At 41.4% G+C, this 132,677-nt stretch overlaps 4 protein-coding genes across 5 annotated transcripts; 1 reads left to right on the plus strand and 3 right to left on the minus strand.

The window, feature by feature from the left end:
* The first annotated feature begins 4,866 nt into the window (after positions 1 to 4,866).
* On the plus strand, positions 4,867 to 43,328 carry LOC119735630 (transcriptional regulator ERG homolog). Of its 2 annotated transcripts, XM_038209414.1 has the most exons (6): positions 4,874 to 5,620; positions 6,128 to 6,205; positions 21,314 to 21,379; positions 25,302 to 25,349; positions 38,396 to 38,434; positions 39,093 to 43,328. In XM_038209414.1, the coding sequence occupies exons 1-6, from the start codon at positions 5,437 to 5,439 to the stop codon at positions 39,614 to 39,616; spliced, it is 939 nt and encodes a 312-aa protein (XP_038065342.1). In that variant the 5' UTR covers positions 4,874 to 5,436; the 3' UTR covers positions 39,617 to 43,328. The 2 variants fall into 2 exon arrangements, with proteins under 2 accessions (XP_038065343.1, XP_038065342.1); XM_038209415.1 differs by lacking the exon at positions 38,396 to 38,434 and having other exon boundaries at positions 4,867 to 5,620.
* Positions 43,329 to 63,703: 20,375 nt separating this feature from the next.
* On the minus strand, positions 63,704 to 67,720 carry LOC119735155 (lactadherin-like). The gene is made up of 3 exons (XM_038208858.1): positions 67,624 to 67,720; positions 65,895 to 66,100; positions 63,704 to 63,859 (listed from the first exon to the last, which is right to left on the minus strand). The coding sequence occupies exons 1-3, from the start codon at positions 67,718 to 67,720 to the stop codon at positions 63,704 to 63,706; spliced, it is 459 nt and encodes a 152-aa protein (XP_038064786.1).
* Positions 67,721 to 76,922: 9,202 nt separating this feature from the next.
* Positions 76,923 to 80,930, minus strand: LOC119735156 (lactadherin-like). Its single transcript, XM_038208860.1, has 4 exons — positions 80,705 to 80,930; positions 80,181 to 80,303; positions 79,242 to 79,447; positions 76,923 to 77,078 (listed from the first exon to the last, which is right to left on the minus strand). The coding sequence occupies exons 1-4, from the start codon at positions 80,928 to 80,930 to the stop codon at positions 76,923 to 76,925; spliced, it is 711 nt and encodes a 236-aa protein (XP_038064788.1).
* A 5,991-nt stretch (positions 80,931 to 86,921) lies between these two features.
* On the minus strand, positions 86,922 to 92,479 carry LOC119735157 (lactadherin-like). The gene is made up of 5 exons (XM_038208861.1): positions 92,413 to 92,479; positions 90,830 to 91,069; positions 89,767 to 89,889; positions 89,000 to 89,205; positions 86,922 to 86,963 (listed from the first exon to the last, which is right to left on the minus strand). The coding sequence occupies exons 1-5, from the start codon at positions 92,477 to 92,479 to the stop codon at positions 86,922 to 86,924; spliced, it is 678 nt and encodes a 225-aa protein (XP_038064789.1).
* Between the last annotated feature and the right edge of the window lie 40,198 nt (positions 92,480 to 132,677).

The raw sequence follows: 132,677 nt of genomic DNA on the forward strand, positions 1-132,677 counted from the left end.
AGATTTTGTTTCAATTGATCTACCCTACAGTGCTCCATCACCACTCACTTTTTTATTACTACATGCCGGAGAATGACCAGGAAAAAAAATCGACACGAAAAGTCAAATGCTTTTCATCTCCGCGTACAACTATATAACCCTCTATATCCCGGGACCCTGTGTCTTGCTTAAACCTCCCAGGGCAAAAAGAGCTTCACTCCAAGCGAGAAATCACAACGACGGGCGCGTTATTAAGTCCCCACCACGCGCGCTGGATCACCCCGCGGGTATCGCGAGTCCCCGGCCCCCGTCCGTACATACACGGCCAACCGAGTTATCAAGACTTCTCTCTGTCTGTGTGTTCCTCTCGTTGAATATTTAGCGTGCGACTCACGTTTCCAGCTAAACAGAGAGCGAGAGAGTCGAAGTGGGAGGAAAGACGAGAGAGATGAACTGAGAGTGAAAAAAAGTCTTCGTGTTATAGATAAGACTCTGGGTTGTTCATCGGTTGACTTTTTTATGATGGATGACGGAGCATTATTAACCCTGCATGCGCCGCAGAGCGTTTAGCGCCATAAAAAGCCAGGATTTATGCGCTGCTCCGCAAAATAAATGCAACGGGGGAAGAGACGGACGGAAAACAATTACAGTGGGATTTGGTTGTGTGTCTTCGCCTGCGGGTCGGAGTTTGGATAATGCTGTGAAAATATGGGTGAAAACATATGGCGGGTTTCATTATTGTTAGGTTGTTAGGAAGGTTAAATGCAGTGATTCGAGGAGTTACAATTTGCGGCTGCGTGTGTACAGGCTGGTACGCGGTTGTTGCAAAAAGTCAAATCCGCACGCTAGCCGTGTAATAACTTAGGGAACCCAATGCTCGTTTGACGCAATGATGAATGCGCAGTCAGGGTACAGTGGTCGCTCAGCAGACTGGTGCCTTTACATGACCTCTAATACCCGTCATTGAATGCTGTTTCCATGTTAAAATGCTCTCAGTGAAATTAACGAGGATACATTCAATGCCATTAATGTCATTGAAAACATTTGTCTTTTAACCGTATCTTTAATTTTCGTATAGTTCAGTGATTGATCGTTGATCTCTCGAAATCTTTCTCAAAATATTCATCAAAAGCTGAATATTAATTCATCATAGGATATCTGATTAGAATAGGATTCTATTCGTCAATAGAATAGGATTATATTCGTCAATATCAATATTATACTTCCCTGCTGTTACTTCGTGTATTGTTGAGACAACTGCAGTCAGTATTGCCCAATCAGGATACCATCCTCACGGGGACTTTGCAATAATTGAGGGAAATGTCCTCTATCCTATACCCATGGACTGGCTAATTGATTCTAAATAGGGCACGACAAGGCCCGAACACGTCCGCTCCCTTCACTATACTCTCTGAAGGTGTTATTTCTTGGTGACGTGAAACTGGCTTGACAATCTCCCTAAATATAGAGCGGGCGGATGCGCTCTCGATCGAACCGTTCAGGCTGATTGTTTCCCAGCACCAACATTGAAATCCGAGAACCCGAAACGGCAGGGGGATATTTTGAGAGTTGACCGGCGAGGGAATCATTCTCGGCGCTCTTGTACATTTACGTCATCGACGAAACAGCAGAGAGTGTGAGACACGTCAGTGAACGCAGTGCATGATTGTACGAGTTTAGCTGTGCATAACCAAACCATTACTCTCAGAAGTCCCGGGTCAAGTTCGATCCCGAATCCGTGTCAGCTTTGACCTGACATTCTTCTGGGTCAAAATGACAATTTGTCGTGTAAATCTGACACTTTTGTCGGTGAAAATGACATCGCCCCGAATCCGGGTCAGTCTCGACCTGACACTCGTCTGGGTCAAAATGACAATTTGTCGTGTAAAATCTGACACTTTTCTCCGTGAAAATGACAATATGTGGCAACTGTCTGGGTCAAAAGTCGGGCGGGACTAGTGACACAGGCATCATTGTCATTTTGACCCAGAAAAAGTGTCGGGTCAAATCTGAAGCGGATTCGGGTCGAAATTGCACCCTGGACTTTTTTAGATTGCACTAACGGGGTTGAGCAGAAAGTATTGCACGGCGGATTTGTGTGTTAAGCAAAAGTATCAGATAGGGAACCAGTCACACCAAAAAACATACCAATTTAGCTGGTAGCCTGTCATTGCTAAGCATACATTTTCTATGCTAAGCACATCTGTGTGCTCGGCAACTACACAAAATTGGTCCAATGTTTTTTTTTCCTCTGCCGACCAAAGCTTGTGTCAGTAATACAGAGAACCTTGCAACGACTCGCCGCCCCTAATCGCAGACAATCGGTCGACGTAGTCGGAACAACTTCGCTGGATATCTGCTATCAACGTTTATATGAATGTGTTGCGATTAGCTGCGTGGCCGCGGGATTTGTTTAAAGAGTGATCTTTACGTAACTGAGTGGGATCTTCTGACACAATTGTTAAGACAGAAATTGAACTTTGCCATAGCTGCACAATTTCGCGACTTACACAAAGTCATCTTTTAGTAGTTTATCAAAATATCCACAATGTTTTCAGACTCATCAGCGACGACGTGTAATGAGCAGGACATTCTCATACATAAGTCGACACAATATTGTTTGTACCAGCTCCGCACATGTATATCTGCGATTCCTCTAGTTTGATTCTTCTTATTTTTTTAGTCTTGCAGTCTCCGAATTTGTCTACACGGTGTCGTCAACATAATAAAAAAAAAACTGCACTTTGATTGAATGCATAAAATGACACTCCTTTTGACGGGAACAACGTCCAAAATAACTGACGTAATTAGTCAAGGAGTCTGCCGATCTTGTATCTGCCGGCGATGGGGCTCCATTCATCTGTCATAGACTGTCATTAATTTCCTTTCTTTACTACTGTCACCATAGGCGACCTATATTTGGTGCTACCCTTTTAGCCCGCCCAGATGTCGCACCTGGGTACGCCTTCCGTGGAGGAAGCCTTTTGTTTGCCCAGATTCGTGTCATCACCTGGAGTTGCCGCATTGTTCTGGTTCCTGCTACCAGGTGGATTGTACCTGTGGGCGCGCGCGTGTTCGTGTCGCGTCTCCTCTTTTTTTCTTCTTTGCATCTGGGAAGTCTCTCGTGGTTGGCATATTCAGCTGTCGATTGGCATAGCTAGCTGACAGTTTCTTTGTATCCATGCCTCATAGGTATCTATATCAACGTCAATGTATTGGAGACCATCCGACAATCACTAACTTCCAGCTTCTGTTAGTTCCGGCCAGGGCCCAATTTGACGGCGCTGCTAAGCACAAAAATTTGCTGAGCGCGAAAAAAGTCTGGCTAATAAAAGCAGGTTACCAGCCAAAACTCCACGTGATGTATATTGCTCGTGATTAGTATTCAGCTGTTGTTTGCTTTGCATGAAAATCACGTGGAGTTTCGGCTGGTAACCTGTTTTTTTAAGCCAGACTTTTTTTTGTGCTGAGCAAATGTGCGTGCTTAGCAGCGCCCTGAAATTGGGCCGTTTGTTACTCAATGTCCACGCCTATACACACTCAACTAAGACTATTTTTAGTGAAGTAATGAATTGAAGGAGATTAAAAATAAGTCAGCATAAAAGGAACATTAATTACAACGTTTAAAATCTGAGGGACCGAAACAGAATTTGGTACTTTTAAATGATTTTGTCTCTTTTCGGGAATTCTTTATTGAAATATGGAGACAACTTCTGTAATTTATGTAATTCATCCCTTATCCCCGATTAGCTTCATGTTTCAAGTTGCATTGTTACATGCACTTGTACAGTTTCTTTCCGAGCAAACCAACACACCGTAGGCACCATCGTGCATATATGTCAATCATGCAAATTATCTCTACAATAGAGCAATGGCCAACCCACGATCTGCCATAAAATAGTCGTCGTCGTCTTTATCAAGTTGTGTTCATGGACAGACATAAAACAGATTCGTTTGTAGTGAAAACATAATCTACACGAAGACTTGCATGGAGCTTCTGAACTATGAAACAATGGTTTTGGAGAGCATTAATGTTCAGTTTTCATGTAAGCGCCCTCAAGAGTTGAAACCAGTTACAGCAGCCCAGTATTTCAGCCGAGAGTTTCGGCACCGAATTTTGTAACTACAGGAGAGAAGCGTCATCGCAAAACGATACGCGCAAAATGTCACCATTGTTATTTTTATTTATTGATTGATCGTTTGGCGTTTTGTCGTTCTTTCTTTCTGTCCCTCTCTGTCTTTCTCTTGTGACCGGGCCGGCCTTGCCGATTGCCCGCTCGCACGTGCCGTTCAAATGACCCCGGCCACCGGGCTCGTCGCTTTGGGATTCCCTCACGCTCGCCCGAACGCCAATGGATTGTTGCATTGGACCCACCGGACCAAGGGCAGAAAGAACAAAAATACAGTACCGGTGCGGCTAAGATCACACAACGGCACAGTCCCTGGTCGAAGTCACCACAAGGAGGTGGTCTTCGCCAACGAAAAAAAAAATTATAAAATCTGATAATAGAAATCTAAAATAAAAAAGTTGAAGGGCCTGACTCGACTACCTCAACTCCAGGGGAAAATGAGCACACACGAGGCAAGTTGATTTACATGACAAGAGGCCACGGGTGAAGGGGCTCCCCGTGCACGCGGCCAGACAGGATCGCTGTCTTGGCCGAGGTGCGGGTCCGGAGTTTGCTAATGCATGCCCGGAGCAGGCAAGCAGAAATGGAGAGGGGAGGGGGTGGTTAAACCGCGTATAGACCGCTATCCTCCCATCACCAACGTCCTGTCAGTGGTCATATCCCTCTGAGGCCTCCACCTCTTCGCTCCCCCCTCCACCCGCTGTTTTCATTGCAGGCGATAGCGCCCCTTGATTGGCTGAGGCCGGCTCATCTCTATTCATGCGGCTTGGTACGCGCGCAGGGCGCCCCGATATCGCAGCCATTAACCGCCAGCAAACCAATAAGCGGCTTGGGTCCCTGTTGCTAAGCCATTGGGCCGGCAGGGAATTCGTCACATCACTGGCTCCGTCGGCTCCGCTTGAACCTCCACACAGCATTTTGCTGGGAGCCCCCTAGTGACTGAGGCAGCCGTACCGAGTTATAGAAGACGAAAGAAAAAGTGTATTATTGGTTAGCCCCACCGCAAAAACAAATCACTAACAATGAATCCGGGCTTCAATATTTGATAAATCACAGTCGAGCAGTGATCTGGGTGGTTGCCGTGGCGTGTATGTGTGCAGCATCTCTCTTACTCCAGCAAAGCTTGATGTCGTCTGCTCCTTATAAGCCAACGAGCTGACGGTGTGTTTATGTGTGTGTGAGTGCGCGCGCGTACCTCGGAGAATTCACTTCTAAACTTGAGGCGCCAGGGGTTTTTGTTATCCCTCATCTCTTCACTTCCTCTTCGAAGCTCAAACCTGGTGCATGCTGCTGAGGATCGGCCGGAGTTTTGTTAGCAAAAGAGCACATGCGTTCCGGCCCAAAGTCCGGATCTTTGGAAATTATCTCGGGGATCCAGGCCGCAATAGTGGAGCTCCAACGGGAGAAGTTCGCGGCGGTGGCGGACAAAATCGGTGGGAAACGCTGGTCGCCGGTGCATCACTCCTACTCCCATCACTACGATACGCCCGCCCATCAGATGTTTCTCACGGGTAAAACAAACTCAAATCCACTTCTCTCACACTTAAAAATCATTTCCCCCAAAGAGAATCATTTTTAATCAAAGCCTGAATCCAGAAAAAAAATTGCCAAGAAATTAGCTGGACGTTTATTTTTAGCCGGAGAAACCCCCCGCGCCACTTATGACTGTGCAAGATAGTCGGTACTGCAGGAAGGAAGGAAGGAAGGAAGGATGTCTGCATCTCCACGCATGTGAAGGGTTCCTCTCCCGCGCGCTCATTTATTTAACGGCGCTGCGGCGCGGTCGGCGAGCGGCGCACGGCGAGCCACAACGGGGCGATCGTCACTTCTTCACCGTGCGGACTTAACCTGCGACGGCGGGGATTTTGTCTTCTTCTCCGTGTTCGTAGTAATTCTTCCCCGCGACCGTCTCCGGCACCCCTCCTGCCCGCCGTGCGATCGGCGCTGCTCTCGGTAGACCTAGACCGCGATATGTGGACTAAACTTTCTCTTCTTTTTTCTCTCGGTGTTTGTTGCAGAGCCTTCGTGTGCTGAGTCGCTGGTGCGCGGCAGGCAAAACAGCTGGGCCTCGTCTGTGCCTGTGTCCTCCTCAAAAGGTAAGTTTGAAATTGAGTTTGTTTTCAATTCTCTCACCTGGAGGCTTGTGACATTAACCTGAGCGACGGTGCCAAAATTGTATACCAAAAAGAGAAACATTCAACAGCCGTATTTCCAATAGCAATCAATTAGGAATCATTTTTGCAGGTGTGTGAATGTTAAATTGTTCAGATGTCATGTATACATGCGTATGAAAAGCAGTAGCGAATATCAATGTTCAAATTGTATTTCTCATGTTGTCTGGGTAACAGGAATCAGTTGATACGATATTTAAGCACCGGCTTTTTTATTCGCCGCTGCTAGGCACCACTTGACAATTGAAGTAATCATGAATAATTCTTTCCTCAACTGGACTTGTTTTGTGCAACGTTAGTTTTGCAAATTACCTCAACACTCTTTGATCGTGAATCAATGAAAATATTTTTGTTATCTGCTGATGACGAGCAGGGCAAACTGTTCGAAATTAAGAGTTAAACCAACTGATTCTTCTCAGAACCACACAACTCACTAGAGATATCTTCCTTTCACATGGTGTTACCGCAAACCTCCCATTCACTGATCATGTCCACCATGCAAACCCTTAGGCCTTATTTTTGTTATCGCAAGGTCCATCCCAATATCTATTGCAATTTTGAGGATTCGAATTTTGTCCGAAAGAAAAAAAAACAAATTTGATCATCTGACGCATAACAATATAAAAGATTTATCTCAAAAATATATGTGCCTTATGTATTAATTCAGGTATCATTTCACTTAACCGTGCTAGATCCAAGGAATTTGGAAGTTTATGGAAAGTTACCGTATTCTTTTACTGGTCAACGTAATAGCATTTATAAATGAGCCATGTCGTGCAAATTGTGGTGTATAATCACTATAAGTTATGAATCATTACTGCAAGAAATATAAGATGTTTTTCAGGTTTTCACTTCTGGCCAAACAACACTTCGTATACCGAAACACAGGCTGACAAAATGTGGCGTTCCTTGTGTATGAGGGAAATTGTATTTCACCGTATATAATTTCAAAGCATCAACAAAAATTGCATCAATAATTGATGCCATCGTTGTAATTCTACCGGTCATAAGGTTAATACTGTCCGCGCTTCTCACTCCCCGCCCCAGATAATTTCGACCTTCCAATTCATCTGGTTTATCGATCACAGGTTTCAAAGGACAGTCATCACATTTTTGTTTTATTTTTCATTTTCTCGTGGATTTTTAGCCCGAAACACTCTGGATTTTTTGTCCTTTGGTAGGACATTGCGATTGCTACTCAGAAGTAGAAACCTGTTTTTTTCACGACCGTAACAATGTGGTACCTGTAACAGGCGTGCAATTTTCCTCAGATCAGCTGATTTCCTCTTCTTTAACCCCCGATATGTGCCATTGAACATAGAAAAACACTGTACAAACTCTTGGAAATATTTGAATTTCCTCTTTTTTGTGACTACCCAGTTGCATGCCTGTTCCAACATTAGTGAATATTGAAGATCAACAGTACAGGATTTTAGAAGTTCTAAAGTTTTGCGAATTAGATTGTACCATGTATATCCTCAATCAAACATATCAAATATTAATCTCTTCACAATGCTTTTTAAAACAACATTTCAGTTACAAATTCAAAAGTGTCTGATGTTTTTTTAAAAAGATATCAATTTTGAGTACCAATATTAAGCCTAACATGCTAAAGGAATTCTGTTGCGTTCACCACTCAGCCGCCATGAACAACTCGATCGCCATGAACAACCAAAAAAGAGGACCTCCTATCTGTCACGTGACCGTGTCAGCCTCCACCTCGAACGAATTTCATTATAAAACCCTCGCCTATTGAATCTGGAAAGCGATCGCGGCCAGAGATTGGGCGCGCAATTGACACGCCGGCTCCCCCTGTCAATATTTTGCTACGGCTTTGGTTTCTCGCGGGATTCGGCGAGATCTCGGGGCTATTTGCACTATAGCTCCATACGAAACCCTAGTCCCGGCCGCGGTCGTGTACCGAAAACAATATGTGAAGAATTTTTTTTTTCAATTTCACGCGTGCAATTGTTTGAATATTCCGATGGAACCATGTCCCGGATCGTCCTTGTAATTGGCAAAATAACAAGGTTCGAACTGTCGACCTTTAATAGCAAAATGTCAAAGTATTCTTCCTATACGAAACTAATTTTGGACTGAATGCTGTGAGCCAAATTTTCGTAGCATGAAAATATGACTGATTTTCCTTTTTCATCATAAAAATGGGTCCTTTTGACACACTGATTCTTCTGGCAAACCAATTTTTAAAATAGCTCCCAATTTCGTCGTCAATATATAAAAAAGATATACCCAATACTTTCAGTGCTGCGTGTCTTTTTGTTTATCCTTAATGTGTGCACATTCCACGCATCCAATCAAGTTTCATGCAAACAGGGGTGAGAGGAGACATTAATATAGTTTTAATGTTAAGTAAAATATTATATGCAGGAAGAAAATGTGAAATAAATACAACTGAATTCATCCAATATAACATTTTGATTGCTGCGAAAAACAATTATACAGACAGTGCGGGTTCCGACGCGCCGTGACGTTTATGATGCGTTGCTCATCAGATTTAAAAAAAAAAAAAAAAAAAAAATTCCGATCAAAAAAAAAAAGAGAAAGGTGTTTGATTTACCGCGTAACAGACACACGGAGTTGACTGTGATTGGGAACGAAATTAAAGTCAATTTAATTACGGGGCATTGTCGGCTCGCCGGGGCGGCCCAGGCAACAACACAAGCCACGAGAAAATCAGCAATAAAAATCCCCCGGAGACCGCTTCGTTATCGCGCCGGTCAATTGTAATCGGCCAATTATAGGTGTCGTATTAACCTCAACTGCGTAGGTTTCTGGCGTTGATGGTGGGGGATCTGCAATTATTGCATTTTCTTTATTTAGATGCCCGTTCACAGTCAGCAAATTATGCAATCTTTTTGTATAAAAGACACATGAAATGCATAATCAACAACAATTGGAAGGAAGATAGAGATGATATAATCTTTGTTTAAAACAGATAAGAGCAGTGATATCTTGATTGCAATTTTGGCACACACGCATGTTTTCGTTATATACGTAGTGTGGACATTCCTTTGTTTTCGTGTAGTTAAGAACCGTGTTATCTTGATAACATTTTTGGCACACACACACATTGACGTTACACACCTAGTGTGGACATTCCTTGTTTTCGTGTAGTTAAGAAAAACCGGAGAAAAAAACTCATTTTACTCGCGCTGTGAACACTCTTTCAACCCGAGTTTGTGATCATGATTTCCTTGAGTGTTCCTCTTCATTTTCCGACGGATAAGCCTAAGCCAAGCATTCCTCTAAAACTGTTTTTTTTTTCAGAGAGAAGGAAACATTGAGTATGTTAACACCGGCAATCGTGGACCTAGGTCAAAAGGGTTAGGGCACAAACAATACGTCCACGATTGACCGATAGTCCACGATTGTAATTCGTGTACAAAACCGATGAGAGCTGTCACTAAAAAAGTTAAAGTACAAAGAAAGGACTGAAGATTAGGGACAATAGGGTCCACGATTGCCGGTGTTTACAAAGATGGGCAAGTCCACACAACGTCTTCACTACCTGCACTGTGTGGACTTCTTTTGTTCAGAGGTCCACACAGTGACTGCAGGGCGTGTTCAACTAGACTTGCCCTGCCGTTATTTGTCCAATCAGTTCCTTACACAGAAAGGCGTCTTGTAAGGGTATTGTTTCATCAAAAAGAATAACATTTAGAATGTTCAGCGTGAACCGTTTCCCTTCGTTAAAAGAACCAAATTTCTATCAATGTTTTAGGTTCGGGCTGGAAGCAGAATTATTCAAAGTACATTGATAAGGATTGAGCAAAACATACAGTTACAATAATGCTTGAACTCTGCCATAAAGTACAACGTTTGATATTGGGGAGGTTGTAAAAAAAAAAGCTGAAAATGATAAGTGTTAAGCGAAGGTGTATGCTTGGCAAGTTGAAAAGTCAAGGTACTTTCGTGTCGATAATCTAATTCCGACGAGCAATTTCACGCCTAATGGGTTTTAAAAGCTTTTTTTCGCCCAGTAGAAAGACTAATATTTAACTATTGTGCAACAAAGTGCCGGAGCTCTTGTCGTGAGAATTGTCAATTTTATTAATGACCGCCGACGATTTTTTTTGGAATATTTCGGTTGCCGGTCGCCCGGCTTTGCGTGGTGGGCTCGTCAGTTTCTTTGTATGGCATGATATTGAAGTGTTAATGAAATAATGGGGATTTACAAGTATTTTTTTCTGTCAGTGGTTGTTCAGAGTGTCGTGATTTTTCCGCAAAAGATCAGACAGGACAGCATGCGTTAGTAAACGAGACTCCATAAGCCCATGTCCATTTTTTACAGGCATCCATCCGTACTCTAGAGTCCAAAAATTAATGCTTAGGCATTCTTCTTGCTCGCCAAAATGCGGCTCGTTGCATTTAAGCTAGTCACTTATTTTAGCTATAAGCCCCGTTGCATTCTAGCTGGTCACTAATTTTAGCTATAGCCTAAGCCCCATTGTATCTTAGCTGGTCACTAATTTTAGCTATGAGCCCCGTTGTATCTTAGCTGGTCACTAATTTTAGCTATGAGCCCCATTGTATCTTAGCTGGTCACTAATTTTAGCTATGAGCCCCGTTGTATCTTAGCTGGTCACTTATTTTAGCTATGAGCCCCGTTGCATTTTAGCTGGTCACTTATTTTTAGCTATGAGCCCCGTGGCATTTTAGCTGGTCACTTATTTTAGCTATGAGCCCCGTTGCATTTTAGCTGGTCACTTATTTTTAGCTATGAGCCCCGTGGCATCTTAGCTGGTCACTTATTTTAGCTATGAGCCCCGTTGCATTTTAGCTGGTCACTTCTTTTAGCTATAAGCCCCGTTGCATTTTAGCCGGTCACTTATTTTTAGCTATGAGCCCCGTGGCATTTTAGCTGGACACTTATTTTAGCTATAAGCCCTATTGCGTTCTAGCTGGTCACTTATTTTATCTCTAAGCCTCGTTTCATTTTAGCTGGTCACTTAACTTAGCTATAAACCCCGTTGCATTCTAGCTGGTCACTTCTTTTAGCTATAAGCCCCGTTGCATTTTAGCCGGTCACTTATTTTAGCTATCAGCCCTATTGCATTTTAGCTTTTTACTTATCTTAGCTATAAGCAAATTGTACTCCGAGCTTAGCACATATTTGTCCTTATCAACTTCATGAAATTATCACAAAAGCTTCACTTTTATCTCCTTCATTTAACAGTTACTCAAAACAGCCCTCATGTTTATGCTTACCAGTGTATCTTGGAATTCACCTGTTTTAATTCTCGTTAACATATTTAATTAATGTTACCTATTTAAATGTGTCAGCAAACCAGCAATAAAACCTTGTTTCTGCAACAACTTTGTTTCATGCCATTCGCATGCAACATGCATGTTCTCCCCTACAACATTACATAAATGTTTCACATAACAGAGCAGGCATGGCAGTTGCTTGATTACAAATTCGTCATGGGAACATGCAGGAGTATTATGCCGCGCATTTTTTTTCATTGGATCGGATGATATATGAACAAAAATATAGAATTATGCATTCGTTTTGGCCTCTCTGAGGGTCAAGTACGAGCGCGCCGAGTAGCTTTACGCCATCTTGGACTACTTCCGAGATTTCAGAGTAGCTGGCAGCCACTTGCCGACCGCCGGGGGTGCTCAAGTGCCCCAGACCCCGGCGATTGGGGGGCAAACTCCTACACCGTCAAGAGGGGCCATATTACCCGCTGTCTTGTCGTTCGTGGCCGCTGCACGCCGGATGCCGGTGAAGTTGATACTTCCAGCGTTACGGAATGGGAGTTTAGCCATTGTTTAGAGGGGAATATAAGGGTGATGACAATTATGAAATTAATGGATGTTTTTACTTGTTGATTACTAAACCTAAACCGTCACTTCGTGACCTACGAACAGCGCAGCAGTGCATTGGTTCAATGCGTCAGAGTATATGTCGTTATGGCTCGTTAAAAATATTATACCTTTACTAATTAATTAATTTCTTATCAATGAGCATTAAGTCCAAGCAACCTATAAGCAACCTATATGTGGAATAAGTTGACGGATATTCGCTCATATAACTTTTTTTATTTGAAAAAAATTACCCATCAAGGAAACATTTAAAAGAACCGCGCATTAGTTTGTACGTTTTTCAATAAGATGGGAACATGCCGGTAATTGTACATAATTATAATTAATCGTCTGCACTATAGTAAGCAGGAGGTCGTGGGTTCGAGTCCCACCTGAGTGATTGTTTTCTCACAATCACTCGGGAGTATGCAGTGTTAATATAAAAAATAAAAAAAAATAGGTCGATGAAGGGCAAAACCCAACATTGGACATATTTATCTTGTTGTAGTTTACGCCTTTTTGAAAATAGTGACATGTATTACGAAAATGACAACCATGATTGCAACAGACACTGACACCACAGCAGTATAACGACCTGTTCGGTTGCATAAATGCATGACCTGGTTATGGGCCCATGGCTGTGGTTTCCTAAGCATCGTCTGTGCATTATAGGGAGCGCTCTCCAAAGGTTCAAATTCCACATTTTCGGAGACATGATATTCCAATCAAATTTCATTATTTGCGATCATTTTAGTATCATGAGCGCAGACGGTCCTTCGCGGTTCCGGTGAAGCTCTCGGCCCCCTGCTATTTTATCTTTCTCTTTCTCCCCCGGCCCGGCGGGCGAGCTGAGCTAACTCACCGCAGCCCCTCGGCCGTATCTTCGCTAAAAAAAAAAAAAGGACAAGATAGCCGGTAGATATCACCGCCAATAATTATGGAAATTCGCGGGAGTTGGGTAAACATCAGAGGGTCCCGAATTCGTCCGGTTTCGAGTGGGGCTTTTTATGGCACTTTATTTTTGTCTTCCCCTCACCATATGTCTCGTCTATTTTTTCGGGGACTTCGCAAGCGCGGAATATATAGGCCTATATATATACGGCGCGCAATGTCGTGTGAAATGCGTGTCTGCGAGATGGTCGTCAAACTCGGCGCCAGATTCTCCCTCGAGCGTGAAAATATTGGCGGGAAACGGTTAATGCTTGTTTTGTCTTTTAAAGCCCCCCCCCCCCCTGCGCCCTGTGAGTAAATGTGACAAGCTTCATGTATAAGTCAGGTATAAGGTGGGAAATCACTTGTTTGTGTTGTATAAACGTGGCTAGAAACAGCAAATGCCCCTTGTTGCACGGCCCCGTGTAAAATGAAACACATCTCCAAAATCCATGTCCTAAGTTACCAGGAATGGGACAGTTAATGGTTCAACACAAACCACAAGTACAAATTGACTGCAGAATAATGTACGTTCTCTTGAAATTGCAAGGAAGCGAAACATTCCGTCGGTTGATGCTTGGTACGATTATTGAGCAGCCTCAAAACAACGACATTTCTAAATTCACAAGATCTTAATCTCCAAACTTCCTCAATGTTCAAAGGCCAATTGCTGTAAAAGACCTGCGAGATGCATGCCTCGTTTCGATAGAGCTCGGGCAAAGTTCAGGGACTGCTAAGCGCTGTAGATAATGCTTAGCATGTAATAGCAGAACGGTTACCAAAATATCAAGCCATTTGTATTTACTTGTGCCTGTCCCCTGTTAGATTTTATATGTTGGCTATAGCACGCCAGTTACCAAAGTAAAGTTTGATGAGGTAGGACCCTGGTACCCGGTACCTTGTCACAAATTAAAAAAAAAATTGCTGTAAGGAACTTTGATGTTTGTTTTCGACGCGAATGAACATGCACTGTGCGATTGCCATGCGAAAGTCAAGGCTACATCCATGCACCGATAGTTGCACAATCTTCTATTCGGGTGTACGTACGAACTTGAACCACCTCTGTCCATACCCTCGGTCTCCCCCTAAACAAACTCACCCTCCTAACTTATGCATCCGCAGGCTGGGGGATCGATGCGATATTAATCGGGGCAGCTGTTCACGGGCATATCGACACCAATCAAGGGGGGCCCTCCGTGTAAACACGAGGCGACAGCGAGCAGATGGTCGCACGCGGACCGGGGCCACGGCCCCCGCGCCCCCGCCGCATTCTTCGGTAGGACTTGGCCGGGGTCGAGCGGTCGGAATCACCGCGCAGCTACTTGAGATCGCCCCACGAAACCATCGGCCGTTTCCCCGGTGCCCGCTGCAAATTACTGTCTCCCCCGTCCCCGCGGTCGGAAGGGAGAAAGAAATGAAGTGTGGGTCTTGTTTGATGAGATTATTGACTTTTAATGCTGATTTACACTCCAAATACGCGGTCAGAAACAGAAATGCTGTTGTGGGGTTAAAACAAGATCACATTGAAAAAAAAGGAGGAAAATGCTTTGCTACATTTTTTTCCTAACAAGGCACAACACAAAAATCATGTAAATAACTACACAACTGCAATTTGTATTAAGGAACTGTATTTTTCAGTGTAAATGTGTGGCCTACTCTTGAAATATTTTTAGATGTTTCACAAAACCAATGAGCCGAGGACATATTTTCAATGGAGTTGGGGTAATTACGGTTTTTTTATACAGTATTATGACTAGACCATTCCGAGACATTTTTCAGCATGGTACAGAGAAACAATTTTTAACTTAAAGTTGGTGTACACAATGATTTTCGGGCGTGACACCTTGAACAATATATTTTCAAATTGAATTGATAATTGTCTAGCATTACATTAGTTATGAACTTTCCAATGAGACATTGAAGGCAAAAATCGGCTCTCGACAAGTAATCAATTAATTAATTTCAACTTTTGAATTAAGAGCGGGATGACGCTCCTAATTCGTTCTACTAGTAGGACCCAGTGTGCGCATGCGCTTTTGCGACAGCGCGCCATTTAAAACCGCTTTTTAAAACTGCAAAAAGGCCTGCAAAAACAAACAAGCAATTTTTTTTGTTATAGGGCATTATATTCCTTTAAATTTCGTTCGAAAAAGAAAATCGAATTTTGAAGAAGCGCCCATATACCTCCAACTTTAACAGTTAGATTAAGAGTAAAGGGGTAAGATTCAATTTCAATTAATAAATCATGAACGTAAATCCTGTGGTGTGTGTTTGTTCAGAGGTTGGGAATTTTACAGGCTTACCCTTTTGGGGAAACCCGAAGAAAATTGAAGTTAATTATACCAGTTTATATTTAGACTATATCACACATGAAATCAGTGATCATAAAAAAAATCCCGTCAATTAAAATACCGGCCCATATGTGCCGTAATGAAAGTCATACTAAACTCAAGTGGTAGAGTGATGTCCTAGCCTTGTTGTACATGATTGGAGCGGCTCCAAATCACGCCTAATGCATTCATAGCGCATTGGTACAGCTGTCGCCTATTATACTACCGCAGAGAAGAAAAAAGCCAAGCGCTCACTAATATGGTATCCATATTTGACTAATAAATATGGCAATGTTTGCAGAGTAGGTGCGATAAGGCGTGCGGCTTGTATGGGCTTTTTTTAATGGAGAACGTTAAAATAAAGCACACACATACACGCACTGAGGAGCTTGTGGAGCTTAGCGCAAGCCAAATGGTGTACGGTTTTATAGCGGTCATTTTTTTGATATCTTGACCAACACGTACTTGGCCCCGATAATACACGTCTGATAATGATATATCTCTGTCCATTGTTGAGCGATGTGGAAGCATTTTGGTGCCCAGCGGCCGTTGTCATGGGGAGTCTTCACGCGTAGATTTGTCTTGTTTGGTTTTTTTCTGAGCCGCGTACGTGCATACTTTAAAGAACGCACTATTATCACTGTTTGATGCTTCACGTAATATGAACAAAAATAAAATCTTTGGCGTTTCGGATAATGTGTAGTTAAATTACTTTCGATGCACTGGAACAAGAGACGTGATTATGCCACTGTGCGCCCTCTCACGTCAATCTCAAGTCACCCAGACTTTCTAGTCAAGTGACGAACTATCCAAATGAGTTGTGATATATATTCTTTTGTCGTTATTCATCCCTCGGAACTTGTGGCACTACTTGTGATTTTAACTCAAATTTGGCTTGTTAACAATATGAGAATTTCTAATTCCAATTCGTTTGAAATAATTAAAACATGCCTATAAAATAAATTGTAATGCTTAAATAGCGCTTTCCATCGTATCAACAATCTCAAAGCGCTTTACAGTTATTCCCCAGTTCATCAGGCCACGAGAGCACGCGGCAGCCGATATCAGCGCACATTCGGTCCTCTACCCTCACAGGTACCCATTCATACTCCTGGGTGGAGAGAGGCATTTGTAGTTAAGTGTCTTGCGCAAGGGCACAAACATTATGTTCCTGGCAGGGTTCGAACACGAGTCCAACACCGTAACCACTGGACAAAGGCATTCTACCATGAAAAATACCAAAATAAGGTTTTTATTTTGTCAACAACTTTCCTAAGAATTGTGTCAATAAATTCCCGCCAGAAACTGTCAAAGATTTTGTATTTAATCATTCCCTATACTTCACGAGCAGTAAAATAAATTATTCGAACAAGAAAAGTAAGGCACAATGATTTATTTTATCCATTGAAACGAATACTTATGCATGATATCAAGCCTGGCATTCTTGTGCATGACATTAGTCACGAAGCTAACAAGCTTCATATTTTCACCTCACCTCAAGGGTACGATCATTGTCAAGACGATAATAATTTGGCCAAATAAATATCGCCCATTACCTAAGCAAGGCAAAGGACAGTCAAGTTCAGTACCGAGGAAATCACTCCACATCATCTTTAGCTTTCCTCATTTCCATAAAATCGATCGGGCGCCGACCGCGTGTTATCTCCCCCCGCTCTCTTCTTCTTCACTTCTGCCTCTTCTTCTTCGTCGCGTTATTCCATCCTTCTCTTTTAAGCATGCGTGCGCACGATTTTATTGGCCACCCAGAACCGTGCGAGCCTTCAATATTTTTCAGCTCGCATGAATTGTAAATAGCCGTGTACAAGACGATCGATAAAGTCGAGCGCTGATTGGGGGTCGGGTTCGGGGGGCGCGCGCGCGCGTCTATACCATTGGACGACGCCATAGGGCGCGCTATTGTCCGCGGAGATTTCTATTGTTCTGGACCGGGGAAAAACTGATGACCTCGACAGTGCGAGGAATGGGAAGAGAATGAAGTCAATTAATTGCGCTGGAAATGAAATTTCCCTCGGAAGTAACCCTCAGTTCAGGCTCACATTGCCTTTGCTACTTCACCTTTTGTTTTCTGTTGTTCTTTGAGAAAATAATGTAAAGTCTGTTGTCTTGTATTTTTGCCTGCTTCGTATCAAATTCCAACGAAACATCGGGAGCGGTTGAAGTACGCTGTGAATGCTCGGGAATTTGACTGAAGGAGGGAAACTCGCGTTGTGAACAAAATAAATTTACCTTTGAAATATTTACACAGGGTGGTTGTCTGTATTGAAAGGTAGGAGAATGTCTTGAAAACACAGTCTCTTTTTGTTTGCGAAGTGCCGAACAAGTTTTGTTTTGGTAAGGATTGTTCTGACTCGGACCTTTAGCTGTTTCTCAAGCGTCGGCTTTGTCTCCTGCTCCCGCTTCGAACATCAGCTTCGTGATGTTAGGCCACTGATTTTAGAACCGTCTGCAGACTCAATAATGGGGTTGGTAATATTCTGCAATACGCGAATGGGAAATTATGTCAGTCCAAGCCAATATTTTCAGAGTCATCTGGGGAGACAGGTTTGCGCAGTGCTTACTTTCCTCGCCTTCCAGCGCTATGGCCCGGGTTCGATTCCTGCCTGGGCCATGTATATTGGGTTTTCAGTCCCTACCTGATCCCGCGGGTTTTCCCCAGAATATTCGTCTGGGGTTTTCCTCCCACCTTCTAAAAACTGTAATTTCTTGTCATTGTCTTCCCTCTATAGGCCTAGGTTTCTTCAGGCTTTCGAGCTACACTATTTAGGGCTCTTTTGGGGAATTGGTTTCATTACCAGAATAATATAAAACTAAGATCAAAAATAGACTCTTTCTGTCCGGTTCGAGCACCAAAGCCTCGAAGTGTGTCTGAGGGCTGGAACGAAGCGAAACGTCCAAATCTGATGGCCCATCCGCTTCTCTCTCGTTATGGTGTGTTTCGCCTCCATTGTTCATAAAGTACTTCGCATTACGACAGAGAAGGTCTCCGCATTCATTTTACCCTTTTACTTAACACAGTGGATCAGCAAGGTCACGAAGGGATGCTTCAGCCTTCCGTTGTTGCCCTTCATCTTCACCACCACCGCGAGCCCAGCTTGCTTCTCAAAACATTCACCATCTGTGCATGCTCGGCCCGCAGAGTAAATAAGAAGAAAACAAGACAAATCTGGCTGAGCTCCGGCTCGGGCAAAGCCATTCCCTGGTGTATTTAACATCTCATCCAGCGGCTAATTTCCCCCCAATAAAAATCACCTAGGGACCCTTAAAACTCGCCGGCTTAACCAGTCAGACGTGCACGTAATATACGCGTGGAGCGGTGCATCGCACCAGACGCGCTCGGCAAGTGAGATGGAGGCAAAGTAGGGACGTGTGGATGGAGAGAGCAACCCAAAAAAAAACTCCGCCGTTTTGTTTTATCGGTTTTTGCGAGTCGACGGACCATCTGAGGTCCGCTGTGGGAGTTTTTCTCCTCCAGTGGCCACGGCTGATTTCCCCTGCCATCACGCGGCTCCCTGCGCACGTTGCGCAATGCATTTTGATGCTCGGTATTCATGGCCTTATGTTCGGACCCCACGGGATTGATTCGGCACCGATGGATGATACCCCCTTTGCCTTAGGGGTACGGGACTGGTTGTGCTTTTGGTATTTGAAGACGTCGGCCCCAAGGGGTTGTTCGAGCCAATTTCGATCCAGACATTGTTTGATCCGTTAACTGTGACCACAATTCGGTTCTGCAGGCCTGTTGCCTACTCAAATCCGAGTAGTCCTTAAGTAACCGAACTGGCCAACTAATAATAAACCAGCCACTTTAATTAATATCTGTTTAAGATTAGATGACCATGTCCTAGCCTTGGTCGTCGATCTCCACCTCTGTGATTCAGCGGTTGCATAGCAAAATACTCAGCATCATACTTGTATTTTATACTGACCAGTGGTCGTACACGTCGTCACCTAAAAAGTGTATAAGCACAGTTGAGATTGAATACACCACATTTCAAAAACTTAGGATCCAATTAACGAGGCCACTTGACCCACTCTTTGATAAACCATAACTGCTTAATATTTGACAGCATGTTTTTGATTGATAGCATGTTTTATATTGATTTGTAAGTAAACTTTTTGAAGTCAGGCTATTCTGTGTGCAGATTTTTAGACAGCGCAACAATACGCATACGAAATAATTCTGAACAAGAAATCGATGTTATCTTTGAAGCTTGTTGAACCAAATTCAGAAACTCAGAAATACAAAATTGTGTGAAGAAGGAAATTTTGATATCCATCATGAAAAGGAGTCTGGCCTTCCTTTAAAAGAAGTCTGGATGTGTCTTTACCTATTCTCGCTGGTCCTCTGTGAAATTTGAAGAAAAAAACCCCAACCTTCAAAGGGTGTATTATGTTGCACGAATCGTTACAGCCAGCAAGGGTTTTATTGTTTAATTTAACTTTAAAAAAAGTACCGTTTTTATTTATCCGTCAATCTTATCGGCCAATACTCCATTGTAGCTTTCGTATACGGCTTCGTTGCTACTTCCCGCACCACAACAGATGAATATTTGATAAGGCTTCTCGCGTCCCACGAGATTTTAACAAACCGGCCATTTTGCCGCGCTGAATTTTTCATGGGCCTAGCGCGTGCGTTGGATCGGCCGACTGCAGAGAACTCTTGGACGAAATGTGAAAAAAAATCAACCGAGTGAGATCGCAGTTGCTTAGCATCCATACTCGGTATACAACAGACGGCCTGGGAATAGCAGGGCACAGCAGTTGGGAATGTCCCCCCTTTCTTTTACTTCATCTCTAGTTTTTTTTACTCTCTTTCTACTCTCTTCTCCCTCAACGAGGGAAGCATTCATGGGCGATCGCGCATCAAATGCAGGCACTCCGCTCCACGGCTCTCGGTGCGCAGTGGGCGAGTAACACTTCCTGCCGTGCGGGTATTATCCCTTCCTCTCTCTCCGGGTGCGTAAAAGCTGGCCACTTAAGCCATCCCGCGTCCTAGACAATTTTCTTCAAACCCCCCCCCCCCCCTCCGAAAGATGGTTTAAGTTTTTATTTTATTTCCCTTATTTCTTCCCATAGCTCTTACAAATCTGGGCCCCCTACCGGGTTGGGCCACTATACGACATTACTTACGCTTGGAAATTCTCTTCGAAATAGCCCCGAAATAGAAGTCACTATAAAGATACACTTTTTGCTTCTTTTTTTTCGCGATAACTGTGCTCGTTGTTTTGCTCAAGTTTTTTCTTGTTAGGAATTCAAAATAAATTAATTTTCTGTCTTGAATTCAAAATAAATTCTCAGCTTGTATATGATTGACTTTATGATTTGAACACTTAAGTTTTTGTATTTCTACGGAGGTGAACTGTTTTTAAGCAAGACACTCAGAAAGAAATCACACGTCAAATCATAATTAACCGGGGTGAACAAAATGAAGATTCGCGTAGGAGAATGCAAAATTAAACAGGCGGTAACTCGAGGTTTACCTCGACGTTTTACAAGGTTTAACAGGGTGTTGTGGGGTACCTCAGGGTAGAACCTGGAGTTACCTCCTGTAACTTGAAGTTTACATTGAGGTTTTTCAAGGTTTAACAGGGTTTGGTGGGGTACCTCAGTGTAAAACCTCGAGTTACCGCCTGTAACTTGAAGTTTACATCGAGGTTTTACACGGTTTAACAGGGTTTGGTGGGGTACCTCAGGGTAAAACCTCGAGTTACCCTCTGTTTAGTTTTTCATTGTTCCCTAACTTGTCACAGTGCATCCAAATAGTTTGTCATTGGACTTGAGACCGGATGACTTGCGATTGACTCGTTAGGTTTTGACAATATCCCAGTGACATTGAGAAAGGGCAGCAAGCTACACAGATAACTCATGATGAGATAGAATGCTCTATTAAGTGTTTCGATTTCTTGTCACTATTTCCCGGCAGGATTTACACAGACGACGACGTCAATTCCCAAGGCTGGCATCGAATCCTCAACCCAGATCAGACCAGGTGAGAACAAAAACAAAACAAAGCAGCTCGGTCTCTCTTCCCCTTAACTTCCATCAAAGTTCTGTGCTCCCATCCCAAGTGCCACCCTATATCGTCCACTGATTGACCGATTCACAGACTGATTGACTGATCCACTGACTGACTGAGTCACTGAGTACAAATTTAATGAGTACACAGGCCTAATCAATGTCCTCATAATTAATGTCCTCAACTGGAACTTGCGGGTCCTGCTACGCTCAACCAGGCAAGCCTGCTTGTCTGTCTGAACCACGGGATGCATCCCTGCGCTACTTCGTTTCGAAATCACATGTGAACTATCTTTCACTATCTCCATCTTGTTTTCATTCTTCATCCATAAGTCAAGTATTATGTGCTTCTATCTCATATCATGCTTGTGCCAAAACAATAAAAAGATGTACCAAATGGCGACACTTTCCATGTACAAATATCACGTCAGAAAACCAGGACAAAACCAGGGTATCACTGAGAGGCAATTAGAAATGCTTAACTCAAATAGATCTACGCATATGATTTGAGACATGACATAAAACCAAATTACCTGGTAATGCCCTTTCCAAGAACCTGAATAGACCTATATCATGCTTCCGCCATTTTAGTCATGTTCCCTGTATCCAATAACAGTACTGAATGATAATGTTTTAGGCAAAAAGGAACCAGACTATTTTCCCTCCAGCCTCGCTTTGGTTACATTGATTTGAATGGGAATAAAATCGAATGGCTGCAACATGATAATGGTCTTTTGGCCAACTTTTCCCCCTCCTTGTGGACCGTCTGCCCCTCCCCATTTTAACCGTCTTTCTCCCCCTTCTCCCCTGCTCAACTCTGCCTCTCGTGTCTCCCATTGATTATCCGTCTTTCTGGTTTCCTCCTTTCCATCCTTCCTTCCTTCCTTCCCATTAATTTCCTCCGCAAGTCGATCGCTTCCCCCTACCACCGTATATACACTGTACACGTACGCCGCGAGTCGTGTAATATTATGTTTGAAATGTAACCGGTATGTGCAGTGACGTTTGTTATATAATGTTACCGGCAGGGCCGCGAGTGCGTCCGTGTCATTGACCGATATTTTTGTTAGATGTCCCAATATTGCTTTGGTTAAAAAAAAAAAAAACCTCCAAAAGATCACAATAATATCAGTCAATATGAAAAAATACGGAAATATTAAAATAAGATATTGTCAGAAAAGGAGCAATATTTCATGATCGTGATGTATTGATGTTTGGGTTTTTTTAATATTCACTGCAAAAACAGCCGTGTTAAATTTAAATTGGTATCTATATATGACCATCTGGTTTTACATTTCACTGGTGTTGTCCTATATCGATACCAAATGGTGTTAAATGAACACCATAGTTTTTGCAGTGTTGGTATTGCCGCAGTCGTCGTTGTCGTTACCTTTGTCATTGTCACTCTTGTGGCTTGCCGTCAGTGTTGCAGTTTTATGTTGAGTTGTCGTCGTCTTTTGTCGTCGATATCATAGGTTGTCATTTTAGTTGTTTTTTCGTCATCATTGTTTTAATCGATGCGGTTGTCTTTCACGCCGTCGTTGTAATTGTCGTTGTCTGTTGTCATCGTTTTCACCTTAGTTGTAAGTGAAGTTAGTTCTGAACTTCATGTTCCATGTAACATGTTTGTCAGTCAGTTCCTCTGTGTGTCTGCCAGTGTTGCGACTACCCCTTGTTACATGAACTGTCCCTCTAGGTTTTCTTTCTTTTCTTTTACTTCTTTAACTCTCTCATCATTCTTTCTCCGTCTCGACAATTCTCTCTGTCCCTCTCTCAACTCTCAGCTCTCACTCAAGGCTGGGGCCCGCTCCTGACAAATTGATTTTAAAGGTCACTAATGGCATTCACCAACGCCAACCGCAAGTGCAACTCATTGTGCGCAATTCTCTTCTGCTATAGTGGTTAAGTGCTCGGGCTTGGGGGATAGAGCGAGCTTAATGTTCCCGGCCGCTGCGGCGTGGTCGTCTGCTCATAATGCCTCCTTGTGTATAGCAGCGGCACACGAGCAATCGTGAGTCCCAATAGACGAGGTTTTTTAGTAATTCTGGGAGCTTTTTAGTCACGGGTATTAACGGTTACGTTATTGTCCACACCTGGTTAAGTCCCGCGATGGCGTTTCCTAAAAGAACTTCCTTCAGCCCCCCCCCCCCCCTCCAGGTTCCCGTAGACAACAGCTCCAATCCGCTAGCCCGATTGTGGTCAAGTGTACACCAAAACAAGAAGAGAGAAAATGATAGAAATCGAATCCAATTTGGAGGAGAATATTTGCGATGATGCTTGGCTGATCGCGTGAATTTTGTGTGATGCAATTAAGCTGGCCATCGAAGGGTGTATAAGTTTCTCTGTAGTCAGGAAGATTGGCGCACAATATGATGGAATTGTTCATTTGATGATAAAAGTATGAAATTTGGCACACGGTCAGAGTGTGTCATGGGAAAGATATTTGGCTAAAGGGCCTTTGCAGATTTATCCTTTGAGAAAAAAAATCATAGAATAACATGCAATGGCCGCCATTTTGAAAATTTGGAACATTGCTTGTTATTCAATGATATTTTTTTCAAAGGACGAATCTGCGATGGCCCTATAGCCAAAGATCTTTCCCATGACATACTCTGACTGTGTGCCAAATTCCATACTTTAACCATCAAACTGAACAATCTTATCACCAATCTGCTGTACTACTGGGCTGACTTGAAAATGCAGAGGTACCGCTCACAACCCAAAAGTGCGATTACTGTAAGCTATGGGAAGAAGACGAGAAACACGACAGAAAAGAGCACTCCGTCCCTGCAAAACGACCAGTCCACATACTTCACATCGAAAATGCACAATCAAGTAGTTTCAATTAGAAATGCTTAGGTTAGCCCTACGTCCCCCTGCCTCCCCCTCATTTGTTTATAAGAAACAAATAAAACAAACAAAACCCAGCATCTAGTGTTGTGGTCGAAGTTAAATGAAAGTAAATTATTCCATGGTTATTCCAACGGTGTAACGAAAATGACTTCACGAAACCCAACATGTCATCATAAAATACACCGTCAACGGGACAGTGGATCTCATCCGCCGTAAAATCCCTCTTGTCCCCGGACAATGGCCCCACGTGCGAGCCGCTAAGCCGAAACAAATTGCACCGTTCATCCTTCTTAGTTCTCACCATCTCTTCTCTCAACCGGAGTACTTTTACTTCCCCACCTCCAAAAACAATAAGAACCCAAACTTAAGTAATCCTTCCGAACACCATTCACTCACTGACGTCATCTTCTACCCACTATCGATCCCATTGTCTAAACCCCACGAGTTCCCCCGTCCGGTCGGCTCGATATAGGAGTCTAACCCCTGGATAAATATTTGCCCTTTTTCAATAGCATCTACTCTTCCACACACCAAATCACACAGGACCCTGTGATAATCCACTGGAGTTCCGGGGGTTTATCGGCCCCTCGCACGCGTGGAATTCTTGACACCGGGCGCGTGCCAACCTTCTTTTGTTCCCCTTTTGTAACACCTTTACGACCTGTCCACAATCCAAACACTTTACGCGCTAATAGGATTGCTTCCCATAGCCCTGAGCTTTATGCTTACTTTTCTCACAAGGGGTGTTCCGATAAGCCCCTCTGCCCGAAATCTTCAAAGCAAACTCGTCCACGCGCCCACTATCGGAAGTGATCCTGAGGGCTTAACACTAAGTTAACAACAGACCTCACCATTCCTGGTGACGAGCACGAGCGAACAAGTACCGCAAACTTTTCTGCTTTGGTGTTGTGCACGCACTCGGTCGTTTAATACCAACAAGGAGAGAAGTCGCGTTTGTGCCTACTAGCACCAGAAATTCTTTATTGGGGCTGTTGTGATGGGTTTCAGCTATAACTCTCCGCTTTCTGGCACTGTTTTCACAGATCCGTATCAAGTCTTCGGTCCCACCAGCAGAACGCTTGCAAATCCAGGTAAGCTTTGTTTTTTGTCGTCTTATTCATCTTTACCCCCATTTTGCTGTGTTGTTTGTTTTTTCGTTGATTCTTTTCAAAGGCATGTCACTTAATATCATCTGTCACTGTCCAAAAAAGGAATCAATTCACTCTGTTGGAAACAAAAGCAATAAAACAACAAACAAGCAAACATTGACAATCGAAACTGTACTTTGAAGTTTAATGGAAGTCAAGGGCAGATCCAGAACACACTTGGGGGGCCAAAAAAAATGTGGTCTCCTAAAAAGTGGGGCAAAAATATGGCGTGAGGTTCTGGTCCTGCTATAAAGGCCCGAAATTTGTTTGGTTCTAGATGCTCTGTGCAGTGGTGCGATCTGAGGCAATTTCTGACCACTTTAACCATATTTTTTTGGAGGGGGGGGGGGGAAGATGGTGGTATACGCAGTGCCTGCCTTTATCGCGACGTCACTTAAAAAAAATAATAAAAATGGGGTTCGTCTTTGGGGGCATGGCCCCGTTGACCCCCCCCCCCCTCCCCCTCCCTCCTCCCTCCTCCCTCCTCCTTAGGCCCTACTCAGCACTAGGCACCAGCACCATTGTCATGTTGATGCTAAGCTGTACTAAACAAGCCTGGCAAAACTTGTAGCTCCACAAGCCTGTCGGCACACTGTGGTATTTTCGCAGGTCCTCTGTGCCTTCTTTACCTATTGAATAATCCAGGCCTGGTCATAGCTTGTTTTTGTTTAATCTGTATGAGTTCCAACATAGTGGATTTAGCATTCTGGGAAAATGTTTATCATAACGCTCGTTCGTCATTCTGTTATGCTATTTCGTTTCATAACCGTTGGCTCACATGTGTGAGAGAGTCAGATTTTAGTTTTAAAAAAGGCCTAAAGGCCGAATCGGAAAATGGCAGCAGGAATTAAAACCGATTTGTTTCAGTTCACCCACCGACGGATCGAGATCAGAATTCCACTTATTCGTTTCCCCCGTACTCTTAACCGCGTTTTGCCCGAAGGCTTGATCACATTTTTATCAGAAGAAAGAGAGAGAAGTAAACGCTGTTCACTTATCAAACTCAGTCATGTTGGAGACGATTTTTCCAAGGACCGAACCATTTAAAGTCACGCACTCTATACGGGGATAACTCAGTGATCAGGCTAACTTTTGCCTCAGAAAACTACCGCTGTCTGTCACATTATTTGTCGCTATAGCTGTCCGGCAGATAGGTGATGGGAATGTGCCTATGATGATACAACCACGGCATTTGGCACATAGTCAGAGTATGTCTTAAGAAAGATATTTGGCTCTACAATAGGGCCATCGGAGATTTGTCCTTTGAAAAAAAAAAATAGGTAGAATAACAAGCAATGGCAGCCATTTTGAAAATTTCAAAAATTGCTTGTTTCCACCTACATTTTTTTTTCAAAGAACAAATCTGCGATGTCCCTATAGTCTAATTAGCCCATCAACATGGGGATTTGTTCAGTATCAAATCGGGGCATAAATGATTACAGTGCGCATGCGCAAGGTATACCGCCCCTAGAGTGGTAACAAGCATTTTGATGGACATTTTTTGGTGGAAAAAAAGTGATAAACCCAAAAAGCTGCCACCGCTGCAATGTTATCGCATATTATTTTCCAACTCTGGAGGTGTATACACGTACCTTGCCAAAATTCGCTATGACGATTATTCCCCTCATTTGGTACCGGTGGCCAAAAATTTGGATCGAGGCTGATGGCCTAAATATATCTTGCTTAAGACCATTGAGCTGTAGCTCCATATTAAGAGATATTCTGTGCCAAATGCCATGCTTGTATCATCACATGCACAATTCCCCCAAATATTTCCCCTCGCTGCCCCACTACAATAATTGTATTGCAGAGCGTTTACCAACACCCACACAGATACCGTGCACCGTTAATAACACATTTTAATATCACAACAGTGTTTATTTCGAAGGAATAAACGTTGCCTTGCGGCCCTATACGAGAAGAAAAAAAGAACACGTCACAGTAGAGAAACTTTGTCGGCATGTCTAGGGAGTATAATAGAGGGCCGGCAATAATTTTGGCGGCAAAAAAAAGGGAAGAAGAAAGGAAGGAAGGGCCTTGTAGCTCGGAAGCACGGACGGCTGACTGACGATGTTTGCAAAGCCACATACTGCCGGGGATGCGGGGATCAAAGCGCGGCACAATCTCAGCCCAGACTTTGTTCATCTCGGTCCTGACCGAAGGGGGAAATTTCCGGAGGGTTCGTAGTAAAGAAAAAAGTTTTTTATTACCCTGAACCGGTACAGTTTTAATTGTAAGATGTCAATTTTTTTTGATGCAGTCAATATGCAATGTCGCCCGTTTCCTTCTCCGCATCTGCTCATGGAGCTATGGTCCCCAAGTCATAGGATTGTGTACCGCAACAAATTTCCTGCGAATCGGGACTGTTTTAAGACAACAGCAAAGTTAAGGTTCGGTTAGTGGTGCAGTTTGTTTAATATTATGAGGTCGGTCACTCGATAAATGATCACCAGACCCGTTGGCCAGTCAATATCCGGATGGAGGAACTGTTTGGTGTTTAAGGGGACTATTACAATTATTTAATAGTGGAGATGTCATTTCGTGGTTTGGTTTGGGACTCGGCCCTCCTTCCTTTCTACGGAACATGTGGTATATCATGGAACATCTCAAGCCGTCAATTATAATCTCCATGCTACTCATGTGCACCTGACATTAATCTGAAGTGAACAACACGAAATTTGCTCAGGCCAATTACTCAATTTCGCACTCGATTGTATTTTTTTGTTTAAGTTACCACTCCTATGTTACCACAGTTACCATTCAAGTTAAGTTTATTCACATTAGAGTGAAAAGGCCCACGACAATCTGATGCACTGATATCACTAACTGTGTAAATCCCATTGGAATGGGTGAAGAACCCATAGCCTTTGACAATCTGTTAGATCTCTGGTTTGCATGAACGGATTTCCATTGCATTTGCACTGATTATACATACACAAGAGTATATTTAACATGCTCCATCAAGATGAAATACTCACGTTAAGTTTTTTTTTTGAGATATTAAAGGATATCTGCTTGCACAGTTTTCTTGGGGACACCTTTTAGCTCTGTCATGACACCGTGGATTGTTGTTCAAACATTAAGGAGAGAAAGACAATTAATGTAATGAGAATGGCTCGTAATTGCCCAACGGCAGCATAAATAGATTCACTTCATCGCACATCCAAACCATTGAGTAGAATTTCACCGTATTCACTGTCTGCTATGCATTGAAACACGTCAAGAACAATGTTCATAAGTGCTGTGTAATAAATAATGCGACATATCCAGGTAGATTTCTGATAGCCCCACGAGTCGATCTGCAAAAACGAGAAAGGAAATACACGAAAGAGAAACAAAATAAAAAGAAAGAGGGACAGTGGATGCAAATGCACCGTGTGAGTCACCAACAACTTCCAAGTAAAAATGCTTATCCGCGGCCTAGCGGACCGACGGCAATATTGGCGTCAAGTAGCGTGCGCTTGGCGAGGGACCGGGCTTGTAGTGGCCACTCGACCGTCTTAAGTTACCGCACGATGGGCCGTCTAGCACCGCGCCGCTGCTCCCCTCATCGCCGGGTTAACCGGCCGATTTGCCCCCGGGCGAGGAGTGACTTTACACCCAAAGCGGCCGGGACGCTGGCTGCTAACTAACGTGTACAATGTAATGCTCCGGCTTGTCTCTCCTAGCCAGTATGCATCATTGGAGTTTGCGGGATCACAACAAAAAGCTGTGATAATCGAGTTCATTATTAATTGACAGAAAGAAGACTCGGCTTTCATCGGCTGATTCCTAGTCGTCAGAGCTAGCAGAAAAAGAACCCGCTCGAAATGGCCAGGCTTCGTTATTGAGCTGTACTGGATGATCTGATGATAGATCATGTAATTTCCAAGGGAACATTCTTGCCTTGGGGTTCCTGAAATCGAAACATGGATGCGTTCCTCTCGATCATGTCTACGTAGTTATAGTAACCCTGAACCCATTTGTGCTTATGACTGCACAAAAATACTAGCGTTTTGATCATGATAAATTTATATTCCCACGATTTTTTTCGGAATCAGTAAGTTTAATTTCAAGTCGTATTTCCGTTTTACAGAATAATTGAGCATCTTTACTCAGAAAAGGAGAACTTTCAGAACAATTAAAAGCACTGTCTTTTTGCAATTATTCTTGTATGACCATTTTGCCATTGTATCTCTAGAGGCCAGTTCTCTTCAATTAATAACATAACTAGAAAGCACTCGGAGAGTGCAACCCTGAAGAATCCCCCGTCATATTGTCAGTACACCCAAAAGAAATACTCGCACAAACGGTGAAGAATCCTTTTAAACAATCCTGAATCCAGACCCAGATCCGGATCACTTCCAAAATCTAATCGATTTGAACTTGTACCAAGGACTGCCTCTAAGCAAAATGTCATGCAAATCCGTCCTTAACTTGTTGAGTTATCTTGTTCACAGACAAACCAACCAACCAACAAACCAACAAACTAACCAAATCCGATGAAAACATAACCTCCTTGGTGGAGGTAATAACACAATCCGAAATGTGTAGGCCGTTGTGTATGGGTACATTTTGTAACTACAAAATAATATAGGTTTTCTCGTATTCCCTTTGTAACTTTTTGGGGGGCGGGGCTTAAGCTTAGGAGGAGGGGAGAGGCTTTTACTAACGGATGAAACTCTTCGCATTCATCAGTATGCCCCGTCCGTCACACCGTCATCATCAAAATCATAAACCATTATTTTAAACTCCCGTGGTTTGAAGCGGTGCGATTGAAACGTTTTGGTCAAGTTATCAAGACAGGTTGTGATAGCGTGATACCGTTATAAAGGAATGCAAGTAGATGTCTAGTTCATTTTTTTCCCTGTTATTATTTTCTTTATCAGTTGTTTGTGTGAGTTAATTGTTTGCATTCTTCAAGTGCTTCAGTTTCTTTCTCAACACAACATTATGTGTCTACTTCTTGGTGTATCGTACTTGCACTGAGACACATGTTCAGCTCAGGCGATAAAGTCGTAGGCCTAACGTGGGAAATATGAAAATAAGTATCATAATGACGTTGAAATCGAAGATGGTGAATGTGGGACGGAAAGTGTGGATGCTCCAAATTGCTTGGCAGTCATAGCATGATGATGAATGCGCATTGTAGGTATTTACGGCGATTGGTAGGAGATGGGGTCGTTCAACACACTCTTTTTGCAATAAGGAAAATGTACACGGAGTACATTCATGCAGACGGGGGGTAAAGTTGCCTGCCCTTTCTACACTTTGTCTTGGGCCGGGGCTGCCTGCCCCTTTTCAGTGACATGTACGTGCGGTCGTGAATAATGTTCGACCCAAGGATCGCTACCGATCGCCTAACCCGGGCTAAATTAACAATTAGTTGATTAATTTCGTATTTTTCCACAAGTGTCGAGTTTCCCGTCTCTTTTTGGAACATATTTGACAGTTTTGTAAAGCCCCCTGACAATGGCCACAATGAGGGGGCCCTGCAGATATTGATACAGCAAGAACGAGAAAAGAAGCACAGACTCAAAAAAAAAACAGACAGACCAAACAAAAAAAATAGACAGAAAGCATTTCAAAACCAAATGAACGAGTTGCAAAAACGATCGGGCCATTCAGGCAGATTGTAATATTCGAGAGAACGAAAACATTCGAAATCAAAAGGGCGTCTTTGTCCATTGTTAAAAGAAATAAGGAGCCTTTGTTGGGGTAAAGTACGATGGTATATCTGAGGGAATTCGAACGGACAAAAGGAATTTTCTGGTAACGGTGGAAGGACAAGAATGGAGGCTGGAAGTTCGCTTGAAGTTCGACATTTCCGCCCGCGTCCCCACGCTTCAAGAGAACGACATCAAGCGCTTCGTGGATGTTTTTTTCTTGTCAATTCTGACGGAGAGCGTATACACAGACAAGCCACGGGCCTGGATGAGAAGAGGGAACTTGCAGAGATGAACTTGTTGAGAAGAAGTTTGGATTGCGAGGGGTTTTGTTACAGGTTTGGACCGCAGAGCGGAGAATTCGTTAACGCCGACTCGCACCCCGAGCACGCCCGCCCTCGCGGATGGTTGACCGGGGCCTGTCCATCTTCGTCCCGGGCGTGCAGTGGGGGAAACAATTGCGCTCACGTATCGTGTTTCGCGGAAGGAGTGTTGTAAGCAACAGTGATGAAGTTACATGTACGGTGACACTGCCCTGTCATTCCTGCACGTGTTCGATTTATTATATGTTGGCTTTCAGAATCAATACTCAGAAGAAACACTTATTAAATTTCATATAGGCCTATAAAATGAAAGTTCAACAACGAAACGATCACACTTTAAAAAAAAAACAGTAATGCTTTTGACCTTTTCCAGGATGGCGAGCGTTCAGAGTGGAGAAAAGTCTTGAAAATTGTTATCGAGCATTTGCACAGTTGTTGCGTGGATCTTGAGACTATAGCCTCGAAATCGTTGAGAGGATTTGGATGAAAAATCAGCTATCTAGATCAAAATCATGAGCCTTATCCACGTGGAGCCCCTTCTGGTTTACAGACTGCACCAGTCGAAGAGATACCGAGTCATACCGAGCCTAATGATATGGACTGCCCAACCCATACAGTCATGATGTACATGTAGTTACTGTGGTGCTCTCCGCCATCTTGGTTGCCCTCCGCCATCTTGGTTTTTTTTCATACGCACACACACACACACATCGGGCCAATTTCACGGCGCTGCTAATCACAAAAATGTGCTTAGCACAAAAAAGTCTGGCTTATTAAAGCAGGTTACCAGCCAAAACTCCATGTGATGTATATTGTTCGTGATTAGTATTCAGCTGTCGTTTGCTTAGCATGAAAATCACATGAAGTTTTGGCTGGTAACCTGCTTTCATAAGCCAGATTTTGTTGTGCTCAGCAAATTTTTGTGCTTAGCAGCACCGTGAAATTGGGCCCTGGTCATCTGGGTTGGAAGTGAGGCCGGTCACCAACTAAGTCTGGTATCTTGGTTGGAACTTTACACAATTTAGTTATAATCACCTTTAAAGATTCCTACCATCAGCCCCGTCATGTCGCCAACAAAATCCCAAGAATAGTCGTTACGCAACGAAACATGAACAAAATGGAATGAATAAAATAATTCCTAGAAATGGCTGGATCGGTCATGAAATAATGGCGAATCCAACAACTCTGTCGCACCAAAAACATGGGAAAATGTCTGTTTGACTTGAAGAATAAAAGTTGGGAGGGGAATTGTCTGGTATCTGTGAAATGCAATTTGATCAAAAAAAATCTAGAATTTTAAAGTGTCCTGCTTTGTTAGCCACCGATCTCTGCAACAGTACGGAAACATCGACTGCATGTCCTTACCATTCTGTTTCTCAATTTTGCTACATTCATCATAATCATTTCAGCCTATAACACTTTCATAGACATTATATTCGGAAGCTCTGTTGCTAGACAAACTGTAGCTAGCAGTGAATCGATTGCAAATCAAATAACGGTGGTTGTGTGATTGCATTAACCCACCAATTATCCCCGCCCCCGACAGGGGGACGGGGTCGGTAATGTAATTTGTGCTGTATCGCAGACAGTAACTCAATTTGTGCTGTGATCGTACGGACTTGTCAGACGCGCAGAAGAACGTCGAGTACTAGCCGCGGTAAAAGTGCAGTAGGAATATCTGAATGCGCGGTTCGCAGATGTAATTGGGTGTTTGTTTTGTGTAAACGGAATTCTGAAACACTTTGTCCTAGTTGTATTGATCTCCTTAGTGATTGTTAGTGTGAGGTTTATTGAGGTTTGATTATATATTGAGGTTCGCAGATGTAATTGGGTGTTTGTTTTGTGTGAACGGAATTCTGAAACACTTTGTCCGAGTTGCATTGATCTCCTCAGTGATTGTTAGTGTGAGGTTTATTGAGGTTTACTTATATATTGAGGTTTTCTTAAAGACTTCGTGAGGTTTGCTGGTTTGCACGTGAAATAGAATGTGAGCTCGCAGTTGTGAAATGTAATTTGGTGTTTGGATTTCTGAATCACTGTGTCTGAGTTCTGTTGATCTCTCAGTGATGTTTCGGGTGTGAGGTTTGTTGTGGTTTATATTGAGGTTTTCTTGAAGACTTCGTGCGCTTAGTGCCGGTCTGCATGTGAAATTTGTTTTTGTTTTCGGCCATAGGATTTCTCCGAGTTTCATTAATCTCTCGGTGATTTTTGGTTTGAGGTTGATTGGGTTTATTAGGGTTTATTGGGGTTTATTGACGTTTTCTTGAAGACTTTGTGAGGTTTGCCGGTTTGCATGTGAAATGGAATGTGAGCGCGCGGATCTGAAATCGTCATTTGGTGTTTGGATTTCTGAATCACTGTGTCTGAGTTCTGTTGATCTCTCAGTGATGTTTCGGGTGTGAGGTTTTTTGTGGTTTATATTGAGGTTTTCTTGAAGACTTCGTGCGCTTAGTGCCGGTCTGCATGTGAAATGGAATGTGAGCGCGCAGTTGTGAAATGCGACTTTTTGTGTGAGGTTCGTTGACGGTTTAATGAGGCTTTCTTGAAGACTTCATGAGGTTGACCTTTTTGCACGTGAAATGGATACTATCTGATTGTCTACAAATCTTTTGTCGATCTTAATCTACACGCAAGGGTAAATGCAGAATTTGTTAAGAACAAATCAAAATTGAGGAGACGTTTGGTGTGCAGGAATGGAATTTTAACAAAAACGTTCAGTGTTTGGTGACATAAGCAAACACGAGACATAAGTGAAAAAGCTGACACTAATTTTGGAAACTGAACGCCAGACAGTTTTATTCCTCTGCGTATTTTTCTCCGTCTTGTTTTAGTCACTGAGGGGCGAGAAAAAAATCTTCCCCCACTTAATCGCCATCTTAAAAGGCAACCTTAGCCCCGACCCGTCGTTAATGGACCTGAATCCTATACGGCGTGTGCGTGACTCGAGATAATGCGATTTTGATTTTTTTTTTCCAAGCGAGTCAGGGCCCAGTTAGCTCGAGGGCCGAACGTGCAGAAATCGCCGACGGAGCGCATGTTCAGTGGCGCGCGAGAGTGAGCGTAAGAAAGATGCCGCTCAAATGAAGAAAAATACTGGCCGACGAAAAGGTCGAAAAAAAACACACACACACAACACGACAAACGCGTTATAAAAAAAAATACGAGAACCTTAATGGATTTTATCTGTTAAGGCGCTGTCGGGATTATAGGTGTTGTTTCACGTTTGCTTGCGCAAGGAGAGTGTGGAGAGACGGTGGAGATATATATTTGGCTGGCTGTGTAAGAGGGTGATATTTTCTGATGTGTTTGCTTAATCCCCGTCAACATGACATACCACATGTAATCACTGCTTTAATTCAAGGCTAGTTTGCACAGGTACCTTTTTGCACATGGTTAATTTTTCAAGCTTGGGTCATCAGAAAGAAATGATAATGTCTTCCGATAAGAAACACCACAGCTTTATTCTAGTCTTAATCTCCGAAGATATCGCATCTTGCGAAACTAACCAGAATATATTCATATTTTTCGTCCGGCTTACCTTACTTCAGAGGCAAAATATTTGAGAATCAGATATAGAGATAGACGCCTTTAGATAGAAAAAAAGACATGAATATACAATATTGTTGTTTAAAATGTTGCCATAGTTTGGCTTGTGTGGCTGTCTCATCCTCCCATCATTGGTTTTGTATCTACGAGGTTGTGAGATTATTTTACCGGTTTATTTGTTTTTGTCGGTTTTTCCCTGCAACTTTGAGCAATTTTTGAGACTTTGAACAAGTCCCTCGACAACGACCAGAACAGATTTGTTGGAAATGTTGAGTTAAATACACACAAGTACTTGTCCAATCAGCAAACGGCATTTAACGTCACATGGTGTCCCCTCATGCTTTCAGCTATGATCAGAACATTGATTTTGTTTAGCTCTCTTTTTCTCTTGCTTTTGTTTTAAGAAAACGGTAAAAAAATGTTGAAGCCTCAAACAAACTTGTTATGGCATCGAATGTTATGTACCCTTATGCCAAGCAGCGTTGAACTTGCCAGAACACACCCACATCCATCCTTGAAAAACTAAAGTCTGATTTGACTAGAATACAGTAAATTAAAGTTGTATACCCGTGCAGCTGATGAAAGCTCTGACAGCATTTTGTTTCTAAAGTTCTTGTTTGCTTCGGGAAAAAAAATCTGATGGAGCCTCAATTTCTCTGGATCTGTCGGCTGTAACTGGGACCGTGATCAAGCCCCAGAGTCCCAGTTTCTGCCTTTTTACCTTGGCCTGATAGCCCAGCACCGCTGTGATGGATGACTAGGGAATACGTGACTTCAATAATCGCGAGTAGACTGAAGTCTCTTTAATTAACTCTGGCTCGTTCCCCCTCTCTCCCTGCTCCGAACTCCACTTACTCTCAAAAATAGAAGGGAAAAAATTACTAAGAGTCAATTTTGACGAGCCACAACCGTATACCGGCGCGGGCGGGAAGGAAAAACAGACATAACATCGGGCAATTTGTGTGTGTTGCGCGTGCATTACACATGACCGCGTCATTGGCGCGGGCGTACGGTTTATCAGACTTTTTCTTTGGTATAATAATTATTGCCTTGTCGGGTACGATTCGGCGATGTCGTCTTGGCGTGTTTACCTTTGTTTAGGGCCCGGACCGATGAAATCTCAGTGTGAATTGTTTGGATTCAGATCTTGTGTAAGGAGTTATTGTGGAATAACAACTATCAGAGTTGCTTTGTGTTGCATGAGTCGTACGCACCACGCAATTGTCCCGATTATAGAGACACAATATTAAAATGCGCTGTATCTTCCTTGAAATTCCCATCCGATGTAGACACAATGTGGTTTCCCTTCTTTTACAAAAATTTAACAGTCACCACAAATAAAAGATCGTGGTGTGCGTTTTATGATGTTCTCAAGATAATAACAAATTCAATCTTTGTATTGCTCATTGCGTTGGCGTTAATGGCATTTGGAAGAAAATCAATCATTCAGCAGCTCCGTTAATAGAGTGTTTGACTTTTGATCTGTACGCCCAACGATGATTCATAACTCTCTGCAAATATTGAAATCAAAATTAATATGAAAATATTTCAAACACCATAAGCTGCAAGCCAGATTGAAAATTACATTATTACATGATAATAGTTGGGCCTACACCTATAGCCAAACGCGCTGTATCACTATTATCTTTCCACATAAAAGGAACAGCGAGTAAAACAAATCGTTCAAACTAATTGTTGAAAGCTTCCGTATAATCTTCTCCCTCACTTTTAAAAGCCATTCTATTTGCGATTACTTCTAGGATGTACAGATGAAACCTTTTGCAACCGAAATCCGCTGCAGTTAAAAAAAAAAACGCGTGACAGACTCGCGTTGATCTTCCGAATATTAACCCACTGTACCGTAGTTAAAAAAAAACCTCAAACCTACAAGTGAAACTTTACACCCGTGCAAGACAAACCATCGACGGGGGACTATAAAAAAGACACGACGAATCTAGTCTCTTATACCTTCACATCACGAACTGCGAACCTAAGCAGTTCAGAACCCGCATGTGTCTGTAATATCATCTGCGCCTTTCGTTTTTCAATTACCCGGTTTGTTTTGACAGTCGGGCTCAGATTCAGTCTTCCAGGTTACAGAACACCGCTAGTTTTTTAACCTCTATTTCTTTTTGTCATCAAAACGTGACTCTTCACGTTTGACTTTTTCTCTTCTTCTTCTTCTTCTTGTTCTTCCTCTTCGTTCCTACGCGCGCGATCGATTCTGTACAAGCGGCAGTAATTCTAGTGTTACCGGTCGCTGAGTTCGCAGGAATCAATGAGACTCGAACTTGAGTGACGGCAAATGCTTGTCCATCCGATTTAATTTTGTCCTTCTGTTTCCCTTGGAGTTTGTCACTTCGCGCACCAAGTATACAGCGCGTCCCAAATTACCCGCAATTTCTTTTTTATTTGTGAGGCTCTAGCGTCGGCGCGGAAACACGTACCGCCATTAATTTGATACCATTTTAAAGCTTGGAATCTGAACTTTATCCCTGGCGAGTATTGGTTTGATATTTTAAAGAGTTTGAAAATTATTTGTGTTCAAATAAAGGCATATCGAAAACAGACTCAACCGATTTCAAGGAAATCGATGATGCGGTACATCAGATGCAAACTTGAGTCACACTTTGAGCGCACTTTTTGAATAGGTACATACTTGCACGTGAGTTTCAAAATTGAACTTGAAACGAAGAACAATATTGTGAATTCATTTAAGGTGTAGTCTACGTGGATCGCAAAGAATAGGAAACACAGAAAGTAAAAGGCAACAAGATCGTCTCATCATGAACATGATGAACCATTTCCACATTAGAAACAAAATGCGCATGATTGATTTTCCTTGAAATCGGTTGAGTTTGTTTTTGACATGCCTTTATTTGAACATGCATCATTTCAAAACCCTTTCGAAAATCAAACCAATACTCACCAAGGATAACGTTGAGATTCCAAGCTTTAAAATGGTAGAAAACTAATGGCGGTACGTGTTTCCGCGGCGACGCTAGAGCCTCGCAAAAAAAAATGTTGCGGGTATTTTGGGACGCGCTGAATAAGTATGATTTGTTGCCACGCAATGGTTTGACTGATAAATTTCCATGTGTGTGTGTGTGTGTGTTTTAATGGCCAGCTTTACCATTCTATTATTTGCATGCACCTTTCATCCGTTCCATGTCATTCATATAGCGCTTGCCATGCAATGGTTGTTTGTGCTACATCCGTATATGCCCTGGCTATGACGTCATTTGACGCAATGAATTATGGGAAATATTAATCCGCCATGTTGGACCCGTCACGGTCACTAATCCCACTCGGTACTAATACACATTACCCATTCATCTCATGCCAATGAATAACTCCAAAACAACTAACTCTTTATTATTTTGGGAAAAGTGACTTATTTTTGGGTCATTTTTTGAAGAGAATTTTCGTTCCATAACTGAAAAGAAAATTCGGTATATTTTTTCGCCTCATGCAGAAAACCCAGCAAGCAGCTTAGGAGGACATGTCTGGAACCGTAAGCACTTTTCCAAATTATTGTCATATTTTTATTTTTTTTGTCCCAAGAAAAAGTTTGTACAAAAATTCCCCGAATATTTCCCATAATGCATTGCCGAGAAACACTCCGACGTTAAATGTGCACAGACTGAAAAACGTAATACAGTCAGTGTTTATTTGTGTGTGAACTTTGTATACGAAATCTTGCAACATACTCGTTGACTGTCCTTTATTTTTCCGCTTTCCTCCAAAAAAGGTTTGCATTTTTTATGGTTTCGAAAGTGCTGTACACCTTTCTTTGTTTCAATATCCGATCCAATACTGCTGCACTTATGGCATCTTAAACTTAAAGTGTGCATGCCAATTTAGTCCCAGCAAAAGTATAATGCAACTTTTCTTTTCTCTCTTTTTTGTCCCCAAAACATAAATGTCAGTACTGTACCGTGCAATAGTAAACTGTATATTTGTGAATAACATGTACCTATGGACAAGGAGAAATGATCGCCGTGTGTTTTCCGTACAGTGACTGGAATTCCAATCAGCTCCCACTCACTAGAGAAGCTAGTCAATCTTCTGACACAGTTTATCTGGCAGTGTCGTTACCACACATTAAGGTCTTGCTTTGAAAGCTTTTGAATGCAAGCGGGATATTACATGTTGTGTTTGTATTTCTGCAGGGAGTGGTCAGATCCAGCTGTGGCAGTTCCTACTGGAGCTCTTGTCCGACAGCTCCAACGCCAACTGCATCACGTGGGAGGGCACCAACGGGGAGTTCAAGATGACCGACCCGGACGAGGTGGCCCGCCGCTGGGGCGAACGTAAGAGCAAACCCAACATGAACTACGACAAGCTCAGCCGGGCCCTGCGCTACTACTACGACAAGAACATTATGACCAAGGTCCACGGCAAGCGCTACGCCTACAAGTTCGACTTCGCGGGGCTGGCCCAGGCCATGCAGCCGGTGCAGGCCGACCCGAGCGTCTACCGTTACCAGTCGGACTTGAGCTACTTGGCCCAGGGCTATCACCACCCCAGCAAGATCAACTTTGTGGGCACGCCCATCCCCTCCACCAACGCCGGCCTCTTCAGCTCGCACGGATCGTATTGGTCGTCGCCCAGCGCCGCCAATATCTACCCGAGCAGTCACGTGACCCATCCGCACAGTCACGTGTCACCGCACATAGGCACGTATTACGGGTAGACTGTGACGATGCCGGTTGTTGTTTTGACTGATAAAAGTGCCATGGTTTAAGAAAAACACTCGAATACCGATGGTTAAAAAAAAACGTAACGAACTTACTCCAGCCTGTTTTTAAACGGCATCTTCAACAACCAGGATTAAGGTAGCCGCCGAGGTACCTTGTGGTTATTTTTAATCGTGAAACTGATTATCATGTCGACACTGCAAGTTGGGAATACCAATATTTTTGACCGGGTTCTCTCGGCCACCGTTTGTTTAATTTAATACTAATCTCATAAAACTTGTAAAATCGAGAACGGAAAATTTTTGCCGACAAAATTCCATCTCATGTCGACTTCTGGCAACGGATATGCAAATCTGCATACCAATGTGTTTAATTCTGTAAAGATAAAAAAGGGGTATGGTTTCCTAGGCAACGAAATTGATTTTTAACAGTAGCTTTCAATTACAAAATCCCTGTTATATGTTTTGTAATGGCTTCCTTGAAAACAGCATTTTATTATAAAAAAAAATACCGTTATATTTCGTTCTTTTCGAAATGGAGCGTCGACCTTTTATTGAGCCAGTAGGGCTAGTATAGATGTAGTGAATTGGCCAACATAGCATTTTTTGGCGTCTATATTGAGGTATGTTTGAATATTTTTCCAACCTTCTAATTGTGTTATATCCTTGCCGTTTCGCGAGCAAGGTGTGCGTTGTCTAGTCCTCCGAAAAAAAGCTCTAGTGAATGGATCACTGGCTTCATTAGGACTGTCGTTATACGCGGGCGAAAGGCAAATGCGACCAACGAGGCCCAATGCAGACGAACGTTAATCACACTGGCGCCAACAAATACGCAGCGCAAAGTATCAAAAAATCACTGCGCGCGGACCGCTACAATAAAAAAAATCTTTGGTAGTCGTTTCTGCATTATTCCATTCCATTTCGGGTCATTAATTTTAATTCCAATGTTATTTCTGCGTCCTCTTGTTTCTCCCGCGGCTGGCGACCGCATCGGGCCCGGCGAATGAGAGAGATTTCCTTCGTTTTGATAAAGAATTTTGTGAAATTGAAATGTTTTTAGGACTAATTTCGGCGCTGTGAGATGTGCTGTGGATCATAAGCAGAGGAAACGGTGCAATATGAAGTCTAGAGAAAAAATAAGCAGTTGGAATGTAGAGACATTTTGTGGTGCTAGATAATTGTTCAAGTAATACATGTTCAAGTAATTGTTCAAGTAATACATGTCAGATCTGGAGTGCTACTATATAGGAGTCGAACACCCGAACTTATAGTACATTAGACTTCTGGTGTTCCTGCAATACATGTCAGAACTGAAGTGTAAGTAAGAGTCGAACACCCGAACTTAGTACATTAGAGTTCTGGTGTTCGACCAATACATGTCAGAGCTGGAGTGTAAGTAAGAGTCGAACACCCGAACTTAGTACATTAGAGTTCTGGTGTTCGACCAATACATGTCAGAACTGGAGTGTAAGTAAGAGTCGAACACCCGAACTCAGTCCATTACAGTTCGGGTGTTCGACTAGCATGCACGCTCAGCAACACTACTATCCAAACCCCATGTAACTTCACATGGAGCGACACCAACGACTGGTTTCTAAACATTTTCGGGCAATCATTTCGATGTGTGTAAAGGTGTTTTAGACAACCTGTCCAATATGTCACATTCAAAGCCGTGAAAATGCGAACGGGGGGGGGTCCGCTTTCATTTATTAACACTGCGTTTGATTTGAAAACTTTGTTAGAAAAACGTTTTCTCGAACGCTTGCAAAACGTTAACGGGTCCCTTCTTCGACTGGTACCGTGCATGCATTTAACCCGGCGGGGAATCATGCGGAACCAGCCGAAATCCCGGGAGTGTTTCCCCAAGTAGTGCGCAATGCATGCGCTGGACGTTGAGGTTTTAATGTAAACGCGACAAATGAGAAGTTCGTAACATTCCATGCAAAGGCAGTTTGTACTTTTTAAGTTTGGAGAAATCTTCTATTATGCTAGACAGCAACAGTCTTACAAATTAGTCAAACTTGACTGGGGCATTAGATGGGTCATACGAGTGTGTCTGGACCAATTAATGTGCATGCACGAAATACAGACTGCCTACAACATAATTATCAACGAACCATTCCATTTTAACGACAAATTAAATCATATTTTTTTATTGGGATTTTTTAAGCTTTAGCGCAGCTTCACCCTATTACAGTTTAAGATATTTTTTCCGATTTGACGAGTCAGTATGTATATTTTGTTATCAGGTCAGGGTTGCTTAAAGCCACACAATCTCAGTGATATACCAGTTTTAACTTTCACTTTCTTTCAGTTTATGAAAATCTCGATTTACGAGTTCCTTTCTCTTAAATGAAAAAAAGGCCAATAATATGGTCAGGAAAAAGCGGTGCCTAAACATTGTGCAATGCCAGGTGTTACCGAATTAATAAAAAAAAAATTAAACAAAATTGTAAATAGATATTTTAGAACCTAGTTTAACATGTATCAGTAACCTATATTTTGTAGTTCTATCGCTGTGAAGGCATCAGATACTTACAGAGTTATTTTGGGCGGCACTTCCCTTTTTATTTATTATTTAAAATAGAAAATGCAATTTCCGGAAATATTTGAAGTTATAATTATTTTCTGATGGATGTTGGCTGTGCCAATCACTGGGACTCTTGTGCAAGATATATTTTGTAGAATAGTTTGTTTCCTTATATGATTTCAATGGAATTTTCTATTACAATAATTGCTGCTGGACGCGTACGAATTATCCGAAATGATTTTTTTTTCCTGTTTGAATTTTTGTGTTTGTTTTTCGTCAAAATAGAAAAAATCTTGTTTGTGTAAGTACGGGTATATTTCAAAACAAGATGACGCAATGTCGAAACGCCGCCCGATCCGACATTTTTTTTTGGAGTTTACTGCTTAACGGCGGAAGTTTCTTAAAAACGTGTATAATTGTAGATAAATCAAAGAAGACATCATGTCTGCTACATTCCAATATTATTAACATTTATGTTCCTTTGTAAGTCAAAAGGAATGTGAAAGTCAAAAAAAAGATTATCTCCTGGTTTTTTTGGTTTGGTTGTACTTTCGAGGCAATAACAAGCAACCAGAAAAAAGGCGCCATTGTTTAAAGTTGGAGTTTCGTGACGTCATCATGCCGTCATCGACTGAGCGACCAAAATGGGAAACAACCATTATAATCTCGTTAAAGAATCCTGTGTTTAACGTAATCTTTCTGAGGCGTCGAATTGGATATCGTTTCTGCTTAATGATAAACCCTTTGAGCAACAATGTAGCGTTAGAAAGTAGAGGCATAACGTTTATATATGAACATTGATTGGACGGGCCATTGAATGTCAAAGTTCAAACAATCTGAATACTTAATGAAACGAATTGAAATGACTAATATACTAGCCTATAGCAAACTTTTTACTCCGCAATACCGAGATTACGAGAGAGGGCGCTCTGAGAAAATGCCGTCTACTTTTGTATCTTTGTAAATATTGTTTTAAACAAACTCCTTTTTTACTAGTATTTTGAAAAGATGGCCTGACTTCACTTTTGTGTGCAGTCGTAGGCTTTTTCTCAAGACGCTAGAGTTAATTGAAAGTAATAAAAAAAATAGCACTTGATAATTTATTATTGTTATATATAGTTTTAAGGTGAGTCAGGTGTGAATCGGAGTCGCCAGCGGGAGGAGTGGCTGGAATTTTTTTTTGAAAACATGGACCAACTTGTTTTTATCACATGATCGTATGAGGTTCCTCGCATGATCGTGCGATACGTTGCACGTGTCTTCCACATGGTTGACACATGCTCCTCAAACATGACGTTGTACGACATGAGCGATACCTTTCACGTGTATACCACGTGGTTGTCACATGCTCCTCCATGTTACGGCATTGTACGACATGAGTGTCACATGGGTGCCACATTGGTGTATGTGTGGTTTCACATGGGTGTCACATGGGTGTCACATGGGTGTCACATGGCCACTCCCCCGTCGCTGGCAAGGGCCACTTCGAATCATATACCTCCATTTTCGCTGAAATCAAGTGTTTAAGTAGAGAGAGAGAATTTTGAAGATGACAAAATATATATTAATATAATAACGATTGCGTTCTGATATCACGTTGATTTTTTCTTACATTCCAGAGTGTGTATAAAAGAAAAAGAAAACTCCTATGGATTATTATCTTATACCTTAATTGCGTTTTGCTGTAAATGTTTGTGTTGACGATAGGACCAAACTATCATTGTTGTATTTTAGGTTGAGTACCTTTTGAGCTTGTACAAAGCTGGGGACACTTGATATTATGAAAAATAAATACAGAGATTTTCTGGAACGTTATTGTACAAAACAAATGAGTTATCTGTCTGTTACTTGTATTTCCTGTGATTCGTTTCTTGTTGAATGTTGGTTTCATGGCTGTACAATTTAATTGTGTCATTCTATAAATTTGGGGTCCTTTTTTTTCGTGACTGTCTCTATTTTTATCCGACATAAATGATTTTCTATAAATTCTGGATGCACTCCTTAATGAAGTCGATCTGATACACCGTGCCCTCTGGAAACATGCACACAATAGGGAACAAAAGATTGTATACGTCTCCACAGGGCAATTTCTATAGATGAATACGTCTCCAAAAAGTTCAAACAAGTTAAAAGTATGTAGGTTAAATTCCTGTCAAAAGTGGGTTTCCTTCTTTTTGCACCACCCTGTACATTACATATGGACTGTTTTAACTTCGGAGAGATTACCATGAACTGGTTTGGTCGGGTAGGATTCTTTTACTACAGAAGGTCGATACAAGACAAGGAAACGTAACAGAAGTTAACATTTATGACATGATGAGTCAGAATGATATCCCGTTTATTTTGTACGCTACAAATCCTTTCCATTTAAAACACTAAAGTCAGACAGTGGAACTACAAAGCGACAATGTGTAAATTACAAGTCACAATCTTTCACAATAAGGTATCCCAAAAAAAACTATTTCGGTATAGCCGTCAACGAATAAAGGGAACTACGTGACAAAATATTTGTCAGCAACAGTTACAAAATGCACATTACGTTAAGGAGAAACCACACAAAAATTAGGTGGAAATTCTTTGATTCGAATCTCCTTTTTCGTGGTTTCTCCGACTTAAACTACGTTCCTCCCGCGACTATTGTCCGGTATACAAGGGAACAGAATGTGTCGATTCTTATTAATGCTTTGAGCTATGAGATGAATTCCGTAAATCCTTTGCTCAGTGTTGGCTTGCTATGTTAAACCCTTAATGGTGGCCTTAGTTATGCGCTTGTACCGTTACCGGATCTTATTGTTAACCCTTCGCATGGGTGCACACCTTTTGCTCCATTCATCACTATACACTGTATATTTGCCCTAGAAATACGTTGAGAGTCACACACATGCAGTCACCATCGTTACCTTTTATTTCCAAAACGGAGTATTATACATGTACATGTATGTTAGTGTTACAGCTACGAAAATGTACTTGATAACTCCCTAGCGTGATTTACTAGGAACCATACCCATCCTGGCCAATTCCAACAGCATGTGGGAAACTGCGAACACGTATTTCTGACTTTGATTCTGGAGGTGTGCCAACCCAAGGTAAAAGACTGTCAGTTTAGGAGTACTGTACCCATCCTGACAGATTCCAACAAGACATGCCGTTGGGGTTTGATGAGTTGAGTTCTGTTGGGGTTAAAACTATTAATTGCTATCGATGTGATCGTACGGGATTGAGGATTTTTAACACCAACCACTAGGAAGTTTGGCGAACTGCTCATTTGTGGGACCACATTTCATTGTCCATTGTCCACTCAAATGAAGACCTTGATGTTTGTTATAACATGCAGTACACATCAAAATATCTGACCACCACAGGGAATTATTACGCTTGGAAAATACACAACATTGGAGCATCATCTGTGAATTATTGATCGGTAAGTTTCTAACTGTCAATTTTATTTATTTAGTTATTTATCTGAAAGGAATGTTGCATCCTGACGCCATTTTGTTTCATGAAATATTATCTCAATGAAGGTCAGTCATTGCAAAAATGTTGAAAAGACATGAATCTGGGACTGAGAAACATTTCCAATATTGTTAGAAAATACTTTGAAAATGCACTCGACTCTCCATAGACATTGTACACAACCAGAGAAGTGGCGTCTGGACAATACATTCTGGAAAGATTTCCATACCTGAACATCACTTGTCACCATGTGCACAACCCCTATGAGACTGGTCTGAAAATGTCTGTGTTTTCTCAGTAAATGCTTCAATTATTTTCCCTTTTTGTGATTTTTTTTACGCGCCATTACTTAAATAACAGAGAAAGAGTTATGATAAAACTGAAAGTAAATGGGTTAAGATTAGATGTGAACTTAAAAAACATTGAAAGCCGGAAAAAGTGAAATTCAGTGAAAATCGCTACAAAGGTAATTTTAGAATGAAAAAAAAAGTAAAAACAAACGATAAAAATTAAGTTAAAATAATTTTAACATTAAAATATAAATAACATATGTAAATAAAAAACAATACTAATTAAAGGGGGAAAAGACAATTAAAACTAGATAAAAATAAAAAAGGAGAGTATTTTATATACTATTTCTTTTTAAATGAAGGTCTATAATCGCCACCAAAAATAGAACGAAAAATATCAGAGCGGAAATTGAAAAATGCAAAGAGAACATTAAGTTGTGTAAACAAAATTTAAAGAATTTACCAAAATGCTAAAAGGCAACGTTAAAATAGTTCACTGTAAAAACATTCCTTAAATTTACGGCGAAAAGTTTACGGAATTGCTCCGTAATAATTTACGGAGAGGTACTGTAGCTCAGTTAGCGGATGCGAGGCAAATTTCCGTATTTTGCGGTAAGTTCTTTGAATCTTCCTGTTTTTTTTCACGGCTAGCATAAAGAGACACCGTTATTTTACATGTACTGTAAAATATTCCTTAAATTTACGGCGAAAATTTTAGTTATTAAAACACAACAAAACCTGACGATTCTCAAAATAATCTACAGTTAAAGTGTAGTGTTTTTTACTCAACCTGCACAGGACGAATGTTTGGCATCAAAAGCGAAACAATGCGCATTATCCCAAATTCTCCAAAATCCTTTTCGCAAATTGGAGGAATTTGCAGGATTGAGGTTACATGGAAAAAGGGCGTTGCTGATTTCGGAGGACGCACTGTGTTAAGTTTTTGGGCCGGACCTTGTGTTGTTTATGCTCAGCCTTGCATACAAGTCCTTGATTATACTTGAAATCCACCGCACTGCTCCAGGATGTCACTGCCTCTGCCTCAATATGTTGACAGTCATAGCTGGAGGATTTTGCAGGATTCAGGCAGTGATCACCCCTCTAAGGGCCACATTCAAGAAATAACGGAGGATTTTGCAGGATTGAGGCTTTATGCTATTTTTACATGAAGGCAGTTGGAGGATTTTGCAGGATTGAGGTTACATCCCAGCAAAAATGCCTAGGGAGTTAGGGTTAGTGATTCGTTAGTGGAAAGACACGTGGAGCCTTTTGTGGGCTTTTCTTAACTCATCATCAATACCTCTAACCATTGACTAAATTAATCAAAACGTGGGGTTTTTTTGCAAGAACATTTTTATATCGGTAATGTGCACTAAACGTATTGCTTTTATAAATGACCTTGTTAATTTCATCTTTCATTCGGACAAAGCTAATTGCCCACAGGCCCCCACTGAATTATGCAATATCGCAGTGATTTCTGCGGCGCCTTCAGCGCAATCGATTAGATTACCTCCGTCCCCAGCCGAGAAGGCAAACCACAACAAACGACCCAAAAATGTGTCTGATTGCCAACAAAAACACCTGTTTTTAGGGGGGGGCATGCAGGCCATTAGCGTCCACAATAGGTCGCGGCTAAGAAATCGCCTCGAAAATGCGCGCAATTAAGGATCGCCACGCCGTCGATAAACCAAAAAAAAAAAAAGGCCGGGAAGAGTGAAAGTGGGCGGCAGAGTGCAGCGCGACCCCTGGGTGACAATGGGCCGTCCACCGGTCGACAATAACGGTAGCGCGCGGTGGACCGCCTACCTGCCCGCTTCTGGCCCGAACATAATCCGTCATTTTTGGTATCATGATGCATATCACGCCCCTAGGCGCAATTTCTCCGCGCTGTCCATCGCTTCTTTCTCTATCCTCTCCTCCAAAGGATCCAAGTTCCTCAACTTCTTCATCTTCCTCTTCTTTTTAAAGCAAGTCAGACTCTTTTTATACCGGTAGATTTTTTTGCTGTATTTTATTTTGGAATCCGATCCAGATACCTAAGAGATTCAATTATGCGGATCCGCCGGAGTCCGAGCGAACACCGAGTGTTGTCTTTCAAAGCCTCCGGGGGCGCGGGCTCGCAGATAGCTGACGACCGGCCCGACACTTGTTCTCGCGCTGATATTAAATGCAATAACATGATAGGCTGCGGTCTCTGTAGGGCGAACGGCCTACAGCTATTATAGACTTTACCATGCTGTTCAGCATGTACACATGAAAGCAATATTTTACTCCTTTCTTTCACCCATAAAGTTCGTAGGGAGATGTCGACCTCTTGTGCTTTATTTTGATTTGTTGAAACCATGGGTTGGGGGAGATATGAGCCTTCGAACTCCGGTTTAACATTTTGGAATAGTCTTGGGATTGCGGTTGTGCGATTTTAGACATTCGTGGAAACTGGAGGTATCCAAGTGTATGAGCTCCAGCACAAGTACCCCATCAACGGTGAAAAAAATGACAAAGAGCGGCGATATTGAAGGACAGTTGAGCGCCGTTGCCCGTTTGCGTCCACGCCGAGATGCGTTTGTTTCAAACATAGACGCCATGAGTTTGCACACCACGCATGCGTTGAAGTTGAGCAACACATAACAACTGGTGGCGCTGTTGACGAAAAGAAACCTTCATATCTTCGCTCCAGCAGTCCAGGTCCATTTCCGAAGCTTTAACTTCGATTTCTTTTTCAAAGACGTAGCCGAGTATTCCTCTTTTTTCTTTATTTACTTTTTCATTATTATTTTGTACTTCTGTTGCGTGGTCTTATCGAGAAGAGAACATAAAAAGGCGTCCAGCACAAGCTTGACGGGGGGGGGGGGGGGGGTTGGATGGGGAAGCCTATGGCCACTCCCCCCCCCCCCCAGCCCCCTGTTCAGAAAGTGGGGAATTTATCTTCCCATCACCCACCCGATTGATTTTTGCCCCGGGCTACCAACACCCAAAAAGGCGACCATCCGAGAACAATCTCGCCCTAAGCTTCACGCACCGATGGCCCGCAGCCACCTGCAGGTCACTCCTCGGCTAGTCTACCGTTAGTCTGCCTAAAAGAGAGCAAACTTTACCCAGGGCAGTTGATCTTTTTTTAAGCCGGGGGCTCTTTACACATCACTTATTCAAACTGGACCGTTTGGCTTTGACCGGCCGTGTGTGCGCGCGCGGCGCGGCGCGGCCGGAGCAAAAACAGACCCACCATCCCTATTTACAGCCGCACTGGACCACGACACTTTACACCACAAAATTGAATGGAAAAAAATCAACTTCTTAATATAATAATGGCTTATTCTGGACGTGCCCGCGGGCGGATGCAGAATTCGGACGGGTGCCGTGAGGGGCCAGGACCCATGGGTGTCGCCACACCAATTTGCCGGCAGACTGTGATGGGCAGTGAGGCTACAAATCCGGATGGGAGTGGACATCTATAATTTATCACTGCACATCGCTATAGGACCACAATTTAGTATTCAGGAAGGAGGGGTTGGGTAAGGGGGTAAATTCGGTTAAGTCGAGAGGCTGGGGTCTTGAATCCATAGCCCCCCCCCCCCCCTTTATACACCATTGTGTTCAAATCGAATGATTTCGTCCACGTTTATAGGCGTATACACGCTAAGTCGAAGCAGGCGTCAGTGGTTATATTAGGCTTCGTTTTGATTACCTGGCTACGGCCGGCAAGAACCAAACGGGAAATGAGCCGCTCGTATAGACGAATGTGTAACAAAAGCCGTACTAAACATAACCCTAAAACCCGATTTGGAAACACAGAGGGCGTGCTCGATACCCTGTTCTCGAGTGACCTTCGACCAGTGTTCTCGGGTTGCACCCCAGTAAAATCCCATAGACGCAAGTGATAAATGCCCATACTTTAGAATTCTTTTAAATGTACTCAGAACTCTCACAGGTGTTCAGGCTGCACAGAAAAATGATGCTCAACATGTCATCTTTTACTTTATTTTCAATTTGTGGTGGGTTGGCCGAAGACTTTTCGAGAAATTCTCACCCAAAGCGGACCATCCTTAAAACGAGTGATGTTTCACAAACTGGAAAAGTAGCCATCTTGAAAAAGGATCCCTCCTCAACATGGCTAAATAGCGCCACTTTCGGGCCCGATGGCATCCAAAATGCTCAGAATTTGAAGCCCCAAGTCCGGGCCAGAGGTGCATTGCCATATCTCTTCTATTCCCCAATTTCATGGCTCTCCGAACTCTCTAATATAGAATAATTTGAGTGTATAACTTTATTCATGACGGATTTTTGGCCTATTTACTGGGGTGTACCCCTCGGGTTGCTGAGAGTGGAGTGGTGCAGCTAGGCGAAAATTCAAGATGGCAGCCACCAGTATTGAAACTACTAATGATCTTGCTAAAATAATTTAAATGAAGGAAGAGCTATAAATATTGACAGAGACAAGCCAGTACAATTGCATTTTGTATCACTACTACTCCAGCACTGAATGAGTGCTTTCAATTGTATGCATTATTATGCAATTGTATGCTTTCATTTTATCGCAAGTTGCGGTACTGGGCCAGTTGACTGTACCTCGTACCAATAACTCGTGGGGTCAACGGTCTTTCGCTCATGCTGCCCCGGAACTTTGGAACAATCTCCCACTTGAACCACGCCAAATAAAAAATCCCTGTCTACATTCAAATCTAACCTCAAAACCCAACTGTTTCTACGTCGTTTTTGTAATTAATGTTTTTCTTTGTATGTAAGCGACATATAAGCGTCATGCCTGGCGGATACCGGCGCTTTACCAAGTGTTCATTATTATTATTATCATTATTATTCAGTCCGCCATCTTTGTTCTGGACGTTCTTCATCTACTCCCCGATAAATGGGCAGTGAAAATCCTGTTCACTAACACCGTTCGCGTGTTGGTTCTCGTCATTGGAAACCCAATTCTCGTGTTCAATCAACACGAGAACGGGGCTGAGAATGTCTGGTGCCCTGGTTGAAGTCAAGAGGCCGTCAATCACTCTTACGGATAACTATAAAGGGCATCAGTCTCAATCTCCGAAGCCTTGCTAATACATGTCAATTCTGTGGGAAAAACATAAGGGCCTGTCGTAGGTACATATCACCTTAGATTAAGTTTACTCTTTTTAAAGATCGACTTCAATGTCTTGACATTGTAGACCGGTGTAGGAAGAACACCACCGAGGCTGACGTCACTTCTCGGGAAATCTCGTATTAAGGCTTGGGTTTCAGACTCTCAAAGATACGAGTTTATCGCTTTTCCCACACAAACATATCCAATGTGTCTCCACAGCTATGCAAGGAACCAGCTATGAAGGCGACCTCTATGAAAATCGAGAATACAATGATGTTTACAGTGGTTACCAAAACAAGACCGGGCAATTCCTATTGAGGTTTTCCATCCACGTGACCTTATCACGTGAACGGTGAAAGATCCGCCATTTTGGGACGTCTAGCGCGGCGCCCTATCGATCATCGCACAGTATGTACATTGCATTATGATTAATTGCAATGATCATCTGTAGATGGTTTCTCCAAAACGTCATTGGATAACCCCAAAAAAATTGAACAGAAAATGAAAGATGATGAAATAGGCTTTAATTTGATGTGTGTTTCAAACACCTTGGAGAGTTGTGAGTATCGTTTTCCTGAATTTCGGAAGTGGGCGTATTTATCACTGGGGTCTATGGCAGTTTATTTACTGGTCTGCAACCGTAGAAGTTCAACATGGCGGGGGTGTGGGTCACCATTGACATGTGACGTCAGAGCTGGTCCCAGACCATTTGGTCTAAGGGGCTTAGATGTCATCCTAGTCAGGGAGTCAGGTTGGCGTAGCGGTACTTTCCTCACCCTCCACCGCTGTGACCCGGGTTCGAATCCCACCCGGGCCAACATGTGGATTGGGTTTTCAGTCCCTACCTGGTTCTGTGAGTTTCTCCAGAATATCCCTCTGGGGTTTTCCTCCCACCTCTAAAACTGTAATTTCTTCTCATCGTCTTCTCTCCACAGGTTTCTTCAGGCTTTTGAGGAATCCTTGGTTTCATTTATACCAGAAATAAATAAATAATAATATTAAAGTCAAATGTTTTGGGCAAAGATGTGGCTTAAAGGGAATGTACAACATTTGCTTTTGTTTTGTTGCAATTTTCAGAAATAAATGGATTTGGAGGATTAGTATGTTATAGCAAATATTGTTAAAAATGACTTGTTTCATGTTTTGGGCTTGTAGATGCTGGAAAAACCACGAAAACCTATCATGTTCTTGTAGTCTGGTTATCTGACCCCACTTAAGATGAAACGGAGCAATAATATACTTTGGGGAATTGTAATGTCAGAGAATCAGTCTAGCAGGTTTGTATCCTTCACAGGTGTGTAATCTATTGCAAAGAAAATGCGGAATCCTATGAAAAATTAGGAACAGTTTTTGAAGAAAAAAAGTTTTCTCCAACGCTGGTCGGCCGTTGAAAAAATAAATTTTTCTTAAAAGTGACAGCACACCAGGAGCCACAATTTTACAGGATGCTTTAGACTGTCATTCCCTAACAATCCAGTAAGGTATTACGTGGTAATTGTTTTTGATGTTTGCAAATGTTGTATCTTCCCTTTAATCAAGTTTCATTCTCAATTGACAGGGAGTCAGTCAGTCATATTACTGAGATAGCTAGGTACAAAATGGACACTAGGCTGAGACAAGTAAAACAAATAAGAACAATATGCCATAAATCCCTGAACCAACAAAAAGACCACGTTGATTTACACGATTCTCACTCACGAACCTCGCTTTATTATTGTCGGTCCGTTTACCCCCAGGCGTAGATGATCTTGTCTTCCCCCGTACACACACTTAACGGAGTCCCGGATCGAAGATCTACGATCTAAAATAAAAAAAAAAAAAGCTCCCTCAAGTTTCGCCAATTTCCGTTCCGACTTCCAATCTCCAGAGCGCTCGCGTGTCTTGTATTTTAGGGGGGACTCCATCCACCACACATAAACACGCACGCGAGCACCGCCCGGGGCTATCGTAGGAAAAAGAAGAAGAAGAAAAAAAAAAGAAAAGAGAAACCGCCTCATTCTCCTGCCATCTATCAAAATGCACGCGGGCAATAACAACAAAAAAAGCGCGGGAGATAATTAGGCGGGAACCGGGAGACACGAAAGGAGAAAAAAGCAGGCTTTGATACCCGACCTTGACCGGCGAAATTGATGCCTTTGCCGCTATTGTGGGAGCCGTTATTAAACTCATTCAGTTTTTCCCTTGGATCTAACGTGAGTGATTCTTCGCTGGAGCATAATATAATAATGCCCCTTTTCTTGTGTGTGTGTGAGGCCAAAGGGTTGACAGGGTGTGCGTGTACTTAAGCAATAAAGCACGCCCCAAATTGCCTGAAATTTGAGCGTCTTCCCGACCGCGGCTTATTAATTTTTATTGCCCGTTCGGGGTTTTTTTTTGTAAGTTGTTTCAAAACCATGACACCAAATATAACCACCTTTCAAGTGTTTCAAAAGGACTCCAGAAATACTCTCTTTTTTTGTCCCTTTATCTATTATTTGCAACTAAAAATAAAAGTTCAGCGTTGGATTTGGTAAAATGACCTGTTTTCCGATACTCCGAACTGAGAGTTTTCAAAAGTTCAAAATGACAAAAAATAAAAGCTTGCGATTGGTGGGGATATGTAATGAAAATGAAAATGAAAATGAAAGTGAAATGCACCCATTTGACTGGCCAGGGCATTTTGTTGGACTGAACTGAGGAGAACTGTAGGCCTTTTGTTCCGGTTCGGTATTTTGTCACGTGGTTGTAGTCTGCAATTAAGCCCGACAGCCATTGGCCAAGCACACCTGTTAGAGGGAGGCACGCGCGTAGGACGTCACTCGGTTTCTAGGCGCACCCTGTGGTTTGAAATGTAAGCTTGTACTGGTTGGGGGTAAAATTGGGGGGGGGGCGATCGGTGACTCCAATAACTTTTGTTAACTAAATCCCTGCATTCGGTAAAATTCAGCTACTTGGTTAAAAAGACAACATAAATTAAAACTGTTTGTGAGTGCATCCCCCCTACCCCGCCCGATTATATTTAAGGTGCTACTTGCAAAAAGTAGTCGACTTCTACTTAAAGGGAATAAACATCATTGGCTTTTGCTGTAATTTTCAGAAATGAACTATTTGAGGGGTTAGTATAATAGATCAAATATTGTTACACTGACATTTTTGAAGTTCTGTGTTCTAAAAGGTTGGGGAAAAAAATGTTCAAGTAGTCTGGTTCCCTGACTCCACAAAAGATAAAATGGATCAATAATAGATGATGGAAAATTGTAAGGCAAGGGAACCAGTCTAGCTGGCCTGCACCCGTTCATGAAAATGTAACCAATAGCAAACAAAATTTGGACTGAAAAAATTGTAAATTTGGAGCAGTAGTTGCAAAAAAGTTAGGTTTTTCCAACGCTGGTCGGCCGACCACCGTTGGAAATGTTTACAAAAACACCATTTTCTTGAAAATGACTTCACACTAGGTGCCATAATTTTACAAGATGCTTGAGACTGTCATTTACCAACATCCTTGTAAGGTATTTCGTAAAAACTTGGTAGTTTTATTTTTCGATGTTTGCAAATGTTGTATATTCCCTTTAAATAGATAAAATTACAGAGATTGTTTACAAAAGAAAAATGAGGAGCAAAATGGAGCAAAAATGTACGAAAGAGATCGCCCTGCTGCTTTGGTTTTAAAGTCACTCTAATTATTTTGCAAAGTTTGTTAATAAGAATGATTTTCAGTGTATGCCTCTAGTACCATTGTGCGTTTAGGGCATTTTACCAAACTCTGGCATCGTTTCGGATACGTTTTTATCCCAGTCTCCAGAACAATTCATAATGTTGAAATGTTCAAACCGAATACAATAGAAATGTTGTCCTCATAAAACTAGGTTTTTGAGGCTTCTGAGCCTGGAAAAAAAATCAATTGCTATGAGCCAAAGTACTGACGTCAGGGACCTAAAATCGTGAACGTGGTGCCGATGCCAAGTTGAAACCAGAGTTTGAAAAACGCACATGGACTCCTGCGAATTTTCCCATCATACTCGTACACACAGCCTGCACTGTCACGGCTCTCGTTGTTTTCACATTGTCATTTCGGACTAATCCGACCCGCTTAATCTCCGTGCGGATTAGTGACAGACGGTGACAAGTAGACGATTAATCGGTAATCGATCTAATCCACCTGCTCGGGATTAACTCCTCCCCTTTTCAAAAGGAGGCAAATTTGTCCAGCTTACGCGGTCTTAAAACTAGGATTTAAAACACGATGGCGTTGTAAAAATTTTGGTCCTGCGTGCAACGAAGACTCGCCTGACTTTAAAGGTGGAGTAGACAATTTGCATCTATCGAAAAAGTAACCGTCCAAATTATTGTAAAAAGCTTACTTGGTTTTGAAGCAAACAAAAAGCAGTTAAAGAAGGTCATTCCCAAAGATGTGTCAAGTGACGCATTTTTGGAAGTTTCCGTTGGCAGTTGGTGAGTAATTGGGCGAATCCGTGAATGGGTGCAGGCGCAGTGACACACCGCAAGCGCACGCGCGGTTGCAATTGTTAGCAAGAATCGTCAGTTCTGTGTGTGACATCACGTAGCAACAATCGGCTGAATGAGAATCATGTCCCGAATGCTGATTTCGGGATCGTGTCATGACTCAGCAACTTTTGAATTGAAGTCGAGATCCAGAAAATTGTGTTTTCTCGAAATATACAGCACTCACAGAGCTAACGCTTCGTTATCAGGTTTAGGTGTTAAACACCCGTCTTTATATTTAGAGCACTTTTGTTGCTTCAAAATAAAATTTAAAAGTGCATCAGTGACAAAATGATCTACTCTTCCTTGAACTTCATTTCGTAAACTGTGTTGCGTGATAGTAGAAAAGAAATATTTTCAAAAATTGAAATAAATTTATTATACAACCGAAAAATGACATCAAAAATTACGCCCACATAATACCGACTTGCGCGTCGAGGGTAGACAGATCGGCCTATAGATTTCAGCCACAAATCGTGACCCAAAAGGCCAAATTGGTTGTGGTTAAGAAAGTTTCACAAACATTAAATAATAAATATCTATTAAAAATGTTAGGCCTAGGAACGCAATTTAAAACTAAAACAGAAGTTTTGACATACTTAAATACTAGAACCGAGATATGCATTAATTCACGAAACCACTATTAGTCATTAGTCTGTAGATTAACATTTGAAAAACCGTCCGGGTTTTTTTTTGGGGGGGGGGGTCTTAATTCTTTCCTGCATGTGCTGCCTCAGAATTAAAACCGGTTCAGAATATCATACAGAGTTACCGGAATGAAATCTATAAGCATGAAATTATTTTTTTCTAAAAATCAGTGGTATGGCTTAGTTTCAATACAACAGAGCGAGAAACTATAGTAGATGACGTCCCACTAATTGAAATTTGCATGAACTCCAATTTCTTTAAAAAAAAAAAATTGCATGAACTCCAATTTCTTTAAAAAAAAAAAAAAATCAGTGGTATGGCTTACTTTCAATACAAAACAGCGAGAAACTACAGTAGATGACGTCCCACTGATTGAAATGTGCTGTGCATAATGCATTGACGTTTGTAAGAACAAGTGCGGCCCAATGGGGGTTTTTAAAAAACAGCTATGCCATGACAATTAATTGTGCGATTAGCAGAAATGGGAAATGGATTTTTTTGGTTTAGGAAACGGCTCGACAAAATGACAAAAGGAGAAAGGTGGCCAAAACACCTGTTGCGAGCGCACAATCAATTATCAATTCATATATTCAAGGTCAACAGGTGAAACTTAATTGCACCGGGCTTTTGAGAGTCGCACACATTAATCATCGAAATAAGCTGGCGTGTTACGCATAAAGGGGAAGAAGAAGGAAACAAAGCGGGCAGTTAAGCATAACTTCTAATAAAACTCTCTACAGAGATAGCTGTCAGCCGCTGAGATCATTCGTGTTTGTCACATTTTTTTGGTGGATTTAGCGGCACACAGTTTACCGGGACACAGCAGGATGTCGGGCGGAACCGTGTGGGAAAGCCGGCCGACAACACACACCAACCGACCCATCAGCCCCCGTTGACAAGTCCCATCAACGCTGCTCATCGGCAAAAGAAATCACCGATTCATCAAAGTAAATACTGAAAAAAAATGACACGGGTTCCCCTGCCGAGAAGCAAAAAAAGATAATAAAAACCTTCGATAAATAAAAATTCGCAACAGTTAAAACTCTCACATGTTGGTTTTTTTCTCCCCCTTTGATTTTTTTTGTTAGGACGTAATCTTTTGAAATCCGTGAGGCGAGAACGACGGATTGGGAGAACGGAGCGCGCACGGGAGGCCCACGCGTGGCGGGGATTTGGCCGCGCGTGCCGGTAGACAATGAGCTCCGTGAAGACGCTTGGCCAGCGCACGTGGGACCTGATGATTTTATTAGGTTTTCTGGTGTAGGATTTTTTTCTCTCTCTCTTTCGCTCTCTCCTCCTCATCAGTGATCAGCGTGGGAAAAATAATAAAAAGGTTTGGAATGCAAGTGTCCGTAGCCTGGGACAGCGTAATAAAGCTCGGAGACAATTAAGATGACAAATTGAGGGGTCCGAAATTGACAAATTGCTGGGGCAGAAATCGAACCTCGCATAATAGACCAATCGACACGAGGAAATCCTCAACTTTAATTTATTCGGTGTGCAAAGAAAAGAAAGAATTCCGTTAATGTCTTTTTGAATACAATCTCAAAGGAGAAAAAAATCTCTACACAATGCTTTAATGCCCAAACATTTTACATCACATCACAACAAAATGTGCAATTTGTACAACAGAATTTCAGCCATTTACTCCAGCCCATTTTTCAGAAGATTAGAACCGTAGAAATAACAGTTTCCAGTTGTCTAAATTGGTTCTAGCATACTTAAAATCCTCTTCGATCTATAGCCGCAACGAAGTGAAGCGTGGGCCTCCAATGAATTGGTTTTAATTGGTCTAAAAATTAGTGTCCAAATAATGCACCAGGCTCCCAAAATTCCTTGGCAAGTTGGGAGCAGTGTTCATTTTGAATTCAGTACGGCAGATAGGTGATGGGGTTGTTCATTTGATGATAAAAGCATGGCATTTGGCACACAGTCAGAGTATGTCATGAGAAAGATATTTGGCTATAGGGCCATCGCAGATTTGTCCTTTGAAAAAAAATATAGGTAGAATAACAAGCAATGGCAGCCATTTTGAAAATTTTGAAAATTACTTGTTATTCTACCTATTTTTTTTTCAAAGGACAAAACTGCGATGGCCCTATAGCAAAACATCTTTCTTAAGACATACTCTGACTGTGTGCCAAATGCCATGCTTTTATCATCGAAGTGAACAATCCCCCAAATACAGGGTGAGTAAAAAAAAAAAAAACCCAAATGTTAGGACTATTGTTTTAGTGAAGTTCTGCATGTAGCACTTTCACATTCTAGCATATAAAAGCCCAAATCATAAGCTTTCTTTTAGTACAAGAATCATTCATATCACTTATGTAATTTTTAAGTTACGGAATTTTAAACACAACCACCGTTTTAAAGTTCTGTTCTGTTCTTTCAGCAAAACGAAAACAAATCACTTAGGGATGTGTGTGAATTGTTTTTTGTGATCCGTGGACCGAACATTAAAACGGTGGTTGTGTTTAAAACTCCGTAACTTAAAAAGTAATAAGTGATTCGAATGATTCTTATACTAATCGAATGCTTATGAATTGGGCTTTCATATCCTAGATTTTGAAAGTGCTACATGCATAACTAAATGCATAACTAAAACAATCGTCCCGACATTTTGGTTTCGCTTTTTTTTTGACTCACCTGTATAGCCAAATATGTTTCTTAAGCCGTACTCTGACTGTGTGCCAAATGCCATGCTTTTATCATCGAAGTGAACAATTCCTCAAAATGTTTTCATATCTCCCCCACTAATTGTGCGAGATGAATGTCTACCAGGGAAATCCACATCAGCTCAATGCTAGTATATTATATAAATAGATATTTCTAAATCAGGTAGCCCTTGGTGAAAACCATCAATACATAATTACCGGGGGACCTCAAGTCAAAGGATGTTACTGCTAACGAGGTAATTGACAATCTTTTCCCAACACCCCTCCGATGCCTCCTATAAGATTCGGCTCCTTTCCGTCCGCCGGCTGAAGCTAATAAAGTGCCGTCCCGTTCTCACAAGGTCGCGCCGTTTTTGTTTTGTTTTCTCTGAGAACTAAGAGAGTTGGGGTCTGGCAATTAGTAACCTCAGACAGGTGTGTTGAATTAAGCAGGTGTTTTTTTATTTTTACTGCGAAGAACAAAACTGACTTTGTCATGTACAAAAGCTCCTTTCTCTTCTAATGAATATTTTGATATTTATTTATTTATTACATTTCTTTACCTAGGGTATGCCCAAACAGTTCAAAACTGGTTTCCATTGGGGTCCTGCATTCAATTAAAAAATCACTACAAACATGTTTACAAATACAATGAATTACAAACACAGTGCCAGATTAGTTAATTGAATAATAAATTGAATGATTTCAGTGGCTAACTTTCCGTAAAAGATTAAGTTTCTATGGCTTATACTTTGCCAAAAAGAATAAGTTTCTGTGGCGAACTTTCCCAAAAGGGAAATAAAATTAGACAGGCTTTGCTATATAAATAATGAGATAACCTGGGCAGTATTTTTGCCAGTGAAAATTAAATATCTAATTGATACAACACCTCATGCAGCAAATTACTTACAGCGGATTCTTACGACCAGACATGAATTTGTGTTATCTCATTTTTTATCCAAATTTCACATAACTATCCGAAAACTCTGTACACCAATTTCAAATAACCTTCATAATCAAAGCCATGGCTCTCGCTGCCTAGCCAATGTTGCATTAGGACATTGGTACATAAAGTATCTCTCTGGAAAAGACAGAACTAAAGCTTTGGATTTTGATGCTTAAAAAAATCTTTATCTGTCATGAAAATGTAGTAAATAAAAACGACACGTGATCAGACTTTGATTCATAGTGATCAGACTTTGATGAAAAAAAAACGAAATTGTCTGAACAGGCAGAGTTTTCGGTATTTTTCATTCAATAGACTTGAGGGCGCTATGTAACATGATAGCACGGACTGCATCGGTTATGTAGCTGCAACGAGCAAAAAAAAATGTTAGGCCTTAGTTTTGAACGAACGAGGGCGGTATATAACGACGTTATTTGGGGTTATAAACAGACTGCATCCAAGGTTATTGACTGGGGCGGATCCAAGAAATGTTTGCAGGGGGAGGTCAGGCCCGTCAGATTTGTGTATGTCCGATTGTTGCGGACAGGCGGACATATACGTCATTAGTATTACTATAATTGTTATAATTTTGTTTGGTATCAGAGCAGGGAGTTTCGACCCCCCCCCCCCCCTGTTCCGCGCCTGTTGACGTAAGTCGCCAATATTTAATTTTTAGAGATAACTAAAGGTACTAAACTGCAATAATAAACGGGGGTTGTCCAGTAGGAATTGTAACACCCCCCCCCCCCGCAAAAAATTAGTAAAACAGGGGCGAAGCCACCTTTGGCTAAAAGGGGGGTTAGCTTTCAAGGGGTGGTTAGCAGGCATGTGCTACTTTTTCTGCATGATTTGCCTGTTTCCTTTATACCCCTAACCCCGCCCCCCCCCCCTCATATCCGCCTGTGTAAAACAGCGCCCTCACGTGCTCAAAAGTATGGCCTATTCGGTACAGATTAGTTTTCATAAAATCTTAGACACAAACAAAATAGTTATTAATTGCAATTATTTGCCACTAATGTGCTTTGGTCTCTAAAATCTCGAATACACAACTTGATTGACACCAAGTGAAAGTAGGAGGGGCGAGGAGAGGGAGGAGGGGAGGGGGTTTACCCCCCCCCCCCGGATCCGCGCCTGTGTATGCCAAAATATTTGGTTTTTAAACACTTCAATGGCATTGACTGAGATACATTTTAACAGCAATACAATTTTACAGCATTAAAAATGTGCGCCGTCCACGAAAAAAATATATACATGCACACATTAATTAAAAAGTAGAGACCAGTCTATATGTGCCTGCCTCCAGCAAATCTTCACCATTTCACATTAATTTAGCAAGTGTCCGATATGAGGCGCTATTTGTGTTATAGATTGACATTGAGAAGCTAGCTACGTCATTGACCGTTGACCTCATAGTACACGAGTGCTTCTGATATCTTATTGGTTGCTATGCTTTTTGGCTGTGCCGCCTCCCAGATTGATTGGCCTATTTGTCCTATACACACTCGTGCGTCACCTTATTGGGTTGACCCCTACGTCATAGGTCAATCTGACAATCGACACGCTGGCCGGTATCAGACTTATAATGGGTGCGTTCGTTTAGCTCACCCGGGTCGACACGGGTCAGCCCCGTGCCGTTCGATTAGCTCTGACGTCATTCTCGGGGCTCACCCGGGTCAGCTGCCACAGACCCTGCTCGTGGAGCAGAGTCAGTGGTAAAAATACGTCACACGCATGCGTTGTTCATTCCAAGAAACGGACAAAATATGACAGCCGGACAGCGGAAATCTCAAGTGGACTTAAAAATTTACTTTATTTGAAGTCTGAAAGTAATCATTTATTGAGTTCATTGCGACTTTTGAGGCTATAATTCCAGCCAAACTTTCTTGAGTTTTTGCAATTGACTGAAAAGCACTAAATCTCAAACCAAACCCAATCCGAGACGGGCGTTTAATCAGTGGCTACGGCCATGACGGCCGTTGCTACGAGCGTAACGTTAGGATCGTGATGGCCCGCGGTTGAGCGTTTGATTAGCCCGGCTGTCATGGATAACCCGTCTGCCTTTACCCGAGTCGATCCGGGTGAGCTGCTCGAACGCACCAAATGGCTTTCCACGGCCCGCCATTTTTTTTTGATTCTGCGTAGGTTTTGCTTTAAATTTGCCAACTAAAATCCCTGGATGACCACCATTTCAAACAAATAATTACTCCATAAAATCAGCCGCGAACAGCTACATATTGAAGAAAACACACCAACTAATTCTACAATACCTACTTCAAAGTATCGGGGTCTTTCTCTGAAATACTGAAGGCGTAAATGTGCAATTTCGGGTATACATTTTGCCAACTACAATATAGGAATTAACATGCAAAAAATGGCCGTCCATACCTACCAAGCACAGCGTTTTGAAATGAAGAGGGTGCATATAAAACACACAGACATTTGTGGAAAACACCTTCAAAATCTGCGTCCTATATCATTGGTGACAGTTAAAAAGCCTAAAATGGAATGCATTGGTTAATACATATCACTGCACACAAACAACAAGGTTTTAATGCATTAAATTACAATATTGACAGCAAATATTACAGCAAACTGTTATCTACAACTTATCCACAACTAAGTACAATAGCGCTCTCTACCGTCGGAAATGAGTCAATATTGCCAACTAGGACTATAGATGGCGCTGCGCAATGTTACTGTTACGAATGTTTTATATAGAGCGTAATAATTGGCACACTGATGTCCATGTGAAAATTCTGGATAGCTCGTTGGCCGCTGCAAACTGTACAAAGAGATAAAGAATGGGGTGGGAGCTATTGGTTCGACCATTAATTGTTTTGTTTATGATAAAATAGATTCGTATCAAAACATATGATATAATTTTGTTTGGAAAGGAAATGTTATTTGGAAAAAATTATATGTTTATAATTGTTTTATTTAGACGTCTTCCACGTCATCTTGCGAAGCATTTTTTAATGCAAGTGGGTGAAGGAGTATATTGCCTTTTTAAACGAAACCCCCTTGAGTATTCCTAGAGAGGAGAATAATAGAAATATGTCTGTGCCATCTATACATTTCTACTTTTTAAAATGAGTGATTTTCGTCAGTAGTATTTTTTTCTTCAGGAATTTTCTCATAAAGTGTTTGTGTTGTTTTAGATAACCTGATCAAATGTAATATATACACGAGATTGTATTGGTGTTGCAGCTGTGTAAAAGGCATATATGGCGTGTATCCCAAAGTATAACCCACCGAATTATTTTCAAAAAGCTTACTTGGATTAAACATCTTGATGGTATAGGTTTTCCCGCCCAATTTCCTTTAAACCCATTTCAATTCAACGGAATTGTGAGATACAGACGGCCAATTAAGTTACGTGTGCATTCATTTACGCACGTATACCTTTTCTTAATTGATTTAAGGTACAGCTAATTTGATTGACGGTTAATGAAAAAGAAACCCCTAATTATTGTATTTGGTGCTGATGGCATTAAACTAAAAGTTAAATAGAAAGTTGCTGCTCAATCGAATGCTCTAGTAGCGAAAAAGGAAACGCGTGTTCAGAGCTGCGATTCTCAAATTCAGACGAAAATGGATGACCGATTTTTAGAAGCGAATGAACATTATAGGAAATTGGCCGGGAAAACCTCCTGAAATTGTTCCGTCTGGCTTGCTGTCATTTCGAAGAAACACCAAAATGTACGTAATTTTCAACGATCAGTCAATAAGTGAGACTAATTTGTGGAAATAAGGAGTGCTATTTACGACATCGTGTTTCGTGATCAAAAGGTTGTGCATGGTTTTTCTTTTTCTTTTTTCTCGAAAAGTGTAATATCCACTGAACCTAAAGTTCAACAGGTTGGGTTTTAAACATTCCTCTTTGGAATTTTGAGTGGTGTTATTGGAAACAAACAAAATGCATGTAAAGCAGATGATTCTAAATGATTTGAAATATTTGATGCGATTGTAAGTTCCCACCCACTGATGTAGTCGAGGGTGTCCTACGGTTTCAACTCGGTACGGTTGCAGCCCATCACCTCGAAACTCATGCAGCATCCGTTATTCCATTCTTTGGGTACAATGCGCAGGAATCTTGTGCGCAGGACATCATCGAACTTGGTAGTTGTTCGTTGGACCCTGTCGGTGTTACCAGCGAACTGTCAATTGCAAGCAAGCATGATTTTGAGTGAAAGGGAAAAGGCACAGTAACTATAAAGTTGATCCGTGTCGGAATTACATGGCTACGGGTTGAAATTACACACGCGCCTATATCCGCTCCGTTCACAAGTACCCTACTTCTTGCGTGTGAAACCAAAAAAAAAGTAGTTAAATCTCTGGGTGCTTCCTGAGAAGCCACTCTCGAGTTGCTGCATCTGCATCAACATCGATCACGCCATGGTACTCGTTTGGAGTACCCCCTTACCGGCAAAGAAGGTACAGTTGGGGGTGACCGACCGACGCCATCTTGCCTGACATGCAATTCATTTGCCGCGAAGCGCGGCCACTGCGTGTACATAGTACAAATCCCCTGGTGTACATGCGTCACACACAAGGAACGGTGCGCGTCAACCAGCGAAATGTCCCGCCCATGGGACGTCGTTGCTAGGTAAAAGGGCGCCCTCTTTCGTTGGCGCACGGAGCCCATTAGAAGCGGCTGCAGCCGCTTCTCATTGACCCGTGTGTTATATCCAGCCGAAGCCATGTACTTCGGACACGGCTATTCACGGACGTGGCTAGGAGGGAGGGAGGGGTGACACTCTCCTACCCCCCCCCCCACCCCCCTTTATTCACTGTTAACAAAATAGTTGTTCTGTCGGCAAAGTATGCCTTAACGAATAGCGCCACCTATTGTCCGTTGCTGCGTGAGAGGGTTGTATGTAAATCGCTATATAAGCACCACATCACCCCTGTAACCTTAGTGGGACAGTTTTTCGTCATTGTTCATACCTTTAATAGGGAGACACCGGGACATTAGGTAGACATTTCGAGGTTTCCCTAATGCCTCAGCTCCTGTTTAGAGGCAACATTTAAGTGCCGCAAATAGGCTAGATCGATTGTTCGTGGTCCAAAACATAAATACACCCAAATTCGTGGGGTAGGATAAGGTAAAATTGGGGTTAAGGTTAGGGCTTTTTTTTAATGTGTGCACAAGCCTTTGGGGATGTCTCCCAAATGACCCATATTGTTGTTATTATTATTAGAGAGCACGGCTCTGGCTCCTGGTCTTAAATATGGGTGCCAGTATGTGAATTTCAATGTCAAGTCTGTTCAAACTGTGTTAATGTGAAGGAAGGGGTCAGTCGGCAAATCTGTTGTCACCCCCCCCCCCCCCCCAACCCCCGCCCGCCGCAGCACGCGCCTAGTCCGCCACCGTCTCCAGCCCTATATCGGTTTTCTGAAAGTAAGTATTTTTTTCGCATAGCCTTTAAATTTCACCCTCTTGCACACAGCTGATGAAACTCGCTCCATAAAATTTGCCATGCCTTCTTCACATGATCTGACATTTTGGTTGAATTCCATTGGTAAACAACAGAGTTATTTGGAATCAAAAGTAGGGGCTATGACCTTCTTTCTACACGTAGTATTTCTATCCCATATCCAGGATCGAGAAGTGTGATTATATTTCCTCCTGTAGCCAATAATAACAAGCCTGGTCGAAATCATGTTTTTTTCTTAATATAGGTTTCCCGGCCAATTTCCTAAAATGTTCATTCACTTCTGAAAATCGGTCATTCATTTTCGACTGAATTTCAGAATCGTTCTGAACACGCGTTTCATTTTCGCTACTAGAGCATTCGATTCCATTTCAGTTCAATCAGTTCAGTGATTGAGCAGCACCTTTCGTTTATGTCCATTCAGATTCGTTTACAAGACTTCTTTTTCGCTTTTAGAGGGCGATATCAAACATTCACCATTCTATTTCACTTTTAGTTTAATGCCATCGGCACCAGATACAGTTAGGGGTTTCTTTGTCATTAACCATCAATCAAATTAGCTGTACCTGAAATCAATTTAGAAAAGGTATGCTGACGTAAATGAATTCACACGGTACCGTAAATGGTTGAATTGAAATGGGATTGAAGACGGGCATTCAAAATAATTCAGACGAAAACAAAAGACTGATTTTCAGAAGTGAATGAACATTTCATGAAATTGGCCGGAAAAAACCTATACAAATATTAATCCACAAACCTTTATGGCCGTCCCGCTTGCATTGGTTACGGGTCGCCAGACTTGGCCGTCCCCGCTGAATGCCACTTCGTAACTCTTCACGTACTGATCGTACTGTATGTCTCGCCCCTGGGTGACCAGACCAGTGACGTAGAGGTCACGTGAGAAGTCCACCTGTATCCACGGTGTCGGGTCTACTGCTTGTTTGGAACACCATGCGGAATGACCTAAACAACGAACGATGCATTATTAATAAAAGACCGCTTTGAAAAGAATACATTTTGCATCTTGCGGAAAGGACAGCCATGAGATTGGGCCTACATCCTATGAGCTCCGTGCGCTAACAAGAGGGCACCCTTTTACCTAACAACGACGTCCCATGGGCGGGACTTTTCGCTGGTTGACGCGCACCGTTCCTTGTGTGTGACGCACGTACATCAGGAGATTTGTACTATGTACACGAAGTGGCCGCGCTTCGCGGAAATGAATTGCAGTCAGGCAAGATGGCGTCGGTCGGTAAACCCTCACTGTACTTCCTGTGCCGTTGAGGGGGTACTTGTGAACGGAGCGAATATCAAAGGATCCTACGTTGTCTCTCTGTCTCTCTGTCTGATGTCTGTGTGTCACGGTTTTTTGTAAAAGGCCCAAGGAGTGTGCGAAAGCACCAAATGCAAGGATTAATTGAGAAGTGCCCAGTGGATGCAGGTCCTATGCTTCGACTTCCCTGTCCTCTGAAGTCACAGTTGGATCGTGAGAAAAATGATTTATTTGTTTGTTTTGCTTCTTTTCTTTTCTTTTTTTTGGCAACTTTGTTTCTTTAAGACTTTCAACAGTTAAATATTACAACATTACCTCTATGAAAACACTCCAAAACGTATCGCTATTACGCAAAACATAACGTTGATGATGACAAATGTGGCAAAATTGCTTTACCAAGATTGACCACGCCCACTTGGGATCAAAATGTAAAATGGGGTCAAAGTACTACATGTACATTAGTTAACCCTTAAACGGTCGATCGTAATTCGTACGAAATGGATATGCATTTCGAAACCTGACGAAAAGAACCCTTCTCAAATATACGTCAATTGAGGGCTACACCCAGCTAGCCGGCAGGCGCGGATCCAGAGGGTTTTTTTGGGTGTCAACCCCCCCCCCCAACTCTGTCAAAAAAAATTATCATACAAATACCTAAAATAAAATAAGTCGAACCCCCCCCCCCTTACACCCCCAAAAAATTATACTGTTATAATGTCCCCCTGTTCAAATTACGGTACACCATTCTGTAATCTAGTGTTAATAATCATAGAATTTGAACAGCGGCCCCTATTGAAATATGGTACCTCCCCCCCCCCCCAAGTGTCCGGAGAAAAAAAAAATGTGTACATTTTCAGATTTTTTTGCTGATTAAACCCCCCCCCCCCCCCCCCCGCCTGCGAAAATTTCTGGATCCGCCCCTGTAGCGGGTGCCGCGTCCTGCTAGTTTCTTAAAAATGACGCTTTGCGTGAACACTAGCCGGCGGTACGGTGAAAAGATTGTAATTTTTTTGGAAAGTATCAAATAATATTCGAATCCACTGCCCTACCAAAAGGAAGCACATAATAGGGTGCGGTTGTCTTCCGCTATGAGGATCGTAGTGACGTAATTTAAGGCGCCCTCTATTGTTATAACCGCAATACGTATGTATGTAACCCCCCCCCCCCCCCCCCCCGGAAATATATCAATCCGTTCCAACTCTTTGATACTTACCACTAGTTGTGAGGCGAGCCTTCCAAGGTGCGTGGTCCACCCAGTTATATTGGGAAGAGGCCGTGATGTGATCATCAGGTATACGACTATCCCCCATACCAAGAGGCCCTTCAGCTACACACACTGTCAATCAAGATAAGACCATACACAAAAATAATCAACATTTTCCGTACAGTTATACGCCTCAACCTTGTCCCCGTGCTATCGCGCAGTACTCTGCCACTAACTGCTCTCTCGCCTTGCTGTGGAGTCATTTGCATTAGGTTGGATATTAAGTGCAGAATAGTCTGGTCCCTTATATTGGGTGGGAAGTCAATGTGCAAGTTTGCACAGGATCTGTGGTTGTTGATCTTGATAATAGCCTCACTTGCACATTTAAGATGCGCACCCGCTGCCTGTTTGTTTTCTGTGTATGCGCATGTGCTCATTATATTTCCTTTAAGTACAGGAATATTCCAGACAGAACAGCGTTGTATAAATTGCACATCGTTGATACCCACCTTCTTTCGCAGTGCAGTTGAGTGCCTTCTTGACTGCATGTAACCCAAGTGGCGCATCAAAATACTGCACATGCAACGGTCGCCGGGGCTGGAACAGGTTGACCCCGCCAAGTTTCATATCCGTGCACTGGCAGCTAGCCTCCCCAGCTGCAGGTAACGCCCACCGAAGCTGATTGGACGCAAGGTCGGGCTCTTGACCAATCCAGCATGCGTGTCCGTATATCATCCCTGGCAGAACACCTATTGTTCGAAAAAAGGGTCTTATAGCTATGGTCTCAAAAACTTCCTCCGAGTTTTGTGTTGATAATCTCGTCACATTAATCATATCTGCTATCGACACATTTAACAAATCCCAAATTCCGCTCGGAATTCGGGGAAGGCAAAATCAACTTTTTCTAGTGTTAAAAGCCATGTAATGCTCCCCCTCCAATCAAAATGAACCCGGGAGCCCCCCACTCCTTCGAGTTGAACCCCACGTTTCGCCGCTATACGAACTAAAATGGGTTGATGTAATGAACGATTCATGAAGTATGTTTAACTTTATTTTAAGGGGACTGTGACTTAAATTTTCGGTTGATTGGTGTTCCGTTTCAATACCAACAGCTTCAGGCTCGTATGTAAATGAAATGTTTAAACTGAGGAAAATAATACAAGGGGAAGGGTGATATAGGTTAATATACAACTGATGGACGCCCTTCATTACTGCACGGTGGATTACTTTGGTCGTGTGATGCCGTTGGAGATGCCTCAATGATACCGTTTTTGGTAGTACCTTCGTAAGGCCTTCATTGTTCATTGATCGGGTACGACCCGATCACCGTTTTAAAATTGTTAGAATTTTTCTTCCTTTATATTTTTTTCTGGATCATAAGTTTCCGCGGCTTTCCTTCTAAATGCGCACCTTGATCCCAAGGTGTGCATATTACTCTGACGTCATGATGACGTCATCGGGTACCAAATTCCCCGCGATTTTAGTTGAAAAAATGACCAAATTCCTTCTCTTATAACTCTTGAACAAAACGATCAATCATGATCGTACTTTGTAATAAGACTAAATTGATTGACATTGTTGTCGTGTACGTAAAAAGTCGCTTGACCTTTACTTCCGGGGCTACCGGAAGGTCAATGTCATGAATTCAGAATCATGACGTCATCAGCCCGGAAGTTATTGTAGCAGTATAAAGCTACATTTTTGGTATTCATGTGTAATTCTTTTGTTTAGGCCTACATGTGAATTTTAGCTACGTCTACATGTATTAGGTGGGACTTCATGTAATTTGTAGCATCCATATAAATTGCTATTTTTATTCAACCACATATTGTTTTCTTAGCACGTTAATTTTTTTCCATGTGAAATTTGGGGACTACTATAACATTTTTGCTTTTGAATATTGTCATTGTTTTTAATCTTTGCAGAATTGTATCCTTTATTTTTGGCTAGGTCTTTTGGGGGACTTCATATGATGTTTAGCTACAAGAATCTTCATTTGGGGGGGGGGGGGTACAAAATAAAAACTGTAAGAAATGATTTTGTCCCGTGCACACGAGGTCGGGAGAAATCCATCCACGCCGGCACAAATGATTTCACCGTGCAACTGAAGGTCACTTTGACCGGAGATAGCGCGAAAAAAACCCGGCAGCCCCACGCGAAAATCACGCTGAGCTATATCGGTCAGCGGTAAAAAGCACAACATTCTCGTCAAGCACTTGTAGTTCTTTAAAGATAGCGAAGGCAATATTTTTAATTCTCTATATTTATTATTTAATAAACACGGAAGCCGGTTCGTGCCAGGTCTTGAAAGCGAAAAAAAAAATAACGCAATAGTTTTTAAAAATAACGCAATACATGTAGTTTGGCGAGATAATTCAGTAATTTTGCGAACTAATGCAAAAACTTTGCGAAAAAGAGCAATAGTATTGTGAAGTAACGCAAAAGTTATTTTCAATCCTCAGATAGCATGTTTAGCAAGACTATCGTATGTAATTTTGCAATACTATTGCATTATTTTGCAATAACATATCGCGTGTAATTTTGCATTATCACATTTGTTTTAATTTTTGGCAATATTGCTGACAAAATAATACCGAAGTCTTAATACCGAAGTCTTATATAGCGCACGTATCTACCAATAATAAGATACTCAAGGCGCTAGAAATTATGTCTATTATTAGAGACAGGTAATGAAGTACATGAGAAATATGAGAACCATTATGTAGCACCTTAATAATGGTTTACTAGGTGCTGCGGCGCATTAAGCGGCAATAAAGCAACATTACGAAACAAATGTGATAATATTGTTAAATAATGCAATAGTATTGCAAAATAACGCTATATTTTTGCAAAATAGTATTGCAAAATAACGAAGTATTGCAAAATAACACTGTTTTTCCAATATTACCGCATTTTTTCATTTTTCGCAGTATTGCGGAAAGAGGGCAATACTTATTGAGAGAAAATGTGATAATATTGTAAAATAACGCAATATTTTTGCAAAATAATGCAATTAGTGCAATTTGTCCGTCAAATTGCGGACAACTTAGTTCTTACATTACACTTCCGTATCATGAACGCAAAACTCCTCCAGATTGTTTCAATTTGTCCCCCAAATTGCGTGAGGTTAGTTTTACTTTCTTTAATGTTTTACTGTTTCTTTCTTTCTTTATTTGGTTCTTTTTTATTCGTGCAAGAACCATGCAAGAACGAATTTCGGGGGTCAAAATTTTGTCGCAGAAAACTCGAGCTGTTGGGTGCTATAGTTGTGATCCAACCGCACAGTGGTTCGCATTATGCGGACGTGTAAGAAACAACATTTGTGTATTTGTGTTGTAGGTATTATGTACCACACACAATGTGTACGCTGCAAGCGGCTGCATTGAATAGACACGACTTGAAATGCGTATTGGCATGCCACAAAATGTCCGTCGCGTCCGATGTAAACAAGCGGGTTTTTTTTTTCGACTTTTCTCGGGAACGATAAGACATCAGATGTGTTTCCTTTCAACCAGACCTTTGAAATAGTATAAGTATAAACAATCCAAAACATGAATTTTTGAGGGATTTCGGGCCGTAATTCCCCTTTAAGCAACTGTCAGTCAGTGAGAACGTCAGGTATACACAGAGGACTAACAGGCTGCCCCAGAGGGGTTCGCAAAACAAAAAAACATGTACAGTTGAGAGAAAAGTCAAAGATTTACAGTTTGCATCGATATAATTGTGCAAAATATTTCAAGAAAGAAAAAACAACTTACCAAACAGTATGACGAGTGTACCAAGTACCGGAGAAACTACGTATGTGACGCGGTGGAGTGTTGTCAACAAGGTGACCGCCATGTTCATAACTCCAACTTCCAAAGATGAAAATAAATCACCGTTGTCTACACGAGACGAAACTCTAAGGACTCGCAGCATTTTAAACACATCAAGTACACTATTTCGAATGTATTCCCTTGACAAATTTACATAAGTCAACGTGCCGTTTTGGTGAACCGACCAAAAAAATGCGAGGAAGGGAATACTATAACGGAACACTGTTTCAACTGCGCGGATAATATTTCATTCCTTATACAAGGTGGGCGGAAGCATCCGGGAACTGTTGACGTTGGCTTATCTAGCTCCCAGACCTATGTGCTTGAAACTCAGTGGTTCTTGAGTCCGGAGTGCTGAATGGTAACACATAGCAACCGATAAAATCAGGTGTGCACACGAATAGATGTTTTAATCAGATGACGTCACTCCGCCCCGATCTATTCCCGCCATAGACTTCCTTTCCTTTCCAGTAAATGCCTCGGTTTGCATTCGAGAAAAGCAGTACAATTTCAAAAAAACAGCAGAATTGTTCCAGACTTAAATTTTGAGGTAACGGGAACAAAGAGGAGCTGAGCATTACCGTAAAATTCTAGAAGCCGTAACGGTGCCAGTGCCAAAGAGAAAAATTGGAAATGTCTTCCTTTAAATAAGGAGAATTACCAACAGATCACAGATCATTCCAACCTCGTCCCCATGGCTTACTCTATTTTCAAACTCGTTTCCAATAGTAAGCCTTGGGACAGGAACTTGCTACCTTTATCCTGATTCGATAGCGCAATTAGCTTGAAATGGAATTAAATCGTGTACTTGGTGTTGTTATTTCCAACGTGTATTACGTGTTTTCGCGTTCATTGTAATTATTACCTCAATATATACCTTCTCAAAAATAATCCTTTCATTTTCAAATTTGCTCATATTAATATGAAACGTGATACTGCATATTGACTGGATAAGATTGCAACATTTTAACTTTGAAAAAAAAAATCGTGTTTTCGTAACTCACGCCGCGACGATTTGATTCTGCTTTTGCAAGAGACATCACATACAAAAAACAAACGCTGATGTAAAGAACAGGACGGCACCAGACTATTCCTCATGTGCATACGTATCCAAAACATTTTGGATATGCAAAGGATCCAACACCAAGGTGAGAAAGCGGGTAGTGGTGGGAGCGTACTGTTCGACACCCTGGGGAAGAAGGTTGGGATCATTCCTGTTTCAGACCTTTGTACACACAAAATTAATAAAGAGTTTTCTGGTGTCAACAACAGAATCGAACGGTAAACAAGTCAGCATTTAGGCTTATAACTCCAGCTTTGTATACTGACGCATGATTGGCAACTGCTGGTGTTGCACGGGTTTCTCATATAAAGTCAATAGGTGGGGGCGGAGTGACGTCATCCGATGAAAACATCTATTCATTTGGCACAGCAGTTTTCATCGATTGTTATGTGTTACCATTCAGCACTCCAGACTCAAGAACCATTGAGATTCAAGAACATAGGTCTGGGAGCTAGATAAGCCAATGTGAAAAAAAATCCCGGATGTCCGCCTTCACCTATACAGATCCCAAACAATTGAATGGTACATTCCAAGCGTGAAATAGACGGCGCGGCTCAATGTAGAATCCAAAGGCTTCCCGATATGTTAATGAAAACGTTCAAGAACATGGCTGCGATGTGTTGAGACACCCAATCGATTTTGTACAATTTCACAGACTCGGTGAAACATCGCATTGTGTTGGCATTGCACGCTCAATTGGGTTTCTACACGCAACGTGACTTAGGTGTGAATTATTGCCATGGTAACATGCATCCAGTGATGCATTCATAATTGGTCTATACGTAGGCAAAACGACGAATCGTATTTTGTATTATTTTTAGTAAAGGGAACAATCATGGTATATTGGTACAAAATGAATTTGAAATATTTACTTTTCCACAGAAAATTGTGTAGAACTGCGATTTGAATAAACAGTTATTTGAATAAAGGGTCACGTAACTTATTTATAACTGAAACACTTTTTTTACTACGCTTGCGACCTTTAGGAAGACAGCGCATCTTTTAGCATGCGCCCTTACAATTGTTTGCGATGAAAAAAATGATAAACACCGCGCGAATATTAGGCCTTTTTTGAACGGCGCTCGCTACCTTCGCGAGCACTACGCATCATTTAACATGGACCAGTACCCTTGATTGCGATGAAAGAAAGATAAACACCGCGCAATTATTGGGCGATCAATTTCACTATATTATCCTTGTCATGAGACAGGACCGGCGTCAGTCATGAACAACTTGAGCGTACTCAACAACGGGCATGTAATATTGAAAGTTAATCAGAACTGTATTCTCGCAAAGATAGTAACGAAACGGGTACTCCAATATTATAGGCCTATAAGGATGTCAACAAAAACTTAAAATTATATTTTGCATAAAATAACAACCTGTATTAAAGAAACGACTTGTTACGAATTAACCACCAAAAATTCAGGCACATCAGTCTCTAATGCTTATAAGTGTGACAAAAATGGTCGATGTTGGAGAAAACCTTTTGTAATGGCCGTCCATGCATAAAAGTGGCCTATAATTAGTGTACAAAGAAAATATATCTCAGAACACTCAAGGTGCTTGTAGACAATCCTGGCACGTGAGCACTGTAAGTGTGAGTACAAAAAATATCGAAACCCAAATGTCGGGACAATTGTTTTAGTGAATTTCTGCATGTAGCAATCTCAAAATCTAGGATATAAAAGCCCAATTCATAAGCTTTCTTTTAGCACAAGAATCATTCAAATCACTTATGTAATTTTTAAGTTACAGAATTTTAAAGTTCTGTCCACGGATCACAAAATGGTAGGTGTTCTTTCAGCAAAACGAAAACACTTGAATCACATAGGGATGTGTGTAAATTGTTTTCGTGATCGTTTTTTGTGATCCGTGGACAAAACTTTAAAACTGTGGTTGCGTTTAAAATTCCGTAACTTGAAAAGTACATGAGTGATTTGAATGATTCTTGTACTAAAAGAAAGCTTATGAATTGGGCTTTTACATCCTAGATATTGAAAGTGCTACATGCAGAACTTCACTTAAACAATAGTTCCGACATTTGGGTTTCGCTTTTTTTGACTCACCCTGTACACGCACCATCTCTCCCCCCCCCCCACCTTTCAATGGAGAAACCATTGTGCACAAAGCAAATGCCTCGTGACGAGTTATCTCAAACAATAGCTAGCACAATGCTGTTACCATTGAAGAGACCATCGTGATAGAATTGAAACCGTGCGCGGATTAGTCTTTACACAGGTATGGGCAGGATTACCTATCTACTCAGACCATTTGCACGCCAGCGGCGGTGGCGATTTCTTGGCAACATTACCTTTATTCACGAGTCGGCCATTTTAAAATGAAAGCGAGGTAAAATCTTCGCGTTTGGAACTCGCAAAAAGAAGTGAAAACAATGCCATTAACGTTACTTACAAATTAATACCAGTCTCTTCTGATGAATAATTTAGAATTTGTGAGTAAACATACCTTAATCTTTTAAGCCACATTTAAAAAAAAAAAAAAAAGGAAAGTGAGGCTACAATGAAAAAGAGTCTGGCGCCATCCAATTCAACAGTTCACAATTTGTAAAATACATTCAGGGAACACAACCAAAATGGCTTCTCGTGAATAAGGTCCATAGGGGGGACAGGTGGCTGGACACCATCTGGCCATAGAGGGCGCTTACAAAAATGTATGTATGCACACAATATTATGCACATAAGGATATGTACATAATTATGCGCAATTACGCCCATTTTTTTTTATTGGGGACATCACCATTGGCGTCCCGGCCAAAAAGAATTCTTAACAGAGTTATATACCCAAAAATATATATATTTAAGTCGCAAATTAACTGTTACTATTGTTGGCCTACTCATCAGCTTTTCAACAACGTACAGTATGTCCAGAACCTCCCATTTTAAGGTACCTTTAGACTGCGATACATGAGAGCCATGCGGGTTGGCGCTGACAGGCCTTGCTATGGGATTTACTGCACAAAAATTAAACTAGTGGCATCATGTAATACATTTGGCATTTTCTCCAAAGGTCTTGGGTCTCGAGACTTGCCTATTTCCCAGCTTGTTTGCCTACTCATCAGCTTTCCAACAACGTATGGTTTGTCCAGAACCTTCCATGTTAAGGTACATTTTGACTGCGATACATGAGGGCCAGTGCGGGTTGGCGCTGACAATAAAATAGGTAAAGATTGCGGTTAAATTGAGATATTATTTGTTCACAATACAATTGTATTATTATGGGAGTGGTAATAATGGCGTCACTTTTAACAGCCAATGGGCTATCCAGGATTGTCTTAAGAGATCAGTGAATAGGTCTGGAAACTAAGCAAGGCAAGGTAAGAAGCTCCCGGATGACCGCGCCTACATAATAGAGGGCGCTATACGCAACATTACCGCAGCATTAATGTCGTGGCACTTACTCATATTCTTTTAAAATATCTTCTTAACGAAATCTTATCTTAGGCAAATTAGATTTAATCCAACACTTGCTCCCTTGCAATGGGTGGTGAGGATGATTACAGTTAGGAACCCTTCTTTTGAAATTAAAAAGCCTCATAAGCTTTTTAAGAAGAACGTGTGTAGCTTCATTTAGCGAGCTAGACATTTTCAATGAGATTTTTTGTAGTAACGGTTATCGGTACTTTTCCAACTTTTTCCAACTTTACTCAAAGACAAGATCACAAAAGAAAATAAAGTCTTATTCTTGCTTCTTTCTTTAAAGAACGCTCTGCGGATTTTTTCTGATACGTGCGTAGTTTTGTCTGAGCTGCTAGACATGAACCAAGCACAAAACAATTCAGCCTTTGCATTAACCAAACATCTACTGATACATTAATTAACCAACATGAATGCACAGGTGGTCTTTTGATGCGTATGTGAAACAAAAACACGCACCTCAAAGGTGGCTGAAATACTAAGGATCTATGTATAGTACACGTGAACGTACACTCTATGGGGTCTGACACCTTTCCGGGTCAAAATGACACTTTCCCGGGTCAAAACGACGCGGAAAATGAGTCAGAGAAGTGTCATTTGACCCGGAAAAATGTGTCAGTTTGACCCAGAAAAGTGTCATTTTGAGCCGGAAAAGTGTCACTTTGACCCGGGCAAGTATAATATGACCCGCAATAGTGTTATTTGACCCGGAAAAGTGATATTTTGACCCGGAAAGTGTCATTGTGGCCTGGAAAATGGTTATTTGAACCGAAGAAATGTTACCCGAAAAAGTGTTAGTTGACCCGGGAAAGTGTCATTTTTTAACCCGGAAAAGTGTCATTTTTAACCCGGAAAAGTGTCAGGTCCCATAAAACCCAGGATTCCGGGTCAAAATCTGAACCGGGACTTTTTAGAGTGTAACTATGACATGTGGGCAAAACAAGTTATCGCAGCTCTGTTAAATAATTCATGCGAATTCCTAAAACTGATGCCCTATGGGTTCAGCTCCGTGCGATCGCAGCCCATCACCTCAAAACGCATGCAGCATCTCGAGTGGCACTCTGTTGACAGAATGCGCAGGAATCGGGTGCGCTGGATCACCTCGAACTCAGTGGCTGCTACGTTGACGCTGTCTTCGTTACCGGTGAACTGTCGGTGCAAATAACAATTTTGAGGGAACAGTGTTGTATCATCGCCTGTGGAGTTAACACTTTGTAGTAGCCAAGTTAAAGGCCTTTGTTTTGTTGGTAAACATTGGCGCCATTTTGTATGGGCTGCCGTAAGCGCATAAATTGAAGCCGTGGTTGGCAACATATTTTTCCAAAAAAGTCTTCATAACGCCATCAACACATAGTAGAAAGGCATTTGTAGGAATTAGTTTGTAGCCTTGTTGAAAATGTTGTATTTTCAAGTATCAAATAATATTTTGGTGATCTGTAATAACTCTTCTTAATTTTTGCAGTGTTGGACCTTCCATAGTTTTGCAGGCCGTGGTTGGCAAAAATGCAGTTTGCCAATAAGCGCAGAAAGGTATATTGTATATTTTTAGTGCGCCCTCTCTCGACAAAATGTGAATAGTAAGGTCAAAGTTCGTTAAGTACAGTACCGCTGGTAGCAGACCAGTAAATAAACTTCCATAGACCCCAATGGTAAATGCTCCCACTTCAAAAATTCGGGGAAAATACTCACAACTCTCCAAGGTGTTCGAGACACACATCAAATTAAAGCTTATTTCATCATCTTTCATTTTCTTTTCAATTTTCGGGGGTCAACTGATGACTTTTAAGAGAAATTTCCATCTGAAGATGATCACCCCTGAAAATAGTCCTGAAGCCCATCGCCATTTTGAAAAACGATGCCTACACTCCATTGCAAAGTAGAGCGCTTTTAGGGTCCAAATTACATCAAAATTACACAGAACTGCAAGCTCCAAGTCCTGTGCACGGTTTCCACCCATATTTTTTACAAACCCTCAAGTTCATGGCCCACAGCATGCTCAAATACCGAAGATTTTGAGGGCATGCAAATCGTGATTTGGCCGGCGCAGGTAATTTCGGACCGATTTACTGGTCTGCACCCTATCAGACCAGTAAATAAACTTCCATAGACCCCAATGGTAAATGCTCCCACTTCAAAAATTCGGGGAAAATACTCACAACTCTCCAAGGTGTTCGAGACACACATCAAATTAAAGCTTATTTCATCATCTTTCATTTTCTTTTCAATTTTTGGGGGGTCAACTGATGACTTTTAGGAGAAATTTCCATCTGAAGATGATCACCCCTGAAAATAGTCCTGAAGCCCATCGCCATTTTGAAAAACGATGCCTACACTCCATTGCAAAGTAGAGCGCTTTTAGGGTCCAAATTACATCAAAATTACACAGAACTGCAAGCTCCAAGTCTTGTGCACGGTTTCCACCCATATTTTTTACAAACCCTCAAGTTCATGGCCCACAGCATGCTCAAATACCGAAGATTTTGAGGGCATGCAAATCGTGATTTGGCCGGCGCAGGTAATTTCGGACCGATTTACTGGTCTGCACCCCGCTCTGTACTGTGCGAAAACAATAGTGGCATACTGTTACTGAGGGAATATGTGTGATTGGGAGGTGTTAAACACTATGTTTAAGACTGGAATGCTTATTATCACCCGAGGCGAAGCCGAGGGTAATTATCGGCATTGCAGACTCCAACTAGTCTTAAACGTGTAGTGTTTAACACCGACTGAGCACATATTTATTCCAAGAAATCTAAACTTTTCGGTCCAAAAGTCAAAACAAGTCAAAAGTTTTCAATTTCAAACGAGTTTGTTCAACAATTTTTACTTTCTGGATTTCGAAACACCCCTCTAGCTATATAAAAGGGTGTCTAGCTCGCGAGTAACTCCTTTTATAGAGATTGGCGCGCGTGTCGCGCGCACTGCGCGATGACGCGCAGATGCAGCTGTGGTGAGTGCGTTGTGAATCTAGGACTATGAAATACTGACTCACTATATAGTAGTCGGCCTATTGCGCATGCCTACGTGAGGATTGCGAACGATCAACCAATAAAACGGTAAAAGGCACTAGATTTCATAGAAGTCCAAATTGCATTTGACACTGGAAAAGTGTTTAAGATGACCAGCCAGCCATGTCTTTATCATCCGTGTAAGACCGGCCACGTGATGGGCTCTCGACCATTGGGAATGGGTAAACTGTCTCAGGTATTATTGAATGAGGGTTTATTACCATCAATTGGAAATAGTTTATCTGAAATACGCGAACCAATTATTTAACGTTTACCAGCCAAGCCTGATCAGTTTTCTACATACCCTCCTGGCCGTCCCGTCAGCATTAGTCAGGGGCTGCCAAATCTCTCCGTCCATGCTCAGTGCCAACTCGTAGCTCATGACGTACTGGTTGTACAAGGACCGCCCTTGGATGACCAGACCAGTGACGTAGAGGTCACGTGCAAAGTCCACCTGTATCCACGGGGCCGGGTCCGTCCTAGGATTGTTACACCACACAGAGAAGGTGCCTGTACAAAACGAATGATGCGAATCGATTACAGAAAGGTCTTATTTTACCACGTGCATTTCAACGCGGAATTCTTGGTCAAATGGGGGCGTTGAGTGGGCGCGCAGTCTCTTTTTACTGAACCAAATTTACCATTTTCAAATAGCGTCCTATCTGTGTCCGCTTAATCTCAAGAAAGTTATCACATTGTACGCATTTGTGGTTCTTGGGGTGCCATTTTGAAATCCTTTTTCATAATTTGGGCTTAAACATCCTCAGTAAACTGACACCCTTGAGTTTAACAGCGATATAGTGGTAAAGGGACTTGAGGAAGTTGATGATAGCCTAGTTAGCCTATTTAGCCTATTTAAGGATACAAGTACAAGAGCGTGTACCCAAATCAAACAGCGCCCTCCTATTTTGTCCGCCATAACTCAGACAGGTTAATAGTTACCGTCAGTTGTAAGGCGATTGTAAGTTGTAAGGTCAGTTGTAAGGATCGCGTAGCTTTTGAGGGTCTGATGACGATACGCCACGCTGTATAGGTCCGACAACAAAGCTTACCGTAGCTACGCGTAGTAATCTAAAGGTTACACGGCAGTACTTTAATACATTCCTTTAATAGTGAATTTCATATCAAGTTATTGTTACGATACACAATACATGTAGTATCGGCTACACGACTCCACCCATCGAGCGGGTGCCGCACGGAGCGGCATCCCGCTAGTAACTCAACTATATAGGCCAACAGTTACCGTCAGTTGTAAGGCGAGCCTTCCAGGGTGCGTGGTTGAACAAGTTAGATTGCGAGGAGGCCGTGATGTGGTCATTATGTATACGACGATCCCCCATACCAAGAGGTCCTTCAGCTACACACACTGTCAATAAAGATGAGATTAGACACGAACATGAGATCAGACACGAACACTTTCAGAGGCAGTGATACTTTTATTTCAACCTCGTCCTTGTGATATCGAGTAGTAGGCCTACGCTGCCACTAATTTGTGTGCTATGAAGTCATTTGCATTCAGTTGGATATAAAGTGCGGAGTAGTCTGGTCCCTAACATTGGGTGGAAAGTCAATGTTTGAGTTTGCACAGGACCTTTGGTTGTGGATCTTCGTAATATCTCACTTGGACATTAAAGATGAGTACCCGCTGCCTGTTTATTTTCTGTGTATGCGCAAGTGCGCACAATTAATAATCTTTCCTTTTTAAATTAGTACGGCAATATTCCAGATAGAGCAGTGATGCATAAATTGCACATCGTTAAAACCCACCTTCTTTCGCAGTGCAGTTGAGTGCCTTCTTGACTGCATGTAACCCAAGTGGCGCATCAAAATGCTGCACATGCAACGGTCGCCGGGGCTGGAACAGGTTGACCCCGCCCAGTTTCATATCCGTGCACTGGCAGCTAGCCTCCCCAGCTGCAGGTAACGCCCACCGAAGCTGATTGGACGCAAGGTCGGGCTCTTGACCAATCCAGCATGCGTGTCCGTATACCATCCCTGGCAGAACACCTATTGTTCGGAAAAAAGGTCTCTTTAGCTAGGGTCTCTAAACTTCCTCCAAGTTTTCTGTTGATAATCTCGTCACATCAATGATTTCTGCTACTAGAACCATTTTAAAAATCAAATTCCGCTCAGAATTCGGGGAAGACAAAAATACACTTTTTCTAATGTTAAAAAAGAAACCACTTTTTTGCATTGGTGATTGGTCACCGCTGTTCCCGAGACACACAACGTGTATATCGTACACTGAGAACGACACGAAAAACGTATTCGTGCTCCGTTGTGGCCGATGTAAACAGGCGGGTTTTTTTAGTATTTTCTCGGGAACGGTAAGACATAAGGTTGGTTTCCTTTCAACCAGATGTTTGAAATAGGCTAAGTAAACCGAATCCAAAACATGACATTTTCGGGGATTTCAGGACCTAGTGCCCCTTTAACTTCTTAGATGTTTACTGCCCTGTCCCTGCCCTCTACTTGCTAGCCTTTTTCACAGATGCCAGTTTCGGCCCGTATTCTTATTGCGGCAGTCAAAATATCAGTCGCCGTCGACAAAACGAAAAAGACGTACCTGTATTCAATTGGCCATAACTCAATAAAATAATTACCCGATTGGAAAGATTTTTTCGGTTTTGAAAAGCTAATGAAACGAACTCTCAAATTATTTATCGATATTTGCGATGTATTCTTTTTTAAACTGTGAAAAAGAGGGGGCTTGGAGGATTCGGGGTTTTTTTAAGACACCCTGTATATCAAAACTTTTGGGGCTAAGGTGTGGCTTAAAGGGAAAATATGGCCTAGAATGCGCCCAGTTGGGCTACAAAATACGTTTTAAACGAATGATATTAAAGAGAAAGAGCACTTAAAAGTACAATATGAACGTCCACACAACCATCATTTAAAAACTTGGAGTTTTTGTGTTATTCGTGCGGGAACCATGCAAGAACGCATTTCGGGGGTCACAATTTTGTCGCAGAAAACTCGAGCTGTTGGGTGCTATAGTTGTGATCCAACCGCACAGTGGTTCGCATTATGCGGACGTGTAAGAAACAACATTTGTGTATTTGTGTTGTAGGTATTATGTATCACACACAATGTGTACGCTGCATCGAATAGACACGTACGACTTGAAATGTGTATTGGCATGCCACAAAATGTCCGTCGCGTCCGATGTGAACAAGCAGGGTTTTTTTCGACTTTTCTCGGGAACGGTAAGACATCAAGTTTGTTTCCTTTCAACCAGACCTTTGAAGTAGTATAGGTATAAACAATCTAAAACATGAATTTTGGGGGATTTCAGGCCGTAATTCCCCTTAAGCAACGTTAATGTACAACTGACAGTCAGTGAGAACGTCAGGTATACACAGAGGACTAATAGGCTGCCCCAGAGGGGTTCGCAAAAACAAAGAACATGTACAGTTAAAAGAAAAGTCAAATGTGTAGTTTGCATTAATATAATTGTGCAAAATTTTTACAGAAAGGAAAAAAGTAACTTACCAAACAGTATGACGAGTGTACCAAGTACCGGAGAAACTACGTATGTGACGCGGTGGAGTGTTGTCAACAAGGTGACCGCCATGTTCATAACTCCAACTTCCAAAGATGAAAATAAATCACCGTTGTCTACACGAGACGAAACTCTAAGGACTCGCAGCATTTTAAACACATCAAGTACACTATTTCGAATGTATTCCCTTGACAAATTTTAATAAGTCAACGTGCCGTTTTGATGAACCGACCAAAAAAAATGCGAGGAAGGGAATACTATATCTCAGTGTAACGGAACACTGTTTCAACTGCGCGGAGTACCAATTCGAGTGAGCTATATGGTCTAAACGTATGGTATGTCATTGCTCCGATAATATTTCATTCCTTATACAAGGTGGGCGGAAACATCCGGGAATTGTTGGCGTTGGCTTATCTAGCTCCCAGACCTATGTGCTTGAAACTCAGTGGTTCTTGATTCCGGAGTGCTGAATGGTAACACATAGCAACCGATAAAATCAGGTGTGCACACAAATAGATGTTTTAATCGGATGACGTCACTCCGCCCCGATCTATTCCCGCCATAGACTTCCTTTCCTTTTCACTAAATGCCTCGGTTTTCATTTGAGAAAAGCAGTACAATTTAAAAAAAACAGCAGAATTGTTCCAGACTAAAATTTTGAGGTATAACGGGAATATAGAGGAGCTGAGCATTACCGTAAAATTCTAGAAGCCGTAACGGTGCCAGTGCCAAAGAGAATAATTGGAAATTTCGTCCTTTAAATAAGGAGAATTACCAACAGATCACAAATCATTCCAACCTCGTCCCCATGGCTTACTCTATTTTCAAACTCGTTTCCAATAGTAAGCCCTGGGACAGGAACTTGCATCCTTTATCCTGATTCGATAGCGCAATTAGCTTGAAATGGAATTATATCGTGTACTTGTTATTTCCAACGTGTATTACGTGTTTTCGCGTTTATTGTAATTGTAACCTCCATACCTTCTCAAAAATAATCTTTTCATTTTCCAATTTGCTCATATTAATATGAAACGTGATACCGCATAGTGACTGGATAAGATTGCAACATTTTAACTTTGAAAAAAAAATCGTGTTTTCGTAACTCACGCCGCGACGATTTGATTCTGTTTTTGCAAGAGACATCACATACAAAAAACAAACGCTGATGTAAAGAACAGGACGGCACCAGACTATTCCTCATTTGCATACGTATCCAAAACATTTTGGATATGCAAAGGATCCAACACTAGGGTGAGAAAGCGGGTAGTGGTGGGGGCGTACTGCTCGACACCCTGGGGAAGAAGGTTGAGATCAAACCTGTTTCAGACCTTTGTACACACAAAATTAATAAAGAGCTTTCCGGTGTCAACAACAGAATCGAAAGGTAAAAAATCAGCATTTAGGCTTATAACTCCAGCTTTGTATACTGACGCATTATGGGCAACTGCTGGTGTTGCACGGGTTTCTCATATAATGATTATGTTGGGGGCGGAGTGATGTCATCCGATGAAAACATCTATTCATTTGGTACAGCAGTTTTCATCGGTTGCTATGTGTCACCATTCAGCACTCCAGACTCAAGAACCATTGAGATTCAAGAACATAGGTCTGGGAGCTAGATAAGCCAATGTGAAAAAAATCCCGGATGTCCGCCTTCACCTATACAAATCATAAACACTTAAAAGCAGACGGCGCGGCTCAAAGTAGAATCCAAAGGCTTCCCGATATGATTAAAACGTTCAAGAACATGGCTGCGATGTGTCGAGACACCCAATCGATTTTGGACACTTTCACAGACTCGGTGAAATATCGCATTGTTATGGCATTGCACTCTCAATTGGGTTTCTACAACGCAACGTGACTTAGGTGTGAATTATTGCCATGGTAACATACATCCAGTGATGCATTCATAATTGGTCTATACGTAGGCGAAACGATGAATCGTATTTTGTATTCTTTTTAGTAAAGGGAACAATTATAGTTAAGTGGTACAAAATGGATTTAATATATTTTTTCCGCAGAAATATTGGAGAACTGCGATTGAATGAACAATTATTTGAATAAAGGGTCACGTAACTTATTTAGAACTGAAACGCTTTTTTACTGCGCTTGCGACCTTCAGGAACATTTCGCATCTTTTAGCATGCGCCCTTACAATTATTTGCGATGAAAAGAAATGATAAACACCGCGCGAATATTTGGTGTGTTTTTTGAACGGCGCTCGCTGCCTTCGCGAACACTGCGCATCATTTAACATGGACCAGTACCCTTGATTGCGATGAAAGAAAGATAAACACCGCGCAATTATTGGGCCGTGATCATTTTCACTATATTATCCAGTTGTTATGAGACAGGACCGGCGTCAGTCAAGTACAAAATCATGAACAACCCGAGCGTACTCAACAACGGGCATGGAATATTGAAAGTTTAATCAGGGAGAATTGTATTCTCGCAAAGATAGTAACGAAACGGGTATGTAATATTATAGACAATAATTATATATTATATAATATATTATATGTTATACTATAGACAAGCCTGGCACGTGATCACTGTAAAGGTGAGTAAAAAAAAATATCGAAACCCAAATGTCGGGACTATTGTTTTAGTGAAGTTCTGCATGTAGCACTTCCAAAATCTAGGATATAAAAGCCCAATTCATAACCTTTCTTTTAGCACAAGAATCATTCAAATCACTTATGTAATTTTCAAGTTTCAGAATTTTAAAATTCTGTCCACGGATCACAAAATGGTAGGTGTTCTTTCAGCAAAACGAAAACACTTGGATCACATAGGGATGTTGTTTTCGTGATCGTTTTTTTGTGATCCGTGGACAATACTTTAAAACGGTGGTTGCGTTTAAAATTCCGTAACTTGAAAAGTGCTAGAGTGATTTGAATCATTCTTGTACTAAAAGAAAGCTTATGAATTGGGCTTTTATGTCCTAGATTTTGAAAGTGCTACATGCAGAACTTCACTAAAACAATAGTCCCGACATTTGGGTTTCGCTTTTTTTGACTCGCCCTGTAGACGCACCATCCCCCCCCCCCAACCTTTCAATGAAGAAACCATTGTGCATAAAGCAAATGCCTCGTGACGAATAATCTCGAACAATAGCCAGCACAATGCTGTTACCATTGAGGGGACGATCGTGATAGAACTGATAATCTCGAACAATAGCCAGCACAATGCTGTTACCATTGAGGGGACGATCGTGATAGAACTGATACCGTGCGCGGATTAGTCTATATATATATACAGGTATGGGTAGGATTATACATTTACTCATTTGCACGCCAGTGGCGGTGGCGATTCTTGGCAACATGGGCTTTATTCACGAGTCGGCCATATTAAATTGAAAGCGAGATAAAATCTTCATTTTTGGAACTTGCGAAGAGAAATGAAAGCCGACATCAAGTTATATACAAATTAATACCAGTCTGCTCTGATGAATAATTTCAAATTTGCGAGTAAACATACCCTGATGTTTTAAGCCACATTAAAAAAAAGGACAGTGAGACTAATATGAAAAATAGTCTGGCGCCATCCAATTCAACAGTTCACAATGTGTAAAATACATTCAGGGAACACGACCAAAATGGCTTCTCGTGAATAAGGTCCATATGGGGGGACAGGTGGCTGGACACCATCTTGCCATAGAGGGCGCTTACAAAGATGTATGTATGCACACAATATTATGCACATAATATATATGGACATGTACATAATTATGCGCAATTACGCCTATTTTTTTTTATTGGGGACATCACCATTGGCGTCCCGACCTAAAAAAAAAATCTTAACAGAGTTATATACCCAAAAATACATATATTTAAGTCGCAAATTAACTTGTATTATTGTTGGCCTAATCATCAGCTTTCCAACAACGTATAGTTTGTCCAGAACCTCCCATGTTAAGGTACCTTTTGACTGCGATACATGAGAGCCAGTGCGGGTTGGCGCTGACAGGCCTTGCTATGGGATTTACTGCACAAAAATGAAACTAGTGGCATCATGTAATACATCTGGCATTTTCTCCAAAGGTCTTGAGTCTTGAGACTTTCCTATTTCCCAGCTTGTTTGCCTACTCATCAGCTTTCCAACAACGTATGGTTTGTCCAGAACCTCCCATGTTAAGGTACCTTTTGACTGCGATACATGAGAGCCAGTGCGGGTTGGCGCTGACAATAAAATAGGTAAGGATCGTGTCGTTTCGACCCGCAAAAGTGACAGGTCCCATAAAACCCAGGATTCCGGGTCAAAATCTGAACCGGGACTTTTTAGATTGTAACTATGACATGTGGGCAAAACAAGTTATCGCAGCTCTGTTAAATAAATCATGCGAATTCCTAAAAAATGATGTTGCCCTATGGGTTCAGCTCCGTGCGATTGCAGCCCATCACCTCAAAACGCATGCAGCATCTCGAGTGGCACTCTGTTGATAGAATGCGCAGGAATCGCGTGCGCAGGATCACCTCGAACTCAGTGGCTACTTATGTTGACGCTGTCTTCGTTACTGATGAACTGTCAATGCAAATAACAATTTTGAGGCAACATTGTATCATCGCCTGTGGTGTTAACACTTTGTAGTAGCCAAGTTATTGTATAGTTTTAGTGCGCCCTCTCTCGACAACATGTGACTAGTACGGTCAAAGTTCGCTAAGTACAGTACCGCTCTGTACTGTGCGAAAACAATAGTGGCATACTGTTACTAAGGGAATAAATGTGTGCTTGGATGGTGTTAAACACTATGTTTAAGACTGGTTGGAGTCTGGAATGCTTATATTGCCCGAGGCGAAGCCGAGGGTAATTATCAGCATTGCAGACTCCAACCAGTCCAGGGGCGGATCCAGGAATTTTCGCAGGGGGGGGGGGGGGTTTCATCAGCAAAAAATTCTGAAAATGTACATAGGTTTTTTTCCCGGACACTTGGCCTCCGTAAAATCAAAAACTGGGGGTGGGGGTGGGGGGGGGGGGGGGGGAGGGGGGGCTTGTACCATATTTCAATGATTATTAACACTAGATTACAGAATGGTGTACCGTATTTTGAACAGGCAAACATTATACCAGTATATTTTTTTTGGGGTGTCACAGCAGGGGGGGGGGGGTTCGACTTTTTTTTAGGAATTTGAATGGAAAACAAAAATTGACAGAGCTCGGGGGGTTTCACCCCCCCCCCCCCCCTCTGGATCCACGCCTGCAGTCTTAAACATACAGTGTTTAATACCGACCGAGCACATATTTATTCCCATTCATAAATACCTTTTCGGTAAAAAAAAAAAAAAAACTTTTCGGTCCAAAAGTCAAAACAAGTCAAACATTTTCAATTTCAACGGTTTTGTTCAACAATTTTTACTTTCTGGATTTCAAAACACCTCTCTAGCTATATAATAGGGTGTCCAGCTTGCGAGTACGACGCAAACAACTCCTTTTATATAGATTGGCGCGCGTGTCGCGCGCACTGCGCGATGACGCGCAGATGCAGCTGTGGTGAGTGCGTTGTGAATTTAGGACTATGAAATACTGACTCACTATATAGTAGTAGGCCTATTGCGCATGCCTACGTGAGGATTGCGAACGTTCAACCAATAAAACGGTAAAAGGCACTGGATTTCATAGAAGTCCAAATTGCATTTGACACTGGAAAAGTGTTTAAGATGACCAGCCAGCCATGTCTTTATCATCCGTTTAAGACCGGCCACGTGATGGGCTCTCGACCAATGGGAATGGGTAAACTGTCTTAGGTATTAATGAATGAGGGTTTATTACCATCAATTGGAATTACTATACCTCATACATATTCATGATCGAGAGCCGAACGTTCACTGGTCAATTCACCATCACGTGCCAGATGTTATTCTTGCTGTTTACCAAACGCGCGCGCGAGGATTCACGCACATTGTAAATACGCATGCGTAGTAGACTGTCGCATGGGTTACCCGTGCGACAGTCTACTACGCATGCGCTTTACAGAGCAATCGAGGAACTGTCGCACGGGTGCAGTACGCACGCGCGAACATCGCACAGGAGAGATGCATGGTTGCACGGTTCGCGTAAATGTTAATTTACAGAGCTCAATGATGCCGTACTGGAGAAAATGTATAGACCGTGTAAAGATGTCTCCTGTACAAAAGAAAGTTGTACACATTGCAAACAACTGTATTTACAACTGTAGTAACTGTATTATATTGCAAACGAACCGAACTAGTAATTGAAGTTAAATCTTTTGGTGAGCTGTACAAGTTTCCCCAAATTTTGTTTTAGGTGCATAATAATAAAACAAAATTCGGCAACTGAATATGTATGAGGTATAGTAAAACAAATATAACATGGTTTATTTCGGGTGGACAGTCGATATTAGCTCCCCTCGGTATTGGAAGTTGACAAACTAGTTCCCTCGGCTTCGCCTCAGGAACTAGTTTGTCAACTTCCAATACCTCGGGGAGCGAATATCGACTGTCCACCCTCAAACCATGTTATATTTGTATAATAGTTTATCTGAAATACGTGAACCAATTCATTAACGTTTACCAGCCAATCCTGATCAGTTTTTTACATACCCTCCTGGCCGTTCCGTCAGCATTAGTCAGGGGCTGCCAAATCTCTCCGTCCCTGCTCAGTGCCAACTCGTAGCTCATGACGTACTGGTTGTACAAGGACCGCCCTTGGATGACCAGACCAGTGACGTAGAGGTCACGTGCAAAGTCCACCTGTATCCAAGGGACCGGGTCCGTCCTAGGCTTGTTACACCACACAGAGAAGGTGCCTATACAAAACGAATGATGCGAATCGATTACAGAAAGGTCTTATTTTACCACGTTCATTTCAACGCGGAATTCTTGGTCAAATGGGGGCGTTGAGTGGGCGCGCAGTCTCTTTTTTCGTACCCAAAATTACCATTTTAAAATAGCGCCCTCTTAAAACTGTGTCCGCCAAATCTCAAGGAAAGCTATCACATTGTACGCATTTGTGATTCTTTTTTTTACTATTCATCAGATGGGATTTTGCGTCGGGGTGATTCGTCGGGGTAACACGCTGAGAGTCGGGGTAACACACGGAGTAAACAGTGTTTATACGTCGGTAAAGGGCAAAACCTAATACTTTTTTTTTACATAATTTGGGCTTAAGCACCCTCGGTAACATTACACCCTTGATTTTGACAGCGGTATAGTGGTAAAGGGACTTGAGGAAGTTGATGATAGCCTAATTAGCCTATTGGAGGAGGGCGCTGTTTGGTTTGGGTAAATGCAAAAGCGTTTACCTTAATCAAACAGCGCCCTCCCATTGTGTCCGCCATATCTCATATCTCATATAGGCTCATAGTTACCGTCAGTTGTGAGGCGAGCCTTCCAAGGTGCGTGGTCCACCCAGTTATATTGGGAGGAGGCCGTGATGTGATCATTAGGTACACGACGATCCCCCATACCAAGAGGTCCTTCAGGTACACACACTGTCAATCAAGATAAGATCAGGCACGGAGAGTGAGCAACACTTTCCGAGTCAGTGATACGCTTAATTCAACCTCGTCCTCATGATATCGAGTAGTACGCTGCCACTAACTGCTCTCTCGCCTTGCTTTGGAGTCATATACATAATGTTGGATATAATATGATGGTATGATGACGAACATCTCTACGATGTCATCATGATGGTATGATGTCTTGTCTGGTACTTTTTAATATCTAAATTTCATAGTATTGCCTCACCTGATCTAATGTATATTCCATTTCTATGTTTTTTTATTGTCACATGATGCCGTACCGATGTGATGTCAGTTTTGTCTGGTAATTTTTAATACATCAATGTCATAGTATTGCCTCACCTGATCTGCTGACTGAATAGTTCCTAATTCATCTATTTTATTTGTTGCTTTTTAATGACGTGATGCCATAGTTCATGTGTCATGAGCAGTTTTCTAGTGTTTTCGTCGTGTATTCGGGGGGGGGGGGGTGTCAGTTTTATCTGGTACTTCCTAATATTCTATTGTTAATAATGTTTTTGTTTTTTATGGGATTACTATTTTTTTGCCAGTAACTGTAAATCATGTTCAATTCATCCGGGGGGTGCCTGCGAGTCATGATTGATTCAATAAACAATTTAATGAAATGAACATAAAGTGCGGAATAGTCTGGTCCTTTACAATAAGTGGGATCATTATGCACGTTTGCGGAGGACCTTCGGTTGCGCGCCTGTATCATAAGGCAAAAACAAAACAAAATAGTCGGTCTCTGGTCAGACTAAAGTTCCAGAATTGATGCGGCGAATTGATGCAACTTCACTTGGCCATTGAAGATGAGTACCCGCTGTCTGGTTTTTTCCTCTTAAATAAGTAAGGGAATATTCCTGACAAAACAAATATAAAAATGTATAAATTGCACATAAATACTCACTTTCTTTCCCAGTGCAGTTGAGTTCCTTCTTGACTGCATGCAACCCAAGTGGTGCATCAACATGCTGCACATGCAACGGTTGCCGGGGCTGGATCTGGTTGACCCCGCCCAGTTTCATATCCGTGCACTGGCAGCCAGCCGCCCCTGCAGCGGGTAACGCCCACCGAAGGTGATTGGACGCAAGGTCGGGCTCTTGACCAATCCAGCATGCGTGTCCGTATGTCATCCCTGGCAGAACACCTATTGTTTAAGAGGAAAAAAGGTATCTATAGCTAGTAACTTATTTAAATGTGACACAAGGAGGGGGCTATTTTATTTATTGTTTACACAATTGAGGGTTGCAGACCAGTAAAGACTGCCACCAGAGCTCGGTGATAATTATGCGCACTTCCCAAAATTACTTAAAATACTCACAACTCTCCTAGGTGTTTGAGACACACATCAGACTGAGCTTATTTCATCATCTTTCATTTTCCGTTCAATTTTCTGGGGTTAACCAATGACTTTTGAGAGAAAATTCCACCCAAAGCTGATCATCCCTAAATGCAGTCCTGAAGCCCATCGCCATTTTGAAAATGAACGCCTACGTTCCATTACAAAATAGCGCCATTTTAGGGCCTAATTTCATCCACATTTCACAGAAATATGAGCTCGCAGTCCCCTGCACGGCTTCTACCCTCCTTTTTAACAAGTCTTAAAGTTCACTAAATACCGGATAATTTGAGGGCATGCAAATCGTGATTTGGCCGGCGTAGGCAATTTCGGGCAATACAAGTCTGTACCCTTTATGAGTGATCACTGCTAGTTTTGGTCCAAGACGTTAATTATCGATAATGGACTGCTGCTGCACGGCCGATTTCATAGTAATGCGCCCTCACAAGTCACGATCGGTCTTAAATGTCACCTGACAAATATCACGTGACCAATATTGACGTTTTGCCATCAATAACGGCGATTTTTTTTGTTCACTGACATGAAGTTTGTAATTCTTCTGTTATAATTTAACATTTCAATCATACTGAACATATTTTCTGGAACAAAAAACAGAACGTTAAAAAGCCATGTTTTTTGGGGGGTGCATTGATTTCACTGCTCAGTTTTTAGCGTGACTGTTAGTAATCGGATTGAATTTGCTTGACAACGCTAGACGCAAAGCCCTCGCAACCACAAGGCTTACCGTGGCTGCAGCTTCATGCCAACAAGCCACCAGTTGGACAATGGCGGGGAAACAAATATCATCGTCACCAAACGAGATTACTGCGTCTTGTATTGTTCCAAAATGCCAACCAAGTGCCCCGTATTAATCCCTGGTCGACAGCGACGGTAATCTAGCGTGACCAATTACTGTAATTGCAAGGGTTTGACCTAGCTTTCTCTGCTGAAAGGCCAAGGGTGGCATCAAGAATCGCAGAAAAGAACAATTCCATGTTTTGCCATATCTTTGTGGCAAACAGGGGCCGTTGTTCATTACATTATTATAATTCCGAGGAAGAAAAAAATTAGACAACAATTGTAATTTGCAACGTTTGCATCAGTAGCTAATGTATAATTATGTAAGTATCATACTGAAAAGCGTAACTCACCAAGTACGGTGATTAGTGCACGAAGTACCGAAGACATCTGTACTGTTGCCATGGAAATGGCTGCCATCATTGCCACCGCACTCCTGGGGAGAGAGTGCATTGATAATGTTCCTGATGTACCTATCTACGCACCCCATGAACGGGCACAATTGTTATTCTTGAAAATATATTTTTGATATCTCTAACTCATTTTATGCCCTAGAATGTCATTTTATTAAAGGATAATTTGTAAGGAAAGGAAATGTCATATAATTTCAAGGGAATCAAGAAGAAATGGAATATAGTTATGGGGAAAAAAGCAAGAAGTCCCTCGAAATAATGATTATTAGTTTCTCATTGTAAACTGGTTCCTTAAAGGTAATATACAACATCTGCAAACATCCCCAAAAAAAATTGTGAAATGTAAGTCAATAGTTAGTCTCAAGCATTCTGTGAAATCATTGCATGCACCTGGTGTGATGTCATTTGCAAAAAAAAAATGACTTTTGAATGACGTCTGAAGTAGGGTCAGGAAACCAGACTACAAGAACATTTTTTCTTGGTTTTTCCAGAATCTATGAACACAAAACCTCAAACAGGTCAGTGTAATAATGAAATATAGGTTTTCCCGGCCAATTTCCTGAAATGTTCATTCACTTCTGTAAATCGCTCATTCATTTTCGTCTGAAATTGAATGCAAGTCTTTAATCTCATTTCAGTTCAATGAAAGTTCAATGGTTTTCATTGTCCGTGCGTCCGGTTTTGAGAAGCAGACGGCCAATTACGTTACCTGTGCATTCATTTACGCAAGTATACCTTTTCTAAATTGAATTCAGGTACAGCTAATTTGATTGACGGTTAATGGAAAAGAAACCCCAAATTGTATCTGGTGCCGATGGCATTAAACTAAAAGTGAAATGCAATGGTGAATGTTTTAAATCGCCCTCTAAAAGCAAAACAGTAGTGTTGTAAACGAATCTGAATGAACATAAACGAAAAGTGCTGCTCAATCACTTAATTGATTGAACTGAAATGGAATCGAATGCTCTGGTAGCGAAAATGAAACGCGCGTTCAGAGCGATTCTCAAATTCAGACGAAAATGAATGACCGATTTTCAGAAGTGAATGAACATTTTAGGAAATTGGCCGGGAAAACCTATACTAACCCCCAAATCCATCAATTTCTGAAAATTACAGCAAAAGCCCAAAAAAAATTCAATTAAAGATTTCGGGCACCCTGGGGACAGACATCCGCTCACCACCCCGACCCCCGCAGCCCCACCCACTCCGTAGTTACGCCACCGAAGAAGGAAAAGAAAAAGTAGACGCCCTTATACTCGGAACTCCATAGATCGCCACGAATTCCACAAGCCAAGTCGGTCCAAGTGCGGTCAGGAAGACAAACGCAGTGGTCTCCGTGATAAGGAATATTATTACTAACATAATCTTAGCTATTCCGGTGTCAAACGTTTGCATCTTACCTTTTCAAAACGTCACACACTGTTGTTCCAGCTACAAAGACAATCGTAGGCCAGTTGAAAAAAAAATGGTGTCAGCAAAAAACACAGCGCGGAGTATGATACCGAGCCCGTTTCTACCTTGAAACAGAACACTTTTCGTTTGTCAAATCTCGGCCCAGCTGAAACTTTCCAGTTGGGCCGCAAACATCAAGAATGCTTTGGAATTTGCTCCAGCGGATGGTGAGGATTTTTCACGTTGGCAACTGCTATCTTTCCTTGGTATACTTGATCTTGCCTGACATACAAACGCACAGACTCGGGTGGAAGTGTTGCAGTCTTGGCAATATGCGCTCCTTTTGGCTCCCCATCAAGCAAATTGCTGCCAAAGCTTGAATCGCTATGGTAACGGACATCCATTGTTGCATTCATAAAGTGAGACCATAATTATAGATTTTTTTCTGAATAACGTGATCTCTCAATATAGGTTTTCTCGGTCAATTTCGGCAAATGAGCAGCCAATTTAATTTTCGTGCGTTCGAATTGAAGCTATTTTGCCTCTCCAGTTGCTACTGCGTTTCAAATTCAGAATTCGGTCATTCAGTTTCGTTTTGAGGCATTCAAATTCCTTTAGCACTGTGTTCAATTTAGCATATCGTCATTCTTTTTCGTGACACACAATCATCATTCAATTTAGCAAAGCTGGTTCGACTGGAGATTTTACTGATTTAATTTTTTTCAATTTCGTAAAGAGGCAATCAATTTCGCTTAAAGAGAATTCAAATAAGTACGACTAAAGAAATACGAATAAACAGATAAACTGTACTAGGCAACTGTTTCGTATCTTCACTTTTTATTCAGGCAAACCTTGTTTTCTTTATTTATGCTTCCAGTAGACTTTACATGGGGCCAATGAGGTTTTTTCTTCTTCTTTGTTTTCTTCATTCTTTTTTTTGGGGGGGATCTTTATTGGTTAACTGACCAAGACCTAATTTTGTATTGTGTTTGAATGGGGTGTTTCTTTATGTTTTTCCTGGTTTTTTATTGTTTATGTTGTTTCTTCCTCAACCATCAATCTGTTGGCGTGCCAGACATCTTGGCATATACGTTTGGGTATGGTTGTACCACTGCATGCACTTCACTTGGGTGATGACATCAACGCTCTGGATGGCTGCTTGTTGAAGGAGATCGCACCTCCACTGCTGCATGTTCATTCCTGCTTGCTGGGCAGCCTGTCTGTCTCCGACACGTTGTTGCCACTCAGGTAACCCAAGGATGCGTTTAACTGCAGCCTTGAATGCAGAGTGTGCCATCTCCGTACTGTTCAGGAATGGGGAGTAGGGAGGGAGGCGCTTCAGCTGGATCATTGGGTTGGCACCTTCAGGGAGTTGGGCTCGCACGTGAGGCCTCGCATTGTCGTATATGAGGTAAATGGGTTCGTCGTCTGGGAAAACTGCATCACACTCTTGAATTGTGTCCGCAAGAAACTCCTCGAATCTCTCTCGCGTCACAGTTTCGAATGCGATTCGGTGGTGCACCAAGCCTACTTCACTAGAAACAGCGAAGGTGACATTGCAATTTCTCCCTCGTTGTCTGTCGACGACTCGTCTTGCAGCGATCCCTCGTGGAGCTCTACCCTGGGAGCGTCGAGTCCAGACGTTATAACCTGTCTCGTCAATGAAGACTAGTTGCGCCAGAACACCATGCTGCAGGAACCACTCACCATACTGGACGCGTGGATCAAGAACTTCAGGGGAATTTCTTGCATCAGGGACGTCCTCCACTAGTTTCAGTGTAATCATCATCCCATCCAAGGCCCTGGCTATGGTGGCAGTAGAAACCTGGGGCTTCTCTGGCAGATGCTCACTCAAACTAGCCTTCATTTGTTGAAGTGTCAAGACGGGATTAGCGTCAAGGATGCCTTGCAGATGGTTTCGCATGTCATCATCCATCTTGCTGTGGGTTGCTCCTCCTCTTGCCAGCGTCTCTCGCCTTCCAGTCCTCAAATATCTTGCAACAATTGATCTGGCTGTGGACTTGTTGATGTTCAAATTGACCGCAAGCTGAAGGTTGTCTTGCTCGTTTCCCTCGAAGGCCTCAATCAACCTTTCTCGATCTACCTGGGCCACTCTAGCGTAGCGACCACGAGCTGCCATTTCTAGAAATTTGCGTGTAAACTGTAGCGAAAGCTCGTCTTCGAAGTACATCGGCAAAGTGACTCAAGTGCCAAAAAGTGAACCGTATTTATGCCTTCAACATTCTTAAGGAAACAAAAATTTAACAAAGCGTTTTTTAGATTGCACAAATTCCAGAAATGACTGCCCAAAAATTAATTTGAATGACTAAACACACGCCTCAAAAAGCTCCTGCGAATTTGAATGCTGCTTTGTTGAATTGTTAAATTGCATGATTATTTTGTTAAATCGAATGACGCAACAGTACATTTGACTGGTCATAAAACGAAATCGAATGACCCTTTTCAGTAGCATTTGATTTCGCGCGAAATAGAATAGCGTAGTGGTTAAATTGGCTGCTCATTTGCTGAAATTGACCGAGAAAACCTATATTATTGCTAATCTTGATTTATTGCTTCGGGGCTTTGGTCATGTAATGTGTTGAATGCAAAGCCTCATCTATCTCCCCTTCCTCTTGCCGGTACCCATTTATACTCTTGGGTGGAGTGAGGCAAGTGGGGATGAAGTGGCTTGCCCAAGAACACAACATATGACCAGCAGCTGGATTCGAACCCTGACCCTCTGATCATGAGTCACGAACCCTAACCACTATAGGCCACACCGTTATGGAAGGATTAAAGGGACGATACAACATTTGCAAACATCAAAAAAATGAAATGATCAAATTATCACGAAATACCTTACTGAATTGTTAAGGGATGACAGTTTAAAGCATCCTGTAAAATTGTGGCTCCTGGTGTGCTGACATTTTCAAGAAAAACTGTATTTTTCCAACGATGGTCGGCCGACCAGTGTTGGAAAAAAAGTGGGGTTTTTTTCAAAAACCGCTCCTAATTTTTCATATTTAGTTTTTCCGCATTTTCTTTGCAATTGATTACACACATGTGAAGGGGTACAAGCCTGCTAGAGTGATTCTTTGAACTTACAATTTCCCAAAGTCTTTACATTTCTCCGTTTCATCTTAAGTGGGGTCAGGGAAACAGACTACAAGAACATGATTGGTTTTCTTGGGGGTTTTTCCAGCATATACAAGCACAAAACGTGAAACATGTCAGTTTAACAATATTTGCTATTACATACTCATCCTCCAAATCTATTTATTTCTGAAAATTGCTGCAAAAGCAAATGTTGTACATTCCCTTTAAAACTCATGTCAATCTCCTTGAAACCAAGAGGCTTTACTTTTGAGCGAAAATTACAGGGGAGGCCATTGTGGAGGTATAAACAGAAGTGAATAGGCGGGTGCGGACATCCGGGAATGTTTTAAGCTCCCAGCTCATCTAGCTCCCAGACCCATTTTCTTGAAAGTGAATGGTTCTTGAGTGTGGAGTGCTGAATGGCAGAGATGCCAAGATCATGTCTCATTTGGTCGATGGCATTGGCGGCTGTTTTTTGCGATCATATATAAACGCTTAACCCAAACAAGTACGAAAGACGGATAGTGCCACTCAATAAGTCTGAATATATTTTTTTTTTGTACAGCGGCCGCCACTTATTATGTGGCGGCCGCCACTTATTGTGTGGCGGCCGCCACATAATAGGTGGTGGCCGCTGTATAAAAAAATATGTTCACACGTACAAACAAATATATATTTAGACTTATGGAGTGGCACTATCCGTCTGCCGTAAACAAAAAAACACCCCCCCCCCTCCAAAACAAAATATGTGTAGAACACTTTAGCGTGTGATGAGGCGTGCGATTACGATTGTCTGGCGTGTGAGCGTTTGAATTGACTCTGAGGCGTGCGACACACGCTGGAGGCATGAAACCTGGTAACACATAGCAACCGATGAAAACGCACGCGCGAATGAAGATATGTTTTATCGGATCGGCTGATCATGACGTATATGCGCCATGCCACCCTATAGAAGATTGTTGTTATTTGCAATCCTGCATTTTAAGTACAATTACTAAATTGCGGGATTTTTCTGGTCTTTCCTCGAAAAATGGCGTCAGTATACAGCGCCCTCAATGACTACAAAAAAGGGCATACTACACATTTTGCTCAGAAGGTTGCAGACCAGTAAATCGGTCCAAAATTGCCTACGCCGGCCAAATCACGATTTGCATGCCCTCAAAATCTTCAGTATTTGAGCATGCTGTGGGCCATGAACTTGAGGGTTTGTACAAAATATGGGTGGAAGCCGTGCACAGGACTGTGAGCTTGTAGTTCCGTTCAATTTGGATGAAATTGGGGCCCTTAAAGCGCTCTATTTTGCAATGGAGTGTAGGCATCGTTTTTCAAAATGGCGATGGGCTTCAGGACTATTTTCAGGGGTGATCATCTTCGGATGGAAATTTCTCCTAAAAGTCATCAGTTGACCCCAAAAAATTGAAAAGAAAATGAAAGATGATGAAATAAGCTTTAATTTGATGTGTGTCTCGAACACCTTGGAGAGTTGTGAGTATTTTTCCCGAATTTCTGAAGTGGGAGCATTTACCATTGGGGTCTATGGAAGTTTATTTACTGGTCTGCAACCAGAATGTTCTGTTGGGTAAAAATGACGAATTCCACTCCTTTCACGATGCACTATTAAGAAGCCATTCGTCAGATTTGCCATCACCTCTATTTCAACTCATCTTGTCCAAAGGAGCATACACCGGACCCATTTCAAGTGAAAACAATAATGTGGCTATTGGGGACAGCAAACAAAACATAGTAAATCGTGACGTAATATACAGGACTCCCGATGCAGCGTAGTATAAACGAGTCCTGTTTATTACGTCACGATTTACTATGTTTTGTTTGCTGCCCCCAACGACGACTTTTACACAAATTGCACGTTTGGGTCGAAACAGGACCTGAAAAACAGCTCTCAAAAAGTACCTTTTGTACTCATTTCATGACAGACACAATAGTCGTTTTTATTTCATCACACCTTAGGCTACATATACCCGAAAAATGACGGAAATGTCTTCGAGCATTCCACAACCTCTTTAACCAACAAAACATGTTACATGTATTACGATTTAGACAACGCCGTGCAATATGTTTGACCGATGCTGCCGTAAATCGCCTACTGAACAAATGGGGTGCCACTCAAGGCCCTTCACAGTGCTCCATGTCATGGTTGGGATGCGCAAGTCTGTTAAACAAAGACTGCAAGCATCCTCGCACAAAGCAATCCAATGAAACAAAACAGTGATCGCAACGACTCTTTTATATAACAGCGCCCTCTGTTGGCGTATTATACTATATAGGTGCACCGTAATTTCATAGCAAGCAGTGGTGTGGCTGAGACCTTTTGTAATTGTTGATTTAATTATTCTGAAATAGGTACATGTATTACATTGTGTAGTTGTCCAAGTTGTCTATTGCTTGACTGAACGTAGGCTGTATCCATGCTATGGGTGTACAAAATGAATTCTTTCTGGATTCAACATATATCCGAACTTCAACTTCTATTTTGCAAATCGAACCTATAACTTCGCATCCATATTTTGTAAAACAACTTCACCGGTTTTACATACAAACTGTAAAAAAAAATATTCTACAGCTATTTAACTTCATATTCTAACCTAACCATGCTCAGTTCAAAAAGATTTTGCATAATTCAAATGACCCTTGAGGATTAGGGAATTAATGGTATACAGGCTATACTGTTAGGGGTCAGATTTTGTTTGGTTTGATGCATCATTCAAATAAGAAGAGCTTTTTTAGTGTCAGAAAAAAAATTCATAGCAACTAAGAAAAGTTTCATATTTTTCGGGATGAAAATCGAAAATAGCACGGGGTCCGGTACAGTACATAACCGGTATACTTTTCGTCTGTAACACCTGTAATTAAGTTTTTAAAACAAAGTTTCATTGGAAACGGTGTATTAAAGGGAATGTACATCATTGGCTTTTGCTGTAATTTTCAGAAATGAACTATTTGAGGGGTTAATATAATAGATCAAATATTGTTACACTGACATGTTTGAAGTTTTGTGTTCGAAAATGCTGGAAAAACCAAGAAAAACAAAAATGTTCAAGTAGTCTGGTTCCCTGACTCCACTAAAGATAAAATGGATCCATTTATATGCCGGAAAAATTGTAAGGTAAGGGAACCAGTTTAGCTGACCTGCACCCGTTCATGAACATGTAACCAATAAGCAAACAAAATTTGGACTGAAGAAATGGTAAATTTTGAGCAGTAGTTGCTAAATAGTTAGGTTTTTCCGACGGTGGTCGGCCGACCACTGTTGGAAATGTATACAAAAAATACCATTTTCTTGAAAATGACTTCACACCAGGTGCCATAATTTTACAGGATGCTTTAGACTGTCATTTACCAACATCCTAGCAAGGTATTTCGTAAAAACTTGGTAGTTTTATTTTTCGATGTTTGCAAATGTTGTATATTCCCTTTAAAGAAGTAAATATTTCAGCTTGACTTTGCTCTGACGCATCTGCACGGTTACTTCGATGGAAATGCATGCATGCAACACCGTGCCAACCTTAATAGGGGGGCAGATAGGGGAGATATTTGGGGGAATTGTGCCTTCGATGATACAAGCATGGCATTTGGTTCACAGTCAGAGTATGTCAGGAGAAAGATATTTGGCTACAGAGACATCACAGATTTGTCCTTGGAATATAGGTATAGAATAACGAGCAATTTTCAAAATTTTCAAAATGGCCGCCATTGCTTGTTTTTCTACCTACATTTTCTCAAAGGACAAATCTGCGATGGCCCTATAGCCAATTTTATACAACACCTGAATAAATCCCCGTCATCTGATTGGTGAATTGTAGATCACGTGACATATTATTATTCGGTATAAAGCACGGTGCGACCATGCGTTATACCCATGCGTTATACCGTTTCACTTTGCGCTTGTTCCATGACGCGGTATTTGCGTGCAAAATGCATGCTGGTGTGCGCGTTCAGCGTAGCACGTATTGTTCCAAAGAGCCAGCGCTACAGCGTTGGGTTCAAACATTTTCGTGAAGGGGTAGTTCAACATCTTTAAAATCAAAATAAATTGTAGTTTATAATTTACCAATCAAATGACGAGACTTTATTCAGGTGTTGTATAAAACAAATAACGAATGTTTTACGTTCGTGCGATGGAAAGAATAATTTCATTCGGTGACAGATTGAATGTTCTATTCCACTCGGCTTCGCCTCGTGGAATAGAACATTCAATCTGTCACCTCATGAAATTATTCTTACCATCGCACTCACAAACATTCGTTATTTGTATAATAACACCTCACCCACAGATTCTGTGTCTTGATTGGCCGAGAGCGAGTCACATGTTACTTTCTAATTTTGCTATCTTTCTGTGCACGGCCAAAAGTACTATACCCGTAGCAACCACAGTACTATACCATTAGCAACCAAAGTACTATTTCCACGGCGCGGTATTTGTGTGCAAATGGGTGCTGGTGTGCGCGTTGCGCGTTGCGCGTAGCGCGTATTGTTCCAAAAAGAGCGCGCCGCAGACTTGGGTTCAAACATTTCGTGAAGGGTTAGTTTGGAAGAGAGAAATACATTTTCCACCAATTTTGTATTGAAATTGAAATTTATTTCAACTGTGTTCAGATTTAGATAATTTAAAATATTAAAATCAAGCAGAATCTGTGGGTGAAGTGTTATAAAACAAATATTGAATGCTTTATCTCGTGGTGGTGTAAAACTAGCCTCCCTCGGTGATCCATGGACCATTCTATTTTCCCTCGGCTTCGCCTCGGGAAAATATAATGGTCCATGGATCACCTCGGGAGGCTAGTTTTACTACACCACTCGAAGCATTCAATATTTGTATAATATCTTTCTCATGACATACTCTGACTGTGTATCAAATGCCACGCTTGTATCATCAAAGGCACAGTCCATCACCTATCTGCCGTACTATAATAGTTTAATGCAGGGTGCGAAATTAGCGGTAGCCCGCTAGCCAAATGCTAGTCGAAACAGCGGCGGGCTAGTCAAACTATTCCTTAAGTAGCCCGGCTGGCGAGTCAAAACATTATTGGGATGCGGCAAAGATGAAAGGGCAGGAATAAATAAATCATTAAAATTCAGAAAGCAAACCTGTATCAATTTGTGTATAATTTTATCAACTGTTCAAAAAGGGTTACATTACTAGATGTCTTTATTAACAACACTGACAAAATTGCCTCAGAATAGATCCGAAATCACTTGGAAATGGGTAAAAACGAATTTCACTTATGCTACCTATTTTCGTTCCAAGGTCGCCCGTATACATCACGTCTGTTTTCACATCGCATACTTGCGTGAGAACGAAAATGATAGACGCGAAAATTCACCTGCGTACATCCGATGGATTCTAGATTTTTTCAGGATCGTTTGGGATCACGTTTTACTACAGTTTTATCAACGAACATTTCAGATTTATTTGTAAATGAAAATAAATCCTTCAAATTTATTCATAAAAATTTTCCGTCCCCAAAACCATTAGAGTCTCCGGTTTAAGTTTAATATCAGTTTTTTTTTAACAATGATCGCCACAAAATTATTTCAAAAATTGTCATGCTTGAACGAGGGATCGAGTTCCACGATGTGAGAGGTAAATAAATTATTTTAACACGATATTTCTCCTTCTTTTAGTTTCCATAAAATTCCGAGGGTAATTTTATTAAGAAATCAATACAATGTTTACCAAAACTAATTTCAAAAACTCTGACTTGTACACATTAATTTTTCTTTTCGAAGGGCCCTGCTCCTGAAGCCACCACCAGGGGTCAACTTACAGGCTGTTAACACGTTTTACATGTATGCACATTGTTGTTTATGAGACATTCTATAAATAAAAAATAAATAAAAAAACATGCGGGCTAGTGAAAATGCCTGCGGGCTAGTTAAGAGTCTGTTTCAGTAGCCCGGCTGGCTAGTGAACAAGAAAGTTAAGGTCGAACCCTGGTTTAAGGTATAATTATCTCTTGTCCCTTTAACATTTTAAGGTTTACAATAGAGTCTTGGGTACTGGTTGTAAACCTCGACAGAAAAACAAAGGAATCCCCATTTCCCCCCCCCCCCCCCCCCCCCCCCCAATCTCCATGGACATCCCCTGCTTCGATGACAATGCAATTTCACCAGCTCCTTATCACGGACGCACACCTTGGCCCAAACCCTCTATCTATCGAATTGTGTCCAGGCCGGTCAGACCCCAAGCGGAAATGCATGGTTTGTTTCTCCACGCGAGGCTGGTGTCCATTGTCTTGTACTTTTGAACTTGTTGACTGTTTGTCACATTTTACCGTTGAAGAAGAACCAACACAAAGCATCCTTGGCCTTGCACTGACATTGGCCGCAATAAGGTGGAGGAACAGAAAATAAGATGTGATACTTGTAGGTTTATTTTGCTCTAATCTTCCAATTCGTACTATCCTAAAAATATTCTTTTGCCTGACGGGAAGTTGGGCACGTGATCCCTGTAAACCATCACAAGGCCCCCTTCAATGAAAAAAACAACACGATGTCGTCAACTGAACTCTTTATTTCCAACGACCAGTCAATTGAGGCTAATCGTTGGAAATCACCTACATTGCTTGATTTCTTCTAACTGACAGCATGCCAGAAATAATTTCACGGGGTCATGGGCGTCGCCAGGATTTTTTTCTAGAGGGGGGCAAAAAAAAATTTTGCCAAAAAATGCTTGTATTTCTCAACACATTCTCGACTTATCAATTTTAGAGGGGGGCAGGGACATTTGGCCCCCCCCCCCCCAACTCATTAAATTTACACCACTTTGTCTTCGCGCCTCTTTTTGGTTTTTTTCCCTTTTGGGGGGGGGGGGCTTTTCCGGGGGGGGGGGGGTAAGTGCCCCCCTTGCCCCCCCCCCCCCCCCCCCCCCCCCCCCCCGCGACGCCCATGCACGGGGTGTTTAATGCCAGTACGATCTGTAATCCAAAAAGCTTTTTGGTAATAATTCGCTAGGTTATTTTTGGGAGAAATGCAAACTCTCTTATGTGCCTTTAAATATGTCCCGACGCTTTCTTCAACCTTCTACTCACTGTGCTTTTGCTCGTGGAGACTGGAATAGCGCCCCCACTCGGTCCAACAGCGTGAGCACTCGTCCGATTTATTGTAAACAACATTGATGGATGTTATTATAGGTAGAAATGATGCTAAGTAAGAAAATTTAGAAACCAAAAACGGAAAACCAGTCAGATGCAATAAACTACATTCCATGTCACAATAATAAATGTTGGCTGGTGTCCGGTCTTCGTTGAACAAAACGTACTCTTTTTAACTTTGCAAATAATCTAAGTTTACAAAACTATACCGCCCCCCCCCCCCTTTAGTAGTTTTTGACCTGTGTTGTTTTTTTTCTGTGGAGGTCAGTGTTCAGATATAAACATTCATCTCTGAAAAATTGTGAATCTGTTGATTACCATTCTGCCAAGGGGTTGTTTGAAAAAAAAGGATTGTTTTTGTGCACATTAGAAAAAAAAAAAACTTTAGATTTGATCAACAAAATTAATGTCCTTCATATTTATCCCCTTTTCCGTTGGACATTGTAAATGTTGAACTGCGCTTTTCGAAAGGATATGTTCCCAAAGGAATTCACATGACTGCCTTTTGGGGACGTATTATTACTACTATTACTGTAATAGGGCGACAGGTTTTGCGAACTCCGTCCACAATAGGGCGATACACCTTATTGAGGCGACAAAATAACTGTCGCCCTTTTATGAAAACGACCCTTAGGACAAGGAATTTTGCTGTCGCTAACCATCTAGATCGATTCCTCATGGTCCAATTAGTATAAATACTAAATTTCGTGGAAAAAAACATAAGGTAAACTTGGGTTAGGTGACAGTTTATGTTTGTGCACAAGTCTATGGGAAAGTCACCCTATTATTTTATTTCTGGTAATAAAACCAAGGATTCCTCAAAAGCGCCCTAGGCACTGTAACTCGCAAGCCTGAAGAAACCTGTGGAGAGAAGACAATGAGAAGAAGTTACAGCTTTAGAAGTGGGAGGAAAAACCTAGAAGAATATTCTGGGGAAAACCGACGGAATCAGGTAGGGACTGAAAACCCAATCCACATATTGACCCAGGCAAGATTCGAACCCAGGTCACTGCGGTGGAAGGCGAGGAAAGTACCGCTACGCCAACCTGACTCCCCATTATCAAGCAAAGGCCTAAAAAAAAACATTATCACGTTTCGGTCATCTTGATTTTTCCGATTCAAATCAACGTAACCAAAGCGAGACTGAAAGGGAAAATAGTCTGGTTCCTTTTTGCACAAAAACATAATCATTGTTTAGTGTTATTTGGATACAGGGAACATGACTGAAATGGTGGCAGCATAATCAAGGTCTATAGTCTGAGGTCCAGACATTCACGTGCGCAGAGAGCCAAACTATGCAAACGTGTGATATATCCGAGCATGGAGGAGGTGTTTTTATTCCTCCATGATCCGAGCATGCACATTTTATGCGACCCCGCGCCGACCAATCGGAGTCGACTTTAGAAATTGTGACGTCATTTCAATCAGAAATGTGGACTGAGCTGTTGATTGGTCAATTTGGCTGCCGGGTTTTTGTAATACAACAACAGGTTACCGAAGACCCAATAGAAGGCGCCCGCTGAATGGTCACAATGTGGAGGTCCAGACGCAGTCTTGTTTTGCATAATAATAATGGCCAAATAAGCAGTCTTGTTTTGGCCAAGACGCAGTCTTGTTTGGCATAATTAATGGCCAAATCTGCGTGTGCGAATATCATAGACGCTCGTGTGCAAGCTAAGGCTATTCCATAGACTATAGCAAAGGCCCGCGGGAAAGATGAAAGATCAATTCATTATTTTTTTTGAATGGCGAGGTAATCTGCGATTAACCTCGCACGACAAGCAGTCTACAATACGCCGTGCCTGCGGCGTGTGAACAAGAAAATTCACGCCGTACACGTGCATATCCATGCAGACGGACAATATCGGAATCCGTAGAAGTGCGCCGCGCTGTGTACAGGACTCAGATTTTCAAACAGTGTTTGTTTTTCTTCGATTAAAAATATCAGCACTGGGGTCAAATTTCGATTAATCCCTTCATAAATAATTGAAATATTTTTTTAAAGGCTTCATGTGGTTGCGGTTCAAAGAGTGAAGGCGGCTTTTAGTGACCGATTACAATGTTTCAAATGTTCAGTACAAAACAGGTGCGAAAAGCCATTGTTCGAAATTTATTTGAAGCTTAATGACTTCGCAGATTATTTCATACGAGTCGAGATTTTAAAAGAGAGGACCTCTAGCCGCAAAATTAGAAAAAGGGTTGTGTTTCGGTTTTTTGTGTTTTGTATTTTGGCTTTCTGTGGATTTGTAAGGTAAGAATTGAAAGTTAATTAATTTAATTTGTTCCATAACGTCGTTTGGCTCTATTTGTGAATTTCAATATTCAACCATTTGTTAAATTTGCTTTTTCAATTCAAGGCCACTCTTCACAAGACGAATTTCCCGAAACTTGGACGGAGTAGCAAGCTACATTCGCGAATTACACTGTGCCAAATATGAAATTTATGGGTGTAAATTCGAAACCAGAATTAACAATTTATTGAGCCCAACGATGTCCCGGAACGAAATTGGAACATCTTTCCGGAATTCCATGGAAATTAGGCATGATATACAAGTGTTAGAGTAACCGAGAAAACCTGTGTAAAAATGTTCATTATGAGTAATGTATTTTCATAATGTAGGTAATTCGTGGTTGGTAGGTTGCCTGTGTTCAGCACCTTAACTTAACAAGAAAAGCCCGAGTTCAGACATTTGTCAAGAGTGATTCGTGTGGCCTGGCCAAGACATCCTTCTGCAGTGGTGGATTAAATGATAAAAAAAATAGGAAAATCATGCAGAAATGAAATACAACATGCCTGCCCCACACCCTGCAGGCTCTGAAAGCTACACCCCTTTTTGAGCCAAACCTTGATCACCTGTTCTGTATTTTGTCGGCTAATTTTAAATTCTTAGTCCATTAAATATTCGCCCACCATTGCTCCCCCCCCCCCCCCCGCCTAAGTAGAGGATCTGGAACGTGGGGTCGCAACCTCCCCCCACCGGCCCCCACCCCTCAGCCGCTGACGAGGGCCAAAAATAAGAAATGGAATGCTGAAGTTCCTAAATTCATTCTCAAATTGCCTTCGAATGCAGGACAAAGCATCGTAGATCTCATTTGTTTTCCCCCACGCCTTCACTCGACCCCCTCCACCTTCATATCAACACCCCCCCCCCCGTTTCCTGAAAGCTAGATCCGCCCCTGTCTCTATGTCACGCATGAGTGACATTAATATTAACATCAACGATGTCGTTAAATGTGTTAAGAGATCCTTAAATACTTAATGGGTATATTACAATCAATGATAATCTCAAAATCATTTCAAGATGTCTTGAAAAGCATTTGGAGATACTGTATCTAGAACATCAGTTCTGGGATATCTGGATATCGATTTCGAGGTATCTTTTCAGAACATTTTGGGCTCAGATTTGCAGTCTCCAGAAAACATTGTAAATTATTTTTGTTTCGAAAACAAGTCCCAAAATGAAGCTACATGTATACGGTAGTTTTCCCCGTCTATCAGCACGCGCCGTAGGCCTATTACATTGCACAGAACCTGCAGTGTGTTCGTGTGAACTCGAAGGTTTTTTTATTTGGTTACAAAATAACGGCCCTTGCCTGAACTGGGGCATCAGGGGAAGAGGTTTTAAAATAAAGGACGGATCTGTTGGCTTCCCAAACCCCTTCACTATGGATCTTTTATCACCTACTTTACCTATGCCAACCTTGGCTCCGCATTACCGAGCAGCCAACAGGAACCTATTAATTTAGGAAAACATCGCCTATTTTTAGCCGATTCATCGTTGCCTTTCTTAGTCTGGTTCCCCGACCAGGCGATCATGAGGTCTCACAAATAGATCGCTGGTCAGGGAACCGCCGTATTCAAAAAATAGAACATGACGCACGCGCACGAAGCCCTGCCCTCGTACATGATCCGGGCACAATGTCTATACATTGTACATTTAGTACAGATATACTGGGGATTAAGTTTGGCATTGAATTTGCTTAAATGCAAGCCATAAATGTTTGAACACAAAATTTCTAAAACTGATCATGACCATATGACAGGTATTTTGTTGATAAATAAAAAACATTTTTACCCGGAAACACGAACCGAGCTATGGCGAAAACATCCGAGTATCAGCGAAATGTATTCGGTAAACTTCGGACAGTTTCGGAAACGGGCAGGATCATAAATAAGTCGACTAGTGGTTGATTTGTGACGTAACCTTCCTGCGCAAATGTTGTGCTTTATGATGCACGCAGCTGTTGGTTACCAGCGATGCAACCGTTTATAAAGGTTGCAGGCCAGTAAATAGGCCCGAAATTACCTACGCCGGCCAAATCACGATTTGCATGCCCTCAAATTCTCAGGTAATAGAGCATTTTGAGGGCCGTTGAACTTGAGGATTTGTACAAAAAAAGAAAGGTGAAGGCCGTGCAGAGGACTGCGAGCTCGTATTTCTGTGAAAATGGTATGAAATTAGGCCCTAAAATGGCTCTATTTTGTGAAGCGTAGGCGTCCTTTTTTTTCATAATGGCGGTGGGCTTCAGGTCGGATTACTTTTAAGGGTATTTAAGGCCAAAAAAAAAAGTCTCCGGTTTCTGGTATGCGCGCGCGTCGCTGTAGCCATGCGCGTCGGCAAAATGAAAAAGTTTTTTTTTCAATACAAGATGATGTCTCAAAACCGCCAAACTCACTGGTTTGACTGGAATCCTGCTGCTGCACATTTTTAACGTGTTTTTAGATGGAGTTATGGTCGAGAATAAGCTTCATGTGGCCTCTCTGGACTCCAAATCCCATATAGGCCTATTTGTACTAAGTGTAGTCGGGCACCATTTGCAGTCATCAGCCGACATTTGAAGCAAAAAAAGTCGGGTAAAAAAAAAAAAAGCCGCGTCGCCGCACCACTTTTTGGGCAAGCTCCATACCAGAAACCGGAGACTTTTTTTTTTTTGGCCTAATCATCTTTGGATGGATTTTCTCCCAAAAGTCATGGATTAACCACCACAAAATTGGACAGAAAATGAAAGATGATAAAATAAGCTTTAATTTGGTGTGTCTCAAATACCTTTGAGAGTTGTGAGTACATGTATTTGTAATAATTTTGAGAAATGCTCGTAGTTATCACTGAGGTCTATGGCAGTCTATTTACTGGTCTGAAACCATAATAGTCGACTAGGGGTAGTCCCACCATCATTCGTTCGAGCGAAGTTAGTCAAACTCTGGTACGAACGTTATCTATAGTTCGCGCCCGAACTTAATTGCTCGTATAGTCTTGTTGCTCTTCGCCATGTTGGAATCAAAGCGAGGCTTTCCTGGCTAAACCAAGACTCCTTAGTATATCGTTCCCGTATGTTTGTTGCTGTAACATGACTTGGAATCGTATCGTCAAGTGGCTAAAATATACCAGTGCAATCTCTCTTGCAACTATACCTCGCAAGTTCAGGGTCCACAGCCGTGTACGTGTGAATACGAGCCATTTGGAAATGTTAAGTTGAAAAGGGGCAAGCAATTTGGCCACAGCTTCAAAACAACTGGTTTCAGCGTCTTCAAACTGCATACAAGTCCGCGAACATCTCATCGATCACACCCCTTAAGAAATGTTGGATGTTATCTGACAGATGAAAAATAATTATTGGTGCCCCCCACCCCCCCACCATTGACGTCACTGGTCCATGCACCCAGGAAAAAACAAATCGGAAACGGCTATTTTTAGGACCTGGTGGAGCCATAACAATAGCAAGTGAGGTCGCGGGGTCGTAAAACAGGTGTCTAGCCGGGCTATATTTGGGACACTCAAAAAAAAGAGACACAAAAACACTCCAGATTGATTTACAATTTGGACTATATAGTTTGATAAATCTTCGGCTGCGTGTGTACGTCCGTGCGGGTATTTTAATGGCAATAACACGCGTCGTTGACAGAGCGGTACATTGCGGGTCCCTCGGGCGCTGCTTTGCCCGCCAGCCGGCCAGGGTTTCGCCGGTGAAGTTCCGGTCTTAGATCGGTCCCTACGTCGATATACGGCAAGTCTGTACGGCTCCAAATCTTTAATCGTATATCATTTTTGTCTTTTAATAAACTTGTCAGAATTACAATAGTGGGGCAGATAGGGGAACTTTATGGGGGAATTGTACCTTCGATGATACAAGCATGGCACTTAGCACTTAAGAAAGATATTTGGCTATAGGGTCATCGCAGATTTGTCCATTGACAAAAATATAAGGTAGACTAACAAGCACTTTTCAAAATTTCAAAATGGCTGCCATTGCTTGTTATTCTACCCTATATTTTTTCTAAGGACAAATCTGCGATGGCCATATCGCCAAATATCTTTCTCACGATGACCGTGTGCCAAATTCCATTCTTGTTTCACAAAAGGCACAATCCCATCACCTATCATACGAACTAATAGTACGCCAAGTCTGTACTTCTCCAATTCTTTGATCGTATATCCTTTAGTCTTTTAATAAACGTCTCGGAATTACAGGTTGCATACTATAGTGCACATGTATGAGCACACTACCTTCCAGTCGTTAGTAATATTTTCTTGCTCATCTGCGTGCAAAAACCAGGGTGCCAACGAAATTGTGGAGAGAAGTTCTACTCTAAAGTAGGGGGAATCCGTATATTTCGGACGATCTATGCTCCAATGTATTTGGGTCATTCAATTTGACGTCCATTTTCCCCCTTTCCCTATTGCATTTGACGTCTATGATGTTACAATTCTGATGCACTCTAACCCCCTAAGTTCTCTTTGGGGGTTGTACCAAATACCACAGAATACTACATGTGTTGCGCACACTTGTATGGAAAATATGGATACCACAGGTTACTACTCGGTGGTATTTTGTAGCTTTAGGTGAGGTTAGGGTTCTTTGGGGCTCAAGTACCAAATACCAAATACCACAGAATACTACATGTGTTGCGCACACTTGTATGGAAAGAATGGATACAACAGGTAACTACTCGTTAATTTTTTGTAGCTTTGGGTGAGTTTAGGGCTCTTTGGGGGTCAAGTACCAAATACCAAATACCACAGAATACTACATGTGTTGCGCACACTTGTATGGAAAGAATGGATACTACAGGTAACTACTCGGTAGTATTTTGTAGCTATAGGTGAGGTTAGGGCTCTTTGGGGGTCAAGTACCAAATACCAAATACCACAGAATAGTACATGTGTTGCGCACACTTGTATGGATAGAATGGATACCACAGGTTACTACTCAGTAGTATTTTGTAGCTTTAGGTGAGGTTAGGGTTCGTTGCGGGTCAAGTACCAAATACCAAATACCACAGAATACTACATGTGTTTCGCACACTTGTATGGAAAGAATGGATACTACAGGTTACTACTCGGTAGTATTGTGTAGCTTCAGGTGAGGTTAGGGTTAATTAATGCAGTCGTCCTCCAAGAGTGGTTATGAGTAGCAAACTATACCGACCCAACAAAAAACGAAATCGTTTGATGTTTTTCCTAATGATACTTGACAGAGTATCAAGGTAACAGGGACAGGGGAAATGTCACACTTGGGACCCAATACATTTATAGAATGACCCATTTGCGAACTGTTATTTCGATCTTCTGTTTCATCGCATGGTATTTTCCAGATTGAAGATCTAGGTCACATTTCACGATCCCATATGTATTGACTTTGTTGTGTTTATCATGTACAGGGTGAGTCAAAAAAGGAAACCCAAATGGCAGGACCATGTTTTCTTAATAAAGTTCTGCATGTAGAAAACCTAGAATACACTGTAAAAAAAAAATGGGTAAAACACTGTTGGGCGATATAATTTTACCCTTCATTGATTTGAAATTACCCAATTTGGGTACAAATTTTCCAACCATTGGGAAGAATTTGCCCAAGAGTTTTAACCTGTTGATATGTTGACCAACGTTGGTCTACCATGGTCTACATATCAACCCATTTTGCCCAACGTGTTTACAGCGTATGAAAGCCCAATTAATGAGCTTTCTTTTAGTGCAGGAATCATCCAAATCACTCATGGACTTTTAAAGTTATGGAATTTGAAACACAACCACCGTTTTAAAGTTCTATCCACGGATCACAAAAAAAATGTGTTCTTTCAGCAAAACGAAAACAATTCACATGCATCCCTATGTGAATTGTTTTCGTTTTGCTGAAAGAAAACTTACTTTTTTGTGATCCGTGGACAGAACTTTAAAAACGGTGTTTGTGTTTAAAAACTTGAATAGTACACGAGTGATTTGAATGATTATTGTACTAAAAGAAAGCTCATTGATTGGGCTTTCGTATCCTAGATTTTGAAAGTGCTAGTCCAGCAATTTGGGTTTCGATTTTTTTTTAACTCAACCCGTACATGTGTACGAACTACAACGTGTACGTGTGTGCATCAGATTCATATACTACACTCAACCAAAAAAGAAAGTCCCCGCCCCTTCCAATACTTTTTGTCCAACTCAAAAACTACTGGGCACATCTTGCTCAAATTACTACTGATCAAAAATGTGCAGAAATTCCTTAGGAATCCAGCCATACTCTTTATTTGGCCCAAAACGGTAATAATGTGTACGAATTTATGCAATTTATGACAAATGATACCGAAAACAGTTGCACTTTTGTATACGTACATGTTGCGGTTTCACACTCACCTTGCAAGTGTACAAAAGTGCAACCTTTTTTTTTGGTATCACTTGTCATAAATTGCTTCATTTTGTACACATTATCACTGTTTTCGGCCAAACAAAGAGTATGGCTGGATTGCTAAGGAATTTTTGCACTGATCAGTCGTAATTTGAGCAAGATGTGCCCAGTAGTTTTTGAGTGAGACAAAAAAAGTATTTAAGGGGGGACTTTCTTTTTTGGTTGAGTGTACAAGGAAGAAAATGTGTCAACGATATAACTAAACATAGCTCGGAGGGACGGAACCGCATTAATGGTGTCATCCTAATCAACACCAATCAACAGATCAACACCCCATTGTAATCAACTCGAACCTTGAGGGACTTGTTATTAGAGTGATAGGCAGTTTGACAGCGCGACATGGCGCGCTGCCGGCCCATCATTTATCACTGAGCTCTTGGCGCGTGCTAATTGCCCTCGGCAGTCGGTGCAAATCATGGACACTTGCGCTTATCAGTAACTCGCAGACTACTGTTGGGGCTTTGTTTCGGTGTTGAAGTTCGGCTTTTGTTTGACTGCCCACGCTTTTTCTTTTCTAAAGAGGCTTCTTAACTGACTTAATTGTTTTATTGAATATTGAAAACTGGACTAAACAGCTCGAAAATGTAACCTATCAAGACAGTTTAAAACAAAAATCCAGGCCTGCATAAAATACTTCTCTTCTCTCGTTATAAAGTTTTAAAGTGGTTATACACCCAGTATATTTCGTCCCTTCTTCGAGCTTTTTAGCTGTGGTATAGCAGCTCAACAAATCATCATGTCTCTCCGTTTAGTCCGTAGGCTGTTAGTAACAAACGTTGACATTGTCAATTGCTCCGACGTATTTTGACCGATTTCACCCAAACTTTGTCAAAAGTATCAGTAGCCCAGCCCCAACATGTCACATGACCAAACTGGGGTCGAAGGTCATCATGGGGTCACTAGGGTCAAACCCTGATTTCTCTGAAAACTCGAAACACTACAGTGTTCTACAGCTTCCAGAAATTACATGGCACAATTACGTGGCTCATGCATGAACACGTTGGCCCGCAGCTTCCGATCGAGCCTGTTTGATCATCCTTCAGTTTCTCAAGGCAAGGCATACGTGGAAGTAAAATTTGGAGAACTGAACAGCGCTATAGTACTAGGTAATCGCCCCCCCCATAAAACAGGGGTCAAATCCAAGCTTGCTCGTCGAACTCGAAAGACGTGTACATTGTAGGCCCTACACAATTGTTTTAGACTAAAGTCGACTGAGACTCGACCCGACACCCCCACCCTCCCCCCCCCCCCCAAAAAAAATGCATTGGTTGAGATATTCCGTGTACAATTCCGTTGAAAGGCTGGTTTCGATCGCCGTCGTCCCCCAAGCAGGTGGCGTTTTGCGGCTGCGCATAATTATAAGTAAACATGTACAATGTACCCCAATATGGACCTGATTATTGTTGGCCATTAAAATACTTTCGAACTGTGGGGAAATTAGAAAGGTACGGTATCAGCGGAGTTTGTAGAAAATAAGATGGTCACCTCCCAATTACTGGAGTGAAAGAATAATTGAAAGCGTCCCATTTTGGGTGAAAACAATCTCAGCAAATGGCCCTATTTGGCTACGAAGTGGATGGAAATATATTTCCCATAAAATAGCTTTTTAGTTCGGGTTTCTCGATAGTTTAAGGATCGATCTGTTTTTGAGGACCATGTTTATTACCTACAAAATCACTGGATAAGCCCAAACATGAATGGAAGGGACAGATAGCTGAATCTTTGTATCGATGCATAATGTAAATCTTTAAAAGATTGTATTTTTGCCGATTATGTAACTAAGTTATTTATTGATGTCTGAAAAAAATTGGAAACCTAAGGAATCTAGTCATGATCGTTGAATTTATTTACTGAATTCCCCTGTCACTGCGCTGTCTTTTATATTTGGAAATCCGTCTTTGGGTTAGTATCTTCTGTTCAAAATGCCGTTTCGTGTTGCGAAGTGACTCCTGATTTGTTTTCAATTGGAATTATCATCACAAAGTTTTAAATATCGTGTTACGTTAATAATCATCTAAAACACTTGCACAAACTTTTGCTCTAGCTAAATTCTCGGAAAGCGAGAAACTGGAGACTAGTACAACTCTGCCCCGAAACTCGAGAGAGAGATTTTGTGACTTGGGTCGAAAATCTAGGGGCTTGGGACTAAATCTTTTTCATGATCCCTGCATCGCACCCACGCCTAGCCTCCGAAATGGCTACGAACTAGCGCACGAAGGGGGCTGTAGTGTAAAGCGGTGCTTTCTCACCGACGAAATCCGCCTGGATCGCGTGCGTCAGCAGCAACTTTCGGGGGTGATCTCCTCGAGTAAAACCGCGACATGACCCGCGCCACACGCTCTACGCGTGCCGCGGCCGCGTGCACCTGATACACTCACTGCGGTAAGCCAATTTTTTTTTTTTGCAAAACGTGGACAAGTGCGATGACGTGGTATTTCGACACCCGACACTCGCTCCACCCCGAAAGGAAACAACCGGTTGACCTTTGGCCGTGACCTCTAGGGTCAATCCAAGTTCTACCCCCGGGAGGGGGTTACGATCTGTGGCTCTTGGCACGTGCTGGCTACATGCAGTTCTTCCTATTTTTGGTGCAGGAGTGTTTTTTCGGAAAGGGTTCGACTAGTAAAAACTTCCCCTCTGACTAACAGCGAATGGTGAGCCTACAGGTGGTTGGCGCTGTGGACAGACCGATCGAAAACGGAAAACGAGCCAAGGCAATAAACAGTTTCACAGACCAGTAAACTCTGACAAATAAATTCAAAGTAAACAAATCTAACTGTGTTTATTTCGCAATAAATATGGGTTGCGATGATAACTATAAACCAAAACAACGAAGCCGTATCTCATAATTTCAGTGAACGATTCATATCAGTTCTTCCGAACTAAATGGGAGGGGGGGGGAACTAAAGCGTCTTTTTTAGAATAGAATCACGCGGGTGACGGGTCACACTTTGTTATCACTCAGTTGACTGTAAAAAAAATTAAGTAAAACTGTAAATGATGAACAATTTGTTTATGTTTTTAGAGAAAATACGAAAGTGAAGCTGTTGACGATCAGTGCGGAATCGTCACTCTGTTCCAAGGCCGGATCCAGAACACAAATTTTGGGGGGCCAAAACATTTTTTTTTGTTTTCCGAAAAAGTTGGCCCAAAAATTTCCGGGGGGGGGCAAATAAAGTGGAGCGCTTAATTTGTTGCAACGGTCAAATTTTATTTTTAAAAAGGCGCTTGAACTTATGTAACAAGTCATGTATATTTCTTATCATTTTATCAGATAAAATTTGGCTTGTGACTTCACCAGAAGTACGGGTCAAAAACTGATTAGCCTATATAGGGAACCTGAAATGACCATGACGGCCTCATGCACGACACGTGCCACATGCGCCAAGTTCCGGCTAGCTGACACACTCTAAAAACAAGCACAAAATCACACCTTTAGTGCGAAGAGATCGCGGAAAAGCAAAGCCCTTCTGGATGTGTGAAGTACTACCTTTTTGTATTAAAGGGGATTCACTTCACAAGATCCTGGTCAGAGATCGGAAATCTGGTCGACATCGATTAGAACAAACGATTTCTCTGCGCTTTCTGCATCTGTGTATTAAAGTGTGGTCGACCCCCGTTGTCGGTACATTAACCCTCGAAAAAAGGTCGACGCCTCATTCCGTTTTAAACCAACATTTTCGTCCCTTATTTAGCGCGAAAAATCAATAAATAAAATACAATAAACATAAATGTCGCATTGTTTATATGTTTTCAGAGCAAAAGGTATAGGCCTATACACATTATAAGAAATGGAGAAGAAAAATCGTACTGAAATATGGCCTTCAAAAATGCAGAGGGGCTGGGCCCATGTTGCTGGTTAACAGTTAGCAGAAAATGTGTGCTTACTATTGCAGAAACTTGCTAACCTTTAAGGCTTAAGCAAGATTTCGTGGCGTGGATGTGCTAACGGTTATGCACGCATATGGAGATTTCTATTGTTCACTAATTATAAGCAACTTGTCCCTCTGAGCTATGAGGTAAACGTGCCTTTTTGTGTGCTTACTGCTTACGGTCTCCATAAAATGGATGGGAACTCTTGTTAGCAGAACATCATGTGCTTAGCAGCGCCATGAAATTGGGCCCTTGTGTTTTTATTTCTTTTGCAGAATGTATGTCTTTTTTCTGTGTTAATTAAGAAAGTTCTGTGGGATGGAAACGTTTAAGGCGCTTTTTACGCACATGAATCAGTTTGTGATCACCTGTAAGTCAATCGTGGAAAATAAGATTATCGGGAAAGCAAGCAAGAAAAAAATTCATGTTTAACTTATCCTGAAATTTTTGCTGATCTACGCAGAAAAAAACCCAATCTGTAAGCTTGTTTTTCTGCTGCTGGTTTTCAGCACTTCACCTGGATTCCAGCACTCGCGACCGGCGCGTGTCCGCGTTGATCGTCGGGGGAGCTTGGGCCATGTTGCCCCCGGCGGAACCGGTGACCTTTTACCCGCTGACAAGTTGACGATCTCGCTGATCGCTACAAATTGTATTCCAAACGAAACCGCGTCTTTATCGGCTTATACTTGAAAACCTGGTGTATCGGAATATCGAGATGGTTGACGGATTTACAAGAGAGGGGGGCTGCCGGTTTCAGATAAACATTTTTTGATCGTTTCTTATCGCCAAGTCGCAAGCGTTTGGTTGTGGTTTTTCTGAATATACGGAAGGAAACAAGAGTGAGAATTCTTGTCACCTTTTGCTCAGTTCCGCCTCGTTTCAAGGTCCAAAGCTTGCACTATCCTTAATTTTAACAGCGAAACAATAATGAAGCGTCTGTTTCCAAAGGTTATACAGACCAGTAAACAGACTACCATAGACCTCAGTGATAATTCACTTCCCATATTTTTTTTAAAAATACTCACAACTCTCCAAGGTGTTTGAGACACACATCAAACTAAAGCTTTTTTCATCATCTTTCATTTTCCGTTCAGTTTTGGGGAGTTATCCAATGACTTTTGGGAGAAAATTCCATCCAAATATGATCACCGCTAAAAGCAGACCTGAAGCCCATCGCCATCTTGAAAACGGACGCCTATATACGCTCCATTGCAAAATAGCACCATTTTATGGCCTAATTTCATCCACATTTCACACTAATACGAGCTCGCAGTCCTCTGTACGGCTTCCATCACCTTCTTTTTTCTACAAGTCCTCAAGTTCACGGCCCTCAAATTGCTCCAATACCGGAGAATTTGAGAACGTGCAAATGGTGATTTGGCCGGCGTAGGCAATATCGGGCCAATTTACTGGTCTGCAACCAAAAACACGATAAGCGCCATGTTGGTCGCTTTTAGAACCCCGCCCTCTCCTGCTTGCTCAAGGCCAGTCAATTTCGACGGCTTTTGTAATACTAAAACACAATTATGAACGCTTTTATACTGTGTATTATGTTCTCGTTCTATAAGTTTTCATATCCGTCCAACTCTTTGCCTTTTGTTTCAAATAGATATATCGCGCTTGGGAAACAAACTACCGTTGGTTATGACGCACAAGATACGATTAGTATATAAGAAGGCTGTAATTTTAGGCGTCCATGGCAATAATGCGGTTTTTAGAGGAGTAAAATTAAACAAACAGGGTGACTGATCATAACCGCTCTTCACTTTGCCTTTTTTTTTTTCTCGCAATCTGGCGTTTGTTTTTGTTCGGATTTCTTTTTTCTTTTTCTTCTTCGTCTTATTCTTCTATTCCAAATCCCATAGACTTTGTACATGTGGGGTTTTTTGGGGTTTTGTAATGTTTTCGAAGACGTTTTGCTCATCTGCTGATCACCAGCAGCCTGTCATAGAAAAAAAATTATTGTAAACATGTCTGCATTTGAAAAAGGTTTGTTTATCGTTAATTTCCATGACTATAATGATATGTATACTTCTAAGCGATGCATTTTTTTGCAATGCAAAGAGTTGCATGTAAGATTTTTTTATTTATACACAAACACTCACGGGCTTTGCGGTGGCACGGTTGAATACATGTATTCATAAGACCTCTTTTTAACACGTGTTGAATAAGCTCTATGCTTTCTCAGAACTTGTATTATTGGATTTTTGGCTAGGATCCAAGACGAGACTTTTTTTTCATATTCATGGAGCCTGAGTGCAAATATCACTGCGGGCACTCCATTTTTTTGTTTTTTCGTGGAGTCTGCAGTCCGCGGCAGGAACAGTGTTGCGTGAGGCCCTTAATCCCCTTGGCAAGGTCATACGGCGGCTTTAATTCTGATTTTACAGATTCGAAGCTTGGCCTGTTTAGGGTAACCACCGAGCAATATACACACAAGCATGCTCAAAATTAGGGAATAACTTCAAGCTTTTGTTTTACATGGGGAAGGGGCCATGCAATGCACAGTAATTATATATTATATAACGCAGTCTTTGCAAATGCACCGTTGCGTCCCATTTATCCTGATTTTCACTTTGTGTTTTGCCATTTTTAAAGGATATTTTGGTGCCTTTTGTTCGTTTTTATGTTAATGTGAATTTCCATATTCATCCGCAAAACTGTGATGTCATTCTGGGTAGAAACCTCAATGTTATCTATTTCAACACAACAGGTTGCTAGAATATTAGATATGTTACTGTCATAAATTCTCTTTTCTTTGGTGATTCGTTGTGTAGGCCTAAGTATGATGGCAGTCCTGAGCCGGTGAGCAACCCTCTATGTTTTCAACGAGCATATTTTGGGCTCACAATTTGAACAGAAAACCTTTGAAACTGAACGGTGTCTTCCTGAAATGACATCACAGCAACAGCGCCCTCGGTAGTCAAGAAAACCTTGAAAATTGTTTTAAATTGTTTAAAGAAGTGCACTTTTCGATAAAATTAACCATGCAAAACGGGAAGTCTTTTTTTTTTTACATGGGGCCTACGTTATTTTTTTTCCATAGGATGCTTTAAAGGTATACATGGACCTATAGCAGTTGGTTTTTGTTGTGCATATAAGATGTCTTTAATCTGCACGAGGTGGATATTGCTGTCTTTTCCGTATGGGTTTCGTGTTCAAACATAGATTAGGTTTTCTTTTCTATTAATGCATTGCTTTGTTTAAATGTCCTCTCCTTTTCTGAAAAGGCTCATCGGATGTTTCATCATCGTGCTGCAAGCAAGTAATTGCGCAAATTTCAAGCGTCTATAGTTATATGGCATTCAACGATTGGCACCGTGCCTCTTGTACATCGAATTACAGACTGACAACTTTTTTTCTGATATAAGTATTATGACGTGACACTTGAAAGTGGAAGTGCGACCGGGTCTATTTTTATGCCGCTGTGGTTTTGAATAGAAAAGAAAATACCAAACGCACACACTTCGATTGTGATTCCTTTTTGTATGCCATTTTGGCGCTGGTAGAAGTTTTTATGAATGGGCCATACCAAGCGGAAGTTACGGTTCACAGAAAGCTGGAACAGCACGGGTTTTCCCCGGCCATTGTTGTCATTGTTACGTCATCAACCGCCGCTGGCTGTTGCCATGGATTATGCACAAGAATAATATCCGAACCGGAGAACTTTTTTTTCTTCTGTATTTTGTGATATCGCTAAAGCTTTGTGCAGTTTCTTTTTCTTCTTTTCGGAAATGGTGTCAGAAAAATTATGTGTAAGCCGGTTGGTTGTACTATTCGTGTGCAATATTTATAGATCACAGTGCGGGCAGTGCGTAGGCCTGCAACGTACTGTGACCTCATAATCAGCAGCAGATTACAAATCGAATTTTTTTTTTTTTTTTTTGATATGCGGTATGGATTTTAGAGGTATTATAGGCCTACAGATTTTGGTTTTGCTGTAATTTTCAGAAATGGATAAATTTTGGCTTAAGTATTTCATAGCAAATATTGTTACACTGACCTGTTTAAAGTTTGGTGTTCACAGATGCTGGGAAAACCAAGAATAAAACTGCTGTCCTTGTAGTCTGGTTCCTTGACCCTTAGTTCAGACAACATGGAGCAGTTTATAGACGTCAGGGAATTGTCAGGTCAGGGAACCAGTCAAGCTGGCTTGCACCCGTTCACAGATGTTTAACCGATTGGAAACAAAATGTGAACTGAACATTGGTATTAAATTGGGGGCAGATTTTGAATTTAAAAAATGTGTCCAACGATGGTCGGCTGACCATCGTTGGCAATTGATACAAAAATTCAACTGTTCTTGAAAATGACAGCACACCAGGTGCCATGATTTCACAGGATGCTTGAGACTATTATTCACTTGCAGTCAAGTATGGTATTTCATAATAATTTGTTAGTTTTAGTTTTTTGATGTTTGCAAAGGTTGCATATTACCTTTAAGTATGAAGGGTCTCAACATTTTTTTCTTCATCTCGTGGGGGAAAAAAAAGAGAACTAGAAAACTAGAAAATTTCTACGAATCACTTCCTTTTTCAAAAGACGCACGAGCAATTCAATTCAAATCAATTCAATTTGACTTTATCCCTGACGGGAACTTCCATTGGCCTTTTACATTAGACACGTTGATGAAAAAAAGTTACAAAATTACAAATATTATTACACAAAAATCACTAAAAATCATTAAACTTCAATAAAGATAAGATACTGCACATAACCTGAAGAGCCTGTTTAAAATTCCATGTGGTTACAATTAAAATCCTGTGTTATATAAACTACTCGAAAAAATGTTCGTGTAATTTTAAGGATCCTTCATATTCACTATTTCAATCCTAAAACTTCAAAAGGACTGTGTTAGAAGATAAAAGACTGGAGAGAACCTAAGAAAAAGCCTGTTTAAAATTCCATGTGGGAACAATTTAAATCCTGTGTTAATCTCTGTGAAAAAAATAATCATCGTTCCAACTGCTTCCAAGCAGCCTGGAAACCCGTTATTACAGACTTTTTTTTTAATTTCGCGCAAATTTTCTTATTGTCATGCACCCTTTAAATTCGTTTAAGTTCGTTGTGGACTAGAAAGGCCGAGAAACCTTGTTGCGTGCACTTGTTTGCTGAAATAACAACACCATCAGCGGATATCGTAGATAAAGGGCTTATTTGACCTTTTCTGTACACAGAGTAACCAAATTATTTCTTCCCCTCGAAAAGCACAAACAAAACCTGATATTAAAATGTTAAATTGAGATGGTGTGGAAAACTAACGACATTGTCCGGTCGGTGTCGATCAGGCCAGAGCAAGATCTAAATCCTCCCCGGTGTCTTCGCATCGTCGGCCCCCGTGGGACGCAGTGCCGCGTCGCGCTCCGCTTGATCTCTTCGCCCGTTGTCTCAACACTCCAATACGAAATGCATGCACGGAAATTAATTCACATGGAATTCCCTTTTTCCCGTGAACTTCATGAATATATGTAAGCTGTATTTTTCCTAAGAGAGATATAGGACTATACTCTTCTTGAATGTTTCAGTTCGGGCCTCGGAAATACCAGCACGTGCATGCCGTGTCAGACCCAGGGGAAATGTGGCGGAATCGGGAGTAAACAGACACCAATGAATAATCTCATTAAAGTTGTACATATTTATCGGTGATTTCGATCCAACAAATTGAAAGCCAGAGAGGCTCCCAACAGTAAATTGTGCATACGTAAATATTTATCCGTATTCGTAGAAATACTTGGCAATCGACCTATGCAAACAGCGGCTACTGCACACTCTGAGAAGAACATTCGAGAAGAAAATGTGGGGGAAACAATTAAAAGAGAAAAGTAATTTGACAGCGTAACAAACCACCACGTCCCAGGAAATATGAAGAAAGTACCTTTTTAACATTTACCGGCAAATTGTGAGAAAGTGTGTTGGTGAAATATAAATGGTCGATCCAGAGTCCATCTTTCTGAGACGGAATCCTACTTAATGTCTCTTAAGAAGTTGTTCTTCACTTATTGTGTACAATTTCACTAAAGCGCATAACTCGGCCACCGGGTTGGTATTTTCCCCAATGTTGGTCAACATACCATTAACCAGTTCGCGCCGGAGGCCGTGATAACACGCACTGGCTGTTTTTGAACCCAGGCACGGCTGACGGGTTAAAACGTCAAGATTGCCTTGACTCACAGGTCGTGACCGGGTGACGTCTAAACACGCTAATCCCTCGTGCCTTTTGTACACACACACTGCGTCCGTGTTGCCTGTGGAGGCGGACCGTGTGCTGACCGTTGTGTGGGCCGTTGTGCAGGGTCTGTTGTACAATTTACGCTCCATTGCAATCTGGAAACATTATGAGGTTTCGGCAAAAAAACATCGTATACAATTGAAATCACTCTTGTGAATCAGTATTTGTGGCGTTTGGCTTTATATCAGAAGTTGGCTGGAAAATTTTACCTTTTGAAAATTTCGAAATTTTCGGCAAAATTAAAAATAAACCCGGCGCGAAGGGGTTCATTTGGCCAATTCTTACCCGAATCGACCAACAATTTACAGTCTATGTTAATCACAAGTCATCGTAGTCCAACTTAATATTATTTCAACTAAGGGTGAACCTTTTGTTATACTTTTAACCTGTGATTTGACTTGTGATTGTGGTTTGTCTTTATCCCTAGTAACTAAGTTCAAATGCTGGATAAAATATAAGAATTGCCTTTATACAACTACAAGATTTCTGTTCAAGGAATGGCAATCAGTATACAGCTAATAAAAAAAGTAGCTCCACGTCAATGTTTTTCGTCGTCCCTTCAGAAAGTTCCAAAAATTAGGGTGTATTTCCTTTGCCCCACACCCCCAAATAAGCAAACGATCCATTTTTACTCACAGACTTCGTTGGGCCTCATACATGTACGTCGTCCTGGCAGCACGAATTCATATCAAAACGCCAACGGTCTGTCTTTCGACTTTAAAAGTTACTTTTTTTGTACTCAAGCACAGCCCGATTGTAATTGAATTAGGCGTTAATAGGTGGAAATGACCCCTGTTGAATTGAGGTTTGCCAAGCCGTGTCATGGCGTCGACAAAGACCCTTTGTCTCCTCAAGTTCTTGGTACTAGTCCCAGAGGAGGGAAGACAGTCAGCCGTTGGTGTAATCAGTCGGTAATACTTTCGGTTGAAAAGTTTGTTTATATTCGACAATGAAGTATCAGAAATGGAAGAGCAAGCATTTCACTCTTGAGGCAAAATCGATACTCTGATAATTATAGCGTCTGGGTATTCCATCGTCCAACATCACAATTCCTGGATTCTTCATTTTGTCCCGCTTTTAAACCCCTTTGGCTGAATGTGATTGATTCTGGAGGTACGGTTTTTCCTTTATCCGAAAATTTGGGACTCTCAATACTTCGTATAAAAATGAGAGTCCCATTTCGTGAGGTATTAAAAACATGCAATACAAGAAATAGACTGGCACCTGAAACAACCAGTCCAATAACCCTTCAGTACTGCATCAATCAACTGCGCCAAAAGAAACATCTGGCACGTCTGGTATCCTACTAGTCTCTATTACATTTCTCCATGTTCAGCCACCAGACTATTGACAATGAATGATCAGTCTTTTCAAACAGTTGGACCATAGTTGGAGTTGGACATTATACCAGTCTAATCTTTAGCCGCCCTCATTTTAAAATCACTTGACTTCCCTGTCATGTGCATAATATTGAAGAAAATGTCTCCTTTAATAATTGAATTAAGTCTTCAAACTTGGTTGGTGAAATAATGAGGACCTGTTCTTTGCCCGATGAAATTTTTGGAGAATTTTGCTGTCTAAAGAGTGAGTAAATTTGGGCTGATTTCGGTTTGCATGTTATTCAGCACTCACGGTTCCAGTTGGCTTTCCCCCCCCCCCCCGCCCCTTTCAAACAAACAAAAAAACACCAGCAGAATTTCAGACATTCAACCGAATGAAATCTCCCCATATGCGCACGGCTCATGCGTTCTTGACTTCGATGCTTGCTTCTGCGCATGCGCGCGTAAGTTTTGAATTATCAGCGTACACTTGGTATCTACTATGTGCATCTCAAAATTCTGTTAATTGTTTTCCCTGCAAAACCTCAAATCTCATTAATGTTTGACTTTAAATGAAAATAATCTGCATTGTTGTTTCGCATATTTCAATCACAGTTGGAGTCGGTCCGTGAAGTGGTTGTCCATTTGTCGGGGGAATGAGTGGAGTCCTATGATAACTCAGTGATGGACGAGATGGAATTGGGATGCATGAACATCGGACGGTAATACATTTTTGATCTAAAGGCATATTACCACTTATACAGTCTGTCCCAGAAGCGGGCCCCGGACAAATCAGCGGCCATATCTAAACGAGGCCGTATCATAAGTCCGACGCCTCATAGGTCCGACGCCTCATAAGTCTGAAATTTCGGACTTATGAGGCGTCGGACTTATGACGCATAAAATGTATTTATTCCGCCTCATAGGTCCGACGCCTCATAAGTCCGACGCCTCATAAGTCCGACGTCGGAAAAAGGAGGCGTTTAATTTGTCGGACTTACGAGGCGTCGGAGCTGTGAGGCGTCGGAGCTATGAGGCGTCGGACTAATGAGGCATCGGACCTATGAGGCGTCGGACTTATGAGCGGACCCCATCTAAACAAATATTCCTCTGAGACTAAATTTGTTTGGTGTTTTTTTTTCATGCTGTTAATGGTGTTTATTGCCTGCAGTGTGGAAAAATAATCTTAATTGATTGAAAGCTTTTAAAATCATGACTAGAAACGTAAGAGCTCCATAAAATCGAAATTTACACTTTTGGCGGCGTTATAGTTGTGCTGGTAAATTAGTGGAGAGAGGGAGACCACGGACCTGTATCACACACGAACACATTTCACATGCAAACAAGAAGAGACTATGTCTTAATTTCATAGCGCATCTTATTTGTTATGTTCGTTCATAAAATCTGATTCTGATAAAATTAAATACTGCCCCTTGAATACATGTAGTCTCTTCTTGTTTGCATGTGAAATGTAACCACGTTGGCGCATAAACGCCACTGACGCATGGCGGCCCGTACGAGTTGCCGATGACCGACATAAAGTACATGCATGCATGGTAAATCAATTGGGCCCGACTATTGTTAAAGACATCAGAAAAAAATATATATATAATAAAATTATCATCGACTGAAGAAAAAAATATGTATTCCATCCAACCCGTATTAAGTCATGCAGGGACTGATTTACGACCGTTGAACTGACTGACGCTAACCGGGTCAAAACAAGATAATGGGGGCAAATTGGCTAAAATGGGACTTCCGCTGATTGTTCGCACATCATTGTTGCAGGCCTAGCCATACGGTATAGGCATATATAACATGCTGGGGAAATCCGCCAAGCGCTCCACAAAATGAGCTCCCATCACCGACCCCTTGTTGTATGCAACAGAGCCAGTGTGTTTTATTGAAATTGGAGAGTAATATCCAATCGCCAAGGTTATACGCGTATTAACGAGCTACTGCAGCCATGCATGCAGGCAAAAGCTAAAGTGGGTGAAAAGCTTCAATCTTTTCAAGCAAACCCTTGCATTATGGGACAAGTTGGCTGGTCTCTGACTTCGTGTCATAACATCTTTATGAGACTATAGATTGTATATAATGTAATTTGAACCTTAATTAAGGCAATACTACAAATCTGCATGTAATTTTAAGTGTTTATAGTGTATTTCGAGTAATTCTGGTGAATTTGGCAGATTTTTGATAAATCTATGACAGATTTTTGAAGTGGTTTAGCTCTGGCAGGAGCTTCTCTACAACTCACGTTGGTGTCGGTCGGTCACCGAAAAATTGACCAAAAATATTTTACAAAATTTTAGCAAATGCCGTGCCGTCGTCACAGTAAATGCACTCTACAAAATTGTTTGTAACAATTCGTAAAGTCGTTTATGAAAATTGTGTAAACGGAGGCAAGATATATGCAGTAGTTGTATGGTAAAGTGGTATTTTCTGTAGTTGCTGCATAAACGGTATCCAGAATTGAGGAAATGAAAATTAACGAAAAGTATGGTGTTCCATGTGTGCCATCGGCGTCGCATTTTCGCCAGAGCTTATTCATTGTGCACTCGCACTTGTTTATTTGTAAGTTCAAAATTGTTGGTTTAACCAACGTCTTACAAGCAGTTAAAATTCACTGGCGATAGCGAAATCACTACGGTCAAGATGCTTCTTAAAACAAAATTGAGTTATTTTTCCCAAAGTAGGGCCCGGAGCCTATTTCAGTGTGGTCAAACGATATTAACTTTCTCGAAATTATGATTGTACACAATCACCATTTCACTATACGTTTGAAATTTACACTCTTTCATAAAACCCGTAGTTCTTGGATCACGATGGACAACAAACATTTTCAAATGTATGCTTTCAAAATCTAGCGATTCGAGGGTCAAATTGTGGACTGCGTTGCGGAAATGTAAACTCAATTAATGAGTACTTTTCTTTTTTTCCCCTTTAATACAGAGGAAAAATCATGGTGGCGTTCGCGTGTAACATAAAATGTCAAGAACGTGTATTGTGTTTGAGCGGCTTCTAAAATTTTAATGAGAGGAGCCATTTTTACTCCGAAAAAATTGCAGACAAATCCTTGGGTTGTAGGCCTACATTCGTCGTTCGTATGTTTAAATTAAGCAGGAAGAGAACAGTTTTCGTTGTATGTGTTTTATCTAAGTCATCACAAATTGACAATCAGTCTTTAAAAAAAATTCACACTTAATTTCTGGCAGCTTGCACACGTCATCTGAAAACGAGCGTGATCTCAAAGATTCATTTGCATATATTAATATTAATGTTTGACGTAAGTCCAACACGTTTCCGAATTTCGAGGGGACTGTCTTTAACATCTTTCCTGGTTAAAGTCGAGTCCATAAAACAAAGTAAAAACTATTTATTTTCTTTTTTTATGATATTGAATTGCCTGATTGGTTTTAATATGTAGGGTCTTACAGGAGAAAAAAAAAAGAAGAGTGATTAAAAAAAATCCATGCATGTGGTCCGTAAAGTAGTTTCTTGTTCCCAAAAGCTCTCACGGTGTCAATGTCAAGGGTTAAACATGCTTCGATTTCATCCAATTTGATGTTCAAAAAAATTAGAGCTCATGTAAATCAATAATTGGAGGTTGTTGTGAATGTGTTGTTTATTCAAGCCAATACAACAACAACCGTAAGTAAACAACGAAAGGCTTGACAAGCAATCCTTTTCATAAGCGGCAGATCGCAACTTTTCGCAAGTTTTTCGATAACTTATAATAAAATTACAATAAAGTTGGGACTTTTTTAAAAACGCTTTCCACGACAGTGACAGTGTAATAGCACCCGCGTAAGCTAAGCTGCACGTATATACATGTACGTTCAACAAAAAACAAACACAATCTCTGGAATAGTTGTTTATAGTGAACCATTAAAAGGAATTCTTGTCTGCACTCCTCTCTTCTCACAATCCAGAACTGTCCTTACTCCCTTCGTTCTTCTGCTGGAGAGTACCTTGTCATCCCCAAGTCACGTAAGCAGGCTGGTGACAGGGCCTTCTCCATTGCTCCCCCCCCCCCCCCCCCCGGTTATGGCATAGTCTACCAGTCCCCATCAGAAATGTTGGCAGTGTTTTGTCCTTCAAAAAGGCTCTCAAGACCCACCTTTTCCCCAAATCGTAGCTACCTGTCCTCTTTTCTCGTCTTTTTTTCCCCTTTTTCATTTCTTTGTTATAGCGCCTTGTATACTTTGGCAATTTGGCGCTCTTTTTCTTATTATTATTTGTACTAGTGAAATATATTATTCATAAAAAAATCGGAGGAAAGACCAGTAAAGGGATCACTATTATGACCCCGTTCCCACTTGATCCACCAATTGGGGGATCTAATCCACCTTTTGCCAAATTGTCACCTCGAAACGCGAATAAACAGTCATGTAACTAGGGGGAAAAAAGCAGCAACAGATATACGGTAAACAAAAGACTGATTCTTGTACGTATTAATGAATTGCAGGCGGATGTCAACTGCGCATTATCGTTGCTACTTCGGGGCCATCGCAGTACCAAAATAGTATGAATTTAACACTCTATTCATTTATGTTATATTTCCCGTGTGAGATGTCAAAGAAGATTTAAAATAGCACGTTTTTAATTTGTATAAAAGTACACAGTAATTGGTTTCAATTTGCATTAATAGGGGTGTATCCACTGGGGTCATTCCTTAAAGGGAATGTACATCATTGGCTTTTACTGTAATTTTCAGAAATGAACTATTTGAGGGGTTAGTATAATAGATCAAATATTGTTTAACTGACATGTTTGAAGTTTTGTGTTATGCTGGAAAAACCAAGAAAAACACAACTGTTTATGTAGTCTGGTTCCCTGACTCCACTAAAGATAAAATGGATCAATTATAGATGTCGGAAAATTGTAAGATAAGGGAACCAGTCTAGCTGGCCTGCACCCGTTCATGAACATGTAACCAATAGCAAACAAAATTTGGACTGAAAAAATTGTAAATTTGGAGCAGTAGTTGAAAAATAGTTAGGTTTTTCCAACGGTGGTCGGCCGACCACCGTTGGAAATGTATACAAAAATACCATTTTCTTGAAAATGACTCGACACCAGGTGCCATAATTTTACGGGATGCTTTAGACTGTCATTTACCAACATCCTAGTAAGGTATTTCGTAAAAACTTGGTAGTTTTATTTTTCGATGTTTGCAAATGTTGTATATTCCCTTTAAGTGTATTGAATCCAACGTGTACTTGTCCCTGTTACCTTGGAACTTTGTAATTTGCCAATCGGGTATAATTAAAGGGAATGTACAACATTCGCTTTTGCTGCAATTTTCAGAAATAAAAGGATTCGGAGGATTAGTATGTTATAGCAAATATTGTTAAACTGACTTGCTTCACGTTTTGGGTTCGGAGATGCTGAAAAATCCAAGAAAACCAACCATGTTCTTGTAGTCTGGTTCCCTGACCCCACTTAAGATGTGACGGAACAATTTATAGACTTTGGGGAATTGTAAGGTCAGAGAATCAGTCTAGCAGGCTTGTAACCCTTCACAGGTGTGTAATCAATTGCAAATTAGAAAATGCGAAATAACTAAATATGAAAAATTAGGAGCAGTTTTTGAGAGAAAAAAAAAACAGTTTTCTCCAAAACGGCTGGTCGACCGACCAGCGTTGGAACTTGAAATACAAGTTTTCTTGAAAATGTCAACACACCAGGAGCCACGATTTTACAGGATGCTTTGGACTGTCATTCCCTAACAATCCAGTAAGATATTTCGTGATAATTTGATCAGTTTCTTTTCTTTCTTTTTTGATGTGTGCAAATGTTGTATCTTCCCTTTAAGAATGACTTCAATCGACTTTTCTGTATTTGTCGGGCAGGTAGTGTACTATTCATAATCACTCTCGAAGGACGACTACATTAAATAGTGCATTAAAAATTAGAAAATCATAGATTATGTCATGTAACAGGGACAGGGAAAAAAGTGGACCGACATTAACGCGCTGCACCAAAAATTGAGCAGACAGACTCGGCAGGCCAGTCTACCCTGGCTGATCAAACCACTTACAAAACCCACCTGCGTTATCGCCAAGGAAACACCTGGCCGATTCGGCAAATCGCGGCTTTTACATTGCCTGCGGGGTGAAACGCCAACCGCAGACATGAAGCTGAAGTACTGCGTGTCCCACTGGGACACTCGGCGCATGGCGATCGTCAATACGCCGGCTCGGTAATGGCTAATGCAATAAAAAGAGAATAATGATGAAGGAAAAAGGTAAAAGAGAAATGATTGTCAGCAGAGGTCATTTTGGTGGACCAGGTGGTATCCTCGTGTGCTGGGGGGATCTCCAGAAGGGGTACGAAATAAGGCCAGATGTTTTGCAGCTTGCGCGACAATCACCACGAATCAGTGAAAATTGGCATTGCGATACACCGTGACTGCATTATAACAGATTACGGATTTACGGGCGAATTTAGGTGGTGCCGGCAAATAACACCATTTTTCAAGCTAGATTCTTTTCCAATGTGCTTTCCCTGCTTGTTTCTGCAAGGTGAAAATGTATGTTTTTGGTTAATCGTTTGGAACATGTGAACGTGCTTATGTCGTCGGTACTCAGTTCAGTGCTAAAAGTAAAAGGCAAGTTTCAGCGGCCAAGCAATTTCCTGCTAACACTGTACGCCTCGATTTTAAACTTAAAAAAAAAAACACCAGTTATATTTCAGACATAATTTCCTCGCATTTTGTGATATATTTTCCTAGTGATTTACTAGGCGGAACAACCCCCCCCCCCCCTTCAAAACATTGTGGATTTTAATTATCGCAGTTTGAAAGCTTGAAGATCGAGCAGCTATATATTAGCTCCATGGTTGGATGATCCTCGTTTACAAGTTATAACATAACTCGTCCGAAAGTATATATAGATAAACAGTGAAAATAAACGCTCAACGATTATAATAATTGTTAAATGTTTACTGTTTTGCAAGGTAGACCTTTATCTATATAAATGTATAAACAAAATAATAAACACCCCCAACAAACAAAAAATGAACTGTTCAACTCCAGTCCAGTGTAATACTAAGCAGACGTTTCCATATTTATTTAGTGCAGTATAATAATTAAAGGGAATATACAACATTTGCAAACATCGAAAAATAAAACTACCAAGTTTTTACGAAATACCTTACTAGGATGTTGGTAAATGACAGTCTAAAGCATCCTGTAAAATTATGGCACCTGGTGTGAAGTCATTTCCAAGAAAACTGTATTTTTGTATACATTTCCAACGGTGGTCGGCCGACCACCGTTGGAAAAACCTAACTATTTTTCAACTACTGCTCCGAAATTTACCTTTTTTTCAGTCCAAATTGTGTTTGCTATTGGTTACATGTTCATGAACGGGTGCAGGCCAGCTACACTGGTTCCCTTACCGTACAATTTTCTGGCAACTATAAATTGATCCATTATCTTTAGTGGAGTCAGGGAACCAGACTACTTGAACATTCTTGTTTTTCTTGTTTTTTTTCTTCTTCAGCATTTCCGAACACAAAACTTCAAACATGTCAGTGTAACAATATTTGATCTATTATACTAACCCCTCAAATAGTTCATTTCTGAAAATTACAGCAAAAGCCAATGATGTACCGTCCCTTTAAACTGCATGCGCTTGCCGTGGGCGCCTTTTCTGTGTACGGCTTTCAAAATATAAAGAACTCGTATATCTTTCAGGAAATGTGTATATTTATTAACACGTATTGCCAAAAACAAAATCAACCTGCTTCACTTTTTGACTTATTTTGAAATTAAAAATAGGACATTTTGGTAATTCATACTATTTATCGGTGGAGTTTCGATGCCCTGCTAAAAAAATATATATCTCCTGCAGTTTTACGACTCTTCTAAAATATAAAATTGTTATCAATAGTTTTTGTCATAAAAATCGGTTGGCAAATAAAAAAAAATATATTAATTGCGGCATAATAATAATATTAATCTCTCCCTTTTTAACTGTCACGGTCTGATGGCCATAATAATAACGGTTTGTCATTATAATAATGATAATTAATGTGTTTTGTAAACTTTTTGACATATTTCATCATACATATTTCATCATACACATTTTCTCATACATTTTTCATACTACGATCTGTTATAATGTGTGCCACATATAAAGAGGCTCATTTTTTTTTTTATAAATACCGGTGTTTTTATACACAACAAGATGCATTTTCATTTTTCTGCACATGTGACTGTGACATGTATTATTTTTGGAAATTTATATCAAAGGCAAACTAGCAGGTTTTTAAATTAAGACTTTGACTTTTTCGTGGCCGTGTTTTTTTTTTATTCGAATGAAAATAAACGTTGTTACCCTTTTCACTTTCAATTCATTTGAGAGGAGCGTGGATTGGGATAGTTATTATAGATCACAATTTTTGTGTAATTACAATGGCCGAAGGTAAAATGTACTGGATGGTTTGGGCAAGGATAAGGAGATAACAGACGTATGTATTGAACAGATGCTGCAGTATAAT

This window comes from Patiria miniata, unplaced genomic scaffold (genome assembly GCF_015706575.1).
Source record: "Patiria miniata isolate m_02_andy unplaced genomic scaffold, ASM1570657v1 HiC_scaffold_29, whole genome shotgun sequence".
In the NCBI taxonomy this organism is placed as follows: Eukaryota; Metazoa; Echinodermata; class Asteroidea; order Valvatida; family Asterinidae; genus Patiria; species Patiria miniata.

Coding starts and splice junctions, on each gene's coding strand:
- LOC119735630 (XM_038209414.1), top strand. CDS start 5,437: ATGCGTTCCGGCCCAAAGTCCGGATCTTTGGAAATTATCTCGGGGATC. Junction 5,621..6,127: donor CCATCAGATGTTTCTCACGG/GTAAAACAAACT, acceptor TGTTTGTTGCAG/AGCCTTCGTGTGCTGAGTCG. Junction 25,350..38,395: donor CAGAACGCTTGCAAATCCAG/GTAAGCTTTGTT, acceptor CGCCTCATGCAG/AAAACCCAGCAAGCAGCTTA.
- LOC119735155 (XM_038208858.1), bottom strand. CDS start 67,720: ATGGGGGATAGTCGTATACCTGATGATCACATCACGGCCTCTTCCCAA. Junction 66,101..67,623: donor GGCTCGCCTCACAACTAGTG/GTAAGTATCAAA, acceptor TTCGTTGTTTAG/GTCATTCCGCATGGTGTTCC. Junction 63,860..65,894: donor CAAGCGGGACGGCCATAAAG/GTTTGTGGATTA, acceptor TGCAATTGACAG/TTCGCTGGTAACACCGACAG.
- LOC119735156 (XM_038208860.1), bottom strand. CDS start 80,930: ATGGTATACGGACACGCATGCTGGATTGGTCAAGAGCCCGACCTTGCG. Junction 79,448..80,180: donor GGCTCGCCTTACAACTGACG/GTAACTGTTGGC, acceptor CGTTTTGTACAG/GCACCTTCTCTGTGTGGTGT. Junction 77,079..79,241: donor CTGACGGGACGGCCAGGAGG/GTATGTAGAAAA, acceptor TTGCACCGACAG/TTCACCGGTAACGAAGACAG.
- LOC119735157 (XM_038208861.1), bottom strand. CDS start 92,479: ATGGCAGCCATTTCCATGGCAACAGTACAGATGTCTTCGGTACTTCGT. Junction 91,070..92,412: donor TGCACTAATCACCGTACTTG/GTGAGTTACGCT, acceptor CTTAAACAATAG/GTGTTCTGCCAGGGATGACA. Junction 86,964..88,999: donor CTGACGGAACGGCCAGGAGG/GTATGTAAAAAA, acceptor TTGCATTGACAG/TTCATCAGTAACGAAGACAG.